This window comes from Sceloporus undulatus, chromosome 1, assembly GCF_019175285.1.
Source record: "Sceloporus undulatus isolate JIND9_A2432 ecotype Alabama chromosome 1, SceUnd_v1.1, whole genome shotgun sequence".
Taxonomy (NCBI): Eukaryota; Metazoa; Chordata; class Lepidosauria; order Squamata; family Phrynosomatidae; genus Sceloporus; species Sceloporus undulatus.
Window position 1 is genome coordinate 262,561,337 of NC_056522.1, and position 144,179 is coordinate 262,705,515.

At 40.9% G+C, this 144,179-nt stretch overlaps 2 protein-coding genes and 1 long non-coding RNA gene across 6 annotated transcripts; 1 reads left to right on the forward strand and 2 right to left on the reverse strand.

Annotated features, from left to right (window-relative positions):
- Positions 1-50,274: 50,274 nt before the first annotated feature.
- On the reverse strand, positions 50,275-61,466 carry LOC121919679. 2 transcript variants are annotated; one of them, XR_006101554.1, is made up of 4 exons: positions 60,218-60,462; positions 57,854-57,923; positions 51,535-51,651; positions 50,275-50,518 (listed from the first exon to the last, which is right to left on the reverse strand). It is a non-coding gene; the product is annotated as an uncharacterized LOC121919679 (long non-coding RNA). The 2 variants fall into 2 exon arrangements; XR_006101555.1 differs by lacking the exons at positions 57,854-57,923; positions 60,218-60,462 and adding an exon at positions 61,337-61,466.
- Positions 60,810-91,862, forward strand: CHKA (choline kinase alpha). Of its 3 annotated transcripts, XM_042446489.1 has the most exons (12): positions 60,834-61,410; positions 69,016-69,127; positions 77,019-77,072; positions 80,863-80,976; positions 81,933-82,066; positions 82,180-82,284; positions 83,866-83,924; positions 84,961-85,048; positions 86,462-86,570; positions 89,078-89,184; positions 89,608-89,689; positions 90,695-91,862. In XM_042446489.1, the coding sequence occupies exons 1-12, from the start codon at positions 61,055-61,057 to the stop codon at positions 90,752-90,754; spliced, it is 1,380 nt and encodes a 459-aa protein (XP_042302423.1). In that variant the 5' UTR covers positions 60,834-61,054; the 3' UTR covers positions 90,755-91,862. The 3 variants fall into 3 exon arrangements, with proteins under 3 accessions (XP_042302438.1, XP_042302431.1, XP_042302423.1); XM_042446504.1 differs by lacking the exon at positions 89,078-89,184 and having other exon boundaries at positions 60,810-61,410; XM_042446497.1 differs by lacking the exon at positions 82,180-82,284 and having other exon boundaries at positions 60,815-61,410.
- Positions 91,863-122,794: 30,932 nt separating this feature from the next.
- LOC121927891 (synaptotagmin-1-like) lies at positions 122,795-136,427 on the reverse strand. The gene is made up of 6 exons (XM_042461906.1): positions 136,259-136,427; positions 131,706-131,821; positions 130,630-131,016; positions 126,132-126,251; positions 124,328-124,439; positions 122,795-123,096 (listed from the first exon to the last, which is right to left on the reverse strand). Exons 1-6 carry the CDS (start codon positions 136,425-136,427, stop codon positions 122,795-122,797), a joined length of 1,206 nt encoding a protein of 401 aa, XP_042317840.1.
- Between the last annotated feature and the right edge of the window lie 7,752 nt (positions 136,428-144,179).

The following is a 144,179-nucleotide window of genomic DNA, read 5'->3' on the forward strand; positions in this document are numbered from 1 at the left end:
GTGTCAGTTGTCACCTGCCTCAATTAATGTGAGAATTAATACTCTCGGAAACAACAGCAGTGCCACTGCAACTAACACTTGTTCTTCCTGTGCAGAAAACAATAAACCCCATTTTTTTGGTCTTTTATCACAAAAACAATATGATGAGAGAGTTCAAAAGGAAATAAGAGAAAGTATCAGAAGATTAAACTCCCAGGTTAGATGGCACTCAGCAAGCTACTGGGGTACAGCAGTGGAGAATTACAAGTATCACAGTGGCTAATGATTATTATTATTAGTTTTATTTTTTAATGATGCAACTGGACTCAAGTCAAAAGGATATTCAGCTGTTGATGTGCTCAGAGGTGAACGGAAAATCTGAAGCTGCACAACACACACTATAGGAACATGGAATGTGAGCATCATGAATCAGGGGGAACTAGACATAATAAAAAAGCAATGGGACATAGAAACATTGAAATAGCAATAGCAGCTTCATTTATATACCGCTTCATGCTGCCTAAGCAGTCTCTAAGTGGTTTACAACTGTAAACTAGTTGCTCCCAACAAGCTGGATACTCATTTTAGCGACCTCGGAAGGATACAGGCCTGAATCAAGCCTGAGCCCTTGGCTAGTATTGAATTCGCAATCCTATGGTTTGTGAGTGAGTGGCTGCAGTACAGGCATTTAACCACTGCATCAATTGGGGTGGAAGATCTAAAGTGGACAAGAAGGGGCCTTTTGAGTCTCAATTATTACACAGTGTTTTACTCAGGAAATAGAAATCTAAGAAGAAATGTGGTAGCACTAATAGTGAGGAGAGATGTAGCAAAATAGTGAGGTGGCATGTAGTAAAAGCAGTCAAAGAGTATAGTGCAAAGTCTGGTCACATAATATCAATAAGACTTCAGGGAAAACCTATCGGTATAACTGTAATCCAAGTTTATGCTGCAACTGCAGAGGCAGAAGAGGTAGAAATTGAGATTCCATGCTTGAGTCCAGGAGGAAGTTGATCACACACCAAAACAGGACTTATTGTTAATGATAGGTGATTGGAATGCAAAATTCAGAAACAGAGCAGAATCAAATATTATAGGAAAATGTGGCCTAGGATCAAGAAATGAAGCAGGATAGCAGCTGATTGAATTTTGTGAAACCAACATTTGGTTCCTTGCAAACCCATTCTTCAAGCATCCAAAGAGGTGACTGCATGCATGAATATAACCTGATGGACAATATAGAATTCAACTAGAGTACCTAACTAGAAGCCGAAAATAAAGATGTTCCATTCTTTCTGCAAAAGGAGAGAATAGATTGTGGCAAAGACCATGAACTACTAATATGAAAAATTAGAGTAAAGCTAAAGAAGAACATGAAACCAAACATTGTGCCAAAATACTGTACAACCTCATCTCCATCACTGTTCCTCAGGCCACTTTTATTTTAGAGAATGGAGAGCAGAAGAACTTGAGCTTAGCTAAACATATCAGGTTCAACCATTTAATCTTGATATTTGTGAAGAGACAACCTCTGTTTTCACAGGCACATCTTGTTAAATATTTGTTACACCTGAATTAAAAACATTCATGCAAATTTTAAAATAATAGTGAAAAAAATAAATTTGCACTATTAAGTCTAATTGACCATGCTCCAGGAGATCTCTGGACTGAAGCCAGATACATTGCAGGGTGGGATGCAGAAAAAAAACACCTATCTGCAACCAAAAACAAAGCCTCACTGGATTACAGATTGAATTTTTCAAGAAGTTAAGGAGAAATGAAAAGCAAAAGTAACAGCTGCAGAAATAGAGTCAGAACCCTGAATGCAGTTGTTCACCAACTTCTGTGCAAATAACTACAGTACTATAATAACCAATGGAGAGAAACAGGAGATGACAACAAGAAAAGAAGAATAAGAGACCTCTTCCTTAGGATCCAAGAAATCAAAGGAAATTTAAACCAAGAGTGGAGATGCTCTGTTAGCAGCAGAGGAACACATTACATGACAAAGTTGAAATAAAAAGAAAATGGAAACAATACATGGAAGAACTATATAAAAGAGATGAAAGGATGACATATTCATTCAAGGATTTGAAGATGTACCTAGATTTTTAGAAAGTGAAGTGCAAACTGCACTCAGAGCACGTGGGAGAAATAAATCACCAGGGACAGAGGGCATGCCAATAGAGCTGCTTCAGGCTACAGAGAGAGAACTCATTCTAGTATTAACTAAAATCTGTTAACAAATATGGAAAATTTAAAAAATGGCTAACAGATTGGAAATTCCCAATATACATTCTGATCCTCAAAAAAGGAACACAAGGGATTGTAGTAACCACAGGCCTATTGCATTAATCTTCCATGTAAGCAAAATTATTCTCAAAAATCTACAAAAGAAGACTTTACCATATATGAAGTGAGAAATGTGAAATGTCCAAGATAGGTTCAGGAAAGGAAAAGGTATTTGGAATTGTATTGCAAACACATGTTGGATAATAGAATGCACCAAAGAATTTCAGAAGAAAATCAGCCTGTGTTTTATGGATTATAGATCATCCATAATTGATTGATTTTTATAGATTACAGTGGCCCTTTCCTATATGCAGGGGATAATAATAATAATAATAATATAATAATAATAATTTTATTTATATCCCGCCTCTCTACAAAATGCAATCGAGGCATTCCTGACCTCCCCGCATATAAGAAAAAAATGCATATGCTGGAATCCTATTTATTCCTATGGCGGCATGCTTCCGTGTGCAGTGTCATCTGCATGGTGTGCACACCATTTTGTCCACCTGGGCTTGTCGTATGCGTAAGCTCAAAGCCACATACGGCAAGCCCGGGTATGGTTTGGCACATTGTATTGAAAAGCCTTTGATTGTGTAAATCATGAAAAACTATAAAGAAATGGGTGAGCCACAACATTTGATTACCAGGACAAGAGGCTACCATCAGGTCAGAATTTGGAGAAATGGAATTATTTCCAGTTGGCAATGGGGTCAGGCAAGTCAGTATTTTGTCACCCTATCTGTTTAACTTGTATAGTGAAGTTATCATGTGTAAAGCAGGACTAGATTTAAAGAGAGTGAAAAGTTGTGATAATTGGAGGAAGGAACATCGACAATTTAAGATATGCAAATGACACCATAACACTAGCAGAAAATAGCAAAGACTTGGAACAAGTCAAGGAAGATGGTGCAAAGGCAGTGTTACAGTTGAACATCAAGAAAACAAAAATAATGATTACAATTGATTTACATAACTTTATAGTAGACGATGAATACATTGAAATAATACAAGATTTCCCATAACTTGGCTCGTTCATTAATCAGAATGGAGACTGCAGTTAAGAAACCAGAAAAAAGACAAGGACTCAGAACATAACTATGAGGGAACTAGACAAAATCTTGAAGTGTAAAGATTTATCATTGAATACTAAACTGAGGATGCCAGCATATTCCCCATTTCTGTGTATGGTTGTGAAAGCTGGAAAATTAATAAAGTTGTTAGGAAGACAATCTATTCATTTGAAGTATTGCTGGAGAAAAGTTCTACAGATACCGTGGACTACTAAAAGGACAAATAAATGAGCCCTAGAGATAACTGAGCCTGAACTCTCCCTACAAACCAAGATGACTAAATGGAGACTGTCATACTTTGCCCACATGTACACATGACTCACTAGAAAAGACAATAATGCCTGAAAAATTAGAAGACAGTAGAAAAAGAAGACCATATTCCAAATAGATAGACTGAATCAGTGAAGCCAAGGCCCTGAGTCTGCAAGACCTGAGGAGGTTTGCTGTTGTTAGTCCAAAACACACTGCAGAAATAATCCAGTTTGAAACCACTTTAACTACCCTGGCTCAGTGCTAGAAAATCCTGGGAATTGTAGCTTGTTGTGACACCCGAGCTCTCTGACAGAGAAGGCTAAATGTCTCATAAAACTACAGTTCCCAGAATTGCCTAGCATTGAGCCAGGGCAGTGCAGTCTCAAACTGGATCATTTCTGCAGTGTGTTTTAGACCAATAATGTGCTTGAAGGGCTGTCATTCATAGGGTCTTAAGTGAAGTCGACAGCAATTACCAACAATAATAGCATAACAATCAGCCACCTCCTCTTCATTTAGAGATTGACTAATGCCTGTACACATGTGTTGACTGCCATAATTGGAGCATTTGCACATATCTGTGGTTGCAAGCCCATTTTGTTATGCACATTTTGTTGTTGTTGTTGTCCACCCTCAAGTCAATCTCGACCCATGGTGATCCTGTAGATGAGACATCTCCAAGACTCCCTATGCTCCACTGCTCTGCTTAGGTCCTGCAAATTCAGACCCATGACCTCCGTAGTAGAGTCCATCCATCTAGCATGTGGTCTTCCTCTCTTTCTGTTTCCCTCTACCTTTCCTAGCATTACTGTTTTTCCAGTGAGTCATGCCTCCTCATGATGTGGCCAAAGTACACATGATGTCCACATTCTTTTGGTTATTTCTCATTCCTTTTTATAAAATAATAGTTTTATCACAGTGACTCACCAGCATTTCTTAGTTACGGGTGATTGCATATTAATTGCCTAAGTAGCAGGGGGATGGTGTTCAGATTTTGTTGTTAACTGCCCTCCTGTCAACCCCAACATATGGCAGCCCTGGGAATGAGACATTTCCAAGACCCCCTCTGCTCTGCTTAGGTCTCGTACATTCAGAACCCTGACCTCTCTGATTGAGTCTATCCATCTGGCATGCGGCCTTCCTCTCTTTCTACTGCCTTTTACCTTTTCTAGTATTGTCTTTTTTTAGTGGGTCAAGCCTTCTCATGATGTGGCCAAAGTACAACAACCTCAGTTTTATCATCTTTGCTTCCAAGTCAGGCTTGATCTGTTCATGGATCCATTTGTTTATCTTTTTGGCTGTCCATGCAATCCTTGGCATCGCATCTCAAATAAGTTTAAGTTCTTTTCCAGCATCGCATCTCAAATAAGTTTATTTTCATTCTGTTGGCTTTCTTCACTATCCAGCTCTCATACCTGTACATAGTGATGGGGAATATAATGTCTTGGATGATTCTGCCTTTAGCACTCTGATGTACGTCTTTACATGTTATAATTTTGTCTAGTTCTTTCATGGCTGCCCTTCCCATTCCTAGTCTTCTTATTTCTTGGCTGCAATCTCCGTTCTGATCCATGTTTGATCTGTGATATGAAAACTCTTTAACTATTTCAATTTCCTCATTATCTAGGTTGAATTTACGTGGATCCTGCATGGTCATTATTTTTGTTCTTTATGTTCAGCAGTAAGCCTGCTTTTGCACTTTCTTCTTTGACCTTCATTAGTAATTATTCCAAATTTATGATGCTTTCCACTAATAGCATGGTGTCATCAATATATCTTAGACTGTTGAGGTTCCTTCCTCCTATCTTCATTCCTCCTTCTTCTAAATCTGCTCTTTGTATGATATTCAGAATATTTTCAAGATGATCTCTGGAATGCGGAAAGCTAATAGAACCTCCTTCCTGTGACTGGAGGAAGGAGCTGATAGAAAATCTGTGCAGGACAGTAATAGGAGAAGCAGACTACATGGTTGTAACACTCAGTCCCACTTCAACTGCCATGGCAACATCCTTGGAATTCTGGGGTTTGTAATAAAGTCCAGGAGCTCCTTGGCTGAGATTTCTAAATGCCTTTCCCTAAAAAGCAGATCCCAGGATTGTGCAGCATGTTTCCATGGCAGTTGAAGTAGAATACAGTGGTACCCCGGGTTACGAAAATAATTCGTTCCGCCGCCGCGTTCGTAACCCGAAATGCTTCGTAAGCCGAAAAAGCCATAGGCGCTAATGGGAAAAGCCGCGATTTCGTGCGAAATAGCGCCGAAAAGCACCAAAAAATTTTCGTAACCCAAAAAAACCTTCGTAACCCGGAACAGTTTTTTCCTATGATTTTTTTCGTAACCCGGAAATTTCGTAAGGCGGCGCATTCGTATCCCGGGGTACCACTGTATAGTGCTAAGGATCTGAGGCATGCTGGGAGAAGGGAGGGAGAGGAAAGAAAAAAAGAAATTAGTTGAAAAGGCTAGAAGTACTGGAAGTATCTTGGGGTATGTTGTTTTTGTGTGCTTTCTATTAATTTCTGACCTGTGGCAACCCTAAGGTGAACCTATCATATCATTTTCTTGGCAAGATTTGTGTTTGCCTTTGCCTCCTTCTGAGGCTGAGAGAGTGTGCCTTGTCCATGGTCACCCAGTTTGTTTCCATGACTGAGTGGGGATTTGAATCCTGATCTGTTGGAGTCATAATCCAGCAGCCAAACTACACCATGCTGGCCCTCTTGGGATACAGGATGCCTGTCTCTGAAGATCTGATAGGGCACAGTGAATCTGCCATCAGATAGTAGCATTAATACTTTTCTTGCCTCCCTCTAAAGTGTAATTGTATATTTGCAAATAAGTAAAATGTATCAGTGATCTTTCCTCCAAAGGAAATGAAAACTTGAGTGGTTCCTTTTCCCACCAGGCTTTCTCCCCACTAGGCAAATGAGAAACTTGGTGTAGTGATTTGAGTGTTGGACTACAAATCTGAAGAGCAGGGTTTGATTCTTCACATGCCCATTAGTCACTCACCCACTAGGTGACCTTGGGTGAGTTACACACCCTCACAGCTCCAGAAAACCCTGTGATAGGGTCACTTTAGGATTGCCATAAATCAGAAACAAGTTGAAAGCACACCACCACCACAACAGTAGTATCACAACCACCTCATGCTGCACCATTATAACACTTTGATTTAACTACTGTGGTTGCATCCTGTGGAATCCTGGACTTTTTGCTTCAGTCAAAGGCTCTTGAGTTCTTTGGCTGAGAATCCTAAATGTCTCCCTGAACAGCAGACGCCAGGATTCCTTTGGATGCCACCATGGCAGTAAGAGCACTATAGTACACTGAGCTGCTGGGGTTTGGTTCACGGACCAGCCATGGATACCAAAATCTGTGGATGCTTAAGTGCATTAAATAAAATGTCATAATAAAATGTTGTCCCTTATGTAAAATGGCACCATCAAGGTTTGCTTTTGGAATTTATACCAATTTTAAAAACTATTTTCAAACTATGGATGGTTGAATCCATGGATAAAAAAATGTGTGAATGCTGAGAGCTTACTGTATTACATAGTGTGAAAGGGCCCTCTATTTCATGTCAAAATACAGCCCAGAATCTTGCTGGTGCACTGTACAAGCAGTTGTTCTTTTTTCAGGGTCAAACAGAGATGGCAAGGGAAGACAGACAAAATCTGCTGGCTCCCAGAAACCTGAAACAATTTTTGTTACTTTTTAACAATAAGAAAGCAAACAATTACTTTTTAACAATGTATTTAAATGACAACAAACTGCTTTGGGAGATTTGGGGTAATATTAATTACTTTACAAAGTGACTTTTGAAAATATTTAGAGCACAGGATAGTTGCGGTCCTATGTGACATCCCTATCCATTGATGGATACAGCCGGCTGGCAGGCTCTGTCCGAAGGTGCAACAGTGAAGAACAGAAGTGGATCTCACACATAGTCATATTTGAACTGTTCACATATGTCACTGTGCTTCCTATATGTATGTCTACAGTTGCCTGCATTCAGCAGTTGTTTGCCTGCAATGCACTAGATCAAAGCTATCAGTGTCCTTGGCTCCAAAGTTTATATTTAGTATCAACTTCTAGTTTTGAAGCTTTCTTGGCATGCTTGTACTGTTGGGTAATGGTTGCCAAAGGAAGGCCATGGGAGAAAGAAAATAATGAGACTTGGAGAACACAAAAGTCAAGGAAGAAAAGAGCAGAAAATAATGTGAGGAGAGCAAGGTCTGAAAGAAGCAAAATATCAGAAGAGAGATAAGTGGCTGATGTCATGAAGAGGAGACCTTGGAGAAAGATGCCTAAACATTAAAAAAAGGAGGAACCCAACACTCTGAGATCCAGGAAGCTGTTTGCTTTGTTGATCTTGGCATGATGAATCCCCATTCCAACAGTTTAGAAAAAATGAACAGGTTCATCACCACCAAGTAATGACCAGAAGTGCAGTATTGTTCTTACTTTCAAGTTGGTGTGGTGGTTGTATGGATGACCTCTTAGGATCCCTTTCAACCTATAGATTCTTAAGTGGGAAGCCTGTGTAAGTAAAGCTATCGGCATGGGTTGCCTTGAGGCAATGCCCCTGAAGACCTTTACAAAGACATGATGAATGGCTCATAATTTCTTGACATTGTGTCTCTCAACAGAAGTTGAAATGGTCATCACAGATGATGAGTGAAGATTATTCTCCAGTCCCAGCCCCCAAAGAGTAAGAGGGTGCACAGCAGGTCTGTGTATTAAGCAGGAAACTGAAGGATGAGCCTATACTTTGGGGTGAGACTGAAAGAGAGACACAGAAAAATGGGTTCCAATTTGCAAGAAACCTGTGGCTCTTATGATCTGCTAATAGAAATGGGACCATGTGATCACCTCCCATCATCCTTCATCACTCACTATGCAGCTAGAACTGATGAGATTTGCAGTCTAGCATAACATGCTCTTGTTGTTGTTGTTGTGTGCCTTCAAGTCATCTCTGACTTATGGTGACCTTAAGGGGAACCTATTATGAGTTTTTCTTGGCAGAATTTGTTGAGAGAGAGGGTCTGCCTTTGCTAAGGCTGAGAGAGTGGGACTTATCAAGGTCACTCAGTGGATTTCCATGGCTGTCAAGGATTTGAACCCTGGTCTCCCAGTTGTAATCCAACACTCAAACCATGCTGGCTCTCTGTGTTCTCCATTCCTTACTAGAAACATGATGGGAGAACACTTTATTTTGAAGTATTTTGCTGTGAACCTCCACCATACACTTGCCCTGTGGTTTATTATTATTATTATTATTATTATTATTATTATTACAGGTGTGGGCAATTTGTAGCCCTTCAGATGTTGTTGGACAACAACTCCCACCATTCCTCAATGTAACCTGTATTAACTCAGACCAATGGGAGTTACTGATCAACAACATTTAAATGGTTGCACTCTGCCCACCCCTGTAACACTCAAAGCATCTGGAATCCTCATTAAAAGGAAATCAAAACCCTGTGTAAATACAGTACAGTAGAGTCTCGATTATCCAACCTTCGATTATCTAATATTCCAGATTATCCAATGTCGCTGCTCAGTGATTTCTTTACATTTTCAGAGGACTGAACTGTTTATACAGTACATATTGTACATCACAATGTTGATCAGTGATTTCTTTACATTTTTAGAGGACTGTTTATACATTACAATGTTATTCCTATAACGTTACAGAAACGTTACTTTTACTGTTACTGCAATAAAACTTCAATACGTTTGCAATTCATAGTGATTTCAAGGCTGTTCTTGGACCCTACAGATTATCCAACATTTTCGGTTATCCAACTATCAGCCCGCCCGTTTATGTCGAATAATGGAGACTCTACTGTATTTACATTCCTGGAGTGCTCACTAGAAAACTGGGTGATGTCTGTATAGGCCTAAATACCCTGGGAGCACCAAGTCCCATCTGATCTTGGAAAACTAAGTAGGGCCATGGTGGGTCCATGAATGGACTACCAATGAATACCAGGTGCTGTATTTGAGAGGAAGATAATATCAAACCTCCCCTGAGTATTCCTTACCTAAGAAAACCATATGAAATTCATGGAGTTGCCCTAAGTCAATAGGCAGCTTGATGGTACATTCTAGTATACTAATTTGTTTTTGGTGATACAGGGACAGCTATAATCATCATGCTAGACCTCCATCCTGAGTGTAGAAAACTAACATTTTGGACTACAACTTCCAGAATCCCCCAGATTGTAGGAGTTGTCATTGAAAAAAAATACACTTTCCCAACCTCTACTATCTGCCCCTCACCTACTATAAATGTCAAGCTCTAGGTGACTTTTCCTGCAGAGCCCAGGAGAGGCAGGCCCAGTGCTGTTCTGTCAGAATGTATCTGGCAATCTTTGCAAAGGCAGCGCAGAGTGAAGGCTCTTGGCAAAGATGATAATAGAGTTTTTCAACTGAAATAATATTGCATTTCCAGTTTCACTCCACTCTAGAATCCCTGTCTGTTTCCCCACTTCTTCTCTCTCAACACATGGAACAGAAATCAGATAATTAGTGTTACCAGTACATGCTTTAAAGAGCATACACTAGAGCATTGTGAGAGAAACTTGCACAGAAACCAATAAAATGGTTTATTGTAACATCAAATGGCTGCAGGCAGCATGTTACTCATGTTCCAAGAAAGCACTGTACATGCAGAAGACAAAGAGTTTCACAAATGAGAAGAAGAAACAAGTGAAGTATTCTTGGTACACCAGCCAAGTCAATACTGGTGTTCCAATACTTCACTCCCTGGTGAGAAACCTTGATGGGACACTTCAAGTCTTTTCCCGGAATTAGACAGCCTTCATCTGTCCAACTTTGAACTTATAAGTGCACAGTAAGGAGACATGGAGGTGCCAAAGGAGTTTCATAATCAGAATCTATGTACTTGGTGGATTGCTCTAGAACAATATCACAATCGGCATTTCCCTTGGTTTTGATGTCCATGACTCATAGCAACAGGATGTTCTAATATCACTTATGCATCATTAATGCAGACTTTTAAATAAAAACTGGAATAGGAATGGGGACAAAGATCAGCCTATTTCGTTGGTTTTGCTAGAAGAATATGCACATACCATCCATCAATTGGAGGCAGTATGAATAGCATGCTCTTAAAACTGAAGCATTCCATGTTTTGAAATCCAGAACTAGATGGTGCTTCCAGGTTTCTTCATTTTAACAGTACATGGGGAGGTTTTTTTTTTTTTTAGTAATCTTATTGTTAGTATCGTTACAGAATTGTGACTCAGAAATCCTTGTCAGCCTACTGCCAAATAGCCAGTAAATCGCAATCTACTTTATGCCTGTTCTTGGACTAGAAGAAGCATTTGAAAGGAGCAGTCATTTTAAGGTCAACCTTTTGAGTCCTTCTGATGTTTATCCATGGAAAGGTTTTCTTCAGCACTTGGCTGGTGAACTCATAGCAGCTGGAGGGCAGGGGTAGAAGCATGGCACTAAATACAGCCTGCTCACCATCCCTTGAACAAGCCTGCTGCCCAGTGTGGGATGCCCCATTGCCGATGTGAAAGAAACCTTCCCAGTGCCTGCTCTCAGAGTCTGCAACTGCCTTTCTAGAGAGGCTTCCTGGCATGGTGCCCTCCCAGAGGCAGGGAAAAACTTGTTTCAACAAGCCCAAGGGAACTTATAGCTCATGGAGAAAGCACTTTTAATTATAGGCTATATTGTCTGCAGGCTCTTTTTTATATCATGTTTTATAATTGCTTTTAATGCTATAATTTATATTTTAACGTCTATATATTTTAATTATATGGGGTATAAATATCATAATCTCTCTCCCATCATCGGCCATTCTATACAGCTTTTTATATGGAAAATGGTGTGTATGAGCATCATCCTGTATTTGCTTCAAGCAACAAAATGTTCTTAAAGAGCCCTAAGGGAAAGGAATTGACTATGAAACAGCAACCAGTTTGAAATGCATCCAGACATCACAAGTGAAGAAATGTTTATTCCATATCAGGGAATTGTGAACTCTCGTAATTCTGGTAGCATTTATATATCCCAAAGTGCTCTCCATTTTGTTGTTGTTCCTGTCTGGCTCCGAGGTCCCATTCCCACTCGCCTATTTGCCCTGGATGGAACTGGGCACATCCAGATACCCCCCTCTCGAATCTCCGGAAACGAGTGCCCACTATCTTTTACCTTGATCAAGGTAATTTACCCCTCTGAAGTTCACATTTGTGGTACCGGTTTAAAATGAAGGCTCCTTTGCTGTCAATCAAATTCACTTCTGCTTTTGTCAAAGGTGACATTTCCTACAGCCATTGGCCAGCGGAATGGGTCCTTTCCCCCCTCCTTTAAAAAAAAACAACTTGTGGCAGCGTGCTCATATTCTGTCAGATTTAAAAACCTCCAGGTGTGTGTGTGTGTGTGTGTGTTGTGTGTATTTGGGTCATTATGCATTATGGCAACCCTAAAACGACCCTAGCCTGGGGTTTTCTTGGCAAGATTGGTTCCGAGGAGATTTGCCATTGCCTTTACCCTGAGGCTGAGAGAGTATGACTCCCCCAAAGTCATGTTCCATTCCCTGCCCTCCCTCTGACCTAATTCCCTGCCCTGAACTTGACCTTTTGCCCTGCTCCTTCCTCCTCCTCCTCCTTCACAATTCTGCCCTCCATCCTCCTCCTCCTTCGGCCAAATGAAGGGGAGGCATGTTCCGCCGTCTGCCCTCCTCTGACCTAATCCTTCCCCTGAACTTGACCTGATCATGACCAGGGTGACGTTCATATTTGCCGGACCCAGTTTTTCTGAAAAGAAGTTAAAGTCCGCTTTCAAAAGACCCGTGCCAAGGGGCATTTGCCCATGAACGGGTGTGGAAGCCTCGATTTTGTTTGTGGTAGAAACAGGGCCAATATGAACTTCTCGTGGTTAATCTGGTTTCTGAACCGGGGTGAAAGGTAGCCTGAATGGCCCCCAAATTGTTTGCACCTTATGGCAACCCCAAGGCGACCCTATCATGGGTTTTTCTTGGCAAGATCTGTACAGCATGTTACTTCATACCAGTACATCTCAAGCTCTCATGTGTCGCGGTGTGTGTGTGTCAGTATCTCCCCCCCCCCCCGCCCAGTGTGTCAGGAACTAGTTCCATATTTGTGTCCATTGATTACACTTGTTTCTTTCCTGGAAACTGCAGGGACCAGCAGCAGATAGTTTATGAGCCAGCACCATTCCATGGACCATCATTTTCAAGTAGCACAGTTACAAACCATCCTTTCTCCCAGGGGTTCAGTCATTGTGGCCTACAGGTAGTTTAAACTTCACATATATCCCAAGAAGCAGAGTTGGCTGATGTGTAACATCTATGTTATGTAGGACCTTCATGGCTGAGGCTGGAATTGTGCATTCGCATGAACAAATTAGGCTCCTAAACTGCTGTGACCATCTTTCTACCTCATTGTGAAGAGGAGTAGTTTGTAGGGAGGAAAAATTGGGGTATAGCTACAGGGGGGACAAAATGAGGGCATTGCTTTGCACTCAAATTAATTTTTCAGTGCTCAAATTCATAGCATTGCAGTATACAATGTAAAATGAATTGGACATTTGGAACTAGATTTTATGCATCCAAAGAAAAAGGACAGGCAAGGTTACCAAGGGACTGTGAACACAGCAGATATAAGAATTCTAACTGAATGGTTTTTAGTATCTCACTCTCTTGAGTGTTACAAATTTGGGAACTGAAAGAACATTTTGGGTGCCTGCACAGAATTATATTTTGGAGGGGCAGGGGCAGTGCCCTAATCCTCCGCCCCCTTGGATGTACTTTGGAAGAACATTTGGATTTGTTATTGTAATTAGAAATTCAAAACTGGAATCCCAGCTCAGGAAACATCCTTTTTCCTATCCACAATATCTCTCCTATATCTCTTCCTAATGATTCTCAGCAGCAAAGAAGAGGTGCACAGAGAGCCCATTTCACATTACCTAGGTATAGTGCTATGGTTTCACTTTAAATTCCATGGTTCCATTCCATCCTATAGAATCCTAGGATTTGCATTTTAGAGAGGAGTACAGTACTTAGAATTCTCATTCAGAGAGTACTTCCTCACTAGAGTAGAAATCCTAGGATTCCATAAGATAGAAGTATGGTGGTTAAAGTGGAATCAATGCTACAACTATACAATGTGAAAGGGCCCCAGATCCAATACTCTAGACATAACACCACACCAGTGGTGTCTGTGCATCAGTCCTTTGACTTCTGTTACTAGGAAGCTGCTATCTCCTCTCCAATTTTACGAATGCCTTATTGTGTCTACCTCTGTGGTTTAAGACCAAATTCATTTAAGGAGTATTGCGTCAAGTAGGAAACGTGGTCAAAATATTTCCTAATCTGAGGATTTTGGCAAGTTAAATCCTTCCCACTACTATGAGGTTTTCCCTCTCCATTCAGTTTTATTTTACACAGCTTTACTGCAGTGCTAATGCACAGTCAATGTGCCAGCACGTTTGGAAAGTGAAGGGGGAGGATGTGAAATACCCTATTATTTCTGCTGTGTCTATCACTCACTCCCATCCCATCCTGCAGTCCTTGTGATCTCCTGCAAACCGACTCCTGGTTAATTATGAGGCAGCAACTGCTTGCCCAACTTTGTGTTCTATTGGTGTGAAAAGTCTGTTGTTGTTGTTGTTGTTGTTGTTGTTGTTGTTGTTGTTGTTACTAGAACCATAACTTTTATTGAGTGTTATTATGTTAACTGCAAGGATCAGGATCATCCCAAGTCCTGGGCCCAAACCTGAGACCTAGTGACAGTCCCCGGTGATGTCCTTAAGCATGATACATTATGAACCAACCACAGTTCCTCACCGCTTGTCATTCAAACACACAAAAAGAAAATATATTTTCTTATTTGAAAAATAAGAGAAAACTCTTAACTGTAAGGGGCTTTTCTGCAGATTGAGGGGAAATAAGAGGATTATTCTTTCTCATCTATTTAACTGATTACATTTAATCTGGCCTACTTGATTCTAGACAGAAGTTGTATGCAGAGTGGAGGGTGAGCCCTGGTGTCACAACAACTAGAAGGAAAGTGAGAAGCTAACTAACTAAATACATAGACAGCCCACTACCAAGTTTTTCCAAATTGCAGCAACAATTCAATTTAGCCTTACAAATTGTAGCAAGCTATTACTCTCCTAAACTGAGTTGGAGATTTGCACACAGCATTTTTCTCTTGCTCAAAGACAAGCTTCCCAAAACTGGAGGATTTGTACCCTCAACTTCCTGCCTGGGGATGAATTGCAAGTAGTGACTCAGGGCTGGTCCCTGAAACCTGGCAACCCAAGTTAGTGCCCCTTCTGCTTTTCTGCAACTGTGACAAGCCCTGCTAGAGTGGCATACTTGAGCTTATAAAAGTAATGTAGAAAAGGTAGAACTGAATGAAAGGCTGAGAGACACAGAAATCTGGGATGGGAAGGAGACTTATTTTCTTGAAGTGTGGGGAAGGGGAGCAATCAGGGGAATAAAAAAGAGGCAGCTAATTTTTGTTGTTGTTAAAATTGTTATTACTAACTGGGAATAGAGAAGAAAATGAGAGAAAATCTGATATGGAGAAAGAAGTAATTACAAAAAAGGAACAAGGACTGAAAGAACATTTGGAGGAAAAAATATGGGTTAAATGTGAAAGAAGAAGGGAATAATATGTGGCAGGAATGTATGAAAAGACTTTAAGATGTGTATAGTGGGGGGTGGGAGCCAAAATAATCAACCTTCACCATTCAAAAGCCTCTGGACCAGTAAATTCTATCTAAAATTAGGAGCCTAAGCCTTGAATCCTGTTGACATACTACCCTAGTATAGGGGTGGAACACGACCCTCAGGCAAACCTATCACATGGTTTTCTTGCCATGTTTTTTCAGAGGAGGCTTGCCATTGCCATCCTCTGAGGCTGAGAGAGTGTGATAAGGTCATCCGGTGGGTTTTCATGGCTGAGTGAGGATTCGAACCCTACCTCCAGAGTCACAGACCAATGCTTAAACCACTACACCAGCTCTTTTCAGCTATTACTGGAATGCAGTTCTCAGCATTCCTCACCATTGGCTCTGCTGGCTAGGGCTGCTGGGTCTTGCAATCCAATACCATCTGTACAGCTACTCAATACTGAACCCTATGCTAGTAATTTCCCCCTAGGTTTATGCAGCAGTGGCAATGGAATGTAGACAAAATCTGCCATTTCCAAAAAGCTTGTTTCTCCAGTGCTTACTTCCTTCATGGCCACTGTGCCAGTAACTTTTTCCTTTCTGGCACCTCTGCCTATTTTGGCATGGTTATGCTGGAGCAGTGCTCTATGGGATTCTGCCTTGAGTCTTGTCACTGAACTAATGTCTGCATTTAGGACTTTATTACACTAGCCTGCTGGCCTCCCACCACAATCATGCTAGTTTAAGAATGGAAGCATGCCAGTTTTGAATCATTTCTTATCATGCTTTTCCCCACCATAGTACCTTGATGATGCATGATCACATGATCCCTCCCTCTTCAAAAGCCGGCCCGCCGGCCCCCAACCGAGGACGCCAGCCCAGGACCAGCTGTGCCCGCTCACGCACCCAAGAGACTCTTGCCGCTTGGCGGCGTTTGAGGGAGGGGAGGAGTGAGCCGGTGGGAGCGGCTCCCTCTTCAAAAGCCGGCCCGCCGGCCCCCCGACTGAGGACGCCAGCCCAGGACCAGCTGTGCGCGCCAACGCACTCGCCCAAGGTTTTTTTTTTTTTTTTTTTTGTTTTTGTTTTTGTTTTTTTGGGCAAAGTACTGGCGTTCCTTTCATAGGAGGAACAGGTTTCTATCAACTCACCGAATTTGTTATTTGGCTTGAGTAAAGGGTTTTGTATTTGGGGTAATTGGATTAGTTTATATTTTTTAGGGAATGACATCTTCTCTGATCCTTTTTTGCGGGGCTTTTTGGTTATGGGATTTGGGAGGCCAGCTGTGGCAGTGGACGTATGTGCAATGGGAGCCCCTATTGAGGTTGTGTGGGGCAGGGGGAGGTATGGCAGTAGGAAAGTGGAATTATGTCAAAATGGAAGGCGAGATAGATGCGTGATACCTATCTCTCCTTCCTTCCACTCTCCTAACCAAAGAGGCCTGAGAGTCAGCCCAGTCGTACCACAAACCCTGTCTCTGCTCCTGTGCAATGCCAGGTCCATAAAAAATAAGACCCACATCATATACGATCTTATTCAGGATACCAACTGTGACCTAGCGTGCATCACTGAGACCTGGCTTGGGCCTGAGAGCGAGGCAGTGTGGGCCCAGGCCCTCCCAGCCGGGTTCTCAGTTAAGGACCAGATCAGGTTAGGTGGGCGGGGGGGGTGGTGTTGCCTTGGTCCATAAAATCTCTCTTTCCTTAACCAGGATCCCAGTCCGGAAAACAGATTACATCGAGTGTATTTACCTGTCCCTAAAGGCCAGAGACAGTCTGGGGATTCGGTTGGTCTACCGGCCACCCCGTGCGCTAACAGACTCCCTGGCCGAGCTGACACAGCTGGTCTCGGAACTGGTGTTGGAGTCCCCTAGGCTTCTTGTCCTGGGCGACCTCAACATCCTTTTCGAGGCCAGTGATGTTCCAACAGGTGCAGCTCGGGAGTTCATGACTACCATGGCAGCCATGGGCCTGTCTCAATTAGTCTCGGGGCCAACGCATTGCGCCGGTAATACTCTCGATGTGATCTTCAGTACGGACATGGAGGCTCCGTGGGTAGAGATTTCTAATATCTCTCCCCTGTCATGGACAGATCACTTCCTGGTCGAGGCTCAGATCAAGGCTTCTACCTTTATCCCCCCCGGGGGTGGCGGACCTATTAGGATGGTCCACCCTCGAAGGCTGATGGAACCCATAAGGTTCCAAGAAGCCCTAGAGGGGTATATGACTGGCACTGACGGCGATTCTGTTGATGCTCTGGTCAACATCTGGGATAGTAATCTTTCCAGGGCTATATACAGTATCGCTCCCAAGCGTCTTTTCCGGCCTGCTTCCAATAAACAACCCTGGTATACGGAAGATCTCAGGGAAAGGAAGCGGGCTGTGCAACGACTAGAGCGCTACTGGCGAAGACATCAGCGCTTATCCGACAGGACACTCCTTCGCTCTCATTTGAAGGCTTACGGAGTGGCAATAGGTGCAGCGAAGAATTCGTTCTATGCTGCACGTATTGCGTCGGCAGAGTCGCGTCCGGCAGAGCTGTTCAGGGTTGTGAGGGAGCTAACTCAGCTCCCTCCCACCCTGAGCCCTATCTTGGAGTCATCTAAAGCCTGCTGCGACGATTTTAACAACTTCTTTGTGGATAAAATCTCTTGGATAAGGGCTGATCTCGATGCCAGCATTCATGCAGACCCTGTAAGAGAGGTGTCCGAAGCACCCGTGGCCCCTGTTATACTGGATCACTTTGAGTTTGTTAGTACCGAGGAAGTGGACAAGATCCTTCGAAGTGTCAGGAAGACGACTTGCTCCCTTGATCCCTGTCCCTCATGGCTGACAGCACAGGGGGGAGATGCGGTGCTAACTATGTTGCATCACATAATTAATACATCTCTAAGTGAGGGCCAGTTTCCATCTAAATTAAAATTGGCAGTGGTCAAACCCCTGCTAAAGAAGCCCTCCTTAGACCCCCTGCTTCATAATAATTATCAGCCCATCTCGCTGCTGCCTTTTTTGGGGAAGGTGATCGAGAGAGCAGTCGCCTTCCAGCTTCAATCGATCTTGGATGACACCGATTTTCTGGACCCATTTCAAACCGGCTTCCGGGCGGGCTATGGAGTTGAGACTGCCATGGTCGCCTTAGTTGATTATCTCCGTCTGGGCATGGACAGGGGAAGCGTGTCCCTGTTAGTGCTTTTGGACATCTCAGCGGCTTTCGATACCATCGACCATGGTATTCTTCTGGAACGCCTGGGAGAGTTGGGTATCGGGGGCACTGCTTTGCAGTGGTTCCGTTCCTACCTCTCGGACAGATTCCAGATGGTGGAGCTGGGGGACTGTCGCTCCGATACGAGGGCCCTTACATCTGGTGTCCCTCAGGGAGCGATTTTGTCCCCTATGCTATTCAACATTTACATGAAACCGCTGGGAGAGATCATCCGGAGACATGGGGCGCGGTGTTATCAGTACGCTGATGACACCCAGATAGTCTTCTCTGTGTCTCCGACTGATGCAGTAACTAAGGATGGCATCTCTCCTCTAGATGCCTGCTTGGTGTCGGTAATGGGCTGGATGAGGGAGAACAAACTCAGTGTGAATCCAGGGGAAACGGAAGTACTGGTGATAGGTTCCCCAGTTCCGGGTGGTGAGATCTGTCATCCGGTCCTGAACGGGGTCACGCTCCCCTTAAAGGACTCGGTGCGCAGCTTGGGAGTACTCCTTGATTCGTCGCTCCAGCTGACTTCTCAGGTGGATGCGACGGTCAGGAGTGCTTGTTATCAGCTTCGGCTGATACGCCAGCTGTGTCCCTACCTGAACTGTAGGGACCTTGAAACTGTTGTACATGCTTTGGTAACCTCTCGATTGGATTTCTGCAATGCACTCTACATGGGGCAACCCTTGTACCAAACTCGGAAGCTGCAAATGGTACAGAACATGGCAGCCAGATTGGTCACTGGTACTTCCAGGTCGGACCATATAACACCTATTCTAAAAGATCTACATTGGCTGCCTATTCGCTTCCGAGCTCAATACAAGGTGTTGGTTTTGACCTATAAAGCCCTAAATGGCTTGGGCCCAGGGTACTTGGAGGACCGCCTCTCCCCATATAGTCCGCCCCGCACACTTCGAACATCCAGGACTAACTTGTTAGAGGTTCCTAGATCACATCTTGTGAGGACCTCACAGAGGGCTTTTACCATCGCTGCCCCATTTTCTTGGAATAAGCTCCCTGTAGAGCTTCGCTCCGCCGCCTCACTAGATTCTTTTTAAAAGAATTTAAAAACATACTTATTCCGGCTGGCCTTCCCACTTTAGTTAACTGTTTCTCCTCTGCCCCTTCTTTTCCTCTTCTGACCCCGGACCATTGTGATTTGATTGTTTTTGCCCTTGACATGTGTATTTTTCCTGATTCCTGTTCCCTTTTTATGCAGTAATGTTTTAACTTTTATACTGTAATTGTTTACTTTGTATTGTAACTGTTTTTAACTTTTGTAAGCCGGCTTGATCATTTTTTTGGAAAGGCGGGGTAGAAATAAAATTTATTATTATTATTATTATTATTATTATTATTATCTGTTTTCAACAAAAACAAACATGTATTGGAAGTCGTGGTTACTGCTCCTTCCCCTTCCAAAGTGCAGGACTCCTGCATGCACGTTCACATAGCAGCCCAGTGCTTGGGCAGGGGAACCAGCAGTCACATCCACTAGCTGCATCCTGAAGCTAGCTGCTGTGTGAATGTGCATAAAGGAGCTGTATTTGGGAACATGTTGGCAGCCGCAATTGCTGCACAGGGGTACATGGGAGACGTGGAGAGGATCAGACCCAAGACTACTCCCACCACATGACTGCCTGAGAAGCAGAACTGCAGAGGAAGGGACCTATCACACGAAGGCAGTGAGATTGAGAGCCTATTGACAAGTTTTGCCCGTCAATCAAAAGGTATACTACAATAACCAATGTCACACGTCAGCAGCAGAGTAGACTCAACATTGTGTGATAAGTACCAGCCAAAAACCTTTTAGCCTGGTAAAATTTCTCATTGTATGATAAAGTTTTTAGATTGAGGAAAGCTAAACTATACCATCAGGAAATCTCTGTGATAAAGAATTTTCTCATTTCCAGAGATGAGACATGAGTTCAGTAATGCCAACAACTATGAGTGGATTATGTCAAACCCACTTCCATTTTATGACTGGTCAACACCACCATCTTCTGAAGTGGGATGGTAGTGGTGACAATAGAAAGTTTGACAACTTCTGGTCCACACCACTGGCCTTCAAGTAGCATGTCATGACACACAAGGGTGATGTAAGGTAACTAAAGGTGACTTGCAGCTGTAGTACTGCCGACACCAATATCTCTGTCCCCATTTTCTTTGCTGCTGATCACCAGGGGAGAAAGAGAGATAGAAAAGAAGGGGGGGATAATTTACTGGTAGAGTGGGGATAAGGAGAAGACAGATATAAAATAGCACAGCAGGCTCTTGTGCAATAACCCTGCTGAAGTTACACCTGTAGATGGAAACAGCAGGAATGGTGACGGGAGGAAAGAAGCAAGGAAGGAAAACTGGAATAAAAATTAAAATGTGTTGAAGGTGAGGATTAAAATCAGGTCCAGAGTCTGAAGAAATGAAGACTATTGGTTCACCCTGTGCTGGAATAGCCATGTTGCAAAAAGTTACACCAGTGTTTTAATTACACGCACTCTAAAAATAACAAATCCAAACAGAGCAGGTTGGCCCCTGTGCAGCAAACTAGTAAATCATTCAATAGACCACTGTGCTTGGATGAGCTACACTAATTTGGAAGAACTGACATGGAAGGACTTGGCTCTGAACAGTCTGCATAAACAGGAATAAAGATAAAGGCCTTGAGTATGAGTTACTAAAACAAACTGTGTGTGAAATGGCCAACTAGCCCAGTGGCTTCCTCAAGGCTACCAGGTTGGTTGGGAAGAATGTTTTCTGAAAAGCACTCCACTACATTTGTAGATGCCACGAGATGTCCTCCCCATAGAAACTTTTCTTTAGATACTTTGAATTGTTTTGCTAAACTAGGTTGCTAGATATTGAAAAGTGTTCTTTTTTTTAATGCTCTGGGATAATAATTTCAGAGTATGTATAATATGAAGGCAATATGACTGGATTAATCTTTCAAAATCCAAATTCCAACATCCTCTCTCTACCACTTTTCCCTAGAAGGTTTTGCTGAAAATTAGCATTCTTCTTCTTTTTCATATTAACTATCATCATGACAAGGTTCACCATAGACTCAGTTCAAGTTTTTGGAAGAAGGCCAAGTTCTAACATGGCTGGAATTTTGAATCCTGTCAAGCAGAACTTTTCAAAACAAACTGCTCATGTGAAAATAACAGGATCTCCTCAGTAGTTGGCTGGCAGTGTAGAGTTGTTGTATTGTTTCCTCTTGCTTCTTTGTTCTTACCTAAAAATAACCATAATGAATTGAAGAAGATGAAAAAGTATTACTCAATATGAAATTAAGTATTTTCAGAATAGTATTCAGCATGTAACCAAAGAGTTTCATTGAACAGCCAGACTTAATTTAGAGAATTGCTATCCCGCTTTATGATTATGTTCTTCTATAAGACGATATTCAGTTTCTAGCCTTGATGACTACAGTTTGAAAACAGGAACCATAACTACAGAAAGCAAATGGCAGCTAAACATGGTTCCTAGCAGCCTGGTGTTAGGAAAGCATGCTACTCTCGAAAGCATTTCTGTAGTTTTCAACTGCCTACATTAGCACTATTTTAAACCTTGGTTTTTCTCTGATGAGATGTCATCTGCACTCGACCTCTCTACTTTAGGGCCAAGCTAGATATAACTGGACAATCATGTTTGTCCATCACGTTTCCTCCATTCATGCATAAAATGAGGAGTAAGCAATTTCTTTCTTCCAGCAACAACTAAGTGATGAAGTGGAGAACTGAACTCTGCTTATTACCTGCAGCCCACTGGGTTCTCCCCCTTGCAGCCAGGGACAAATCAAGATATACTGAGGTCCTAAGCTGCATCTGTTTTAAGAGCCTTCATAGCAGTACTCCCTACCCTGAAAGTATATTCTTCTAACAAATATTTCTGCATTTTTAAAATTTAGAAATCCCTCATATTCTGGAAGATGCAATGGTAGTCCGCTGAGCTTGCGGATAAATCTGAAACTGCTATCCACCAACATCAGCACCTTACCTCCGCACTCCATTAAAAAGGCTCTTATCAGCCTGAGACACTTCCAATCCTAGAGCCAGTCTGGGAGGTAAGCACCTGAAATGACAGAGAGGTAAGATGGAGAATGCTCACTCCTACCTCATCCTAGCATACCTTTCATTGTGAAATTTAAACACATGCTTTCACTTAGAACTTGCATTGAGCAACATAGAAACATGGCTTCCTATTTCAACTGAATTTGTCTGGCCCTCAGAGTTCTTGTTAGACTCATTCATCATGGTGAACTTTATTGAGATGGAGCTTTTTTTTTTTTTTTTTGGTACAGTTTGATTTTTTTTTAAAAAAGCCAAGTGACACCACCTTTATTATGGGTTGAATTGTTGAAAAACTTCATTGAAACTCAGTGGGTCAGTCATCATTGGTCTAGTCTGAGTTGCAGCAGTCTTGCCGCACTCTCCGTCCCTCTCTTTTTCTCTGATGGTGCAGAAAGGGGAGTTCTGCAATGTAATTAAGGGAAATGGTTTAGCTGGCAGCCCTTCTGCTCTTCCCAGGCCAGCTGGAGGAAGAAGAGCGATGGCACAAGATTGCCCAGACTTCTATGGAGTGAAGCCAGGGTACTAAGATGATAACAGTTTGTGCCATTTTTTCCAAATACTGCCAGTCAACTCGGGGGACACAATGTCCTCATACCTACCACTGTTGACCAACAGGGTCAGGTTTAGAACTCCATTGCCCAGTTTCCTGAAGGAGTAACAAGAGAAAAGCTAGTCTGGGGAGGGACAGGGAAAACCTTGCATGCACAAGCCCTAGGTCGCTCCCACTCCAAAGGCACCCAAATAAATGATTTAGCAGAGGAGATAGGTCTGTTGCTTGTAACTTAGAGATCTACAGTCTTAATGCTATTGATACTCCACTTGGCATAACTATACTCAGACTACATTTTAACCAATTTGTTTGTATAAGAAAACATGAACATCTACATGTTTTGCCCACCATCCTATCTCTTCCGCTTCCCTTTAACCTTTTATCTATCTCCCGCCCATAGCAGGCGGCTTTCATGTCAGTGGGGCAGTGACTTTGTTCTGGGTATCAGTCCAAACTTTAAAGAAGCTATCTAAGGTGACAGAGCTGCAAGGGGATAAGTTTCTTGTAGTGAGCTACTTTCTGGCCAAATTCGTCTTCCAGATCTGTACAGATATCTCAATCCAGGCTTGGCATCCAGAGCTTGATCCTGTTCTGTCACTAAGGAGTTTATCAGACAAGGGAAATTGGAAGTATAACCCAATGGCAATCCGAATGCAATCATGGGGTTTAATGTTATTGCGTGATAGCCTACCACATGCAATTTCGGGCAATGGAAAGTCAGTCCGAATACAATCATGGGGTTTCACATTATTGCGTGAGAGGTGATCACACACAGTTTCGGGCAATGGCAAGCTATTTTTGGGCAATGGGAAGTCAGTTTGAACGCAATTCGAATTCACGTAAATTCGCTGAACTAGTGAATGCGTTCTGTCCCCACTTTCTTTTCATTCAAAATTTAGAGAAATTCCTCCCGTGTGATAAATTATAAACTTCTAAGATTGATTTCTTAGTGACAGAACATTTCTTATTTGTCAGATAGATCTTTTCCAGTGGTCACGGGTGGTCAGGCTTTGTCTTCTGTTCTGTTGTCTGTTGGAGTTCCCCAGGGCTATGTTCTGGGTCCTCTTTTGTTTTCTCTCTACATATTGCCCCTAGGAAAACTCAGTAGTTATTTTGGCTTTTCCTATCATTTGTATGCCGATGACACCCAGCTGTATCTTTCCACCCCTGACTTTTCTCCGGGTCTTGAACAGCAAGTTTCATCTTGTCTTACAGCTTTCTCTCAGGGGGTATTCCCACTTGGCAGATAAAACGGATTATATTGGTGTGATTCTGATTCGGATTATGTTCCGGGAATAATTCAAATGTTTTCCATCGTTTCCATTACAAAAAGGGGCAAATTACCTCGATTCATTTAGACCCTGTTTTCGTTCCCATTTATTTTAAATCACTTTATTTTAAAGTGGATTAACTTGCTCCCAGTTCCCATTGGTGTCCACAAGCTGTCAAGAAAGCACCTAGGCTTCAGACGTCACAAGTCTTGGGGTTGGTTTTTTTTTTGGGGGGGGGGGGGCAGCCAATGAAAATCGGCTGCATCCGAGACTCTTTTGTTGTGTCTCCCCAGACTAGAAGGAGCCTCTATTTGTCCTCTTCTGTGTCTCCCCATATTAACTGCCATAACTCAGTGCTAGGGAATCCTGGGAATGGTAGTTTATTATGGCACCAGCACTCTCTGGCACAGGAGGATAAATGTCTCACAAACACAACAGTTCCCATAATTCCTTAGTACTGAGCCAGGGAAGGTTAAGGGGTCTCAAATTGTATTATTTCTACAGTGGGTTTTGAACTACAGACGAGGTTTTCTCATAAATTAAAAAAGTTGTTACTTTATAATTTACTTTAGAAATACACACACACACACACACACAAATATACATTCATATGTGTATATATATGTGCGTTCACACAGACACACAAATATGTATGTGTGTATATACCTATGTTTGTGTGTGTGTGTGTGTGTGTATGCATGTGTGTGTGAGTATTCATATATAAACATATGTGTGTGTGTGTATATATATATATATATAGTGTGTGTGTGTGCATGTGTGTTTGCCAAATCGGATCAAGGAGGAGAAGGCAGCGGGCTTCAGTGCGGAGAGACTCTTTGGGGAAGAGAGAAGAGAAAGCTTGATCCCCGCCTCAGATCCCTGGGCATCCAGGCTCTCCTGTGTCTTCCCATAGTTCCTCTGGAAGGAGCCTCCCTTCCCCCAAATCCTTTTGCCTCCCCCATTGCTCCCTGGGCTGCCTGGGGGGTGATCAAGCAGGGATGTCCTACAAAATCCATCCCATAGTTCCTCTGGAAGGAGCCTCCTTTCCCCAAAATCGCTTTGCCTCCCCCATTGCTTCCTGGGCTGTCTGGGGGGCGATCAAGCAGGCATGTACTGCAAAGCCCATCTGCTGCTCAGGCGCTCAGGCAGAGGCGAAAAAAGAAAAAAGAATAGTTAAAAATGGTGTTCTCGGTCTATGAATGTGGAGCAGAGGGGAGGTTGCAATCCACCAGGGGAAAGTCTATGTGAATGGAAGAAAATGGTGCTGGCGATGCAGAAAGAGAGCAAAGAGGGTGACACCCCCAGGCCAGCCCCTTGAGCTCTGCTCCTCCCATCTCCAGGTTCCTGAATCAGACACCTTTTCGTTCCCATTCGGATACCGCGAATTGGACCCTGGGAGCAAAAATAATCCACATTAAAACCTACTGTTTTTTTAAACCGCTTTATAGGCATATAATTCGAATTATTCAAGATAATCCAATTCAGATTCAAATCTCTATGGGAACGATTCAGGGGCAATGCAGGTCAAATTCGGGCTTGAGTGGAAACGATACCCCCTAAATTCGCATCATGATCCACTTTATAGGCGAATGGGAACACCCCCTCAGGGGATGTGGCATTGACGCTTGACGCTCAATATGTCCAAAACAGAGCTTCTCGTTTTTCTACCTAAGTTGACTCTTCAATACTCCTTTTCTGTTTCTGTTGATGACATTTCTATTCGACCAGTCCATCAAGCCCATAGTCTTGGTTTTATCTTTGATTCTTTTCTGTCGTGTATCCCCCAGATCCAGACCGCTGCTAAGGCATGCAGATTCTTTTTATGCAATATCATCGGAGCATGCGGCATGTAAATGCCACACTCCAATGACACCTGGAAGCTGGCTTTTTTCACCTGTCTGTTCGGGTCCTGAGTTTGGGGACTAGTTCACAAAAGCACAGAGCAAACTGTTGCAGGGAGTCATACCCCCCTTTCCTTTCTTTTCCTTTTCTTTCCTGATGTGGAGTTTCCCGTGATGCTGACATTGCAGTTGCCCTGGAATTCCCTTAGTCAGTAAATTAGAGCCAGGAGGGCATTGGTCATGTCACCTCTTAACCATCTAAACATACCCAATTCCTAAAGCTGCTCCTCATAAGGCATGGTTTCCAGATTCTTCACCATTGGTCATCCTCCTCTGGACATGTTCCAGGTTGTCCATATCTTTCTTGAATTGTGATGCCTGGAAATGGACACAATATTTCAGGGACCAACCTAGAATACAGTGGTACTATTACTTCTCTCAATCTAGACACTATACTCTGGTGATGCAGCCTTGCACTATTGATGCAGCCTAGAACTGCATTAGCTTTCTTGGCTGCATACATTGCTGACTCATGTTCAGCCTGTGGTACACATGAACAATCCAAGCCCTTCTTCCATATGCTGCTCACATATTTGATGGGAACAGAATGCATCTGTTGAACGAAGTGCATACTATAGGTCAGGACAACCTGCAGACCCCAGTTCAATTTCATGTTGCTTACAGCCTGAATTCAAGAGCTCTTCTGCAAATGGTGAGAACCAAGGTAACAGCCACCTGTCTCTCTTCAGCCACCTACTGGGACTACGGAGATGGGGTCAGCAGAAAGGTTGGAAGAGAGTATTTTTAAACAGAAAATGCAATGGGATTGTACTGTGAAGTTTGTTATAGCAAACAGCACCAAAAGAAGGAGGTGGCAATTTTTTTCATATTTTTTTGGAAAAATTGGGAAAATATAAAGGACGCCTACAGGACAAGGTGCATCAGAAAAACAACCCAAAGGAAAGCTACTGGGCTGTACACATGGACGGTGAAATGCCACCCCTCTTTGCTGCGTATCGTTCTCAGAGCAGCCAAACCACACGGGAATGATACGCAACCAGGAAGAAGCTTCTTCCTTGCAGTGTCATAAGGGTTGCAACATAGCCCTTATGACGCTTCTTCCTGTGCGTGACATGCAGACGTTGTGTGTTGCATACGTCATCATGGCAGCCCCCATGTGGATGGGAGGCCAGCATGTTGGTGGCAGTGGCGGCACGTTCTAGGCTTCCGGAGCATGCAGTTGCTGCACACTCCGGAACCCTAGAATCAGCACCGTCATACTGCTTCCTGCCCATATGTACCTGGCCTACATTTACTCCATGTAATGTCTATAATAATTTGTATGCTCCCCTCTGTAAATTTCTGTATACCACCCTTCCATATCCTCATGTTCTCCAGATGCATTGGACTACAGTTATATTATCTGCAGTAACTATTGCCATTGTAAACAGACAGATCTTAGCCTCCACAGAATTAATGAAGTTTAAAAAGACTGAAAATGCTGCAGTAAAACTGTAGTTGTTTTTAGCCCCTGGTTGACTTAAATGTTCACAAACTGGTTCTGGAAAGCATGTATTAGGATCCACAAGCAAAAGAAGAAACAAGTCTTCATGTGCTTGTTAATGGGTCTGTTTTATTCCTTCAAAAGGTTTTATGATTACCTTGTTTCATAGACTGATAGAATCATAGAGTTGAAAGAGACCGCAAGGGCCATCCAGTCCAACCCCCTGCCATGCAGGAAATGTAAATCAAAGCATCACCGACAGATGGCCATCTAGCCTCTGCTTAAAGACCTCCAAGGAAGGAGAGTCCACTACACTCCAAGGGAGTTTGTTCCACTGTCGAACAGCCCTTACTGTCAGGAAGTTCCTCCTAATGTTGAGGTGGAATCTCTTTTCCTGTAGCTTGCATCCATTGCTCTGGGTCCTAGTCTCTGGAGCAGCAGAAAACAAGCTTGCTCTCCTCAATATGACATCCCTTTAAGTATTTAAATAGGGCTGTCATATCACTTCTTAACCTTCTCTTCTCCAGGCTAAACATCCCCAGCTTCCTAAGTCGTTCCTCATAGGACATGGTTTCCAGACCCTTCACCATTTTAGATGCCCTGCTTTGGACACACTCCAGTTTCTCAACATCCTTTTTAAATTGTGGTGCTCAGAACTGGACACAATATTCTAGGTGGGCCTGACCAGAGCAGAGTGGGACTATTACTTCCCTTGATCTAGACACTATACCTCTATTGATGGAGCCCAAAACTGCATTGGCCTTGTTAGCTGCCACATTGCACTGTTGACTCATGTTCAATTTGTGGTCTACTTTCATAATTAGTTGAGTGCGTTTCAGCCTTTATAATACTGAATAGCCGCCTTCAGGGGCTGTACATTCAATCTTTCGATAGCAGAAATTTCTGGTCTGTTACACAATAAAAAGGGGGCATTAATAAAAGATGGTCATTATCTTTGTTTTTAAATGTTTAAGAGTAAGCCTGCCTTGGCACTTTCCTTTCTTTCTTTAGTAAATGTTTCAAGTCTTTGATATTTTGCACTAGTAGTATGGTGTCATCGGCATATCTTAAACTATTGATATTGCTTCCTCCAATCTCCTTCATCCTTGTCTGAATCTGCTCTGCATATAATATTTTCTGCATACAAATTGAATAGATAAGATGACTTCCCAGAATCCTTTTTTCAAATATTGATAAGGTTGAGTAGATAAGGCACCGCCATTGTTAAGTCCTTGTCACATGCAAGGGTTGCAAGGCATGTGGGCACTCCACCCCCCAGGCAACCCTAGCACGTGACGAGGGTGTCGGAAAGGCCCGTTTGTACTGGACCTATATTAATAATTTCCAACCTGAGTCATAATAACTTTTAATAATAATAATAATAATAATAGGATTTATTTATATGCCACCCAATCACTGGGAATCCGGGTGGCTTACAACAGAGGGGATAATGGACGGTTCCCTGCCCTCAGGCTTACAATCTAAAAAGACACAATACAAAAGGAGAAGGAAATGGTGAGGGGGGGAGGGGATCAGGTCCAGCATTCTTCTCTTCCTCTGAGGCCTGGACCAAGGCAGATGGACTGGAGCCTCTTCTTCTTTATTGAGGCCAGGCCCAATGGTGCTGGGCCTGTCCTTTTGCTCTCTCTAAATTTTAAAATTTTAAAATTCAAAGGCAGAATTTTTAACATTAAAAAGGAGGCTACTTTTGGAGTACCTGATAACAAGTGCTATTGTTTTAAAATTAAAACGTCTTCCTTTTAACTTTTTTGGGGTGAGTGGGTGGGAGAGACATTTTGCCTGTGTCAAGTGCCCCCCAACATTTAGCAATTTGTTGAGCAGCACAGGTTTGGAGACAGGATGGAAGTGTGAAAAGGCAACTGGGAACCCCTTTTCCTACTGCTCAACTATTTTTCTTTCTCACAGACTGAGCATCAGAAAAGAAGACAGCTGAGGAGCAGGGAAAATAAAGTTGCTTCATCAGGAAAGGCAAACTGCAAGGAAAGCCTTTGGGAACAGCTGATTCAAAGTGTTCCAGGTGCCTTTTTACAGTGGTGCATGACAGAGCCTGATTCTCTCACACACATTCACCTTTCTTGAAAAGGCGGGGTCTTGATGGGACTTGGTTGGGCAGTATGGGGAGACCTGGCAGTCACCACCAACCTACAGACCTATTGCTTTGCCAGACAATACTGAGTGGATCCAGTATTTGACACATAAACAGATATTTCTCTCATCTCTGTTGGAAAACCCCCCGCTCTATAAGTGCTAGCAATTTGTCTCTAAGGCAGGGGTTAGGAAAAGTTCAGGCTGTAGGCCACATGTGGCTCCAGTCTCACTTTTAGTGGCCCCCAACCTTTTAGGACATGCCAAACTTCCCAGAATCCATTTTTTCAAATATTGTGTTCTGAATTATTTTTACCTGAAAATCACCCAAAGTACATTACAACTGCCTGAAATCATGTCAGTTTTCCTTCCTGCAAGAAGCACAACTACTCCAACTCTTCAAACACAGCCAAACTTTTTGTCCAAACAGGAAGCAAAACTGACATGCCATTCTGGGTCCTACTGGTACAGCAACCTGCTGTGGGGTAGGGAGGCTTCAGGGATGAAAACTGCCCCATGACACTGTCATAGTTGTCCACCCCTGCACTCAGAGTACAGTGATTGTATATTTTTTTCCTAGCAGGTGCATTTCCCTGGTTCATATCCCTTCCCCATATCTACTTACTCTTCTTCCACCCCTTGTCTGACTGGATTTTCCTTAGAAAAACAAATTTGCACACAAACTGAGGATTTCTATAAATAGGGCCAGTACTATTTTATTACATAGCCTGCCCTATTTCAGATTTGTATGGAGTACTTTGCACTCTTCCTAACTGGTGATTTAAGTCATTGTGTCCTGTTATGTAACATGGGTCTCTGTTTAGGTTCAGTGGAAACAAGTTATTGACAGAGAACTGTGAACAATAATGATCATTTCAGCTCCTGTTTCTCCACTCCATGCCAATGTGGTGAGTTATTAAAGGCTGCTCCTGTCTTTGTCTGTCTGTGGCTTCTCTTTTTGCAGGGTTTCCTCACCCTTCCCTTTGGCTGCTTGTCAAAACATTCTTTATTCTTGTTGGACAGGTCTTGAACATCTCACCCAGGGCAACTGTGTGTACTCCATGTGGGCCTTCTCTCCTATAGAGCCCTGTGGGTTCCTTTCTGCCTTCTCATTTGGATTTATTTATTGTGATCAGCAAAATAGGATCTGAGCCTGCACCTGGAGGGATGCCTCAGGAATGATGTGGTGGGGCAATTGTTTGCCTGTGTTGCTAGGGCACATAGAGGAGGAGGTACGCCGCACTGCCATTTGGCTTGGTGTTATGCTATGAAATGGAGAGGTATGCTGGGGGCATTTCTTTGTTATCGTGTATTCACTGGCTGCATCTCTGTGTGGCATATGGGCATCATTGCCTTTTTTTTTTTTCATTTCCTGACTCATACATAAGTGGTGTTTCTGCTGATGCTGTGGACACAATGTGGCACCTTTGCACCATTTAAAGAATTTCCAGGTGATGTGTTTTCTCTTCCACTCTTGGGCTGTGCACATATAGACTACAGCAACTGTTCTGCTGGTGTGCCTGAGGCATTTTCATCATCTTTCATGTAGAAATATAGTATAGGATTAGTCTCCACAAGAAAAGAGAAAATCTGCAAGGCAGTGCATATCCACTCTTTAACCTCTTAAACAGCACTTCTGTCTCTGGCTTAAACTAAACAAATATTTGCCTAAAGCTTAATGGTGATTTATACAAGAGTCATGATCTTGCAACAACTCCTATGTTACTCATTTGGATTCTCAGATAACAGGTTAATAAACAACTGGCCAGATATGTAAGTTCATCAGGTTCAAAATATTCTCAGAGTACAATGGTGAGAATGTCTTGGTACACGTACACTTGATCGTTATAGCATTATCTTTATAATTCTTCACATTTGATGTCATTGCTTCACATGATGATATTAGGTATCATTAGATTTACTTCATGCTGGGAGGAGCTAAGTTGGTTATCCCCACGCAGAGTTTAGTAAGACAATGTAATAATAATGATGATGACAATTTTATTTCTTTCCTGCCTCTCCTCAAGGCTTGTTAAATCACGTTAAAATACAAAACACAATTAAAAACACATAAAGCCAACAGTTAAAATAAAATACTATAAAGCCATTAAAATCCACTCATAAGTGTACATTCTTTAGAATATACAAATTAAAAAGTCATAATTTAAAATTGACTGGGTAGGCCTGTTTGAAGAGATATGACGTTAATGCTGTTTTAAATATATAGTCGGCATCTTCAGCAGTTGTATCTTATTCTGGCAAGTCCTTGCACAGTCTAGGGGCAGCAGACCTCTGGAAAACCATTGCTAGTCTAATCCTGGCTGGTTGGAGCAAACATTTCCCGGAGGGTATAGTGTACAGGGCTGATTATACCAAAAGAGGCAATCTGGACCCAAAAGGTAATAGGGCTTTAAAGGGTAATAACCAGCACTTTGTACTTTGCCCAGAAACTAATTGGCAGCCAGTGGACTGATTTTCAGATAGGTGTAATGTGATCATTCTTGGAGGTACCCATAATCCGTCTGGCTGCCATATTCTGAATCAGCTGGAATTTCAGGAGTTTCCATGTAAAGCACATTGAAGAAGTCCAGCCTTGAAGTTAGTTGGTGTGTCATCCAAACCTGATAACAGGCACTCATTGCTGTTGCATCTGTCTGAGCTGACATTTGGAAAGACAGGTCCCAGACTATTCCCAAACTACGAACACAGTCTTTTAGGGGGAGTGTGAACCCATCCAGAACTGGTTGACCCTTGATTATCAGCCCCTTTATCTTATCTGGATTCAGTTTCAATTTGTTTTTCTTCTTCCAACGTATTACCTTTTCCAAGCATTCATTCAGAGGAGACACACTGTCTGAAGTTGTAACATGCCATCCCATGCCTCCTGATGATCTCTCCCTGCAGTTTCATGTGAATGTTGAAGCACTGGGGATAGAATGGCTCCTCACAGTATGCTTTATAACAGCTCCTTTTTTATCCCCAAGCACCACCATCTGAAAGCTGCCTGAGAGGTAGGACCAGAACCACTGCAACACGGTGCCTTTGATTGCAGAAAGATACCATGGACAATGGTATTCAATACTGCTGATTGGTCCAAGAGCACCAACAGGGATACACTCCCCCTGTTAGTGTTAAGAAAAAGATCATCTGCTAAGGCAACCATGAAAGTCTCAACTCTGTAGCCTGCTCTGCAGCCAGTTTGAAATGGGTTGGGGAAGTGTGTGTCATCCAACCTCAACCTCCTCAACCTTGAGGAGATCAAAAATGATGTGTGCTTTGTTTTTAACTGACCTGGCCTTACATAAGAACAAGGTGAGTTTTTGTGGATGGACTGGCTTATTCTCCAAATTCCCTGGGCTAGCAGGGTGACTGAAAGGGGAGATAGATGTTAAACCTCTCTCTCGATCCTTCCTCCAAAGAGCACGTAGCCCTGCCATCACCTTGTGCCCTGTACAGCTCATATTGCTATCCCAATTTCCATTTTCAAAATCAGGGGAAAAACACTCTAAAGCAACCCTTAAAACAAGGCTATCATTCAGTGGAAAAGGTATCCAATCAATGGGACTGTTTAGCTGGCTAGTCTGGCAGAACCCTACTCACACTAGGTGATGCTTTATAGCCAGCTAGATAGTTATGGGCTGCCCAGTCACTGCTTCCCAGTCTTTCACCTGGCACTCTCACTCCCAGCTGGCTCATAAGTTCCATAAAATTTTTTCTATCAACATAAACTGATAATAGTTTTTAAAAACATTTTTAAAACAATTGTTTTGGCCCTCAATATCCACTGATTCCTGATCCATGGTTTCAACTATCCACAGCTTTAAAATATTCCAAAATTATGTAAAACCCCAAAAACAAACCTTGATTTTGCTATCTTTTATAAGGAACACCATTTTGCTATGCCATTGTCTATAATGGGATTTAAGCATCCACGGATTTTACAATCCATGGTGGGGTGGTCCTGGAACCAAATCTAGGGCCCACTGTATGTTTATAAACAAACAGACCACGCAAAGAGGTTAAGACCCATTGCAGCTAACCAGCATGTGTTTCCCCATTAGCTTTAAATAATGCTTCTTCCCATACACTATCAAACACTATTCTCTGTAGTGAATATGTCCTTGCCCCATCAAATGTGAACCAGACATTAGAAAGAAAATTGGAAACCAAATGTACCTTTTTAAGGGCTGTGGCTTATTAAAATATCACACCAGTCTTGTTTCTCTTGTCTTGTCTTCATGGATCATGCTGAACACATACACTCTGCTGCGTGTCAAAATGCAAGCCGCCTTGAACTGAACTAATAAATTGCAAATTAGAGCAAATAAACCCAGAGAGATGCAGCCTTTTCATGAAAGGAAACATCAAAAGCACAAGGTCCCAGCAGTGAGATTGGATAATAATTTTAATACAAGTTTGCTGTTGTCATTTTTAAATGTTTGCTAGGCAAGATAACCAAAGATGCAGTATCAGAATTGTATCCATTTTAATATAGGTGTTATGATGATGTAATGATTTTTATGTTTAATTATTTAAAGTCCAGTTTCTACTGCTCTATTCAACCTAAGACTGACAGGATTGGTCATAAAGCCTAAAGCATTTTCTCAGTGCTAAAAACATAATGTCTCTTCCACCATGGAAAAACTATGAAGTGTCATAATGATGTCACCAATGATAGTTAGCCACATCTAGTACTGTACAAGAATGTTGTATGTCTGGTGTGCATTACATATTGTTCTATTCCCTTTCTCACATCTATAATTGACTCCCTGTCGCCAAAGGCTGGACAGCACATAGTGAAATGATGACATGTCTAAAGCAGATACAGGCGAAGTGAGTTCCAAAGAACCCCACAGAGAACTTTTAAAAGTCCAAAATAGTCTTCTTTAGGGAGAAAAAGACCCTAAAACAGACCAGTGGGAACATGAAATAGTTTTTAAATGTCTGACCAAAGACTTTCGAGGGCATGACTAGCTACTTTTTTCACCTACATTTTCAGAGGAAAGAGCTTTCAGGGTGTGGTCTGCTTAGGCCTGGGGAGGGCAAACTGGTCCCTGGATGCCTCAAACTCGCTCGCTCAAGTGAGAAACAGGCAATTCCCCAAGATATCTTGATAAAGAGCCCAGTCTTAGGAAGCTTATTTAGAGAGCCTGAGGAGATGTCCAGAAAACCTTATTCCCTAGGGTTTGATCATCCTTCTGAGAATTTGGGGAAAGCAGGTTAGGACGAAGCTACATCCTAATATTGCCAAGCATAACAAAGGATACAGCTTTGGCCTTTGCAACACTGTACTGTTTGCCTTCCATCTACATCAAGTATTTATTTATTCCTTTTTTTTTAAAGCCTTATCTTCCTTCACAGAACTTGAGCATACATCCCACACCCGCTCTGTGAGGTGGTTCAGAAGAACAATGCTTATTTCAAAGTGACTCAATGAGTTTCATGGCTGAATCTGGATTTGAATTTTGATGTCACTGTTTCTAGTGAGAGCAAGATCCCATCACCTCTGTAGGCAATTGGTTCCATTGTCAAACTGTTCTCACTGTCACGTTCATTGTAATGCGCAATTGAAATCTACCTTCCTGTAACTTAAAATCATTAGACTTTGTCCTACCCTCTGAGTCATCAGAGAAAAAGCCTGCATCCTATACTCTTTGTGACAGTTCTTGAGGTATCTACAGAGTACAGTCATGTCATCCCTCAGTCTTCTCTTCACAAGCTGAACTTGCCCAGCTCCTCCAACCTCTCCTATGTTTTGTTCTCTATACCTCTTATCATCCTCAGTGCCTCTTTCTGAACTTGCTCCAACTCATCTGTGTCTATGTGCCTTTAAGTCACCTGCTGACTTACGTCAACCCCATTAATTTCATAGGGCTTCCTTAGGCAAGGAATACTCAGAGGTGGTTTTGTCAATCCCTTTCTCTGAAGTATAGTCTTCCTAAAATTAGGTGCCCAGAACTGAACATAGTGTTCCAGATGAGGCTTGACCAAAACAGAATATAGGTGGACTATTAAATTCCATTGACTTGGAAACTTAATCCAGGCCAAAATAGCACTTGCCTTCTTTGCTGAACCATCACACTGCTGTCTCATGTTGAATTTATGATCAATAATAATCCCAAAATCCTTTTCACATATAGTACTGCTGAACCAAGTATCCCTTATCCTATACCTGTGCATTTGGGTTCTGTGACTAAATATTTGGCAATTTTTTAAACAGAGGCTGGATGGCCATTTGTCAGGAGTGGTTTGGTTGTATATTCCTGCATGGCAGAGGGTTGGACTGAATGGCCCTTATGGTCTCCTCCATCTCTAGGATTCTATCAAATGTAAAATTTTGCATTTGTCTCTGTTGAATTTTATTTTATTAATTTCAGCCCAGTTTTCTAGTTTATCAAAGTCCTTTTGAATTCTGTTCCTATCTTCCAGTGTGTTAGCAACCCCTCCCAGTTTCATATCATTAGAAAATTTGATAAGGATTCCCTCCACCACACCATCTAAATAGATAAAAATACTGAAGAGCATCAGCCCCAGGAGAGAACCCTGCAGCACTCCACTTGAAGCCTAAGTCCAATTTGAAGCACAGCCACTGATGACAACTCTTTGAGCATGGTTTTCCAATCAATTATGGATCCCTCTGATGATGTTTCCATCTATTCCATATATAGTCAGTTTGCTAATCAAAATATCATTGGAGACCTTATCAAAAGCTTTGCTGAAATCCAGATAAATGACATCCACAGCATTCCCACCATCTACTAAATTAGTGATCTGTTTTTTAAAAAAAGATATAAGTTTGGTTTGGAAGGATTTATTCTTGACTAATGTGAAAACCATTAGCACAATTGAGTGATAATAACGGGTTATTCACAAGATAATATCATTTTGAGCATGACGTTGTGTGAAAACCATTAGCACAACTGCAGGATTATCACGGGTTAATCACCATTTATACTTCCAATTGTCCCCCGTGTGATAAACTCCATAGCATCTTTGACTACTTCTTGTTCCATGGTTAAATTAAGGAGTAATTTATTTAGTTTAGCTACTTTATGATCAGTTTTTTCAAATATGATAGTTTCTAATTCTTGTTTTTTAACTTCAATCATTTCAAATCTCTGATCCATTTTGAATCTTTCTTTTATTTGATGGTAAAGAAACCACTGGCATTCTATCCCTTGTGTATTTAGTTCATCTCTTGTTTTTATTACATACTTTTCTCTAAAGGAAAATAAGCATTGAGCAGTTCTGCGTTTTCATTGCAATCTGTTAGCATTTAACCATCCTTGTTCAGCAGTGGTCCCACCTTTTTGCTCATCTTTCTCTTGCTTCAAACATATCTGAAAGCTCCCTGTTTGTTGCTCTTAGCTCGCGTAGCCAGTCTCACCTCATTTTGAGCTTTAGCTTTCTTAGACCATTCCTGTAAGCTTGGATACATATCTGTATTTTCTCTTGGTGATTCATCCTTTCTTTTATTTATTTTTTTTTTAAATTAATCTTTATTGAATTTTCTCATTAAAAAAAACAACAACATCACAATTACAAATACACTCATAACACATAAAGCCAGATTCATTGTCTAAATGAAATACAAACATCAAACTGTTGCTTAAATATTATACATATCGGCTTTCTATACTTTGAACTTCCTCTGAGGAGTTGGGACAAGCAAATGTGAAACTTGAAATAAATATAAACCCTATTACATATTAATCGTAAGACTCTTTCTCAATTCTCATATGCGTAACATATTCATAGTAGGAAACCAAACAGCCGTATTTCTTAGGTATTTGACTCTATGCAATGTAATTTCTGCCCTAATTAGTGTTAATAAATAAGGAAAAGAAATTACCGGTAAAATATTACCATATAAAGTTTAAGGACAGTTCTTCTTTTTTCACAAATTGCATAAATGGTTCCCAATTTTTTTTTTCCTTGTTCCAATCCAGGTTTCTTATGTAGCAAGTCAATTTATCCGTCTGTATATAGTCCAACATTTTCATAGCCCAATCAGTCCATGAAGGATGTTGGGTTGATTTCCAGTGTGAGGCGAACACAATTCTAGCTGCTGTAATTATATAAAACAATAGTTTACCATAGGCTTTTTCAAGTTTTTCATTCATGATCATGTTTAGGAGATACATTTTGGGATCTAATGGGATTTTTTGTTGTAATATAAATTGAACTTTTTGGTGAATCATTTTCCAGTATATCTTAGCATATTCACAGGTCCACCACATATGAATATATGAGCCACTGGCTTTATTACACTTCCAACAGGTCGGGTCTTGATTTTTATATATCTTGGCTAATTTTAATGGAGTCAGATGCCATCGATATTGCATTTTTAGATAGTTTTCTCTAATTGCCGTGCAAGCCGTATGTTTCATTCTTACATTCCAATTCTTTTCCCATTGATCTAACATTAAATTTTCACCTAGATCTTGTGCCCATTTTACCATAGTAGGTTTAATAACCTCACTCTGCAAGTCCAAGTTCAACAAATATTTATATAGTTTTGAGATTCTTCCTTTAATTTTTCCCAAAATAATTTTATCAAAAGCCTGAGGTTCTGAATAAATACCCATTGTTTTACAATCTTCTATAAATCTTTCCTTTAGTTGGCGATATAAGAACCAATTAACGGAGAAACCCTCTCTTATTAATTGTTCTAAAGGTTTTAATTTTACTTGTTGTGATGTTAGGTCACAGATTGATAAATCTTTATACGTGACCCATCGATTGCTTGTTATTTCATCGTTTCGGTGGAATGCCTCGTTGATTGAGGCCCACTGCGGAATTTTGGTGTATATCAAAGGCTTAAATTTAAGCCATATTCTCAGCAGGACTTTTCTAATAAAGTGTGCAGTAAACGCTTTGTTAACCCTAGTTTTGTCGTAAAGTAAATACGCGTGGGCACCAAAAATACATCCAACCATTTCTAAATTTAGCAACCTTTTGTCATTTAGATTAAACCATGTGATTAACCAGTCTAAGCAACTGGCATAAAAATAAAGCTTTAAATTAGGCAAGCCCAAACCACCATGTTTACAGTCGTCATGCATATATCTAAAACGTACCCGAGGTTTTTTCCCTCCCCATAGAAATTTACTTATATCTTTGTTCCAGGAGCGAAAAGGAATATCATTGGTTAAAATTGGTATAGACTGGAACAAAAAAAGCATTTTGGGAAGGACCATCATTTTAACGACTGCAACCTTTCCCATCCAAGATAGGCCAATTTTCTCCCACCTAGATAGATCATGTTTTATCTTATGCCAAGTTTTAACATAATTGTTTTTAAACAAGTCTGAGTTTTTTGTGGTTAGCCACACTCCTAAATATTTGACCTTCTCAACAATGTTAAATTTAGTGTTTTCCTGCAACTTTTTCCTATCATTAGTGTTCAAGTTCATTGTCATGATAGCAGTTTTTTCATTATTAATTGTTAATCCTGATGCGCAGCAGAATTGATTTAAACATTTAGTCACTTCAGCAATATCATCCACAGGCTTAGAAAGAATTAAAACCAAATCATCAGCATACGCACGTAGCTTAATTTCTGATTCTTTAATTTTAATACCGCTAATTTTACTATTTCTTCTGATTTCATTATTCAAGACTTCCAATAGTAAAATAAATAACAAAGGGGAAAGTGGGCATCCTTGCCTCGTCCCCCTAAAGAGATTAATATGTTTAGTCTTTTGTCCATTGACAATTAAGGAGGCAATTTGTTTTTTGTATATAGTTTCAATCCACTTAGTAAATTTATCACCTAACCCTGCACGCTGACATACCTCATTCAAAAATTTCCAGTTTACCCGATCAAAGGCTTTTTCAAAATCGATAAATAATAAAGCCAAAGGTTTATCACACCTATTCTCGCCATATTCAATCAAATCCAGCATATAACGTACATTGGTTTTTAAATGTCGGCCAGGCAAAAAGCCAACCTGATCGGGGTTAATATAATCATTCAGTATTGATTTAAGTCTATTAGCCAAAGCTGCTGAAAAAATTTTATAATCGACATTAAGCAAAGCTATTGGACGGAAATTTTTTGGTTCTTTAATTTCCTCATCTGTTTTTGGAATCAGCGTAGTATTGGATTCCCGCCATGTATTTGGAATGTCACCTCTATCCACCTGATTTAAAACTTGAACCAATGGCGTAACCAGTATTTCCGAGAATATTTTATAGTACTCAGCCGGAAAACCGTCAGGACCCGCCGCTTTCCCATGTTTTAACCCTCGGATCACATTGGTAATTTCCTGTGTTGTAAAATCTCTATTAAGCATTTCCCTTTGTTGCTGATTGATGGTTTGTATCACATTCTCTCCCAAATATCTATTAATCTCCTCAATTGGCGTAAAATCTGCCTTGAACAAATTGGTATAAAATTTACAGAATGCGTTTTCAATCTCATTTTGTCTGGTCCAAATCGTACCGTTATACTTTACTTTCAGTATGGTTCTTTTACTCTGTTCCATTCTTAGCTTGTATGCTAAGAATCTTCCCGGTTTATTAGCTTCAAAAAAAAAATTCTGTTTCATAAATTTAAGTTTACGGTTTACTTGATCAGTTAAAATTAAAGAAATTTGTTTCTGTATCACTTGTAATTCTTTTAAGATTTTCAAGTTGCCACTATCCTTAACAAGTTCCCTATCCTTTTCCTTTAGTTGTTGCTGAAGATTCTTTAAATTTATATCTCTACGTTTTTTCATTTCTGCCCCTTTTTTAATAAAGAAACCTCGCAAGACTGCTTTTGAGGCTTCCCATACGGAGTTTATCGCTACCCCTTCTTTTAAATTTTCATTGAAATAATTTTTAAGAACTATACTTGCTTCTGATCTCACATCCTCATTATTCAGGAGAACATCACTAAGTTTCCAATTAAAATTTCGACGATCCGATCTCAGAGATAGCACAATTGGTTTATGGTCTGAAGTAAAATTTGGAAGCATCTCCGTGTCAATAACCTTAGTGCATAGGTCAGACGATATACAAAACATATCTAACCTTGCCCACGATTTTTGGGCTGGTGAGTAAAAAGAGAAATCCTTGACATCAGGGTTTCTCAAACGCCAAATATCCTTAAGTGAATACATATCTATAAATTGAAAAAAACTTTTTGGCAATCTTCCTTGTTTTGGTTTAATTCTTCTAACAGACGTTCTATCAACCAAAGGGGTCCAAACCCCATTCCAGTCCCCCATACAGATGGCTGAATCAAAAGCAATATCTTTAAGTATCGATGCTATTTTCTTAAAGAAATTATCTTTATTATCTGTAGGGGCATAGATCCCTAACAGTAATATTTTTTGATTTAACATGTCAACTGTAACCCCGATATAATGACCATTCTCATCATTTATCACCTCGGTAGCCTCATATTTCTTATTAACATATAAAGCTACCCCCTTCTTACGTTTTTTGTTAGCAGTAGCAAAAAACTGACCCAGTTTAGGGTTCCTTAGGTAATGCACGTCCTGTGTTTTAACATGTGTCTCCTGCAGACAGACAAAATCACATTTTAAGCCTGACAGATATTGAAAAATTCTAGCTCGCTTAATATTTCTATTGATACCTTTCACATTCCACGATAAGATCTTAATCTTCGGTTCCATGGTTCAGAGGAACCAGTGAGAGATCAGAAGCATGCAAGTCCACTGAGGGGTTGTTGAATATGCAATCCGCCGACATGAGTTTATTTCTATCATAAATATCCATTGCTGCCTCTTCATCCTGAAGTGCCAGAATTTCTCCTTCCTCTAAGTTTATGTCTGAGATTGGACGCTCTTCCACCTCCATTTCCTCCCGATTGTCCAATGTACGAGTAGTTCTACTGTGCAACGAGTCTTTCTGTGTACTTTCAGCTCGAGGCTTCCTTCTTGGAAATCTTAGGTTATATTCCCCCACTGTCTTAGGGTCTTTGGCCACAGACACGGATTCGGCGGGTTCTGTTTTGTCATCCTTCTTTGGGTTTCTAAATAAAGCTTGCATAATAAGTTTAGCCTCCGATATCGATCTTATCTCGTGTCTCTTTTTCTTATACCAAAATGCTAGACCCTCAGGAAGAAGCCAACGGTATTGCACATTCACTCGCCTCAGCTGGGATGTTAGGAAAAAGTAGTCTTTACGTTTTCGAAGAATTTTCGATGGGACATCCTTATAGACCATCAAGGTTTGGTCATCAATAATTAATGATTCTTCATTGCATTTTTTCAACAGAAGATCTCGAGAAATTTTTCTCAAAAAAACAATCACAATGTCTCTAGGTACCTTTTTTTGTTTAGCTATAATTGAGTTCAATCTGAAAATACGGTCAATACCAAAGGAAAAGAGCGTTACATCACATTGTAAAAATTCGGCAATTTTTGGAACCAAAGAGACCATCAAGTTTTCATTTTCACGTTCCTTTAAGCCTCTTATTTTAATCGACTTTTCCCTTGCCTTAAATTCCCATCTTAGATTGTCCTCTAATTGGGTCCTTTGAATTCCGCTAATTTCATTGATTCTTTCCTCCTGTGAGTTAAATTTTTGTTCTACCAAATCTAGTTTGGACTGAATCTTGGCTAGTTCCGAAGATGTCTTATCCATCGCCTCCCTCATGATCTTAAAATCATCTCGCATTTCCATTCGGATTTCCGATTTAAAAGATGTTACCTCCGTTGACAAATTAGATACCTTATTGCCCAAGTCTATAATCATTTTTTTCAGTTCGTCCATAGCTGTCGTGTTATGTAAAGTGCTTTCTCCCACAGGCTGTGACTGTTCCAAAGATGGGCGTCTAATAGGGAATAATGCTGGAGGTTTAGCTGTTTGCAGCTTCTTCTTTACATCCATCTGAATCAAGTTAGTACAAAAGACAGGCTGCAGTAATTTAGAGAGAACTTTAAGGAGGACCAGCCACTGTTAAATGCCACAAAGTAACTCACAGAAAAAGGAAAGAAACAATAGAAGCTGCTTTCACTGCTTAAACAGCACTGTCAGAATCAGTGCCTCCAGCTGGTTAATTATTCAAGTCTTTAGTAGAGCCATCAAGCCACATCAGCTGTATCCTTTTAAAGCCCCAGTGATTGCAAATTCCGACTTCAAAGTCCAAATATATAGGCTCTTATTATAATCCAACGAAAAGACAAAGCAATGCAGATAGAGTTTTTCTGGGTTGGTTAATCTTCTAACTAGTAAAATATTTTATTTCTTTAAAGGAAACCGCCACCACAGGTTTTATATTTTGTAGCAAATTTTTAGAGCAACGCTTTCAAGTTTAGAACCTCACTACAGGATTCAAAAACAAAGTATGAGAAAGCTACACTAGTAAATATACTTAGCATGTCTCATTTCTCCTCAGTCCAAGTATCGATAGCTAAACCTCAAGCTTTGTATCCGCAGTGCAGCGGACAACAAGGATTGAAAGGGGAAAATTGCTGGCGGTTCTTCGCGTTACCAGGAACGCAGCAAAGATGCGGCCGCGGAGGCTCTTCTGACACCAGGCTTTTGGGAGAGAGGCTTGCTGTTGAATAGCCCTTCAGTCCCTTCTAAGCCACAAGGTGTCTTCATAGAGCTCCGTCCGACTTTCCCTTGCCGGGGAAAGATTTAGTCGACCAGTAGGCGACCCCAACACCGCATCTTGCAGAACGCTGCCTCGAGAACAACCTCAAGGCACGTCCGTTCGTCCCGCCTCGCAACCGGAAGCTCCCATCCTTTCTTTTATTCTTTATACACGCTCTTTTTTTCTCTTCACTCCCTCTTTGAGTTTTCTGTGCAGCCATATTGGCTTTTTCAAATGTTTTCCATTTTTCTTCATCCATGGAATTTTTTTTTGTAATACTTGTAAATACATTGGACACTCATCCCTCCACATTTGCTAGGGTTAGGTGCACAGGACCCCTGTGAATAAGGGGAAACCGCAAATAACAAAAACACTGTTTTTAGCTGAGAGAACACCTCTCTAGGAATCTCTAGGTCCTCCAGCACAACTCTGTGGTCGACATCTGCCAGACATCAACCATAGAATTGCGCTGGAGGAGCTGCAAATGCCTAGTGGAGTGCTCTAGGAATTTCTAGGTCCTTCAGTGCAGCCTTTGGTTAAAGTTGACCATAGAGTTGTGCTGGAGGACCTAGATATTCCTAGACAGAACATATTAATAAAATCCATGAATAATCAAATCCGAAAAAGTCAAAGCTGCAAATGTGGAGGGATGAGTGTATCTAATTGGCTTAATTGTTTCCATATCTCTCACAAGGAAATAATGTGTATGCAGTCAAGGTAAGCGCAATGGCCTGCCTTGCTCTAAGAGGTTTGGCTAGAGGGGATATTTGGGGCTGCACAGCCTCTATGGGACTTCCTGTAACTCCTGGGATGGTTTTCCAAAAATCAGAAATGTGAGCAAGCAGGGTGCTTTGTAAAAAAAAGTTTAGTGTTAGACTAGTGTTCCTATGAAAGATGTCGACGTGTCCTGTGTCTTTCCTTATGTACACTTTCTAGGGCAATTTTATCCCAAACTGCCGTGACCACCTTAAGCATTTTGAAATTCAGTGACCTCCACATTTAGCAACTTGTTTTCAGGATAAACACACTCCCCATCGAAGATGTTACCTAATGTTTATCTTCAGTTGGTTTGGTTTTTTTCCCCCTGTCTGTTATTAGAAACAAATGAAATGGACCAGTTAATACAGAAGCTGTTCCAAATATTTACCTGTAATAATTCTTATGACTGTAGTTGCACAACAAGCTTAGTCCTCAGAAAACTAAACAAATATAAATAGTTGTGAGTCAAAATTCTTGCATCCACCCTTTTATTACACAAGCTATACAAGCATGCTTGTCAGTACAGTAATAGTACAAAATCTCTTCCTCTAGCAAATAATACAATCATTTACTCCTACCATTGTATAGATTGCCATACTATTACATAATGAGAAGTGTGGGAAACAGTTCTGCCAGTATTAAATATCTCCTAATACTTGTGCCAGGAATGTGTGATGTGGTTTGCACCTATTAAATCTACAGAGAGATCTGTTGTATGGATTGGAGTAGCATTTTGACCCAAAGGACTGGATTAAGCACTTGGCACACAAGAAGAATTTCAGCTCAAAGGCTCTCTTACCCAGCACCATAGCTTTGCTGAGACTCTACATTTCTACACCTTGCTAGAAGCAAATTTAAAATGGCAGTTCCACATGAAACAATGAGATGCAGTGCAAGATTTATGCACAAGATAGGAACACTACAGCTTGGAGTCTTGATTTCTGAGAGTTCTCCATATACAGAATGTCACATTGAGATGATTATTATGGTCCTATATTTATATATGAGACTGGTACAGAGAAACCTCTTAATGTTCTTGACCTGTTCTAATCTGGTTTTGATGAAACTGGCAGCAATTTAATATTGATTCTTTCTGGAACGTGAGTGAAGTCAACTCCAGAAAAATGTGGAGAGAAAGCAACTAGGCAGCTTCTACAACAGTTCAGAAAACAGTTCCCACACATTCTCTTGATTTTTCACTCTAGCCTTCCTCTCTGAGTTTATTACTGACTGCCTTTAACATGATCACCCAGTTATCTGTTGTGTGCAGAGGATATGCAACCTATGATTGTCAAACCACAGGCTGACTGACCACTTCTGCCCCAAGCAATGCAGAGATGTTATGGAAGAGTAAAAATGTAAGAAAAATCCCATTTGCATCAGACCAAAGTCCTATCTAGCCCAGAAATCTACTTCTCAAAATGGCTAACAAAATGCCTATGGGAAGCCCACAAATAAATTTTGGGAGCAGTAGCCCTCTGCTATTTCCCTTGGAGGCCCAGATGGTCTCTTCTAGGCACCATATTAAAATATAGGTTTTTGTTGAAGCCTTCAGGGCCTAATCTATTAACACACACACACACAAATTTATACATGGTTTTTATTTAGCCTTTTCGAATGTTTTAACTTGGTGATTTAATATGTTTATAACTTATTTAAATTATTTTATTGTTTTATTTAGAATGGTTTATTTTGTTTTAATTGCATGCTGACCTGAGATCTCATGAGAGAAGTCGGGATAGAAATATGTAAATAAATGAATGAATAAATAAATAAAATGCACTAGTAGGCAAGAAATTTACATCTCTTAAAGCCAGGGTAGACAACCTCAGGCCCTCCGGATGTTACAAACTGTGCAGGTTGGGTTTGTGGGTGTTGCAGTCCCACAACTTCTGGAAAGCCACAAGTTTCCTACTCTTGTCCTACTGTTAGTTCCTTTGGTATAAGCATTTGCATCCATGACTGCTTGCTGGCCCTCACCAGTCCCGGGATCCTATCTAAATAGTTGTTTGCTGTCCCTTTGTCAATCAACATTCCTGCAGGAAGAATGCACCATAAAAATGATTTGCTTTGTCTTTTTGCCTTAAAGAACTGCTTGTTGCATTCAAAAATAGGAGCAGTGCACCTTGGCACATATAAGGATTCTGTGATTTCCGTAAGTTGGCAAGAATAACTTGGTAACTACCATGTATTTAGAAAGTGTTCTTTTTTTGTGTGCAGTTTTATTATTATCCTGAAAGCTTGAATAAATATCTTGAATTAGAAGCCTGGTCTGAGACCCAATGTGACATAGTAGTCTGAGTGTTGGACTGTGACTCTGAAGACCATGGTTTGATTCACAGTTCAGCCATGCAAAGCTACTGGGTCAACGTAGGCAAGTCTCACACTCTCAGCCTGAGGGGAAGGCAATGGCAAACCTCCTTTGAAAAAAATTTGCCAAAAAAATAGCCCATGATAAGGTAGCTGTAAGTCAGAAATGACTTGAAAGCACACAACAATCAAAAACAAAACTGATTTACACAATCAGTCTTATAATCAGTGTGCTATGTGCTTACATCTACAGCTGCTTGGCTACTTATAAGAATCTTGAATGGGAGGATTGTCCTTCAACTCCAAAACAAACAACAATTAAGAAAACCGCTACCGCAGGTCAACATTTATGTACGCTCAAAACTATGGTAAATTAGTACAGGTAGCAGCAGTTGTTGATTAAGAAGCAAATATTTTTCAGCCTATTGTACATCAGAAGGGTAAAACATTCCCCTCCCTCCAGTTTCTAAATGCATCTGCCCTGGTCACAGAGGGATTAGAAGAGCAGACAGGCACACCTTCGGCCATGTCTGGACCTAGCTATTACTGTTGCTGAGAGGGACTCTCCCTACAGCTATCAGTTTGAATATCACAAAGGCTCTTTTTCTTGCAATTCTTAGTTGAGCAACCAGTGGGTATCAAGATGAAGACAGCTATATGTCCATTTGGGGCCCATGACATCACAGAAAGGCAAGCGAAAGGATCAGTTGCTGGACTGGACAGCATCTTAGGAAAGAAGACATTTTAGACAAAGAAGACTGGCACTAGACACGTAGCAGCTGGGAGGAGACAAGAAGCAGCAGCAGCAGAAGATACAGCTGTCCTCAACTGGCAACTAGTACCAGCTATTCTAGCAGGTTGCTTGAACCATTTGCATCTAGACATTGCATTATGATCCTGAATTTAATTCCCTCCCCCATACGCATACATCATTCCCATTTATCTTGTGTGTCATATTATAATTTTGGTCTGTAAGCCTGAGGGCAAGGACTGTCATGCTATTTATCTTGTAAACCACTCTAGGAACATTTCTGGCTAAAGAGCTGGGCACAAATGTTTTAAATAGATAAACAATAAATAATGAGGAAGGTCAGGGTGTAAGTCCCCTCATCAGAGACTCACACCACTGTGCTGGACTTTTTATAAATGGATGTTTTTCTTATTAGTGTGGCATTTTAAATTATTTTGATTGGTCTTCTTATATAATTCAGTCTAATATAATTAATATAATTTGTATTTAATATGTATAAGTGATTATGTTTTTATCAGAATCTTATTACTTATGTTGGGAGCTGCCTTGCATCCCAACCCTGGCAGAAAAATGGGATATAGTGATTAATTTTAATTAGTTTTATTAAATTATTAACTAATTATAATAAAATGGTTACTTCCAATTTAAATTCAGTTGCAACTGAAATTGTTCTGGTGTGGTTCCAGTTCAGATAAATAAAGTTTTGATAAGCTGGTTAGCAAATAGAACTACTAGGCTCCATTTCAGTTTCTTTAGAAAACTTTATGTATAAGAGTCATTAAAGTCATAGCAGAGTTGAGCAATCTAGCAACTATCAAACGATACAGGTAAATGGTAAGAATGAGTACTATGAATCATGTAGGAAATATAAAAAATAAGTATTTCAATAAATTCAGTATGTTTAATTTATCTGCATGATTTAATTCTATTCTCAGAGACATATAAATAGACGACAGAGAAACCCAAGCAGTTTTAAAGAAAAAGAATTAATGATAAGAATGTGAGTTAACTTATTTTCTTTCCTTCCTCTGACACCTTGTTGAACTTTACACTGAACTACAGTGATTTTTGTCTTAAAACAAACCCAGCCCAACCAAAAAGGGTGGAGCACTGAAGCCTAAACAAAGTCAAAATATATAAATCTTCCCAGATTAGTTTTATTTTATGTGTTCATTCCAATCACCTCAGGTTTTGTTCCAGGTTTGGTTTGACCCCCAGAGAAAGGGAACATATTTCCTTATATTATTCACCTTATTAGCTTTAATCCTCTTGTCAGGTCCTGCTTTGGGAATCAACTTTATTCAAAGTAAGTATTGCTGTGCCAAGAAGCAGGGCAAAAGAATTTCAAGGGTGGATTGAGTAAGGTTGTGTTTTTGCCCAAGCAATTATAAGGGGAGATATACTCTATTCTTTTTGCTTGGACCTCTGGTCCACCATGCAGGTTGTTGTTGTGCCTTCAAGTCATTTCCAACTTTTGGCAACCTTAAGACAACCCTATCATGGGATTTTCTTGGCAACATTTGTTCAAAGAGAGGTTTGCCTTTGCCTTCCTTTGAAGCTGAATGATTGTAACTTACCCAAAGTCATCTAGTGGGTTTCCATGGCTGAGCAGGTGTTCAAATCCTGTTTTCCAGAGTGGTAGTCCAAAGTTCAAACCACTACACCATACTGGTTCAAACCACTACACCATACTAAGTTCAAACCACTACACCATACTGGCTGTCCATGCAACACAAAGGGCTAAATCCAATGATCATCCCAGTTAGAATAGATGTTTGAAACCTCAAATGATGAGTACCAAGTCTCATTCATTTCACTGACATTAGTTAAGACTATCACTGGAATTGGTCCCAAAGTGGAAACAGTCTCATGTAAGAGCCATTGGTCTCATCTAGAGAGGGATATCATTTTAAGCAATGTATGTTGCACCATATAACATTGCTTCTTAACACTTGGTGTCACTTTCCTCTCCAAATGATCTCCTGACCTATTAAAATACCTCAACAAAAGGCAACACATTTTGCATGGGTTTATTTGGGGGCATTTTTTTATGGCCTCTCAACCCACCAGGGCCTCAAGGTGATGTATGTGTCATACACTAAATATACAAATAAAAACATTCAAAAACAAACTTAAAGTTCCTCAAAAATAGTTTAAAATCACAATTAGAACCAGCTAGAGCAAATACTCCTACTATTAAGAATGAAAATCCAAGCAAGATAGCACAGTCTTAGCTACCCTCCAGACGGTGTGATATTAGAAGTGGGAGTGTCTTTTTTTTTTCTTTCATGTTTTTCTGCTTTACCTTCCTCATATCTGGCTTCTGTTTCCCCCCATATTGCTTCTTTACTTTTTTATTTTTTAAAAAAAAAAACCTCTCCATAAATACAGTAATTAATCTAAAAAGGAGGCACCACTGCGTTTTTTTCCTTCAGAGTAAATTGCTATCCAAACCCCACCACACTCTTCATTTTCAGTAGTATAGGGTGGCAAACCCAGTACTAGTTCAGTTCAGATCAGTTGATTGCTCAGCAAGTGCAGCCAGCCCAATAGCTGACACGGGGATTCACGGCCACTTGACAGCACCATCTTGCCTACTTGACCTTGTCAAAATAGTGACCGAGGGAGATTAGACAGCAACTGGTGGGAGGGGAAGGAAGGCTGTGGCTCTTGGAGTTCCCCCTGCTGTAGCCATCAGAGCACAGGGGGTGCAAAACAAAAAAATGGAGACGTCTTATCTTGCTACTTCTTGTTACTGCTCTTGTGTGCCTTCAAGTCATTTCTGACATATGGCAATCCTAAGGCAAATCTATCATGGAGTTTTCTTGGCAGAATGTGTTCAGAGGAGGTCTCCAGGAAAACTAATGTTGCATTTACAGTTAGTTGTCCAGAGAGCTAAAAAAATACAAACACTGTAATAATAATAATAATAATAATAATAATAATAATAATAATAATAATGATGATGATGATGATGATGATGATGATGTTTATTTATATTTCCCGCCTCTTCCACAGATCGAGGTGGGATTACATCATTAAAATGATGCGTAGTACAAAATACAATCAATAAAACACTAATACTGAATTCACCAACATTCCTATTAGTTCTCTAAAATAGCAATTCAACAATTAGCCAATAATCATAGTCAAGAGTGGGGCGATTGTCATAACCTGGAGTCCGGTGGATAAGCCCGCTGGAAGACAGCCGTCTTGAGTGTCTTCTTAAATGCCTCTAAGGTAGTGATAAGATGGATCTCTTACAACAGGCCATTCCATAATTTTGGTACCGCAGCAGTGAATGCCCTATGGGAGGTTGACATTAACCTGAGTAAGGAGACACGGGTGAGAAAGAATGTTTTAGAAATGTAAAGCAGAAATCCATCTGGAAATAAGGGCAAAATGGAGAAGGGGCAAAGGGATTGGAACTGCATACTCTGAACATTATAACCCACATCATGAGCAAAAATGCCCACCAATTAATCTAAATGTTTTACTTTTATGAACCACACTGGTTGGTCAACTTCAGAAACTACCTATTTTTTTAAGTCACTGTTTTGGAGGGAGCAAAAAACAATAGGAAAACAAGGGGAATAAGCACTTTTCCTCAAAAATCCTGTGATTAACCCAATGTCATTTGGATCTTAGGGCCTTTTCACACTTCACCATTATAGAACTTTGATTCCACTTTAACTGCCATGGTTCCACCCTGTGGTATCCTAGAATTAGTGTTTCAGGGAATTCTCAGCCAGAGAGCTCTAGTGTCTTCCCCAAACTACAGAACCCAGGATTCTGTAGGATTTATCAAAGGCAGTTAAAATGGTATCAAAGTACTGTAATGAACAGGTTCACAGAAAAAAAGCAGTAGAAAACAGAGCACAGACGCCCCCCCCCCCCCCCCCCCCCCCCCCAGGAGAGAGACATTAGGTTCATCTGGCTAAGTCCACCATGTCAGTGCAATATTGTGAACTGTAGTGTAGCTAATCAAATTATGTGAGATGTTTCAATGGTGCAGAAATTCTGAACAGTAAAGAGAGTGTTCTCCTGTCATTTGAGGATGAGTTATGGTAGGGCAACTCTATGGCATGTGACATTAAGAGCTGAGATTGAAAAAGGGATCATGCCCACTCAGGAATTCAGGGAATCATGTAATCTTTCAAATTAACTTTTCCAAGCTCTGATTATGAGGTTCTGTACAGACTAATTAAGATTAATAGAGCTTCTATTGGGGCTAAACTGAAGACCCTTCTTACAATTGAAGGGATGCAGTGTATCAGCACAAAAACATGCATAGCAAGTACCAGTATCACAAAGCAATTTAAGTTTCGTTAAGCCCGGCTTACCTATTGAGAAGATGAAGCAAACTAAGAGTTGTCCACTTGCAATTGCCAAGGAATAAAATGCCTGCTGAGTCTGACATTTCTCTTTCTCGTGTTGTGTTCAAGGTTCAGGAATTCTGGCTTTGGCAGAGAATAAAGAAAAAGCATTGTGAAGAAGTCATATCAAATCAACCAGACATTTTACTTACAAAACATAATGCCCCATTAACTTTTGGCTAGGATCTGGAGACCTGCAATGTTCAATTCACAAAGTGTCTCTATAAAATATATTACATCTTTTACAGTTTTGAAAACTCCCCTCCCCAAATTGTTTCAATTTATCACTGTAGCACAGATCCAACAAAAAGTATTTCCAGATGGGCAATTGTGTTAGTCTATTGCAGTAAAAAGAGTACAGAGTCTTGTGACATACTACAAAGCTAACACATATATTATAGCATAAGCATATAACTCCATTTTATCAGATGCATTCAGTCTTATCCTGATCCACGGTATATGTTGTAGGTTTAAAATCCTATTAGCATACATTTGTTGAAGTACATCAATATTATCTCTGTCTCCACTTGTTCCTCTTTTCAGGTGAGAAACATAGTTAGAAATGTGGGACATTCTTGCATTTTCTAAAGTTGTTGTTCTTGTGTGTCAAGTTGCACCTGATTTATGGCCAACCTATCAGTGGGGTTTGTTGGCAAGATTTATTCAGAGATGGTTTGCCATTGCCTTTCTCTAAGGCTGAGCATCTGACTTGTCCAGGGTCATCCGGTTGGTTTCCATGGCTAAGCAGGGATTTGAACCCTGGTCTCCCAGTCCTACGAGATTATCACACAGCAGTAAGAAATGGGAGAAAATTGATATGCTCTCGCCATGTTTGCACAGTTGCAGGAAGATTTTCACATGATGTCGTGCACCTACCATACTTGTCCTGTTGTTGAAGCATTGTGCTAGTGCAACTCCTCATTAACGACAAAAAAATGTTAATGGCTTGCCAAAAGTGCTTCATTAGTGCTATCGCAGGATAGCAATCACATTTCAATAGCACCATTGAAAATCCGTCATTAAACCTTCCAGAAATAAATTTAATTCCCCAGTCCCCCAGTGTGCCATTCGCAGAATCACTTCCTGTGTCCCACTTGTGAGTAACAGGAGAGTTCCTTAGCGGCAAGATATTACCCCTTTTTTTCTCTCTGATCACAACCCCTTCTTACGACATCCGGAATGTAAAAGCGCTGTTTTAATGTTTGTGGATCATTAATGCTCCATTATTGTGACACCATGTGAAAGTGTTGCAATTTCGCCATTGTATCATTCCTACTAAATAACATTAGAATAGCGCTATTAAAGCGTTAATAGCCTTCGTGTGATAATCTCTCTAGTCCAACACTCAATTCCCTCCAAACCTCCCTTCCCAACAGCAATGTCCTCAGGCTAAAATTACATGGAACTGATCTTGGTGCCAGGATCTACATCTACAGTGGTGCCTCGGGTTACGAAATTAATTCGTTCCGCGGCCGCTTTCGTAACCCGAAAAGCCTTCGTAAGCCGAATTGCCATAGGCGCTAATGGGGAAAAGCCGCGTTTCGTGCGAAAAAGCTGAAAAAAGCACCAAAAAATTTCTTCGTATCCCGAAAAAACATTCGTAACCCGGAACAATGATTTCCTATGGGATTTTTTCGTATCCCGAAAATTTCGTAACCTGGGTATTTCGTATCCCGAGGTACCACTGTACTTTCTTCCCAGAAATGTCCAGTGACTTTATGATGGCTGGCATTTCCTCACTGCCACTAATTACTTGTGAAGTGGATGAAACGCCAGCCATTCAGATATTGTACCCCACAACTTATTTCTGTGCATGTACAACACATAGATATTTTGGTTTGATACTTGAATTGTCATGGCTTCCATCCTATGGGATCCTGGGGTTTGTAGCTTGAGGAGGGGTAACAGTCTGCTAAAGAGGTCTAATCCATTCTCCCAAAGTCTAGCACTAAAATATATAGGGCAGAGCCATGGCAGTTAAAGTGGTATCAAACTCCATTACCTGTTTAGTGTAGACAGAGACAGTATCTTATGAGACTGATGTGAGTGGAAGCACCATATCATCATGCCATCTAATTTTGAGCACAGAATGACCAACTAAACATGATGGACATGTGTATGTGTGAGAAAGAAAGAGAGATAGAAAAAACATTAGGGTGCTGCAACAGGCAACAGAGTCAAGCTTGGGGAGGAGAGTAGAGAAGGGAAATTGAGCAGGAGCATAAAATCAAAACCAGATGAAAAATGAAAGTTAGAGAAAAGCCAAACTAGTCAAGATGTCATGGGGAACCAAGAGCAGAACTTCCTCCGTGTGTGTGTGTGTGTTTACAGGGACTATTAGAAGGCACTGAGTTTTCAAAGTATCAGCAAAGAACATACTTCTAGCATAAGACAGGAAATCCACAAGGGTAACAGGAACATACCTGCTTTCATGTAAAGTAAGTCACTTCTTACATAATCAAAGGTAGGGACAGCCTGGCTCCTAGAAACACAACTCTCTGGGATTGGTGCCATCAGAGCCTTTTATCTCATGATTCTGCTATGCCAGGAACAGGTAGCCCTTTGCCCCTGTGCTATTATCAAAAAATCAACACTACAGAGAGTAGCCATACTGTACTTTTGGCAGAGAAGGACATCATTCAATAAGATTCTTTCCTTCCACTGGAAGGAGAGAGTTTGAAAGCCTAACCCATTTGAGAGAATTTGAAAGTCCATACTGGGTTAACTAAATGCAGAGTATGGATTTTTTTTTAATTCCATAAATGATGGGAAGTAGGCTCCTGAGGTGGGGTGAGGGGACTGGGAGAATCCTGCAAGAAATGTGTATATAAATTGTTAGAATCTGGCAACAATCTAAAGCCATACTGGCCAGAGATGCAGTAATAGCAGTATGGTGTGCAGGAGTTTACTTTTTTCTAGGGACCTTTTTGTGTACCTTTAATTAGTCCCAAAGCTTGAGAGCAACATTTTTGCAATTATTGGTTACAATTATAGTTCCAAGGCCTCCCCAATTAGTCACTGTTATTGTTGAACTTTTAAATGCAAGTTTATTTTCCCATTTCTCAAAAATAACTATAATTGATATTTTGGTTCCTTAAAAATATGAATTCTGCAAAGTGCTGGCCTGTGATATAAGATACACATCCCTGCTTACTATGCACTTTGTCATCTAGATACCCTACAGGTGTCAGATCCCATCTGGTCTTGAAAGAGGATCAGCCCTGGTTAGTACATGGATGGAAGACTGGCAACAAATAACAAGTGCTGTAGGCTTTATTTCAGAGGAAAGAAAAGGCTATGCCTCAGTCATCTTGGCCAATGGTCTGGGATTCTGGGAGCCGAAGTCCAAAACACCTTGAAGATCAGAGTTTGGCAATAACTGATGTATTGCATCCTAAGACATGGGTTTATATCTATGAAGGCTCATGCAAAAATTAAAAAAAACACTACAGTAGTTAGTCTTAAAGATGGCAATGGCAAACCACCGCTAAAGAAACTCCCAAGAAAGCCTCATGACCGTAGGGTCACCATAGGTCTGAAACGACTTTGAAGGCACACAACAACAAAGTCTTAAACGTACTGCCACATTTCTTTTTTCTCCTTCCTTCCTTCCTTCCTTCCTTCTCATCATACTGCAAAAGACATGGCTACTTATTGAAAAGGTACAGCTATATCATAAAAGGACAGGTTTTCCCTTGTTAAACTACTATCCCAATGCAGTTTTATATCTTTGTTATTGGGAATAACTAGTTGTTTATAACTAGTTATTTCCAAACTCTAGTTTGTTATAATAAAAACATTGCTGTCTTATAGTTTTCTCTTTCCTTCACTCTTCCTGGTCACTGGCTGAGCAGTTGGACATATATAAACAGGTAGAAGGGACACAGAAGATCAGAGCCAACTGATTTTGTTTTACCATTCTTGCAAGCCATCTTGGATCCCATGTCAGGAGAAAGGTGGGATATAAATTAAATATTAAAAAGACATAAATAAGTATTCACTATTCTGGTTATATCCTGCTTTTCTCCCATGAATTGGATTCAAGGCAGTTTACAATAAAACAGGACAAATATAAAAAGTTAATAAAAGCATAACATATTCAAAATACAATTGAAAAATACGCCATTAAACCCTTTGCTTCAATGCCTTTTCTGCAATAGGCTGGGTAAACTGCCAAAGTCTTGTTTAAATAAAAAGGTATTTGCTTCCTAGGGAAAGGCAAGGGGGGTGGGTGGATGGATGGGTGAGAACCTGTTCTGGCCTCCTAAGCAGGGAGTTCCAGAGCCTGGCCATTGAAAAGCCCTTTAGCAAACAGCTTTGGGAAGTAAAATTTGGTCAGTTCTTTCCCTTTTGTTTAGAATGGCCAGACAAGTCCAATTACTGTACCTCCTTTTCATCCTCTCCCAGTTCAACAGGCTCTTCCTTACTAGCCACAGAGTGCAAATTTTTAAAATATATTTATCCATTTAACAGAGAACCTCATTCTCTCTCTCTCTCTCTCTCTCTCTCTCTCTCTCTATATATATATATATATATATATATTCATTCAAACAATCCACTCAAAAAGAAAGAAATAATTAAAAAACAGAGAGAGGAAGGAAAAAAAGAGGGGCAACACTACATAAAACATAATATAGCTCTGCCTCCCCAATCCTAACCTGAATAAAAAGGACATACAGTCATCCCTCCATATTTGTGGCTTTGATATTTGAGGATTTGATTATTCGCGGATTTCATTAATATGTTCTCTCTAGGACTGTCTAGGTCCTCCAGTGCAACTCTGTGGCCAACTTTAACTAAAAGTTGCACTGAAAGACCATTTGTAGCTACTCCAGTGCCATTCTATGGTCAGTGTATGTTGGACATTGACCACAGAGTTGCCCTGGAGGACCTAGAGATTCCTAGAGAGGTGTCCTCTCAGGTAAAAACAGTGTTTTTGTTATTTGCAGTTTTTCCATATTCACGGGGGTCTTGTTCCCCTAACCCTAGCGAATATGGAGGGACAACTGTATATTATTTTTATATTACAGATCCAATAAAACAATTCTACTGGCATTACTAAAAACCGTAACTACCAATTATAACATTGTTAGTTTTCTTATTGCTCAAAGGTCTATGAACTATTTCCAATCTTTCAAAAAGTCTTCAATTAGATTAAATTTAAGAATCCATGTTACTTTGGCCATTTGGGCTAACTCATCAACCTTAACATCCACTTGTGCATCATTGGTGGTTCAGTCCGTTTCCAAGTTTGTGCAAACAATGTTCTTGCTGCTGTTATCACATAACAAAGAAGCAATCCAGGTCTACTGTCCAGTTCTTTAGCCACAATGATCAGCAGAAACATTTCTCGTAAAATTACAAAAAACTACCTTTAAAATCTTTCAAATTAGCATACAAATCTTAAACCATTAACCATTTGCTTTCTTACAAGTCCACTACATATGAAAAAAAACACCTCATTATCTTCACATTCCCAACATTGGTTCGAAACATTGGACATTTTCAGCAAATTGGGGTCAGATGCCATCTGTAAATCTTTCTATACACATTACTACATGCTGTAGATGTAGTATCTTTGAACCTCATTTTCCCCCAAGCATCCATTTGAACATAATGTTATAATTCAAAGATACAGTCATGTTAGTCTGGAGAATCGGATCTTGTAGCACCTGCGAGACTAACTGAAAGAAGTTGGCAGCATGAGCTTGCCTAGACTTGAGCCTACTTCCTCAAACATGTATCTGAGGAAGTACTGTAGAATCAAGTCTACGAAAGCTCATGCTACCAACTTCTTTCTTTCAGTTTGTCTCAATAATGTTATAATGCCACAGAGAGTAATATTTAAGTGTAGTACCCTAAAGATACAAAATCCCATCTGATCTTGAAAGTTAAGCAGGACTTGGATGGGAGACAGCCAACAAATACCAAGCAGCAGGATACATTTCGGAGGAAGGAACTTGCAAAACCATCTCTGAGTATTTCTTACTTGACAAAACCCTATGAAATTCATGAGGTCACCATAAGTTGACAGGTGACTTTCTCTGAAGATGCCAGCCACAGATGCTGGCGAAACATCAGGAAGAAACTCTTCTAGAACATGGCCACATAGCCTGAAAAAACCCAAAAAAACCTGGCACAGCAGTTTTCATTCTCTCCTGAGCTGAGCTCCAGAAGGAGATAGGAAAGAAGGCTAGCATTAAATGAGGAACAGGATGAGGAGAAATGAGGGGCACTTCAAAAGGAAAAACAAAACTCATCTCTTTGCAGCCCAGTTCATGCCTACCATTCATATCACTGTTCTGATGTTTAATGCAGACATCAGCCAAAGGTTGAAGACACATCCTGCAAATATTCTGCTCAGAAAATAATAAAGAAAAAAGTGATGAAAAATGGTGTGTGTGACTGATTTCACAAAACAGGAAAAAGAAAAGCTGACGTTATTTTCCAAAGCCGGAATAATCTTTAATTTACTATGTAGTTTCACCCCACAAAATAAATTTGGGATTACTCCATTTCATACTTGGACCAACAATCTCTGTGGACAAAGGCATTGATGCAGGCTACTCCTTTTTACCATGAAAGGCTGATGCCTGAACAACACTTTTTAATAAACAAGAGATCTTATCCCCCAAAATAAACTTTAAGCTACTGAAAGCAACATCTTTAGTCTTCTGACAACAAGCAGATCATTACTGAGGCACAAGGTCCTCCTAAAAGAAAGAACTACAGCACAAAGATAACCAGACCTCTTTTGCAAGCACAGCTCACAGATTTTATTCCAGATTGATTTAAAAAAAAAGAAAAAAAAAAGAAAGGGATGGAAGGAAGGAGGGAGAAAGAAAGAAAGAAAGAAAGAAAGAAAGAAAGAAAGGCTGCAGGATTTAAAAGACTACTGCTATGGTCATTTTAAGCCATTTGCTCCATGTAAAAATAATATCTGGAGGGATCCAATGACTGCAAAATGTGACTACCCTCCTTAGGTCAGGGTGACCAAATGTCCTCCCCACAAACGAGGACAAGGTATTGCAAAAGGAAGGGCATTCGAGCAAAATGTTGGACATGACAAAACAAAAGCTACAACCACTCATATAAATGTAAATCCATGCTTCTTAATCATGCTCATAACGGAGGGCATTTTGAAATTCCCCTTGGATAGAAGGTTGAAACAGAGGACAAGGAGGGCATCTGGTCCCCCTGGCTTTGGGACTAAACTTGAGTCCTTTATGAAGAAAGCTATTACTAAGCAACCTGGAAAATGACACACAGGAATCATGACATTGTGACCTCACCACCCTCCCACCAAATTGTCTGCATTTAAGAAAAACAAGAGCGAGATCAAAACTGGAGGTAATTTCATGCTCCTCAGGGTTGAACCAAGAGGGATGAAATCAACAGTAACAAACAAAAGGAGAAGGGAAAGAGATGTTTTCAGTGGCCCATCTCTCCCCACCCATTTCTGGCTTTACTACAAGCAGTGATGTGACAATAAGTTAATGTAATGTATTCCTTCCGCATCTCTTGAGTCAGCAGAAGGACCTTTTTCTTTTTCCCCCCTCAAAGGATTTGGGTCTGTAATTTTCCATACATCTCAACTGGAAGTCTGCAGGAAATGTCTTCTCTCCTGCCTTTTCTAGCAAATAGCAGGCTGCAAACTCTCCTCCCAGGCTTCATATAGAGTCCATCCACAATGCAGAAATATTCCCATTGGACACCACTTTGACTGCCATGGCTCTGGGCTATGGCATTCTGGGATTTGTTACAGGTGCCGCAACAAACCACAAATCCCAGAATTCCATAGCACGGAGCCATGGCAGTCAAAGTGGTGTCAGACAGGAATATTTCTGCACTATGGATGCAGCCCAGGCCTTCCTTTTTGCACCCTCAATAAAGGATGACCAGCTATGTCCTCACCACTGGAAAGGAGGGCAAGGCACTGCAAAATGGAAGACATGACCACACGAAAGCTGAAAACGCTCATAGAAATGTCAACGTGTGCTTGTCATGCTCAAAATGGAGGACATGTTTGCAATTCCTCCAGGCTGAAATGTAGGATGTGTCCTGGAAAAAGAGGACGTCTGGTCACCTGCCTGGCCTGGATGGCTTTAGCTTTCACACAACAGCAATGGCTTTGTCGTTGTTGTGTACCTCCAAGTCATTTTTGACTTTATGAAGAACCTGTCCCAGGCAAGCTGTCTTGGCAGTCGCTTCAGAGGAGGTTTGCGATGGCCATCCTCTGAGGCTGAGAGAGTGTGACTTGCCTAAAGTGGAGTTTTTACGCTCGAGGATTTGAGCCCTGGTTTCCCATAGTCCAACGCTCAAACCACCACCTCAGCAGTCCCTTTACAATGTATTTATTTTTAATGACCCACCTCACCCTGCTACTTGTATTCATTTTGTGTTTTATTCCTCTTTCCCCCTCATGTTCTGAACTTTTGGACGAGGGAACGATATCACCCCCCTCCCGACTGGGACTCCAGGGGAGAAAGAAAAACCAGGCTGCCCAGTCGCCCTCCTTCTCCAGGACCCGTCCTCCATTTCCACGTTATGCCCAGGAGGAATGCCAAAACGTCCTCCATTTTGAGCAAGACTCAAAAACATTTACATTTATGTGTGTGTGTGTGTTTTAATAATAATTTTGTGTAAGGACCTCCGTTGTTGTTTTTTTAATCGAAGGTAGGGTGAGGTCCTTTTGAGGCGCCTCGTCCTCCTTTGCGGTGCTGAGGATGTCGGGCATCAAGGAGGCGGCTAGCTGAGGAAGAGCAAGAAAAGAAAATGGAGGCTGCGGTGGGAACAAGGGAGCGAGGCGTGAGGGGGAAAAGACACATAGACAGCCGCCTTCGAAGGTGTTGTTGCGGGGACACATATGTATACACTGAGTGAGGAGGGCACCATTGGAAGACGGGGCGCAGAGGGCGCGGGGAAGGGGGCGGGGCCCACGGACGCCCCCAACGGATTTTGCGACTGAATGAGGAGGAGACCATTCCAAACGGCCTTTTTGCCTCAGCCAGCATCACTGCCGAGCAACGGGGGGAGGGGAGGGCAATCAGCCAATCGCCTCTCAGCACCGCTTCTTCCCTCTGGACCAATCAGAAAGAAGGAGCGGCCGGCGGCGGCGGCGGCGGCGATCACCTTAGCGGTGCCTGGGCCCTTGCGCAGCCAATCAAGAGAGAAGAAGGGAAGCGGGAGAAGAGGGGATGGCGTGAGGGAGAGAATCCTAGTCCGCTTGAAGCGTGCGCATGCGCAGTCGTAGCAGCGGCGGCGGTGCAGAGTGGAGGGAGAGAAAGGGGAGGGGCGCTGCCCGCGTGCCGAGAGGATATAAGAGCCCCGGAGTCCAGCGCGCGCGCCGCAGACGTTGCTCGGGAGTTCCAAGCGCGTGGGGGCTTTTCTCTTCCCTTCTGCGCCTGCGCACTCCCTCGTTCTCGTGCCACAGCCGTTGCTGCTGCCGTTATTATCGCTGCCGCTCCTTCTTCCTCCTCCGCTCGCTATGAAGACCAAGTTCGTCAACGGCGGCGAGGCCGACCCTTCCCCTCTGGGGCTGCTGTTGGGCTGCGCCCCGGGCCCGGTCTTGCCCGCCCTCCCTCAGTCGCCCTCGCCGCCTTCTCTGCAGCCCCCGCCGCCCGCCGAGGCCGAAGCCAAGGAACCGGTGGTGGCCCTGCGGGGACAGCTGGCCCTGGCCCCGCCTCCTCCCCCGTCGTCGCCGCCGACCCCTCCGCCTTCCCCGCCGGCAGAGGAGCAGCCCGACCCCCGCACCCGCCGCAAGGCCTACCTCTGGTGCAAGGAGTTCCTGCGGGGGGCCTGGAGGGGGGTCAGGGAGGAGCAGCTCCGCATCACCCCCATCAGGTCAGCAGCAGCACCCCTGAGCATGGGCAGAGCGCCGCCGCCGAGGGAAGAGGGGCGGGGCGGGAGAGAGAACCCCGTTTGGTGCCGCTTTAGCTCTTTGTCTGGCTCTTTGCTATGGAATTCTGGGAGTTGGAGTTTGCTGTGGGCCAGAGGACCTTAATAGAACACCTCTCTAGGTCCTCCAGTGCAGCTCTGTGGTCAACACCTGCCAGCCATTGACCATAGCATTGCCAGGAAGGAGCGACAAAGGCCTAGCCGGCTGTTGTCTCTGGGCATCTCCAGGTGCTTTGGACTCCAGCTCCCAGAATCCCAGGCCATTAGCCAAGATGGCTGAGGCTTCTGGGAGCTGATGTCCAAAACACCTGGAAGGCCAGAGTTTGGACATGGCTGCTCTAGGAGGTCCTTCAGTGCGACTTATAGTTAAAGTTGACCATAGAGTTGCACTGGAGGACCTAGATATTCCTAGAGAGGACATCTCAATAAAATCCGTGACTAATCAAAGCTGCAAATGTGGAGGGATGAGCCTATTGGTGCTTTTTCGCTTTTGTTTGGTCAATGTCCTCCAGTCTTCCTTGAACATGCTCCTTTTTGCGGTGCCTTGGGGGTATCTGTGAGGCGGTGGTGATGTCTGGAAGCGTTTGCCAGTCCCCCTTCGTCTTTTGTGTGTGGAAGGCACCTCAGTGGCCGGTTTCATAAAACTCCTCCCTTACATTTCTCAGACATCGTGCCAAACCGTTCTTCACGCCTAACCATCCCTTGATCTTGTAAGTTTCCAGTCCTACTAGAGTTGGTTCCTCCTGTGGAGTGGAGGGCCCTGGGAGAGATGCAGCTGTGGCCATAATGAGATTTAGACATCCCACCAACCGGTAGCACGTGTTGGCAAGCCGTTTCAAAAGGGTAGTTTCACATCCGGACATAAGTCCAAAACACACTGCAGAAATAATCCAGTTTGGGACCACTTTAGCTGCCCTGACTCAGTGCTAGGGAATCCTGGGGTTTGTAGTTTGTCATGGCACCAGAGCTCTCTGACAGAGAAGGCTAAATGTCTCACAAAACTACAGTACCCAGAATCCCCTAGCATTGAACCAGGACAGTTAAAGCAGTCTCAAACTGCATTATTTCTGCAGTGTGTTTTGGACCATAGTTTCCGTAGCACTGGATCAAGTCATTGTCCTCATTCTTCTGTCCCTCACTAATGCTGGAAACCCTGAGGTCCAACTACTTTTTGAACCATTAGAGTCTCTGTGTTTGAAGCATCATTTTTACTTGAAGTGAAAGTAGATTCAGTTGCTACTTTAGACATAGCTTTATACTCATAAAACTGTTTTTGATCTCCAACCTATGAGCAGTTTGGACCAACAGTAGTACCTAATGCCTGCTACCTTTAGCTTCCCACATATGAGAAGAGCACATATGGTACAGTGCACAGTTTGCCACAGAGATGGATCTGTGAGATGATTCCTTTATAAGAAACTGTGTGTCATGTATTAGAGGCTAATTGCAGTGGGTCCTTGGTATCTGCTGGGGTTTGGTCCAAAGACACCCCCCCCCCAATACCCAAATCTGTGATGCTCAAGTCCCATTGTAGAAGTGGCATAGTAAAATGGTGTCCCTTATATAAAATGGGGAGAAAAAGCAAGGTTTGTTTCTTGGAATTTATATATATTTTCAAATCATGGATGGTTGAAACCAAGGGTAAGGAACCTGTGACTACAGAAGTGCCAACTGTATGCTCCTGATTTATTAGTCTAGAATCAAGGGGGTTGATACTTAACATGCTTGCTAAATTGAACTTTTTGGCTATCTGATCAATATTAAACAAGCTTAGGAAATATATAAGTGTAGATAAGGTTTGAGGTGATCCTTTTTTAAATGCTTGGCTCAAAACTAACATAGCTTGGCATGTTGCTTCTGTCTTGAGATTTTTTTGAATGGACTGCTCAGTAATATGAGTCATTTCTTGGCAACAAGTTCCTGTAGTATCAGGTGCCTTGCTCTGACTCATAAGGCCCATAATGAGTAGATAACTGAAGTGCCTGTGGTATTGGTAAATCAGGAGTGGAAAGTTTTGGCTCTCTTCTGAACATCTTGGACTTAAATTGTATATTTTTTCCACAGAATTGTCACTTGAGTGACAATTTAATCCCAGAAGTAAGTTTAACTAGAATGTCAAGGCAATTACAAGTCACTGCATCACCAAGAAGTAATGGCTAAACATTTTTTTTTATTTGGATAGCAACCTAGGGTTTTTTTCTGTTTGAAAACTAGCTAAGATCCAAAACACACTGCAGAAATAATCCAGTTTGACACCAATTTAACTGCCTTGGCTCAGTGCTAGGGAATTCTGGGAACTGTAGTTTTGTGAGACATTTAGCCTACTCTGTCTGAGAGCTCTGGTGCCACAATAAACTACAGTTCCTGGATTCCCTAGCACTGACCCAGGGCAGTTGAAGTGGTCTCAAACTGGATTATTTCTGCAGTGTGTTTTGTACCTAAATTGAGCATTGGGTTTTTCCTCACAATTCATATGGAGACCTAAGTGACTGGATTAGTTATATTTTTAGGGTATTTGGGAGAACTGTGCTATGTAAAACATTATCGTGATGTAAATACCACTGAACATATTTTTCTGTAAGCATGATTTGGATTGCAGCCTTCATATCAGTACTGTATTAACATTTGTTTAAAATAGGTGTGTTCTTTGAAACAGCTCTTTTCTAACTGCTGCTGAATGTTAATTCTCAGTAGCATTGCATCTGTATTTGTGGAGCTGCTGAACTAAATCCAGTTGTTAGTTCGTCCCCATTTTGTATAATGAAACAAATTAATAAGTATTAATAAGTTTATATCTTTCTACCGTGTATGAAATAGGAATGGAACATGACATATTGTTTTGTGATACCAGACTGAAAACAGATGTGCGTCATATATGCAGCTGTAACTTGTAGTGAAGTGATGCCACAAAGAATTGGTCAGTTTGCATACTTTAGTCCAGTTAAATACTGACAGGTGTTCACTATAATATCTTAATGTTATTATGATGCAAGTTACTGAATTCCATCTGCTTATCCTATGTTAGGTGGTATTATGAAATGCTCACCAGCAGTAGATAACTTAAGTCAGGATCAAGAAAGCCAGAGCCCTCCAGAAGTTTTTGACCATAATTTTTACTAAGTCATAACAATTGGCCATATAAATTGTAGTCCTTAATTCTTTGAGCAGTGCTTCTTAATCTATTTGATACTGTATAGGAAACTGACATGTTTATTTTCCCTCTAATATGCCATGGATTGGTATTCTATTTGCCCCCATTGGCTACAGTTGATTCTTTATTTACTGGAAATTTTCCAGGAACTGGCAGCCCATGGTTTGGAGACTGGCACCAATGGAAGGACCATCATTTTGAGTAACACTGGTCTAGAGGACATTTCCTACCTCTGTCTGAAACTATGAATATTGGGCCATTGAAAGAAGAAGCATGTCTAGGTCTTAATTAATTTTATTTGAGTCTCATCATGGAGCAGAAAAAATGCTTAACTTCCTCTGGACGGGTAGTTCAAGATCAGTGGATTTACAGCTGAGGTTCAGCCATGACTAGGGGCAAATTTAGTTTTCTTCCACAATGCTTTACAATTTTGAATGTGTTAGGCATTTCTTTTTTTGCTTCTGCAAGAACAGACTTGTACTTGAAGGCTGGGTAGTATGAGGGGTATGTTTTTCTCCCCACTACTTTCCCTTGAGAGCCAGCATGGTGCAGTGGTTTGAGAGTTGGACTATGATTATGGAGGCTAGGGTTTGAATCCTTCAGCAGTGGAAATCCACTCAGTCACACTCAGCCACAAAGGAAGGCAAAAGTAAACCTTTTCTGAACAAATCTTGCCAAGCAAACCCCATCATAGGTTCACCTTAGTGTTGCCAAGTCTGAAATGGCTTGAAGGCATACATCAACAATAAATTTCCTCTTACAAATTTGACTAAGTTAGGGTAAACTTATATCTTAAACCCTGCAGAGAAAGAAGTTGGTGGAAGATTGGTGATGGAAAGGTGCAGCACATTTGCATTCTGCTTCTCAAAGGTATATAGTCTCCCGCATAAGCTGTCTTTCCTGTATAGAAGGAGATAGCAGGGGTTTCTTACACATGTTTGCATTAAGCATGCAGTTTTAACTTTGGCAAGCTGACATGGTAGATATTCTTGTTGCAGTGTCTTTGTAAACTCGATGCTCTGTCCATGTCCCTCATTTTATCAAACCTTGACTTTTCTGTCTCTGGGGGAAGGAATGCAAAAGGAATAGAAAGAGCTGTCAGTTTTACTGTTACAGTATTTGTTGTAATGACTGGGCCCTCCAGTCATTTGGGGACTTCCCCTGAACCACAAAGGGTTAATCTGGGGGGAGGTACATGCTAATGAGAGCTGACATCACATGCTAATGAGCAGCTACATATACTTTGAGTTGTTTTTAAAGAGGGATGTGTTGTTTCTGTTGTATGAATCACTTGTATAAGATGACACAAATTGCATATTTTTGTATCCTGAGCCATTATTTTTGTCAACAGTACAAGTAACTGGCAAGTCTTTTGTTATTATTGCTTATTCACTTTGCCCAAGTGGAGAAGGAGCAAAAACACTCCAGATGCATGTTCTGTGGACCACAACCCTGTTTGCTATACACAGACCCCCTCTTCCAATTTGACATATACTGAAGTGAGATCAGTAAGAAGTGCAGCTTAGAAAGTTCAATATAGATTGAATTGCATGGGAATAATAAATGAACTTGATTTGTTCTTGCACATGAGAACTGTAGCTGGGATTTCCCCTTTTGGGCCTTACTGGAAACAATGATATCTAAGAGACACTAGTGTGCTGGGGATTTTAAGTCAGTGTGCTTTGTCTGCCTCAAAAAGAAAACCCCACCCAAACCTCCTCCTAACTGCCACAGCTGACCTGTTTGGTGCATAAAGATTGCTGAAACTGAGTGACAGAAGAGATGTACAGTCGGCCCTTCTTATACGTGGATTTTTTTATACATAGATTTAAGCATCCATGGTTTGAAAATGTTCAAAAAAGTATAAATTTCAAATATCAAACCTTGATTTTCTATTTTTTATAAGGGACACCATTTTGCTATGTTGTTATATTTAATGGAACTTGAGCATCCACGGATTTTGTGGTCCATGGGGATCTTAGAACGAAACCCCAGCATATAACAATTGCAGTAGGAGGATGTGTGGTGCCTAGTTTGGTGGGCAGTTTCTTGAGGCACAGTCTTCCATCTCTAGAAATGTGGAGTCTAGAGCAGAACTCTGGCCTGAACAGGGCAGGATCAGCATTTAGATGGCTCTTTGCCAGCCCAGCAACTGGAGGCAGTGCACTTTATGCTCTTTTTAAAATCAGACACAAGAGCAGAATACGAAGAGTGCTGAAAAATTCTTGGCCCAGTTAAGAAAAGAATGAGGCAAAACATACTGCATAAATAAACCAATTTGAGACCACTTTAACTGCTCTGGCTCAATTCTAGGGAATTCTGGGAACTGAAGTTTTGTGAGACATTTAGCTTTCTCTGTCAGAGACCTGATGCCACAACAAGCTACAGTTCCCAGAATCCATAGCACTAAGCCAGGGCACTTCATTATTTTGCAGTGTGTTTTGGCCCAATGACATAGAAGCTTATGTGCTGTTCCACATATGCAGCCTCAAGTTCAGCACACTTGGCACATCATTTCTCAAGTTTTTTTAACCCTTCCAAAAAACACTCTGATATATGACCACTGAAATACTGCTCTGCTGATGTCACCTTTTAATCATCCAAAAATTGCCTGCCTTTTAAACTCTTTTTAAGATTTGGAAACAGGAAATAGATGGAGCACAATCTATGCACTTAAACTCTAAACCCCAAATTCTTCGAAACATCCATCGTGCCATCCCTGTCAGCAGTGCATTGTGCTGCAAAAAGAGGATACCTTTTCACAGCTTTCCTCATTGTTTTTCCTTCAGTGCTTCCTTTAATTGGACATTACATTAGAGTAGTATTCTACATTAACTGAAGATAGTCATCAAAATACTTTCTTGATCCCCAAAATCTTGACCATGACCTTTCCTGATGACCTTGCAGGCTTGTATTTCTTCACTTGTGGAGAACCTGAGTGCCACCACTGTAAGGGTTGTTGTTTGGTCTCTGGATCATAGTAATGCAACCATGTTTCATCAGCACTGATAAGTCTTTCCAAAAAATTATCACTACATTACTCAAAATGCTCAAAATCAACAAGGAGGTACCCACTTGATTTAGTTTGTGATCAGCATTCAAACATTTTTGCACCCTTTGGGCTGACAGCTTCTGCATAACGAACTGCTCATGAATTATAAATCCAGTGCATTCCTGGGATATCTTTAGTGTCTCAGCAATTGTTTTAGCTGAGATTCATTTGCCAGTTTATGAAAAACATGTTATTTCAGGAGTTGACAATGTTGAAGGCCTACCAGACCTTTCTGCATCTTTGGTCTCTTCATGCTGAAAGTTGGCATACTACTTATTTACAATTGAGTATGATGTGAACTTGTAACTCAATGTTTATATCATAACTATCATGGATTTTCTTTGGAGTTTTCATCTGTAGGAATAGGAACTTCATAACGACCCAGAGTTCAGCCTTGAAACTTTTTATTGATAGGGTTCTATTAGTGATCTGAAAAAAATTAAGAAATTAAAGCTACAATCCTGTAAATTGGCAATTTACAATACAAAAGGCCTCTTTCAAATTACAGTGACAAAAGTACGCTCAGATTTATACCCCCTCTGTATAAGCAGTGCATTAAAAGTGCAGTCCTTCAAAACCAATGTGAAGTCATTTCTTACGTACGACAGCACTAAAGCAAGCCTATCATGGAGTTTTCTTGGCAAGATTTATTCAGAGAGGGTTTTGCCTTTGCTTTCCTCTGGGGCTGTGAGAGTGATTTGCTCAAGGTCACCCAGTGGGTTTCCATGGCTGAGCAAGGATTTGAATCATGGTCTCCAGAGTGCGTAGTCCAACTCTCAAGCCACTACATTATGCTGAGTCTCCTGGTGTCATGTCCTACCTTAATATTTAAGGGGAAAATCTAGTTATAGACAAAATACAGAATGCTTAAGATAATTCAAGGGCATAAATGCAGACAACCGATTCATTAAGCTTCAATTTAACATACCTCATGATGTTAGACCTATGTGTTGTGTACCAAGTTACTTGCAAAAAATTGGCAAGTATACTTAATATATGTTATGCACTGTACATATTAGGATCATACTGCTTGTCTGACATCTATTTTTGAAACAGTGGGTTTAATTGCATCACAGTTGCATTATATTGGTAAAATGTGTTACGGATTCTAAATGGTAGTAAAATAATATTTAAATATAGTTTTTAGAGTTTACTGTTACATTTAAGTTCAAAAACTTGTATTGAAAATTGAATTGCTAATAAAGCTGGATAATTAGAAAAGTTAGGTTGTAGAATAGCTCTCACAAGTTCAATTGACTCATTCATAGTTCTGGAATATGAACAGCTACATACCCTTGAGAAGAGAGTGTTTTCATATTATGATTAAATTTTATGCTTATTGTCCCAGGGGAGGCCTCAGCAACATGCTGTTCCAGTGCTCATTACCTGATACCATAGAGACTGTTGCAGATGAACCACGCACAGTTCTTCTTCGTTTATATGGTGCAATTCTACAAATGGTGAGTATTTTTAGTGGGTTGGGCAAATACTTAAACCTCTTGAATTAGAATAGTTTTGAAAGGCTATAATAAGGTATTGTCTTCATACTTTCTTATACATTTGAAGGCTCTTCTCTCTAGATCTGTTCTTTTTTATTGCTTAGAAGTTGTGCTGCTTTCTATAGGTAAGATATAGTATGATGTATGCTATCACGTTTTGCCAATATATGCAAGAGTTACCTATAAGTTAAATATTCAAAAGAATAATTACTTACTGTCTTCTCTGTTTTACAGACTTGGGTTGAACATTGGTAGTAAATTTACAGTATATGGTCTGGAACTGAATTGGATCATTAATGTTGAGCATACAAGTAGCTTATAAATTTTCAGAACTCCTTTCCTACAAAATTTGTGCCTTGCCGTTACTACTGCTAATTTAACAAAACAGGTAGTAAAAGTGTTGACAGTTTCATATATTTTGGCATGGAAGGATGAAAATAAAAATACTAAATGGGAAGCAGGTCACTGTGGCTATATTACCCATTTACGCCATTCCTTTTCCTCCTTTAGCCATATTGCTATTTTCAATTTATCAAAATAATAATAATAATAATAATAATAATAATAATAATAATAATAATAATAGCAGAATAAAAACACATGCTCAGAATCATGAAAAATGTCCACCAGCACCTAGAATCAATTAAAACATTGAAAATCTTACAGCTTTGCATGACGCTAAAAAGATCACTATGTGCATGTCAGGCAAACTTCTCAAGTCCATGTTAGTTCAGTTGGAAGGGCATGAAGAAAAGCTTCAAAGGTGAACAGAGGTTTATAGGTACCCTGATGTCGGGGCAAACATTCCTTTAGGTACTTTGGTGAATGACTGTATAAGACTATAACAGTAGGAGTTAACACTTTGCATTATATTTATTATATTTGAACATAGAGTGGAAGTGATTAAAGTTATGTATTTTCAACTTATTCTTAGTGGTAGATCCCATTTAATCATTTCGAATCAGGCACTTTTTGAGCAGTCTCAGCAAATAACCAGCAATACAGTGGGCTATAATACCCAGTCTTGGAGCTACTGGAGCATGGCCGGTTGTAGCCCGGTTGTCTTTGGCAGCATCACCTGCAACATCTGAAAGCTGATGAAAGATGCTCCATGCCATAGAGGCCATTTGAGGCATCAAATGACAAAAGTAGATCTTGAAGCACCTCCAAATTGTAAAGGTGATCTGTCGGTATTCTTTGGATTCCACACACACAGACATTGCACTTGCAATAATAAACCAAATTATGACTCTTTAAAAAAGGAAAAAGTATACTCAATTACAAAATTTACATTATAAGAGTATAATTCTGCATTCATTTACTTAACAGTAAATCCCATTGAATTCACTGAGACTTGTCTCCAAATAAATATACAGTGTAATATGGCTGTAAATAGATTCTTAGGAAATGTTCTTTAGTTCTAGCATTGATAGTATGAGATAATACATTAATAGTATGACCATACTATTGGGTGCCATTACACTTGTATTAAAAGTCTTTGCTGTGCATGTTGTAGACACTGACACTATCTGGAGTTGCCAGTTATGCAACTAATAGACAAATCTAGTTCTTATTCCTATGAATTTACCCAATAATTTTGCATTTATCTTAAATTTCTTGTCTGCTTTCTACACATGTACTGAGTCACATGTTTGCAGCTGTTTAGAAAGACAGCTGTACAATCCATCTAATTTGTGTGATAATTCAGTTTGACGATGGCATTGGCGGTAACACTCATGAGCTTGTAGTAGTATATAGAACTCTGTTTTGCTAGAAAGGGTTTTTTCCCTTATGCCATCTCAAAGGTGAGAAGATGCATTCCTCATCCATATGAAACAGCAAGTACTGATATGACAGATGAGGGTTAGAAAAATACATTAAACATCTAGATGTTTAATGCATACAAGTCACTTTCCTATGGTGATCCTTCATTGTAACTTCCCCACCCGTGACTATTCCACATTTTATTTAGGTTCCAAGGGATCTCTGACTGTTTGTACTCAGTCTCTTATAACTAATGGACTTTCATATAGGTGTTTTGGAACACACAGAAAGTATTTTTGGGACAACAGTTTGTGGTTGCACGTGTGAATCTTGGGTTCTGTGCTACAGAGTGTGAAATAATGGATTTGGAAACCTGTGATCAAGTTACTGCTTAAATGTAGCTTTCTATTATCTATCTTAGCAGCATATTACAGTGAAACAATGGCCTGAAATATTGATACTAGGACTAGCAGCTAAACTTAGTCAAAGTGGCAATGACTATTTAATTAGTCCATTGGTAATCCACATCATTGATTTTACTATCTATTGAAATACTAGAAAGTAAACTTTAAAAGCAGTCTATAAAGTAAAGATAGAAATCAGTGCATTGCAATTATTTGCTACCTTTTGTCTGGAAAAATTAAAGTGATGTTTTCAGGATTTTGGGATTAATTCCTGTGGAATTTCTACCACACTCATTGTAATCATGTACTTTAAATATCCAGGCCTGGAAAATCATAAATCAGGATATGGGCACATCCTATTTCCATAAATATCCCATCTTCTTTATCTTTTTATGAAAAAAACACAGAAGATGTAGATTTTTCTTTAAGGTCTAGTTTGGCCAGTCATTTGAGTATTAACATCCTAACCATTTTTTCTCTTCATATTTAAGATCTTTTAAGATATCTAACTTCCTTTATTTCCATAGTGGCAGTGAAATGACTGCTCTTGGTGCAGTTCACTAAGGGTTAAGTAAGTAGAGGCAGTCCCAAGGTAAAACTTTCAGATTATATTCAGGGTCTCAGTATAAACAATTGTCTCTTCCAGATCAATCTTTAATACATAAGCAAGCTGATCTTACTGTATTTTTATGTTTTCAGATCTTATTCATTTCTTGTATACATAGGAATAATATTGAATAATATTGAAGGGCTTCTAGTGCTATTAATGTTTTTAAAGCTTATAGAAATGCTAATTATAAATGCAGGTGCACATACCTATTTTTTACTCTTATGGCTGATCCTTAATTACCATTTGAATGGTAATTTAAATTGAAGGAGGGACATATTTTAGTTGTTTAAGCAAAACACTTTAGTTAGAACTTAAGTTCTTTTATGTGGCAAGTACAGTATATGAAGATGTACTCTCAGGAACAAAGTTTCAGCTTTTCAACTTCTTTGTTCAACATTTTAAACTGATGATTGGAAAATACCTACAAGTCCTACGTATGTCAACTGAAATGACTTTAAAAAACAAAACACTGTACACTAAACATGACTCCAGTTTGCTTGTCCTAAATTTCTGGAAGACACAAATGTCAGTACAGATTGTTAAATATGAATTGTTTAAGTTGGCTAAAGCTACTATGAAGAAAGGGCATGGGGACTAATTCATAATGGCTTTTATTTTAAGCCACTGTCTTATGAAGATGTGTTGTGAGCTGAGTCGGGCTGATCTGCATTAAAAATGTGTCAAAGAAATTGTCACTAGACTGCTCATATAAAAGAATGTTTTATTATACAGTTAAGATACTTTTTTTAAAAAAAAGGACATACATACATATATATATACATACTTTTGAAGAACAGAGGTTCTAATTAAATATTAGTGAGCTTGAAAAGGAAATGTGCATGCTACCTTTCAGTGTCCTCTCCCTGACTTTGAAAAACTGAAATGAAAGGACATGTATCTCTAGCAGCAGTTCAATCCTGTTTTGCATAGAAAATCACTAGAATTGCTGTTGTCCCCTCTGCTTAGCCTGAAAAGATCTGTGTTTTAAAAATGATTTCCACTCAGTGAAGAAACTGTTATTGGTCTCAAAATCCCAAAGGCATCTAAGCAATTTGAATTTGGGATTGAAATAAAGCTTCTGCTTTTGTACAGCTAAACCAAAATTTAGATATAGGAATACAGGAATGATGCATTCACTGTATTAAAGTAATGCTTAATTGTAACAGAAGACCTCAGTTGCCCAAATAATAGAGATCTAGGAATAACAGCTCATGCCCTATTTCTGATGCTGAAGTGTAAACATTGTTATTACTAACAGCTAAAGCAAAATATTGCATTAAATAGGAAGCATTTATGACTACTTTTATACCTATAGTATCTGTCATTCCATTTGTGTAGAGAACAAAATTAGGAGTATTTACAGCAGTTCTGTGGTGTTGATGGTAACTGAAAAAGATATATGGAATCCTGTAATTGTAATACTCCATTACTGATGTGATTTTTTATTTTAAAGACTTGTAGCAAGGAATAACTGCAAATGCCTTTTATTGGCAGATAGCCTGATAGCAGAAATCCTGTTAAGGGGACATTTGTTTTGTTGGGTGGCATTAAGGGTCATCTGAGGGTAATGTACCATTTTAGTTGTATGTGCATGTGTTCTCTGCTGCAGGCTTGTCCATGCGATCGTGCCTAGAGCACTCTGGTTTCCAGGTGACAGACACGATTCACGGTATAGTATGAGATCTCTGAAGTTGGAGCATTCTCTACGGGTTTAATTTCTTTGTGGTTCAGAGTGTGACACTATGATGAAAATAATTGCCTTGTAAATTTTAAAAATATCTACACTGTTAAATGGGAGCTATCAGTGCCAAAATGGTGCGTTAAACACACTTCTTCCTATTGCTCCTTTTAAAGAATGGTAATTTGATCAGAAGTAAAAGGGATTAGGGATGTTCTTGGTTTTTGTATGCCCAGTAATACGTCTTATTGTTCCTTACTTGATGTGATATTCAAAATTACCAGTCTCTAGTTCTGTATAAGATAGTCCCTACATTACAACATCTGTAAACGTATTTTAGGAATAGAACATAGAAGTGAATTTCAAAAAATTGCCAGAGACAACATTAATCTATTTGTAAAAGTTAGATATGAATCTGCCATGTCATAATTTGGGGGGGAGGGGGGGAGTAGGCTCTACAGAGTAAAAGTCATACCAAGTTTGACTTTTCTGATCCATTAGAGATTGCCTCTCAGTTTATTACCGAAGACTGTACTTGGCTGTTAATGTACCAGTATGGGAAGTACAGTATTGGAGGCCTAGAGTTTCAGTCTTCATATGAGGTTAGACATCTCGTCTTATCCACACACACACACACACATGATTTGTTGCTACATGAAAACTCAGTGAAAAATAACCAGCTTTATATTTTGAGTATGCTGTCTGCTCATTCATATTGTCACTGAATTATTTTTTGCCTAATGTTTGCTGTTCATTGATGGAAAATTAAACATAATGGCCCAGCATGAAGTTGTTACAGTTAATATTACTAAATAGTTTTGGCTGCTGAATTACTCTTCCAGTTAATTTTCATTTTTAAAGTCTTACTGTGCTACCAAATACATTTTGTCCCATAATAGCAACAGAACTATTTCTCACATCTTAACTGTTTTTCCTGTGTAACAGCAGTTTGTTTTCATATTTTCTACCATAAAAATACAGTCTATTCATTTTTCATTGTCTGTTGTTTCACCAGATGGCTATGGCCTGTTGTGAGCAATCAGAGACAATGTGGTAACACTTCCACATATGTAGAGGCCACCTTTCTTCTGTTTGTCAGCTTACATTTAGTAAAACGTCTGAAGGCTTGATTTTACAAAATTACAGACCTATTAAATAAATACTTCCTCACTTCTGGCCCCTCCTTTATGGTATCAAACAGTTACAACAGCCTTTTCCTACAACACAGTTCCCTATTATCTTTGTTCTTGGTAAAAAACTATACAGTGTCTTTCCTGTAATCTCCTTGGAAGTTGGCCATACTCTGCACAATAAAAGTCCTGTTTTAAAAAGTCAGCAAGTGGATTTCTAACTACTTAAGCTGGTATCCAAAATGTGGGCGTATTAGTCTGATGGTGTTTCCTTCAGGAATCTTTGAAACAAACTTTCAGCAATATCTCTTATTAGCATTAACATACCTGTGTGCTTGATGATTTGCCTACACTTTTTTGGTTATGCAAAAAAGGCTATGCTGCACTTGCTTTTCAGAGCATGAAAGTAAATTCAGGTAACCTAAAGAGTACTTTGGTAAAATTGAATCTTAAAAACAATTATTTAGACGCAGTCGCCTCATTCACACAATGTCCCTTTTGAGTCAAAGAGAGAAAGAAGGAATCGCATACACTTCTCCTTTTATGGTAGTGTTTGAATATTGTTTCTCTTACATTTTCTCTTTAAAAGAGAATCCGGTTGATGCAGTTAAATTTTTTTAGGCACTTAATTGAAACCTAGGGGCAGCCTGCAGCCGTCTCTGTCTTCGTCAGATTGGGGCTGCAGCAACCGCACACTGTGGCCCCGATTTGGCCTTTCCACAGCGCAAAAAGGAGCTGCAAAAAGTAGTTCCTTTTTGCTCCCTGGAAAGGGTGCTGTGACATTGTGTGGTGTGGTGTCACGCCAGCCTGGGGGCAGAGTCGGGGCATGCGTCATGTGGACGCCACGCCCGACTCCGTCCTCAGGCCAGCCAAAGATGCCAATCTGCACAGCCCCTTAATACAAAAATACTGGCCAGTCTTCTAGTACTTGTGTGTTCCTAATAAGTTAAAAGTAGTTTCTGTTAAGGTCCAGGGTAAAACCTCTCTAATCCAGTTTGCTTCTGATAGATTATACCATCATATGGGAGCATCAAACAGAAAATACTTCTGGATGATGTGCAACTTTGAATGCTGTTCAAGGAGTATGAATGCTGTTCAAGGAGTAGTCAGTGAGAGAAAACAGCGGCAGTGATAAATATCTTTTTTGTGTGTACCATCACAATTTAATATGCACTTGTAAATTTGTCTTGTGAATATTAAAGAAAATAAGCTCTTGTTGGAAGGAATTTAGTTTTAAAATAGTATTTACATATTCTTGCTAATTTTAATGGAAAGAATTACTGCTATAATGTGGAAAATGGTTTATTTCAAGATGAAGCAAGTAAGTTGTGAGAAAGTCTGTAACTTGGCTAATATTTAAGCAATCAGTGCTGGTTATTTGTTCAGTTGGTCTTTGGTAATGAAATGTTAAAGCAAACAGAATTGTCAGTTCCATTATCTTCATTAATATTAGTAATTTTAGGCTTGGTTTCAAGCAGGGTGTTGTTAGAGAAGCACAGCATTAGTAGCCTTAGTATATTGCTACTGAATGGAACTGGCAGACTTGTTTGTTTCATAGCTTTGAAATCCTAAATGGACTACAGAGCTTGCATCCCTGCTGCATTTTATAGGTGCAGTTAATAGTAAAAGTATGTGCCATTGAGCTCAGCAGTTGCAGCACGTTTTGGAACCTTTGAAAATGCTTTGTGATAGGGTATTTAAAAGCACACTGCAGTCCACTAAATATGGAATAAATTTGTTTTGCTTATGTTGCTTTGAGAAGTGATATAAGATGTATCAATAAAATATCTTAAAGGAAGAAGTTCTCTTTATTTTAAGGTTTGATAAAATATTATGGTTAAACCAGTTTTATACATTAGCTGGTTTTCAAAGTGCTATATTTCTGCAGAAAAACTCGTTTATAGTAAAACCTCAGTTGTATCTCCCTAATCTGGATGCTTCTGTCTACAATTAACATTTAGTTTTGCCTGCTGTAGTCATGCAGGTACCCACATCTCGTGCTAGAGATGTTCTTGGTTCTCTTACTATAGGCAGGAATATGATACATTGGAATTCAATGGCACATCCTTTTTTGAAACATCTGGAGCGATGTCTTTTCTGGAATGAGAAAGGAGTTGTGTTAAGATGTCTGGTACTTTCAGATCAATGCCCAGTCAATAGTTCTAAATATAGTTGGCTTTCCTAACTCTCCTTATTGTGGTGGCTGCAAGATGCTGATGTTGTTCTTCATCTTCTCATTGTAAATATTGACTTTTCTCCTTCATAGAGGTCCTGTAACAAAGGAGGATCTGGACAGGCCCAAAAGGAAAATGATTTACAAGTAAGTATTATTTTTTAAAAACTTTCCTTATTGTACACATCATATATGTGCTGCTTGATACCAGGACTCACAGTACTAGGAAAATGCTTGCAGTAATATTATAATAACAAGCATAATTCAGTAGTTTGGTTCTGCCTAGTTCCCTTCTGAGAAGGTTTTTCTTGGCTAATATGTTACTATTAAGATGAGTGAGTTTTCCCAAGCCTGTTTCTTGTTAACTCCAAAATTACCAGAGCTTTTTCTCCAGCTCATAAGGAGAAACAGAAAACTATACACCCATTTTCACCATTTTCTCAAAGCACACATACCTTTTCTTCAGGATTGCAGAAGGGCATTGCTTTTAGGTGTATGAGTCCTTGAAGTTGTGGTTGGTGTTAACTGCTGTAGTGGGTTTCATGCCTGAGTTTGTTGCCGGGTTTGATCCCTTTATTTCTTTGTTATGTAGACTGTAGATGAGTAGCTGTTGCACATTATGCAGCTATGAGCAAGGACAGTTATATTACTAAAGGGCTGTGAGAGAGAGAGAGTTGCCCAGGTTATAGTATACATGCCCAAACTATAATTAGTTAGGCTCATTGAACTCATTATGGCTTGAATCATGATTAATTGAATTCTCATTGTTATAGCTCATTATGTTTTGAATCTTTGTCAAAAGTGAACCAGATGTGGTTCTTTTGTAGGGCTTGGTTGTAGAGGCATTGTGGTGTGTTCTGGATGGAAGATAGAAAGCTGTAGGTATGGGTAGGGAGGGGCATAAGGTGACTCCTGATCCGTCATGTAGTGGTATAGTTATATTGAAAAGTCACCCTGTTTTGTAGAGTAATCTAAATACAGATTGAAGTCCTAATAGAATTTATCAGGTTCTTGATTTGGCTGTCATAGGTGTATCTCACATAGCAGAGATGCCTTTGGAAATAGGAGGAGCTGAGGAAACACTGTTGATGTAACAGTGTGACAAATAGTCCAGAGAGAAAGATTTCATGGAGTAGGGGCTGCAACAGAAAAATATAGTCATGCACAGCAAATAGACTGAAGAAAAGCAGTGACATAACAGACGATCTTCTGAACAGATTTTTCATAATCTGTGCATTCTCACAATCCAAACAAAAACATGATTAGAGTTCAGGATATTAGCATGACCATAAATACTCAGATGGTTCTATGATACCCCAGCTTATTGAAAGTACTTGTGTATTTCCTTCTCCACCCTTCTTTGGATTTTTAGCTTCTGTAGTTCTTGTCCAAGGGGAGGTCAGCTTCTTTTACCCCCCCATAAAATTGGTTACAATGACAACCAACAGTGTAAGGCCTGTGAAGGGCATTACAGTTTATCTTATACTTCAGGGGCAGTTTCTGTCTGTGCTCATACAAGAGTTTAATTGTAAGAATAGTTGGCAATATCTTTATACAAAACAGTTGAAGTGACTTGACTTCAGTAGTAGTAGATTTTTTATTAGATCTAATATATATACTCAACGTATGAGTCTAAAAACTTTAGACCAAAAATTAACCCAAAACCCCTGAGTCAGTTTGTCTACAGGTCAATGTATGTACTATATTTAACTTATTTTAAAAGGGGTCATCCTCTGGTGAAAGGAAAGAGTGTAATCTGTCCTGGAAACACTGATCCTTTTCTGCTCTCTCATCCATCCAGCCTTCAGCATGAACACAAACACTTATACCTGCTGCAATTTTGTAATTTCTTTGGCATTGTTTTCCTCTGCTTCATCTTTTAGATCCTTTGTTACATGCTACTAGGTTTTACCCTTGACTTATCCAAGGGTCATATCAAAATCCATAACATTGTCTCCAAAATCTGCCCTGAGGGCGACTTAGTCAAATATATATGGTAATTCTAGCATACTATTATTTACTTCAGTTCCATGCTATAAACACATATAGTACAGCAACTGTTTTTCTATGTAACTGCTATCACCATGATTTACAGAAAGCTGGAACAGGTTTTTTTGCAAACGTAAATCCATTTGAAATTAGAAGCTGCCAACTAACTGCCTCATTCAAGAGAAAGAAAGAGACTGCAAAGGACTTTAGCCCAGAAAGTCTATCATAAACCAGAGAGCTCTGGGTAATAAAAGTTGATCTTGAAAAGGTTTTAGATTCTATCACTCAGTCATTGGTCAATAAAAATGCTTGTAGTTGTCCAAGTAAAACTGAAGGAATAATCTTGAAATCTCAATTTGAATTAGGCTGATAATATTGAAGTTAAAGATTAACACAGTTCATTTTAGATTGCCTAAAGCATGTTCTCCAACCCATTTTGAAAGGTGTTTGAGTCATTAATTAGTAATTATAAAAGCACTGATGGAGTAATAATAATGATAATGATAATAATAATAATTTATTTATATTCCGCTTAATCTCAGGGAATCCAAGCAGATTACAACAGTAAAATATGGTACAATTAAAAGAGAGAGATTAAAAATTCCATAATCTCCCACCCTCCCCCCTCACATAAAAACATAATCAAGTCATTAATATACAATACACTAAAATCAGATAAAAATTTAAAATGGAGTCTGGTAGGGTACATAAAGCTAGCAAGTGTGTTCTAGTCTGGAAAGGCCTGCTGGAAGAGATCCGTCTTAATAGCCTTCTTTAAGGTATCCAAGGTGGTGATCTGACGGATCTCGTCCGGCAGGTCGTTCCAGAGTCTGGGAGTGGCTGATGAAAAGGATCTCTGGGTTACTGCAGTAAGTCTAGTCCTCTTAGGTTGTAGCAGATTCTTCCCAGTGGAATATGAAGAGTGCAGGGTGGTTGCTGCTGCCAAATGACAGGTGAGGAAGGGTATAGCCTCACAGAGGTGGATTCTTAGTAGACCTGACTTCTTTTATTTTAGTTCCTTCACTTTCTTTGCTACAGCATGCTGTCAATGATACTGCATTCATATGCATAAGAGGGGTATAATTTGAGTTTCTCTGTAAGTTCTGATATGTACAGTTGCATTCTAAAAGGCCATTTGTCTCGTATTCAGAACATCAGCTTGCAGTAAGTACAAATTGCCTGTTGTTTAACAAGTAGTCAGAGGTTCAAATGTGAAGACTGAATAGCTTAGAAAGAAAGTTTTGTTATGCTTTCCTAAAACTAAAGTGGTAAACTGTAGTGAACATCAATAACACACTCCCAAGGAAATTAGTGTATTTATATCAAAATGCAGTATATATTCATGTTTAAGTCAGAAAATTTATACTGCAAAATTGACCCAAAAACCTGGGTCGACTTATACACAAGTCAATACGGTAATAAGATGGCAGGGAGAGCAATTGTCCACTCCCCAAGCCTTTTCCCAGCCTGATTGCCTCCAGAGAGGGTAGCCAGGCTGGGAAGACACAGGAAGAGTGAAAGCTCCCTCTCCAAGCCTCTTCCCTGCTCATTTGTCTCCGGAGGGGACAGCCAGGCTGGGAAGACACAGGATTAGAAAGTAGGACATCCTTTACATGCATGGTTACATGTCAAGTTTTATGCTCGACTTATCCATGGGTCATATAAAAATCCAGAATTTTGGCCCTAGAACCTACACAAGATTGACCTATTCACAAGTATATATGGTAATTGCCAGTGGACCTAAATAATGTCGTTATTGAAGCTTCACCTCCAATAAAGATATTCAGCAAGCCTTCGATGAAACAGTACACTACAGGATCCTAATAGTTTAATATCATAAGACTGTGTATCTTACTGGACTATCTTGTATTTCTTTGTAAGATTTTTTTTTTTTGACATGTCTTAGATATTATATTTGTCCCAGTCTCATTTTCCTTGTTCTCTTTAGGGGGCAGAAGCTGTTGTTCTGGAGAGTGTTATGTTTGCCATTCTTGCAGAGAGAGCACTTGGACCAAAGCTCTATGGAATCTTTCCCCAAGGCCGTCTGGAGGAATTCATTCCTGTGAGTGCCAATTATTAGCTGCCATTAGTATGGTGGTGGTAGTTGTAACCACTGTCTGTGTGGATTGCTAAAAAATACAGATGTGCAAATAAACTATTTGCCAGTGTATAATGTAGAGCCACATAGTGGTTTGAGTATTGGACTGTGACTCTGGAGAACAGAGTTCCTGCTCAGCCAAGAAACACAATGGATGACCTTGGGCAAGTCACACACTCTCAGTCTCAAAGGACGGCAATAGGAAACCTCCTCTGAACATACCTTCCCAAGAAAACACCATGATGGAGTCGCCTTAGGGTCACCATAAGTCAGAAATAGTTTGAAGGCAAACAATAACAACAAGCAATAATGTATAGTAATTTCATTTTATAGTTAGGTTTGATTATATGGAAATAATTTCTCGGGTTTTAAAATTTTTATAGCACATCGGCTAATTCAGATGTGAGCTGCGTGAAAGTGCAACTGTGAGCTGCGTGAAGCCCCAGCACTTAAATCTCCCCAGGACATTTTCCAAACTCCCATGCCCCCAAAGGTTTCTTTTAAAAATTCAGGGAGTTATTTTGCAAGCCTTCAATGAAATTGCTTTGAATAGCTAATGTGACTGTATTTCTCCATTCCCCCCCCCAAAAAAAAAGCCTGAATTGTCTGAAAATTAAACTAGTAGTAGTGTCACTAACTGTTTCATTTTGGAGGAGCAGTGCAATCTGGTGGGTGGAGGTAAAAATGTTCTCCATCCCAAGCACAGTTCCCTAGTTGGAGTTAATGGAATGAACTGTGGTGTACTCTGCCCTGTAGGGAAAGATCTGGTAAACTATAGCACTGAAACAAGCTCAGGAAAGTGCTTCACTCACTGGATTCCAAATATTTATTGCTGTCACTACAGTCTGACTGTTTTGGTGGTTTGAAATTTATGTGAAATGTATTCTTATAATTAACTTCCACTGTGCTGTGTGTTTCAGAGTAGAAAACTAGATACTGAAGAACTGAGCCTGCCTGATATATCAGCAGAAATAGCTGAGAAAATGGCAAGATTTCATGGTATGAAAATGCCATTTAATAAAGAACCCAAGTGGCTCTTTGGAACCATGGAGAAGTAAGTAAACTGCATTTTTTTTTTCAGAATACTTTTAGGATGGTTGTAGAAGACATAAGTAGGTAGGCACTCTGACTTAGGAGTATTAATTGCACAAAAATTTCATTATGCAGGTACTTAAATCAAGTGATGAGAATTAAGTTTACCAGGGAATCCCGTGTTAGAAAACTGAACAAGATTCTCAGTTACAACCTGACTCAAGAACTGAAAACACTACGGTAATGTTTCAGCTTTTAACAGTTTACATTTCATTTACAACTCTGTTATGTGATGGAAAATAGGCCTTTTCAAGTGTAACTGTTAGTGAAAATCATATATGGATTTTCTTCATATGCATTTTAATATTGAATCTCATTAACAGTTGTATCTCTGTAAATGTATCTGGATATCTAAAGAAATACTTGAATTGCAGCTGATTAGCAACTACTGTATATACTTGACTATAAGGCGACCTCATGGATAAGTCAAGGGCAGGTTTGGGGGCCAAAATTATGGATTTTGTCATGACGCATGGATAAGTCGAGGGTATAACTTGGAGGCTCCTTCAGTTTGTGTATGTGTGCGTACAGCAAGAAAGACTCTAATTGAAGCTGTGTCAACGTTGGCTTCAGCTTTCCAGTGTCGGTGGGAGAGGGTCTGTGTTTCTTTTAAAGAAATTAATAACTCAGGATTCTTTCTGCTTGGCGCAAGAGAAAAAGAGACTGTCTTCCACCACATGGGGAAATATGAAAGCGCTGCTATCATATTATCATACTAGCCCATAAATAAGTCAACCTGGGATTTTGGGGTCAATTTTTGGGCATAATTTTTTAGACTTATAGATGAGTATATATGGTAACTTCTAATCGTTTAGTTGGGAAGTTAATGTAGCAGATCACATGCTGAGATTCAGCAGGACTCCTTGTCCCTTGAGGCTGTAGGTTTCACTGAGATTAGTCAGGATATTTCAGTAACCTAGGCTAGCTTTGCAGTGTGTTTTAGGTATAGAGCTGGGATGGGCACCTCTGTAGCTTTGGGGATCAGTTTTCTGCACCAGGACACTTCAAGGGCCATACAGACCACTGAAATTGCCACTAAATAAACTTGGATGTGGGCAGAAATCACTCCTGTTTCCAGGAAAAAAAAGTGGTATGTAATGATGTTAAACAGCTTTGCAACCTATATAAATGGTGAATTACTTCTGGGGGCTTACAGGAGAGGGTGATCACAAGTTTTGGGCCAGAAATGGGAGAGATTTGGAAGGGTTGTGGGCCACAAAGCCTCAGGGAGTTGCATGTTTGGCTACTTCCGCTATGAAGTCTGTTCCTCATTTGAAATCATTGAGACACACCTGGTTTTAATTCATTGAGGTACATGTCCACACTGTAGTGGTTACTGAACTCTCAGCCCAGTTGTCTGTAAAGAAACAAGTATTTAGATACACTGAAACAGTACATTTTCTCTTCCTTAAAAATACTTCTAGCATCAGATTCTGAAAGTTTTCTAAAAAAATAAAAATAAATTAAAAGTAGTAAAGGCTTCTTTTCCATCAAAACCCTTCAGTGCATCCACAGTATGCTTACACAATAAAAAGCAGAGGGAGGGAGGGAGGAATTATATCTGAGGCCCCTTAATTTGAGCCAGTTGCTGTTTTATAAGTGTTGTTCCTAGAAGGAAAGGAGACAACTAGTACTTTGGTGATGTACTTAGAACTGAATCCTGTTGGTAGTCCCGGGTTGAGCAGACTCGCTGAATAGATACTATTTGTTTTTCCCTTTCAGTGAAACTCTGTTTCATTGTTGGTTCCATTTCTTTTCCAGGTCGTTATTGGAAGCTACTGCATCTCCAGTTGTGTTTTGCCATAATGACTGCCAAGAAGGTACGATAACACTGTTTCCTTTTTGCAATTGTCATGATCTTTTTAAAAATAAAGGGCCCATATAGACAGGCCAAAATAAAGCTGCTTCGGGTCACTTTGGTATGCTGTTTAAATGATGCATGCATCCTAAGAGTCGGGAAGCCATGCCAAAGCCACAATCCAGCCCTTAAGACTGGAGCATGGTTTTGGTGTGGCTTCCGGATGCATGCATCATTTAAACAGCATACCTCCAAAGTGATCCAAAGCAGCTTTATTTTGGCCTGTCTGTATGGGGCCAAAGTTAAGAATGAAAGATAGTGTCTTACAAAGTACAGTGGTGCCTCGGGTTACGAAAGTAATTCGTTCCGCGGCCGCTTTCGTAACCCGAAAAGCCTTTGTAAGCCGAATTGCCATAGGCGCTAATGGGGAAAAGCCGCGATTCCGTGCGAAAAAGCCGAAAAAAGCACCAAAAGTTTTTTTTCGTAACCCGAAAAAACATTCGTAACCCGGAACAATGTTTTCCTATGGGATTTTTTCGTATCCCGAAAATTTCCTAACCTGAGTATTTCATATCCCTATGTACCAAAGTATAACCATTGGTTTGCTGTAAACTTCCATTTACAATTGAAGGAGCTTCTGGTTTAGACTGTAGACTGCAGTTCTTAGTTTGTGGTAGGCTTCCTGAAGGAGAATGGTGAGAATCTTAATGCTGCACTGCAAAGAGATACAGAATTAGTGCAGTAAACCATGTCACAGCTCCATTCATATTGTATAACACATTGTATAAGGAGGAAAATAATTTAGCTTTTGTCAAAATCATTTTTTGTAACTCTGCCCAGTCCTTAGTCAAAGGTATCACACCATTGGTTATATCCTCTGGAGTACTTGTAAACAAACCCTGCATGCATGCCTCCCATCTGTTGTCATGGTGGATATTCTTTTGATAATGGAATATTTTTGAGCCCAAAGTAATATTTTGGAGTCATAATATTTGTGTGTAGTTACATAAATGTTTCAGATTAGTTAATTTCCTCACTTTCTCTCCTGCCCACAACAGGAAATATTTTGCTTCTTGAAGGCAGAGAAGATTCAGAGAAGCAAAAGCTAATGCTTATTGATTTTGAATACAGCAGCTACAATTACAGGTAAATAAATGCTCAACCTTTCTGCTGGCCTTAAATGAGGGGAAATGCAAAGTTAGTAAATGTTTAATTTGTCTGAATTGCATTTGCTTATTTAACATTTGTTTTTGTCTGCTTTGAGCCATTAGTGTTTGCCCAAGTCTGGTAAAACAGTAGGCCAACTAAGTATCATTGGTGTATAATCTTTGAAGTCAGACAACTTTATTAAATTTGGAAAGAAGAGTAAAGTTAAAAGTGTTCTCACACATCATTTCACTTGCAGTCTGTTAAGAAACAGAATAAAAATAATTCTTCACAAGCTAGCCTGTTTGTGTCTCATTCATAAAATGTGGAAAGAAATCTGACTTACAGCATGTCTATTTTCATCTAACCTGTTATCTCAGTACTACTAAATTAGTTCACTTGTAGTATTTGTGCAGTGGAAATAGCATACATTGAAATCTGCTGTAGAATTGTTGCACAAGGGAATAGGTGGTGTTGGATGGCACTCTACATGTCTTTAACGTTTCTATAGACATGAAAACTGGCAGAACTCTATATGAGTTTCCTGGTAGTAAGGGACTCCGTAGATGGCTTATCTGGCTAGAAATGGACCCAGTCTGTGTTCTGCTGGGCAGGCATTAGGAGTCAAGTAAATAAAGCTGCTGCTCATGTGCCACAGTTTAAAAAGATACATAGAATGGATACTAATCTTTCAAAGCTGTGAGCATCTGTTAAACCAAATACCAGTGGACTATGCAAACACTTGGGAAATGTAGAGTCAAAACTAACCTGGGCCAGAGAGACAGATAAGCCAAGCTGAACTTTCAAACTATAGAGATGTTTTAATATTTGGAATTTAAAGCCAGTTAACTGCTCGTTCCTGATCGTTATCCACAACAAATTTCAATTTCAGGGGCTCATTATCCCTTCCCAACTTGGTAACTCCAGATGTTTGCTGTATTACTCTGGTCAGCTTTAGATAGCATGATTAATAGTCAAGTATGGTGGAAGGTCTAGTCTAACATCTGTAGTGCCTTAGGTTGAGAAAGGATGGGCTATTCCATTTCTTTACCACTTACAAACATAGTGCATTTTGCCAGTTGCAAAAGCCTTCACTGCATCTAAAAAAAGAGGTTAGATAAAAAGCCTCTTGTGAAGGACTTTGGTAAGTTCTGATGGCAAAGCTTGTCTTTTATATATGTAAGGTCCCAAGTTAAGCTCAGTTATTTAGCATAATAATGAGTTTTCTTTATATTTTTTAAAAACATTTTCTTTGCAAGGTTCGGTTGAGGTCTCTTCCAACTCTATGATCTTATGATTGATTCTGTGTGGCTAGCCTAACGTTTAAAACAGATTGCCAGTCCTGTAGTATTTACATTTTTATTGTTATAATAACCTTTAAAATGTTCTTTACATTTATTATTCTTATTCCAGAGGGTTTGATATTGGAAATCACTTCTGTGAATGGATGTATGACTATGTGTATGAAAAATACCCATTTTTCAAAGCAAACTCCTTGAAGTATCCCTCAAGAAAGCAACAGGTAGGCTTGATTTTTGTCTTTAAACTTGAAATTCAAACTTATTTCTCAATTTTATTCCTTGGAATACTTATTTTATTCCAGAGTTTTCTGTATCTTCAGCTTAAACTTCATAGCTTAATTAAGTTCACTTTCTTATACAGCAGTGGTTCCCAACCTTTCTAATGCCGCAACTCTTTAATATAGTTCCTCGTTTTGTGGCAACCCCCAACCATACAATTACTTTCATTGCTACATTCAAATATGTGTTTTCTGATGGTCCTAGGCGACCCCTGTGAAAGGGTCGTTCGACCCCCAAAGGAGTCCCAACTCACAGGTTGAGAACCACTGTTATACAGAGTATGATCACTGTACATTTTTCTGTCCCAATACCAATGTACTGCAGAGAAGCACTGAAAGTTGGAGTCTCTGGGATACTTTGTAAATCTTGCTTCATGCTTCAAGAATTTCCAGAGCAGCCTCGTAAAATTGCATAGGGTATATTTTGTTTACCTCAATACTTGTGTTCAAATTGTGAATGTATAATAATGCACCTAAGCACTTGGCAGGATAGAAGGCAGTGAGAAAAGAAAAAGACCTCATTACAGGTGGATAGATTCAATCAAGGAAGCCATGGCCCTGGGTTTCCAAGACCAGGGCAGGACTGTTGATGACAGAGTTCCTTGGAGGTCTCTCATTCATAGGATCGCCATAACTCAAAGTTGATTTGATGGCAATTAACAACAACAAACACTAAATAATACTATTTATATCAGGGACTGAATTACAGTACATCAGAGACCCTGAAAGATTTTGTCAAGGCAAAACTCAGGGTGCAAAGCTTTGCTAAGGTCAACATTGCACTGAAAATGAATATTGCAGATTTTAAAACTATACTAAAGCTTTAAATAAATGAAACTACAGGTATACTTCATTTAATTAAGTAGATGTGTTCGTGGGCCTTACTGAAAATTTGGTACCAGAGGTAGGAAGAATTAGGTTACTGTAGTTTCCTATACAGCGCACCTGCGCCATATCCGGCTTTAATCTTACGTGACAGGTTAAGCCACCAGAAACACAATGGCACGTGCATCACACCGAACGCAGGAACGCTCTCCCATTGAAATAAATGGGGTTTGAGCGTACACATTTTCCCCGTATGCAGGGGGTCTGGTAGAAAAGTACAGCAACACGTTTCAGAAAGCTTTTCATTCAAAATTAAAAATATACAGGTGGAAAATGAAATCACAAGGCCAGGTAAGCTTTGTGTAAGAAAACAAAAACATTGATGGTTCCTTCCAAAATACTTCTGGGATTTTTTCTTTCTTTTACCAACTACAACTTTTCTTCTGATTTCCATTTTGCTCTATAGATCATATTTTTTAAAACATTGTGGTGGCAGCTGGTGAGGCAGCCTTATCGGGTTTTCTCTTTTCTCTCTGTATTGCTGCTTGTGTATTCTCAATAGGAGATTCTAGAGACAGCTGCTGTTTACCTCATCTGTTCTAGGCAGACACACAGAGCAACAATATAATTGGTTGGAGCAAAATCCTATTCTTTCCTAGCTCAAACCTTGTTATGTTGTTCACTGCATACACACTACACCAAAAGCCTATGTTTCTCTAGCCCTGTTTACCATTCTCCCATGCCCATGCTACTGAGAAACTCCCAGCAAGGCAGCACAAGAAGGAATAAAGGGGTGGGGGGGGTTGAACTTTGTAAAAAGGAGCTTCTTTATTAGAGGCTTTGGCGGGATACAGACTGCCAATTTGGGGTGGGCTGCATCTGCCCCTTTGCGCCAATTATTGGGGCCAGGGCAGCCACAGCGGCAGCCCAAACTCCCCAATACAGCGCTATTTGGGACCAGGGAGAAGTGGCAAAATGCTGCTCCTCCCTGGTCCCAAAAAGGGGTGTCCTTGGGGCTTCGTGCCTAGGGTTGCCATAATTGTCCACTATTAGCAGGAACAAAATGTAAGACAAATTTGAGACCAAACTGTAGGACATCTGCAGGACAAAACTCAGGCCAAAATGTAGGACATTTAAGGTCTTCCATTTTTCTTAAATGTCCTACACTTTGGGCTGAGTTTTGTCCTGTAGTTGCCCTACAGTTTGGTCTAGAATTTGTTCCACATTTTGTTGCTGGTAATAGTGGACAATTAGGGCAATCCTCGGGAGCCACAGCCGCCCTTTCCCCCTGGCACCGTTCCCGCGACAATCTAGTTGAAAGGGTGCCACAAGTGCCTTGCGGCGGCGCCAGAACATGACGGCCGTGCCGTTTGGATGCGACACGGCCGTCCCGTCAAAATGGTGGCACCCATGTAGACAGGGCGCCACCATTTTGACATCCTGGCAATGTACTAGGGTTAGGGAGTGTCTAAAAAGGATGCTCCTGGTCAACCCTAGTACGTCGCAAGGACATACTAAAAGGCCCATCTGTATAGGGTCTTTGTTAACTGAGGTGTACCTATACTTATTTGATATCAGCATGAAAGCTAAATTGCAGTTCTGACCATTTATTATCTGTCTCTTAGCTCCATTTCATTTCCAGTTACCTAGCTGCATCTCAAAATGGGTTTGAAAACCTGAGCAGTGAAGACAAGTCCAAAATAGAAGAAGAAATGCTAATTGAAGTAAATAGGTAATCTTGGACTTTATTTTGAAAATACCATAGGTAATTATGGGATATAAATGCTGTAATAAGTTTTTAAAAAATCATGTTGCTGAATTTTGATTTTTGGTTAAGGTTTACGATGGCACATAAAATCTTAAGATCTGACTTAAGCTGTATACTCCCTGAGTGCTTTGTTCTGAAGCAAAAATTATCATTTTTAAAGCGGCAGTATAATAGCAGGATTTAAAAAAAACCACTGCTCTTTTGCCATAGTAACAACAGCAGAGATTTTTGAATGGGGCAGTAGCTGAAGTATATATGCAGTGGAAAGAGGATACATGTTATCTACTCCTGTCCTAGGGCATTCTAGTCAAAAGAGGCAAAAGTGAATTTCAATTTGATATTGAAACAAGTAGCTTCTTTATAATTTCATTTTTTTGTTGTTGACAGGTTTGCCCTTGCATCACATTTCTTCTGGGGTCTGTGGTCCATTATACAAGCCAAGTTATCATCAATTGAGTTTGGATACATGGTATGCTTTTGAAAATTCTATTTTTAAATATTTGTTTGTATGCTCAACAGTAATTACTGAATCTCTGTATGAGGAACTCCCATGATCTGATTTATATTCAGATGTTTTTCTTATTCAACATTTAGTTTATCAACTCAGCCACAACTCATATGTTACCAGGCCCTGAATGCAGGGCTTGGGAACTATTTTTGGCCCAGTTTCAAGTTTGGGAAGGATCACAGGCCCTACATTTTAGCAGCAGGACTAAGGGGGTATTAGGGGTGCAGATAGAGTGAGTGGGCAGAGTTAAAACGGTGGTGGAACTAGACGTAATATCTATATATGGCCAACTACGCACCAAGCATAAAAAGCACAGTGCAGTTTCTAGGCATTTTTACTTGGGAACACTTCAGAGGGCAATAGTTCTACCCCTCCCCCATTTGTTTTAACATAGCTGAGTTATATGCCAGTCTTTTGTGAATATTTGAATACCCTCTTATTTTTTTCATTACTTACTAGAGATAGCACAAGAAGCCAGCTACTGGGCTAGGGAACCCTCAAATTACTCATGTGACCTGAGGGTCAGATATTCTCTATTCTTTCCTAAGTGGATGTTGATTTTAACACCTAAGAGAGATCTGCTGTTTATCACCATTTGTGTTGAACTTGAGTTAATATTGTCATCTTTCTCCTCCTCATTATTACTTTTTGCCTTCTTTCCAAAAACAAGCTTATACAAATGTCAAAGATTTGAGCAGGAATATTAATTTTATTATTCTTCATATCCCTGTTGTAGTTGCTGTTGGGTAAGATTTAACATGCAACACAGTTGAAGTTGAGGAAGACTTATATTTTTAACATTGCTTTGTCCTTTTAGTTTAAAAAAAGACTTTGAAGAAGAAGAGATGGTTTGATAGCCTTTTTTAAGATTTGTCTGTGTGGAATATGTTAGTAATGTGAAATGTGTACTTAGAGCAGCATGCAAAGTAGCTCAGTACACTGAACTGTAGTATTTTTCTCACTTAGGACTATGCACTTGCACGATTTGATGCCTACTTTGACCAGAAGAAGAAACTCAAAGTGTGAAGGCTGAAGACTGGACAATCAGTTTCTGTACTGTATAAGGAAGGCAGCTGGGCAGAAATTCCACTGTGCTTAGGCTACTGTAGTTGTAATGAAGGTTTTGCAAATTCCAACTACTCGGATGCAATGCTGAAGACTGCACAAATTGACTTAAGTTTACTTTTTTTACAGTTTCATAAGTCTTTGGAATGAGAATTGACAGCTGGAGTATAATATAACAGTGCAATATCAATTTTTTTAATCTAGAAGGTATTATGAGGGAAGCTTTGAGTTTCAATGTGAACCATCCCATATTTCAAGAGCAAGCAGTGTTAACTATGGGTACCTGTTCTTAACTAAGCTATTTTACTGAGTTCTCTTAGTGCATCATAACATGCTGCCAGTTAATGAGGAATCCTTGTTCTTGTAAGGGAAAATTGTGATACTGTGAATCTGCTAAAATCTGTTGGAGTGGTAGTTGTTTTCATGAGGCATGTCAAGCTGTTCCTCCAGAGAATAACTGGTAAGCTAACACTAATATATAGGCCACAAACAAAAACAGTGTTCATGCTGTCTGGCATCTCTCTCCAAACAGACTAAGGTTGCTTTCATATTCTAATACAGTACTTCATTAGAGCAAGGTAATACAGATAGATCTCAAACTGGAATACATAAGATTTCCCATTCCCTATTAACTCACTCCACATCTTTCGCCAAGGATGCACACTGACTGCCCAGAAACAGTCCTGGAGTACTGCATTGTTCTTTTCCAGGAAGTTCTCTGGACTGGCAGCACTGGGATGAGTGCCTTGAATTCCTATAGCTGTCCCTCTTGGTGGAAGGAAGAAGGGGACAAAGGAAATGGGGAACAAGTGAAGAATGTTTGACCAATTGTGGCATGCTGGTGCCTTGAAAGGGGCACACTGCTCCTTATTAAAAGCCTGTTGCTTTTCCCACCAAATAAGTGGATGTTTCTTGTGCAGAAAATACATTGAAGTATGTATATGTGAACTCTACAATAAGTGTATGTTACCTTGAGAGCTTTTAGAAAACATATCTTTAACCATCCTTATTTGACTTGTGCTTTCTGCTTAACATGTAATGTACAAATAAACTTTTTTTAAAGTATTTACACTTTTACTATACTTGCTTGTGATTATTTGGCCAAGTTATCTTTTTAAATTTCCCCAGGTACTGTGAAAGAAACGATACTCTAAATATTCATATTGCCATGTTTCTCAAATAAGAGTCTTTCCTATAGAGTTTTAGCAGTATCCAGTTCGCGTTGTTTAATTTTATTAGTTCCTCTAGAAATCAGTTCTGAGCCACTGAATTTCATACATAAAAACACAAAGATACAAAAATCATAGTGTATAATTTATAACTGACTTTATAGTTTCTTCAACACAGCTTTATTTCACAGATATCAAAAGCTTTAAATCTTTTGGGGGACAAACTACTGAACATAAAGAGTTGATGTTTTTATTTACTGGTGGTACTATTCTTTTCCACCTATCCCTTGCATCTTTTCCATGGTCTCTGTGACTCACACAAATGGGTTAGCTGCACCTGTGCAGTGTGTCATTCAGAAGCTTCTGGAATGGTTATGTAAGCATTTCAGTGGTAGCCCAGCCCACTCCCACATGTTAGATGGACATGTATCCCACTACCGCCTCACTTCATTTTTGCTGCTGTTGCAGTAGCAGCGGTGCTGACTTAAGTGCCTTCTGAGCCATGTATTACTGTCTATTTCTGACTTGGATTGTTTCAGAGATGCTACACTGTGCTTAGGTTTGTCTCTTGATTGGACTGTTACCAGATTTGACTAGACCTGTACCAACCAACCATCTTCACGAAGCTGGTGCTCCTCCTTGCAAGGCCTTGGCTGGTTTATGGCCTCTTTAATGCACTTTCAAGAATATATTGCACCGCAGGGTGCTTCTGTCAGGGATTTGAGGGGTTAAAACACAGCACACAGGGAAATGCTTGATGTGTGTGTGTGTTTGACCATGAGCATCGGCAGAAGGACAAGGATGATTAGCACAGCTGATGCTCATTGGCTCAAGGACACTTTAGTGTCTAGGTGAACGTAGCCATGGATGATGAAACCACCTGCTGATTGCACAGGGGACACTTGTCATGGTTACACACAGGAACTCACTGGGTTTGGGAGACCACAGGTCTGGAGTCTATATAAACCCAGGGTTGCAAGTGATAGCTTGTGGGTTTTGTAAGGAGTTGGTTTGGTATGGTTTGAGTTTTAGAGATCTGTACAGTGGTACCCCGGGATACGAATTGATTGCGTTACGAAATTTCCGGGATACGAAAAAAATAGATAGGAAAAAACTGTTCCGGGTTACGATGTTTTTTTCGGGTTACGAATTTTTTTTCGGCGCGAAATTCAACCGCAAAGCGCGGCTAGCGGCTTTCCAGCGCTAGCCGCTAGCCTTTCGGGTTGAAATTACTCGGGTTACGAACGGAGCGGCGGAACGAATTAATTTCGTGACCCGAGGGACTACTGTATTTGTATTATAGCACTGTGAATAAAGAGCACTTCGGGAGACTTTGCTTCTCTGGTGGTTTATCAGTAGAAGTCTTGCATCGCTTTGCTGAGTGTCCCCGGAGGTTCCTGCATTGCTTCAGTTCCTGGAAGACATCCAGTTGCTGTTATTTCAACTGCTTTTGGAGCCACGCTTCTGCTTCTGCTACAAAGGTCTGATTTAATCCTAGGACTCGTTTGAGTTGCTGATAGTGGTTGTTGGAACCCAGCAGTTGCGCTGACAGGTTCAAGTAGTGTCCAACAATACACCAGTTGTCTACTATCTGAACAAGTAGGGGGCATAAGATCGGATGCCCTGTTATGTCTCATGGCTCCCTTTTGGAATTGGTGTATCCCACAATCTGGGTAGCAGCAGTTCATCTTTCTGGTAAAGGAGAACATCTGGGCAGATGCAACAGCAGTATCCTACCACAAGAGGCAGCTACACTCTGGGGTTCTCCAAAATGTATTTAAGAAATGTATACTATAATGTTTTCCCCCAAGCATACCAACTGTAAACCTCTTCTCATTGCCTCTGATCTCCTCCAGAGCCCAGGGTTCTTTAGGTGATTCATTCCTTTTCAGTTCTAGTGGCCCACTGGTGTACTTTATTATTTTAGTTTATTTCTATAGCACTGTAAATGTACACAGCACTTTACATACAAATAAATTAAAAATATAAAACCTGCCAATGGCGTACAATCTACAAAATACATATAAACAATACGTAGTAATATAAAATAGAATTAGTTAAAAAAGCAGGCAACAGTTAAAACATCAACATCCACTATAATAAAATATCAGATAAATATTCATAGTACCTGGGAACTCTTCCCTGAACAGGGTGATCTTCAACTCAGATTTAAAAGTCATCAATGAAGTGATGAGCCATGTTTTGTGGGGGAAGAAAGTTCCAGAAGTGAGGGGCAGGACGTGAAAAGGGACAAATCCAGGACGGAGCGGTGGAGAGCCTTGGTTCGCCTCTGCTTCATCTCTTCCAAAAAGAATACCTAAAGTTGCCATTCCATCCAGCTCTTCTCACCATCCAAAGGGGCAAAGTGAGGCACCCCAATCTGCAGGCTGTCGCACAGTGTGGAAGATTTTCATGTGATGCTGCCATTGGGTTTCTGATGTGCTGCAGATTGAGGTACTAAGGCCTCATTCATACTGAGCTATTTGTGCTGGATGGAACTGGGTAGATCTGGATCTCCTCCCCCCGAATCTCTCCAGAAGCAAGTGCCCATACAGCTTCAGGGAGAGTTCTCATTTGCCAAACCGGTTTTAAAAAAGGCTCCTTTGTTGTCAATCAAATTCTCTTCCGCTTTCATCAAGGTGACGTTTCTTACAGTGACTGAGCAACCAGATGGGTGATTTCCCCCTTCCCCCCCCATCCTTTAAAAAAACAAACAAACAAACAAACAAACAGGTGCCAGTACTGTATGCACATATTTTGTCAAATTTAAAAACCTCCTGTGTGTATGTTGTGGGTATTTGGGTCACTGCAGGTTATGGATCTTCCCTTGGCCCCATTTTCAACCCCAAAATGCAAGCTAATGCCATCTCTGCATCATGCATCCTCCCTCCTTGCCACCCCAGAATGCTTCATACACATGTAATAATAATAATAATAAATTCCTCACCTCGGAATGCCAGAAAAGGATGCCGTGCATCCTTTGCTTTCCCTCAGCTACCCCTGAATTTCTTACAGACAGTAGCAAAAGCATTCTGTATCAATTTGCCAAATTGGAAAGGGAAACATCTGTAACATTTGCTTTGTAGCATTTGCAAAGGAAAAAAGCCTTCTGCAAAATGCCCTGCTGCTGGAAGCAAGGAAATGAAAGGGAAAGTGAACAGGCAGGCAGCCACATTCTATCTCTATATCTATCTACCTGTAGCAAAAAACATGCGCATAGTCTGTCAAAAATAATTTTAAAAAACTAAAAAGAGAGAGAAAGCTGCCTGGTGCGAGAGCAGAGGCTTTCTTTGTCCTGTGCCCTCCCTCTGACCTACCCTGAACTTGACCCTTCGTCCTGCTCCTTCCTTCTCCTCCTGCTCCGTTACTGATTGCCCTCCATGGCCCCCTTCTTCCCCCCAGCTCCTTCATCTTCCTCCTCCTCCTGCTGCTCCTCTGTCACTGATTCTCTTGGTACCCTTTGGCTCCTTCCTTCTCTTCCTGCTCCTGCTCCATTACCCCGATTGCCTTCCATGGCCCCCTTCTTACCCCCCGGCTCCTTCATCCTCTTCCTCCATCACTCTTGGCACCTTTTCTCTAGTTCTGCCCTCTGCCCTCTCTCTGACCTAAATCCCTCCCCTGAACTTGACCCAATCATGATCAAGGGCAAGTTCATATTCGCCAAACCCGTTTTTTAAAAAAAGATACAGCTTTTACCCTGCTTCTAAATGACCTGTGCTAAGGGGCATTTGCCCCAAAACGGTTGTGGAAGCCTTGGATTCGCTTGTGGGAGATTTGGTGCGAATATGAACTTCACGTGGGTAGTCCTAAGAAATGAATGGTCCCTAAGAAATGGTATCTGCAGCATTTTTCCAGTTGCAGGGTACATGGAGACAAGTGGTTGCAACAAAACCCTGAAGGTGCTCTACAGCTGCCTGTTCTGTGTCTGACAGTGCAGGATCTCAGTGTTAAATATGTAACAAGGTTTTCATATGTCCATTAGGATTTTTTTTCTTTCTACTGTGGGTAATTTTCGTATAACACTGTTGGCAAAAGCTCTGCCCTAACTGCATTCATATTTAATGGTTAGGATTTTCAAACACCATTTGATGCAAATAGGAGAGGAGAGAAATTAGGTCTTAACACATGAAAAACTTGTTGGTGTACAGTTAAGGTGATAATTTAGAATTCCTACAAGGTTTCAAGGGGGGAAAAACAAGTGAAGAACGTGGATCTAAAATGATGTCATTAGAGTCTAGCTGCATCTCTGTAGTATCCCAATAAACAATTACTTACCTAAAGGGCTGAAAAGTTGTATCCCTTCATGTCTTATAACGTTTTGAGGTTCTGTCAGCTTTGCAAATTGCAGTTGTTATATTCTAAAACCAGGTGCTGGCTCCAGCTAGATTCAACTGAAGTAGACCTGTTGGGTGAGTTGCTAGACTTAAATCACAGGGGCAGGCATCCTGTCATGAGTCCCATTTTGGATGGGGCACAGAAGGCAATTCTCTTGCTCTTGTGTTCTGTCTAAAAATCTCCTATTGCCCAGTAGCTATCAAGCCTGAGGAGTTGACCCTGCTGTTATCAGGGAGGTGAGAGAAGGAAGTGAGAGTGCCCTCAGTTCTTTCCCCACCCAGCTGAGACCAACTGCTTCTCCTTGGTCTGAATCACTTCCTTTCCTTCCTCACTGGTAACTAATAGTGCAGGTATCTCTCCCAGGGCTTGACAGTTGCTGCATAGTGGGAAGACATGGAACTGAACATGTGGAGCTACAGGCAGATGTAGGATATTAGACACTGATTCTGGTAAAGAATTTACATAAGCACCACTGCCTTAAGACCTTAAAAACAAATGTGATTGCTATCTGCATGCAATACTATAATGTTTCCCCCCCAAGCTCTGCAGTGTTTAAATAGTACCCTTATTTACTGGCAGCCAGAAAGCATTGCTTTAAGATAGGTTTGCAATAACTGATTGGTTAATAATGCTTAAGATTCCTATCCTATTAAATATGGAGTAGGTTTTGTTGAAATGCTGTAGACCAAATTTTTGAACAAAGGACTGCACTATACACATGCTAAATGTTTGTTTAGATAATTTTCTCCTCCTCTTGGGTCTTAGAAAGGCTTCGAAAATGGCCAATTAGTTTACTTCAAAAAACCAATTGTGCATCCCAGTAGAAATGAGTACATCTGAAAAATTGTGGCTTTTCAGGCAAATAGAAAACAGAATTACCGTATATATTCAACTATAAGTTGACCTCATGTATAAGTTGAGGTCAGGTTTGGGGGCCAAATTTATGGATTTTGCCATGACCTGGGGATAGGTTGAGGGTAAATCTTGGAGGCTTCTTCAGTGTGTGGATGTGGCAAGAGAGACTGCCTCTGAAGCTTTTTGCTTCATCGTTCAGCCAGACATGCGGGCAGGAGATGAACTCTTAAACAAACAGCAGTATCAATTAATCACCCAGGATTATTTTTGCTTGGCTCTTTCTTGCTAAACGCTGCACCGCATGGGGAAATCTGAAAGAGCTGCTATCACATTACCATAGTGACCCATAAATAAGTCAACCTGGGATTTTGAGGTCAATTTTTGGACATAAATTTTTAGACTTACAGATGAGTATATACAGTAAATACTCCCACCATGCTCACAAATGATTTAACAGACACAGCATTAACGGGTAGATTGTATTAAGCAGAATCTAAGTTGTTCATCCCACCAACCAGGACTGTTTACTCTAGGCTGCAGAAATAACTCTACAGGCACAATGTAGTTGAGGTACAAATATTTGATGTGGTCTGATTCATGGAAAAGAAAACAGTGCTGGGTAGTCTTTTTACCTTATTTCCCAACCTAACACAAAATCACAGGGATGGAAAGCCATACTCTGGCTCAGCCAAGACACTTCTTTCTACCATCTTATCAGTATTCTGATAGTGTGGGTCAAGTCAAGAAGTGAAGATTATTAAGAATGTTGCCTCCAATAATAATAATAATAATAATAATAATAATAATAAATTATTTATTTACAACCCACCTAATCACAAGGAATCCGGGCAGGTTACAACAGTAAAAGTACATTAAAAAATACAATAAAATTCAAAATTAATCCCTTCCAAACCCCCATCCCAATTCTAAAACTACAATATTAACTACTCACAATTTAAAAACAATAAAATACAATAGGGTTAAAATTGGGGGAAATTGGGCAGACAGAGAGACATCCGTCTTAAGAGCCTTCTTAAAGGCTGAATAGTGCCACACTTTCCTTTAGGCAATTATGCCAGGTCATGCTGTTGTAGTCACCTAACGTGGTGTGTCACATTCACTATTTTTATTCTGAAAAGGGAGGAAAGCCCTGATTTTAGATAGCAAGGTCAGTTTCAAGAAGATCCCTTGAGAAAAACAGACCAGATGGCGAAATCACATGACAGCAGTTCCGACAATATAAATAGTTACTGCAGTGGTGTAACGTACATGTGACTTTAAAAGCACCACTGAAATGATCTCAGTCCACATTTCCAAATCAAATTGTAGGCAGATGCCAGATCCAGTCTAGTACTTTAGTTTACACAATCTATAAACACCAGCAATTCGATGGCTATAGGTGGCTTTATTTAATCCTTTACTCTTTCATCTGCAATCAGCCATCTTCTGTACTGCTATATTCTCTTACTAGGAGAGCTCTCTCTATAAGAAATAATAACAGAAGTTGGCTGTGTGCTTTGATTCTCCAGCCTGGCAATTTGCTTTCTTCCTCCTTCCTTCCACCTCCTTGAGAGCATGGAAAAGGTATTGCTTGTTTTCTCCTTGTGTACACAGTGAGACTCTTTATAGTGCAGCCAGGTACTTTTTGAGAGCAAGATGCAAAAGGAATCATTACTCCTTCCAGGCCAAAGCCACACTGAACCTACAAAAAATGAAGGATTACAATGAGAACTGGATGAAAACAGCTTGAAGGGATTCTGAGCTGAAATTAAATCCAGACTGTGCACACAGCCATATGCTATGCTAAACAGACAAGCTGGGATTCCCCTGTATGAAAGCTTTTGCTTCGCCTCCTGGCTCCTTGTTTGTCTTCCTATGAGAAATAACTGTATCGTGGTACAATTTATACTTGTATTCATTAGCTTTGCAGATTGCTCTCTTCCATGGCCTTAAAGCAAATTTTAGTAGTTCAGTCTAGACCCACATTTTTCAACTCATGGGGCACATAATCAAAGTAAGTAATTAAGGAGACCAGGAAACAATAGTAGCTGAAGAAAACAGATTATCTTGTAGAATGGAGAGAAATGATACTTAACTCTCATCCAGACATTTAAAAAAAAATTCATCATGTGCCTTAATTTGGGTATTTTCTGACCCCAATGAGAATTCCAGTGGGATAATGGCTAGAAAAATATCTCATGTTCATAGAGTTTATATGGGTACAGAATCAAAGACATTTCACAATATCCAAATACCAAAGCTAGAAAAAATATTTTCACATGAAGTGGAATATTGTACCTTGTTTGAGGGGGAGGAAGCAACATAACCAATAAAAATCCAATAAACACATCTGTTTGGACACATTTTGTCCCAGCCATTTTTCCTGTTTTAGCAAAAATAAACATACTACATGGTAGGCAAGTGAAACTCAGGGACATTGCTTGGGATGCTTCAGATGACAATGTTATAATGTTGTAATTCTGTATGAACTGCAATAAAATGTGGCTCCTGGGAATCTAAATGTCCAGTCTGCCTGGATAAGGGTAAAGATGACACTTTAAGGTATATTATTATTATTATTATTATTATTATTATTATTATTATTAGCCTTTATTTATAAAGCGCTGTAAATTTACACAGTGCTGTACATACAATCTTTTTAATTGGACGGTTCCCTGCCCTCAGGCTTACAATCTAGAAAACTAGATATAGTATACACTATATCCATCCTAAAATATTTCTGTCTTTGGTGCATTGCCTCTTTTTCGACAGCTTTTAAAAAGTCTATTTTATTCAAGAAAAAAAAACAGATCCATACACATTAAAATTGCAGTCTGTTCTACTGAAACATAGTAGGTACCAACTCCTTCTGTGTGTCAAGGCACAGCACTGAAGTCTACCTGAGGTTATTTTATCTATTATTTACTAGTTTTTTTGTTTAGATAAAATGCCTCACCTTTCATGTATGTATGTGTATGTCAGTCTACAGTGACCTCATTCATTTCATAGGGTTTTCTTAGGCACAGAAAACACAAAGGTGGTTTTGTCAGTTTCTTCCTCTGAAATATAGCCTACAGCAAGGCTGAACCTGCTTAGCTTTCAAGATGAGACAGGATCTGGAGCCTCCAGGGTATTTAGGCCCTCACCTTTGATAACCAGTTCCAAATCAGCCTTCAGAATGGCAATGTTTTTTGTAGACCACCAGCTTGAGACACTAAAGTGTCTCAGAGGGCAATCACACTTACTTTTTTGTATTGAGGAGATCTGGATCGCCAAGGTGATGCAACACAGGATTGTTGTTCTCACTACGGGGGCATCAGTTTTACATCCCCCAAATCTCTCAGAGGCAATTTAAACCACCTTCCCATTCACGCTAGCACCCACTGAAGAGGAAATGGTACCACCACCATTTCCTGAACTGTTGCCAGGCAATCTGAATTGATTCGATAGCATATTCACACTACTGAAGATCCAGATCACTCTGGCACACACAGAAAGATGAGGTAAGGGAGCCGGTGTAAAATGCACCGGGTTAAGTGTTTTTTTTTTCTGCAGCCACTACACACACACACAAACGGGTACATTCTATGCCAATCTGAACATTGTGGAAATAACCTTGTTTCCCACGGGTTATTTCCACAGTGTGAATGGCCCCTCAGAGTTGCTGCAAGAAGAAATGAACTGAAGGCCTTCTTAGTGTTCAGCAAGATTTTAAGTTATGGTAGAGCTATACTGCTCTAAAAGGCTCAAATTGTATTGAATCTAGAGCTCTACGTGAGTCAGTTTCATGATGCATACTCCTTTGTGAGAAGAGTTCATCTCAAGGGTCAGGAATCCTAATGTCTGTTTACCTATCAAACTAGGAAAGATAAAAAGGTAGGCATGCTGAGGGGTGGGTCTCACACTGAGTTGGCACTGGAAGGGACATCTTTGCAGCAGAAAAGTGGAAGAGCTGGGATAAAATAGGGCTTCCCCTTTAAATACAGCTATGCAGTAAAGTCCACTGGATGGAAGGCAGAAAGCAGCCTGATATGAACTCAAACCTATTTATCCATTATTGCAACTGTTGTTTAATCTGGTAGCTGATCTTCAGGAAGATATCTTCATGCTTTAAAAACACCTAAAAGAGTTGGAGATGCTGCAAACTGAACTTGGGAACTGCTTGCAAAGCAAATGTCTGATCACTGAACTACAGTCCTTCTATCATGTATGGGCTCCTCAAACAAGACTAGAACCAACAGTTTTGGTTCCGTAAAAGCAATGGATTTGACCAATTTAGATCACCAGCAAATGACTGATAGGAACAAGAGGCATCAGGGATGTAGCTACTACAAATAAGAATTCTACCCACCCACCCCCCCAAAAATTGTCCTTCAGTCACCAAATTTCTAGCATACCGAACAGTGAGGTACTGCCATCATTCACTGCTAGAAGTCTTACATTTGCTGTGTTCACATTGCCTTGCTGTCTCTTTTCCTTGGGTGCCCAAACTCTTATTTCTAAATGCTCAGCTGAATTACTGCAATACAAAACATTTGGGAACCGAAGGGAAATTTAACTGGGGAACCAGAATTCTTATTAGGAGAGTAATGTTTTCATTTTGTGCTTCCTGCAGCTAGCAGGCATGCTATTCCTCTGGGGTTTGGAAGCTAAAGACACAGGGCATGGGTTCCTTCAGCACAGTAGGACTAATAAACGCTAATGAATCTTCATCCCTGCCTTGGTTAATCATTTCCTGGAAGGGATATCAGGGAAGCAGAGAGAATGCCTCCTCTCCTCTTCAGCCACCAGAAAAACTGAGCTGCATCTAAAGCTTCCTGCTGATGGAAAGATCCAAGCTACAGGCTTTAAATCAAAATGGTGTTAGCATGAGCCACAGTGTGGATCTACTCCTTCCACATCTGAAGCACAGGGGGCTGGTGGAGAGGCAGTTTGCTCTCACCAATTGCTCTGCCTTTGTAGCAAAGATGAGTCAGGAGTCAGCAGGCAATCTAGCCAGCCATCTGGTGAATACATACACCTTAAAGCTGGCACCCGTAGGTATGAGTGGGAATGGAACATCATGTTTCTCTTGACACAAGTGGCTGTACTCATTAGCAAGCCCAGCAAGGAAGAGGAAAAACTAATAATAGTCCTCTTCCTGAATCAAAAAGAACACAACATGATTTATTTTCAAGTCTGATGGTCAAGGAAGTTCATTGTACTCCCACAGTGGTCTGGGTTGCGTTCAAAAGCATTGCAGCATTACCACTGACTCGAGAGTGACCGGCCATGCAGGTCTCTTCTGGGACCATCAAAGCCTCCCAGACAACACTTCACTGGGGCAGTCGTCACTGCTCATCTTGCTGGTATGAACAACATGTCTGTTACAAATGAGCAGGCACTGAAGCCCTCTTCCAACATATTCCCCTGGTTCTCTTCCCATGTCATCTCTACTCTTTAAGAGAGGAAGTCACCTACCTGGTGACACCAAAGTATTACAGGAACCAATTCTGAAAAAACCTTCTCTTGACCCCTCCTCTTTGTCTAGCTATCGTCCGATTTCTCTTCTTCCCTTTCTTTCTAAAGTTTTGGAACGGGTTGTTTATTCGCACTGTCTTGAATTTCTTGAAGCCAACTCCATTCTCGATCCCTTTCAGTCTGGTTTCCGCCCAAGGCATTCTACAGAGACAGCTCTCACTAAGATCTCGAATGACCTTTTACAGGCCAAGGCTAATGGCCTTTACTCTGTTCTCATCCTTCTTGATTTGTCTGCAGCCTTTGACACCGTTGATCACTGTCTCCTAGTTGACATACTCTCTGACCTTGGGTTCTCAGACTCTGTTCTCGACTGGTTTAGATCTTATTTGTCAGACAGATCTTTTGCCGTGGTTGCAGGTGGTCAGACTTCTTCTCCTGTTCCCTTATCTGTTGGAGTTCCCCAGGGCTCTGTTCTGGGTCCCCTTCTGTTTTCTCTCTACACACTGTCCTTAGGTAAACCCATTAGCTCTTTTGGTTTTTCCTACCATCTGTATGCCGATGACACCCAGTTGTATCTTTCCACCCCTGACCTTTCTCCAAGGCTTGAACAGCAAGTCTTGTCTTCCCTCACAGCTGTCTTGCAGTGGATGCGCCATCGGCGTTTGAAGCTCAACATGTCCAAGACAGAGCTTCTTGTCTTTCCTCCTAAGTTCACCCTTCAACACTCCTTTTCTGTCTCTGTGGACAACATTTCTATTTAACCAGTCCAGCAAGCCCAGCAAGTCTTGGTTTTATCTTTGATTCTTCTCTGTCGTGTATCCCTCAGATCCAGACCACAGCCAAGGCTTGTAGATTCTTTTTGGACAATACTGCTAAAATCCGACCTTATCTTTCCGCCTCTACTGCCAAGATCCTGGTCCATGCCCTAATGGTCTCACGACTTGATTACTGTAACATCCTCCTGGCTGGGCTTCCTCTTACTCACCTCTGTCCTTTAATTTCTGTCCAGCATTCAGCTGCACTCATTATCACATCCGCCCACCGCTCTGACCACATCTCTCCTGTGTTGGCATCCCTTCACTGGCTCCCCCTTTCTGTATTCAGTATAAGCTCCGGCTGTTGACATTTAAAGCCCTCCTTGGACTGGCCCCTCCTTACTTATCAGACCTTATTTCTCCTCACCTTCCAATTAGGGCCCTCCGTCAAGGTCTACTGCCAAGGTCTACTGTCCCAGCCCAGGATTTCCTCTGCCCCATCTCAAATTCGGCCCTTTTCACTCGCTGCCCCTCACTCCTGGAACCTTCTTCCCCCACAAGCAAGAGCCATCACTTCTTTAACCAGCTTCAAAACGGAGTTGAAGACCATCCTGTTCAGAGACGCCTTCCCAGGCATTGCATAATTGTCGCTTACTATTTGATGTTCTTTTGGTGCCTGTTTTATTGAATCATTTCCTATATTGCTATGTATTTTATATGTATTATCCTACTAGAAAGGCCCCTTCCCCACCACCACTCCCTTTGTGTCATGTCTTTTTAGACTGTAAGCCTGAGGGCAGGGAACCGTCCAATTAAAAAGATTATATGTACTGTGCTGTATAAATTTACAGCGCTTTATAAATAAAGGTTAATAATAATAATAATAATAATAATAACAACAACAACAACAACAACAACTCAAAGAAGAGTCGGGGGCAGTGGGTTTTCATGGGAAAGGACCATAGGAAATTAGTTCTCAAACAGAAATGGTTTAACACAGCAAGGTTTAGACTCAGTAGCAGACTGAAGCCACATGTACAGACATTATATTATTTGTTGCCAATAGAATGGTATGCCTTCATTGAGTACCACAAAGTCTATTTTCCCCAATACTTTGTGAAGAGAACATTGGCTACCTTGGGCATCTAATGTGATGGACCTTGAACTGAATTTAGACACATATTAAGGGTGCAACTAAATAAAATATGTGAGATCCATGATCATAGCAATAGCAATAGCAAGTACATTTCTATACCGCTTATCAGTGCACTTAAGCACTCCCATTTATGGTTTAAAATGTGTAAGCTCATTGCCCCAACAGGCTGGGTACTCATTTTAGTGACCTTGAAGGATGCAAGCCTGAGTTGAGCTTGAGCCTTTGGCTGGTACTGAACTTGCAACCTTGTGGTTTGTGAATAAGTGGTTGCAGTACAGGCATTTAACCACTGCGTCAGCAGGGCTTAGTTGATCATGACAGCTGTGAGGGCATTTTGTTCTATTTTTAACCGTCCAGGACAGGAAAGAAGTGCACTAAGGTTATGACATTGGGAAAGATGTGGCTTAAACCTTTTCAGAACAGTTTAACAACACAGCACCACTGCTTCCAGGCGAGTGCTTTTGACATCTACTTAACATCTTACCTTAAAATGATTTATAATGTAGAATCATAGAATCATAGAAGCATAGAGTTGGAAGAAACCACAAAGGCTATCCAGTCCAACCCCCTGCCATGCAGGAAATCACAATCAAAGCATCCCCAACAGATGGCCATCCAGCCTCTGTTTAAAGACCTCCAAAGAAGGAGACTCCACACTCTCCAAGGGAGTGTGTTCCACTGTCGAACAGCCCTTACTGTCAGGAAGTTCCTCCTAATGTTCAGGTGGAATCTCTTTTCCTGTAGTTTGCATCCATTGTTCCGTGTTCTAATCTCTGGAGCAGAAGAAATCAAGCTTGCTCCATCTTCACTGTGACACTCCTTCAAATATTTCAATAGGACTATCATATCACCTCTTAACTGTCTCTTCTCCAGGCTAAACATACCCAGCTCAGTCTTTTCTCATAAGACACGGTTTCCAGGCCCTTCACCATTTTGGTTGCCATCTTCTGGACATGCTCCAATTTGTCAACATCCTTTTTGAATTGTGGTGCCAGAACTGGACACAGTATTCCAGATGAGGTCTGAACATAGCAGAATAGAGTGGCACTATTACTTCCCTTGATCTAGACACTATACTTCTGTTGATGCAGCCTAAAATCACATTGGCCTTTTTAGCTGCTGCATCACATTGTTGACTCATGTTCAACTTGTGGCCTACTAGGACTCCTAGGTTCCTTTCACACGTAGTCTCCTTAGTCCAGGTGTCCCTATCCTATATTTATGCATTTCATTTTTCCGCCTTAAGTGCAGTACCTTACATTTCTCCATGTTGAAATTCATTTTGTTAGCTTTGGCCCAGCTTTATAATTTATTCAGGTCTTCTTGAATTTTAATCCAGTCCTATGGAGTATTAGCTACTCCTCCTAATTTAGTGTCATCTGCAAATTTGATAAGTATGCCCCAATGCATGCTCTAAAGAAACATTAAAAACAGTTTGGTTATTCGTGGTGCCAAGATCTGGAGGAATCTGAGTTTTACACTTCATCTGGCTCTTTTGGATACTGAGTATACCACATAAGGAGGTGTTGGGCAATTTTAACAAACCTGGGGACCACTTTCAGTTCCTCCAAATTCACCATCCACCCACACAGCTGAAATGTGACAGTGCAACAGCAACTAGATGAGGGTTTCTTTCTCTACTTCTGGTTTCCAAAAATAGCATTTTTGAGATAAAACAAGACATGCAGGGCCCATGCACATTGTTTTAAGTGAGAATTACACTCCCCAGTAGTGCAGTTCCCCCTTTAAAATAAGGCTCTTCACCTAAACCATTTAGTTTTTTAAGCATCTTCACTGATGAAATTCACCAGTGGGGCTCTGGATACCATTTAAAATAGCAGGAGGGCACAGGCCTTCCATGATATATAAGAAACCAACTCATCTAGTAAGGCTACCTTCATAGTATAATTATCATTATTATATAGTCCCAATTCTATGCTACATTTTCCCAGAATTCCATGTTCACTATCCAGGCATCAGATTTAATGCAACTTTCTCATCAATTTATATTGAGTACAGTTGGCCCTCCACATTTGCAGCTTTGACTTCTGTGGATTTAATTATTCATGGATTTAATTAACATGTTCTCTCTAGGAATGTCTAGGTCCTGGAACTTGACTATAGAATTGCACTGGAGGACCTAAGGATTCCTCGAGTGCTATTGTCTCAGGTAGAAAAAACAGTGTTCTTTAATTTGCATTTCCCCCCACTTTCACAGGGGTCTTGCATCCCTAACCCCAGCAAATGTGAAGGGCCCATTGTAATTTGGAAGCATAGGTTTCTATCACCTTCAGCTACTATTCATTTTTTCACCAGTTTAGCTTCACTCTGTCAGGACTGATGGAGCTACATCAGCAGACTAAATCGATTTACCACTCAAGTGAAAAGTGATAGCGGGGAGCCTGCTGACCAGCATCCATTTGGGCTTTGCAGCCCACATTTTAAAAAGCAAGGGGGAAAAAAGCTGGCTTCACAAGCAGCTTTGGAGCATCAGATTCAAACCCCGATGCATCCAGATTATACATTTACCTTTTACAGTAAACATGACCTTGTTGTCTACTACCACTGAATACCAGAGCATGGAAAAGTATCTTCACAATAGAGATCACAGAATTCCCTAGTCAGCCACACAATGCATGCGTCACCTGAGGGATTCTGGAAGTCATAGCTTCACAGTAACTTTTTCCAAATTTTGCCAACTGTTTCCAGGTTTATGAACCTGCTTTTCTAGCTCTGCAGTGTTCTTTTCCACTGAAATGGTTTCTATTTTAGCACTTTCTTTCTTGAATCATCCCAGTCAATCTAAACATTTACAACAGTACCTACAGACAAATATTGCCTCACCTCATTGTTATCTCAGAGTACACAGAGCCTTGTTTTGTGTGTTTTGTCCTTCATTGATGGCTGGAACCTACAGCATTCCTTCAATAGTAGATCACAAGGCATCTGCCATTTGAACTCTTTGAACCAGACTCAGAGCCAAGAGTAGGTCCAGAATGTGCTGAACAACAAGTATGTAGTCAGAGGTTTCCAGGAATGTGTGTGTGAGAGAGAGAGGGGGGTGATGGGGGGAGATCTGGAGTAAACTTTCCTAAAAACTGTCAAGAATAAGATCAGAAATAAACCTAAGCCTACATGCCAAAAGTAAAGAAAAGAAAGAAAGTAAGGAAGGAAGGAAGGAAGGAAGGAAGGAATATGGTCGTGATTTTCAATGAAATAATCAGTACAATTACATTACTTATATGGATAACAATACACACAATTAAGGTCTCCCCAATGTAACCAGCTCCACAAGTACAGAAAAAAAACCATACCTCAGTGACATATATATGTAATCTATATTTCTTAGAAGATTCACAGAATGTCACTTAAATGTCTTACACAATGTTTGGTTATTGCTGGGTTTAGCAGCAGGACATGCTGATGTAGCATCTTTCTGATCACAGTAGAATGATTTAACCATGCAGCCCTGTACATAATCAGAAGCCTCCTTTGTGGTTCTACAATGTGTGTGTGTGTGTGTGTGTGTGTGTGTGTGTGTGGTGTGCCTTCAAGTCATTTCTGACTTATGGAGACCCTAACGCGAACCTATCATAGGGGTTTTCTTGGCAAGATTTATTTAGAGGAGGTTTGCTATTGCCTTCCCCTGAGGATGACTTGCCCAAGGTCACCCAGTGGATTTTATGGCCAAGCTGGGAATTGAACCCTGGCCTCCAGAATAGTAGTCCAACACTCAAACTACTACACCGCACTGGTTCTCTCTAGATAAGGGCAGAATCCAAAGGGCGGGCATAGCATTTGAGCTATTACAGTCAGCTCTCCATATGCAAGGATTTTTTTATCCATAGATTCAACCACCCATAGATGGAAAATGTTTCAAAAAATATAAATTCCAAAAGGCAAACTTTGATTTTGCCATTTTATATAAGGGACACCATTTTACTATGCCATTGTATTTAACAGGACTTGAGAATCTACAGATTTTGGTATCCACAGGGAGTCCTGAGACCAAACCCCAGTGGATACCAAGGCCCACTATACACTATACAAATGGGTTTCTAACATTAAAAAAAATATCCACTGGAATCAGATATAGGTAGCTCCACCAAGAACAGCAGCTATTTGGAAGCAGAAAAATGACAACTAAAACTTCTCCAATGCCCTCTCACTAACTACAATGGGTCTCAACTGATGGTGATTCCACTGATACCACTAAGAGTACTGGTTCCGGATTGTTCCAGGCCCTGAGGTTTTCTGACCTAAAACATGAAATACAAGAATGATCCCTGAGGATGTCATTAAGCATTATGTATTAAGTACCATCCACAGCTATTTAAATAATTCAAACACCCGCACTGACCAGATTTTCCCATTTAGAAATTAAAAGAAAAATCTTAGCTAAAGGGGCTGTTTCCCAGTCAAGGGAAAATCTGGGAATTTTTCATCATCTATTTAAGGAGATGGGAGAAGTAACATTGAATGTAGTTGCTTCTAGGCAGTAGGCAGAACAGAGGGTGAACCCTGGCATTACAAGGGCTGGGACTAGGGTTGCTATAACCCGGCTGCAACTGGGATTATCCCGGTTTTGGCGGCCCCAGCCTCTCCCATCCTGGGGGCCGCCAAAAACCGGGACAACCCTGGTTGCAGCCGGGTTGCGGTGCTTGACCGCGCTGCCCTCCTCCTCCTCCAATGCGCGGAGGAGGAAGAGGAAGGCCGCGTGGCCTGGGGCGGAGGAGGTGAAGGGAGAAGCCCCGCACTGCCCTCCCTGCCTCCCCACGACGCCCCGCGCCACCCTCCCCGCCTCCCCACGTGGCCCTCCCTGCCTCCCCGCGCCGCCCCGCGCCGCCCACCTCCTTCTCCTCTGCTTCCTCCACCCCGCCCCCAGGCCGCATGGAGGAGGGGGAGGAGAAGAAGGAAGAGGAGGAGGAGGAGGAGGAAGAAGAGGAGCAGAAAGAGGAGGTGGTGAGTGGCCGGTGGCCTCAAGGGTTTTTTAAATTTTAGTTTGCGTGCTTTAATTGCTAACAAGTCTCCCTTGCTTTGACAATGATAGTGTGAGGATGATGATGATGATGATGATGATGATGATGATGATGATGATGATATGAGTCAGCTTGAGAGGCATTCAGGCACTGTTTCAGAAGCTGAGAGAGTGTCACCTTCAAAAGTGCCTTTTCTGTGTGTTTTTGGTTCTTTAATGGTGATATTGATATCAGCAAGCCTCAGAGGCATGGCCAATGTATGTTGCTGTGATTTTTACAAACTCATGCGCAGTGAAGAAAAACCAAAGTCCCTTGACCAAGTACACACTTCTGAGAAGTACACTTGTTGCAAGAAACCTGAAACGGCAAATCCACTTCTTGTGAAAACACCTTGACATGTTCAATATGTATAGCCATGTTAAACCATGCTAAGTGTTAAACCCAAGGGGTTTGGTTATGGAATAAGCCTCTGAAATATGCAAGAGGCCATGTTCATTAAAGCCATGTTCAATGCCCAAATGTGCTGTTGTGTGTGTTTTGGAATGGAGAGGGGTGTTTGGCCAGAAAGGGAAGTCCATTTCTGCCATCTGTCTAGGAATAATGCCAAAATGTCCTCCATTTTGATCATGCCTAAGAAACATGCATTTATATTAACATTTTTAAAAAATCATCAATTTTTTTCGCATGTCCTCAATTTTTTATAAAAATGTGTCCTACATTTGAAAATGTCATCCTACATTTGTCCTACATTTGTCCCGGTTTGGAGGTCCTGACTTATGGCAACCCTAGCTGGGACAGAAGGAGGAGTGGATACATAGACATCCAGGAGTGTCTTTGCAAGCTGCATCAACAAATCAATGAAGCTTTGAAGATTGAAGGAAGCTGCTACTCTACTATCTTAGCAAGAAATTTGTATACTACAGCCCTTTCCTCTTGCCTGGAGTTGAGCCCACCAAAAGTGGAGAATTTGCACTATTGTCTCCCTCCCAGACACAACCCATGAAAACTGAAGACTTGGGGCCAGGCCCTGAGATCTGACAACCCTAGATACCACTTAGCTTCAGGCAGCGAGGATTCACTCCAAATCCTTTTTTTTCCCCCCTCTTTAGGGAAATTGTGTCTAGATGTATGCATTCTATGAGACAGTAACAGTTAGCCCTCTGTATTCATGGATTTTTATCCACAGATTCAACCATCCAGGGTCTGAAAATATTCAAAAATAATACAAACTGCTGGACCTCTTACCCTTTCCCTCCACCACTCTCTTCTCCTTTTGTGTCATGTCTTTTTAGATTGTAAGCCCAAGGGCAAGGAACCATCTAATTAAAAAGATTGTTTGTACAGCGCTGTGTAAATCTACAGCGCTTCATAAATAAAGGTTAATAATAATAATAATAATAATAATAATAATAATAAGCAAACCCCATTTTTGCCATTTTATACAAGGGACACCATTTTACTCTGTCATTGTATTTAATGGGACTTGAGCATTCATGGATTTTGGTATCCTCGGGGGCTCCTGGAACCTAACTCCAATGGGTGCCAAGGGCCCACTGTAGCTCCAAAGCCACATAAGAAGGCCAGAGATGGAGGGAGGGGGGGACAAGAATCAGTTCCTCTGGACAGCCTTTGTCTTGGCTGCAGTTCTCCTTTTGTATATACAGTACCAACTGCCTTGTCAACAGGCTCAGTGACAGCACTGCCAGGCTCAGAGACTGAAGCACACTAGACCTGCTGTTCCAAAAAACGCAGTTCTTTCTCCCCACTACTCTAGCCAAAGCAAAACCAGGAGTAGGGAGAGCACAAGAAGCACAGAAAGGAATGGGGGAAAGGGGCTGAATCAGGATGCATGACACACATACTTGCAGTTGCTACCTTTTGTCTCCCTCACAGCTTCCAGCTAGAGAAGTCTGCTCTGGAATTTGAGCAACATAACTGATTGCTCTGTGTACAAAAAAAAAAAAAAAAAAACAAGGCCTAGAAGGAAATTTCCTCTGCTCCATGCTATCTTCTGGGAGAGATTGGAAAATAACAAAACATAAGCTACTTTGATTGTTCTCTTTCCACTGGATAAAACAGTGAGTGCAGAACTGGGAACTTAAAATGAAGTCTGATTATACAAGAGAGATCTAGTCTCACCCATTTTGTATTTAAAACTGATCCTTTCCCTTTCTGATCAGCCTATGAAATCTGTGGCTTCCAGGCTGTACATAAAACAAGAGTAGAGGAGCCAACTGAACAGAACAACAAGCCCAGCCTATTAATTTTCTTTATTTATTCTCCAAAAATCTGGAATGACCTGCCGGAGGAAGTTTGTCAGATCACATCTCAACAGTTTTAAAAAGGCGATGGTGTTTATCATATGGAGGTTTTTGCAGCTCTGATCCAAAGCCACTGCGGGTCCAATGATGTGAATTCACATGATAACGTGATGTATTATCTCACATGATTGCTTTCTATGGGGGCTCATTCCGAGGCGCTTCCGCAGTCAATCTAAAGTGACTCCACATTTTGGTGAATTCGGTAACAAGCGAATACACAAAAATTGCTTCTAAGCTCACTTTGATTTCACTCTGAAATGGTCTGGTGTGGAATGCAACTTTGCTTCCATCCTGGTACACCCAAAGTCCCATATTTCCCATGATGCTGCGCTGCAATTTTTGCTCCATTTGCTTCCAGTGCTCCTTCAAGAATGGACATTTGGATGTAGGTGACAGTGATGAAGGGAATGAAACAGGAGGCTGGGGGGAGAGATGGGAGCAACGGAGGGGGCCATCGGAGGCTGGGAGGAGCAACAAACTCCAACTCCCAAACTTCCATAGCCTCGAGCCAAGGACCCCACAACAAACTCCAATTCCCAGAATTCCATAGCACTGAACCATGACAGTTAAAGTGGAGCCAAACCGCATTATTTCCCCAGTGCAAATGCAACCTAAGAGAAGGCAGCTGTTACAAAGGGAAGGAGAGTGGATTGGATTCAGGGAGGTGGTATTTTAGGAGAATGGACAATAATTATAATTATTATTTTAAAAAAAATTTAAAATAATAATAATTTATTTTAATAATAATAATAATAATAATAATAGGTTATTAGTTTGCTGAGGCACCAGAGCTCCAGATTGGATTCAGGGAGGTGGTACTTTAGGGAGCATGGAGAATAGGAAGCAGTTGGGGGGATGCAGGGAAATCTGACACGGAGGACCAGGACACATTCTAGAGTAAATCGAATAAAAAATAGAATAAAATAGAAGGGAAGAAGAAACATGAAGCTGTCGTTCACGTGAGGCTAGCATTCACATGAAACTGGAACCATGAAGTGGCCCCCTTCCTCACCCCGGAAGTGCAAAGGTTCATGATGCATTCAGACCTCCACTGAGCATGGGCAAGGGTCCCAATTTGAATTGTTGAATCCGCATGGTATGTACTGGTATGGTAATACAATGTGCACTCACTCCGCTTTGACCCAGTAATTACCACAATTTCGTTCTTCACATGTGATAGTTCATCACATGAATTGCCTTGGATTCGAAGTGACTCTGCTTCCTCTTCGCCATGGGAGCGCTTTGGTTTAAAGTTCCAATCCTACGTGTGATAAACACGGATAAAAACGACCCTCTTCCAGCAGGCCTTTCCAGACTAACCTCTCCTAAAACAGAATCAACTGCCCATGTTAATCAGCCCCCCTCATTATTGCCCATTATTGTCATATTGCTGTCACTTCTTGCCGAGCTGTTTTAACTGATGTTATTCCAGTTAAATGTTTTTATTATTATTATTTTGTATTGGTGGGAGGGAGGGTAGAAGGGGGGGGTTCAGGGACTGTTTCCTTATTTTATTTTTTTGTGACTCTGTATCTGAAATTTTCCTTGCTGTTACCCGCCTCGATTCTCAAATGGGAGAGGTGGGATACAAATTAATATTTGGGTCCAGTGGCTAGAAAAACAAGAGGCAGGCCAGGGAAGGGTGCAGGGTGCCAGGAAGAAATGAGAATATGTCATTCTCCAGGATCTACCAGGTTATGTGACTATGTTATCAATAAGATTCCAGCCACTATGTTCCAAAGGCAGACCTCTTGTGCAGTTTCTCTGAAACAGACTGGGTTGTTGTCCACCTGTGCCAGCAGAACCATTCTGATCTCAATTCCTGTCCAGTTACAACATGTTGAATTAATAGGGCTCAGAATCATAAGCATAAGTGCATGGTGTTAGCCGAGTGCTTCTTAGATCCCCTAGTTTATGGCCATCTTGGCTTTCAAAACTAAGGTATTGAGCACTAGTGACCACAGAGCAAGAGCCTGAGGTGGATTTTGCTGTTCTGTACAATTAAGAGTACGAAGCTGAAGTTGTTCTGTGAAACGCATATGTATTGTGTTCTGCATATCTCTAGGAAGCTGGGTCCATGTTCATTTCCTATCCAGATAGAATTTTGACAGCATTACTTTAGGACCAAGTCCTTTCAGAGTCATGGGACCAGGAATTGACTTTGTCCACAGGGTATTATTATTATTATTATTATTATTATTATTATTATTATTATTATTATTATGCTTTATTTATATAGTGCTGTAAATTTACACAGTGCTGTACATACAATCTTTTTAATTAGATGGTTCCCTGCCCTCAGGCTTACAATCTAAAAAGACATGACACAAAAGGAGAAGGGAGTGGTGGTGGGAAAGGGGATCAGGTCCAGCAGTTCTTCTCTCCCTCTGAGGCCTGGACCATGGCAGATGGACTGGAGGGAGGGCTCTGCTTCTTAATTGAGGTGAGGCTCGATGGAGCTGGCCCTGCCTTTTCAGGGTAGACATCTTCAACCAGTGAAGAGGACATCCTGTAAACAGGTCAGTTCCATTTTGTCCATGCTAATCAAATTGTGTCAGCTGTTCTTGAACCTGGCCTTTTAGATGAACAAAGGAGTTTCATCATGGCTCAGCACAAAAGGGACGAAAGGTCTAGAATACAAATGCTGATAATGCATGTGTAATAGCTAAAAAAATGCATATCTATGCAAGTAACCAAATGATTGAAAGAGGCAGAGATTTCTAAGAGTCAAACTAAACATTAAGAGCAGTAATTAACATGTTTTCCTTACTGGAAATGTATGCCTTCCAATGACCAGTTACAACACAAAGCACACTAAATGCAAATGAAGAAAAGCATGTTATGATAAACAGATATCTTTTACTACTTGAGAGAGCACCTCTACTAGATATGTGCCAAGTGTGGTATGGTTTTCTTCTAACAAGTGTTATTAAGAACCAGTGCAAAGCTCTTCCTGATGTAACTTCTAATTTTTATCGATTGATCTGCCTCTCCCTCTCCATGGAGAAAGATGTTCCCTTTTGTTCCCCACCTGCTATTTAAGTTATTTTAAAAATAATTTTAAAAATCTGAGATACACTAATTGCTATCATGAGATTAACATCTTGTCTGGTTTCATCTCTGCTATGTTCTGCACTCACCAAAGCTAATCAATTTGACCTCTTTTCCTCATGAGACTGAAAACCATCAGCAAGAGGAGACACAGGTTGTTTTACCTGTATCAATGACTGCAGGTCTAGAAATAAATAGGGTGGAGGGTTTCTAAAGCATACAGTTAGAATCTTGCTAGAGTGGCTGCAAGGGAGAAGGACACATGTGCACCCATAATAGTATAGTTTTCTTTACCAACCATGAAAGAAGAACTGCTGGGTTCATGTTGGCTTGCAATGCAGTGAAGAGCAATGTAGAACGTGCAGTGAAACCTGCTTCCCACACTGTGTTCCAGCCCCAGAACAGCTCATGTCACAAGGGTAAGAAGTAAACATAGGCTTCAGGCCACAATATTCTTGCCTGAATCCAGAAGGGCAAACAAACCAGGAGTTGAGTAGGCTGTAAAAAGTTTACATTCTCCCAGAAGATGAAGAGATTATGTCCAGCCTCCCAGTATTCACCAAGCCAAAGTAGATTATAACCGCCTTTTCATAGTTCACAGAGTTAAACTCATACTTGTTTGGCCAATGCAGTGTCTATATTTAACAGTCACTCCAAAATTCAGAAAGCAGAGAGAAGTCATACCAAGGTCAGTGATAAATTAAAGCGTTTGAAGTTCATCAGCACAAATGTTTCAAAATTTTTTGAAAGCAGCTCCCAAAAGAAACAAGACTTGGCAGAATCATTAATGGATAGGAACCGGGTATGTTTGCGTTTTACATTCTTCAGTCTGCAAATTTGTTTATACATACGTCACACTATGTTCTTGCTACCATCTCCTGTATAAATATGTAATGCGTTGAAAGAATGAAGCCCACTGAGGATGTAGAACTGGACATCAAGTTCTGAAAAATAATTTCTTAGGAACAATAAGAGATTAGCAAACTGGAGTGGTGAGCTGACCCCTGCTGTACAGCATTATGAAAAACAACCAGTTTGTACCTCATTTTTCATCAGATTTTGAGAACACAGTTATAATCACTGGGGTGCACAGTGTGGAGAACTCTTTCACAGAAATAATTTGTCACATGGAACAGCCACCTGATGACTAAATTCACCATATAATTGTAAATGAGAGATTTCATAGACTTGCGATGTACAGCATTGGGTAATGCAACTCGTGAACTTGAATAGGTATATACTTGAATCGGCCTTTCAGCTCTAGTTGAGGGTGACCAGTGTGAGACATGATGGGGCTAGTAGTTCATCAATTTCTAGAAGGTTCCAAACTGCCTACGTCCATAACCAGTTTAACTTTAAATCCACAGAGATTAATCTGACATTAGCTTAACCAGGAATGCTGAGAATGGCATATCCTCCAGCTGTTCCTATTTGGCAGGGTCAGTCCAAATTAATCTTGTCATCCCATCTTTTTCAGTTGCTTTTAAAATGTTCTAATTTCTCTCTCCTCACTCTCTTCATCCTCCACTTACTTCAGTTGCTGCAAACTGAGTTTAAATGGCAATAGTTGTTTGCACTCTATTAACCCAGCAGGGGGAGATGACAAGGGAGGGCTCTTCCCAGTAGATTCAGGCAAAAGCAAACTGCTGTATTTTGTCTTTTCTTTCCCATTATTAACTTGTGTCATCTTGACCACATTCTGATGTTGCTTGTTGCTTGGCCATATGTATCCCACTTTTCATCTGTGAAATTTTGGAAGGTATTGAATAATTTAGGGCTGTGTGTGTGTGTGTGTGTGTGTGTGTGTGTGTGAGCCCCTCCAGCTATTTGCCACCAACAGATCTGAAGGACAGGTGGGGTTGCTGGTGGGTCAACCAGTCAGGCTGGGCTAGGGAGCGGGCTTTTTAGCCAAGTGGAGAGAGGGCTCCTACTGATACTATTTTCTTTGAAAGTCCCCTGTTTTACAATGGATTTCAAAAACAACAGCCAGTTAATGATACTACCAAGAAAGACAAGAACATATGCAACACAGAAAGGCTCCAAGTCACCTTCTGGAGCACAGAACCCTTGTAATTTGTACCAACTTCCTGTTAGATCTGATCCTAATCAGCCACCCCAGGAAATGTAATCTGGGTTCTCCCAATATAAGGAAAAACTAAATTGTTAGAACACACACTTTGAAACTGAGCTGATATTTTCCATAGTTTAGCTTCATTTATATCCAAGAGGAGAACCACCTTGTTTGTTTGTGTAGTGGACTGAATGTTGGACTAGGACTCCAAGAGCCATGAAAACCCACTGGATGTCCTTGGCCGAGTTGCCCTCTCTCAGCCTGAGCCATGGGAAACCCCTCTGAACAATTTTGCCCCAAAATCATCTCATGGTAGAGTCACTTTAGGCTTGCCATAAACTGGAAAAGACTTGAAGACACACAGTAACCAATATACAAGAATCATCCAGTTCTTTGACTTTGTTGGACCTTCCCACAGCACACTAAAATCTGATTCTGAAGATCAAGTCTGAAGCAAAATGAATGAATAAATGCATCATAAAACAGAGAAATGTATTCAACATAATTTTATTTATGTTTATATAAGAAACACATGTCCTTATGTGCTTTACATTTCTATGTGCCCTAAATGAAAGGTGAACCTGTATCAGCAAAAGACATCTGAAAACAGGCTGTTTGGAGCTCTTTTATGCTAGCGATTCTAAAAGTGTCCAGAGATCACAACTTCAGCAACCACAAATCTCCAAGAGGCTGCAGACATTTTCCTTTCTTGCAGCAAAAAACACAGAGTCTTCTAACACATTAAAAACTAAGAAGTTGATACTGACATAAGGAATGAGAGCCTTGGCTGGAAGACATACTATGAAGTTCTGTATGCAGGAGGAGCTCTGAAACTAGGGTGGCCAGGTCTCAGGGCCTAATCTCTCTCCTTCAGTCCACAGGACAAGAAATAAGATTCTGGAGATTATCAGACAAGGGGAATTGGAAGTATAATCTGATGGCAATCTGAACGCAATCATGGGGTTTAATGTTATTGCGTGAAAGACTGCCACACGCAAATTTGGGCAATGGGAAGTCAGTCCGAACATGATCATGTGGTTCCATGTTATTGTGTGATAGACTGCCACATGCAAATTCAGGCAATGGCATGCTATTTTCGGGCAATGGGGAGCCAGTTCTAACGCAATGTGCATTCACATAATTGCGCAAAACTAGTGACTTTAAGTTAATGCGTTCTGGCCCCACAATTTAAGAAAAATTCCTCCCATTTGATAAACTCCTCTCAGGGGGAGAGCGTTGCCTGCAAAAGTTAGTGTATGCATATTTTCCTTGTTTGCCAGACTGTGTGTTTTTTATTTGAATATTGCACTCTATGCAACTGTGGTTGATTTTCCATGCATCTGCTTAATGGCATCACCAGGACCCATCCTCTGTGACAGAACAAGGGATCATTTTGAGGTCTCATGTTTTGGTCCCAAAATTTCAGAGTACAGGATAATCCTGACCTGGCAGCCCTATATAAAATCTCCACCAAAGGCCACCTTTGAGCTGTTGAAACACCCCACCACCCCATACTAACTGATTGGCTGGTAGAGAGCAGGCAAGTGATTGTGAAGCACCCAGCTGTGTTCCTATATTTGCATCCCAGGGATCTTGCAAAGGTCCTGAAGGATGACACCAATGATGTGTGTCCAGCTTATAGAAACACAGCTGGAGAATTTTCCACCATTCATCTTCCTTCCACAGACCAGAAAACTGGCCTATGCAGATAGGGTCCTGCAACAGCTAAAATATATTTTATGTTGAGTTTTGTTGCTCCCTGAGATTGTAGAGAGTTCTGACTTTGGCCACAACCAATAAAACTTAAATAAGTGTCAGCCCGACTTAGCACCTGCAGAAATCACTAACAGGATGTCAGCCAGTATTTTTGAGACTTGGGAGCCTGGTCCATTGGAAGCATGTGTCAGTTGGCTTTTATGTATTCTGAACCATTGGTTCAGGGACCCAGAGAAATTGCTTCTATGCTTCTATATATTTGTTGTGGTGGAATCATACAGCTATTCCTTCCTCCTCAGCCATCAGCATTTTATCCAGCCTTAGCATAGTAGCAGGAAGTGCAAAGAGTTCACATACCTCATCCCACTTCACTCTTATTTACACAGGCTGTATGCTTCCACATTTAGCTTACAGGAGGGGCAACAAGTGTAAACCAAGATACCACATGCTTTATTTTTAAGCACAGAAGATCCTCAGCAGCAAAAAGGAACTATGTCAGGGTCCTTTAGCACTACTGGGAGTGTTGCCTTTTCACAGTTAGTTTGGCACAATCTAGCAACATGGTTCTATGCAACACTTGGTAGCATTCACTATTATTTCCCATTACATCAGCAACTCCTATCTTTACAGCAAACGCACACCAGCCATATTCATCTCAATCATACAAGTTTGAATACTCAGTCCTTGTTTGTTCTTCAGCACAAAATCCAACATGAACACTTTTAAAGAAATAACAAGGGTGTGTGAGAGACAATCGCAGATTAAAATCCTGTGGATCTTCTGGTTGGCTGGAAAAAAGAGCTGGATCAGGTCCCCATTTTCCTCTCCCCAGAAATCAATCTGCAAAACTTCAACCTTCTTGATGGAGAGTGCAGGAGAGAGAATGAAGGCAGAGCAACAGACAGAAGGGTGAGCAAGTCTGGAAAGCCTGGACTCACTACACCCATTGCCAGTTGTGTTACTACCAATCCTCCATAATGTGTAAGTCAATTGTGGCTTGCCAATCCACACAGGAAAGACCAATTGTAATGTTGTTATGTGCCTTCAAGTTGACTCTGATTTGCAGTGATCCTATCCTAACACTTTCTTGCCAAGATTTGTTCAGAGGATGGAAGGATGTTGAGAAACTGGAGCATGTCCAAAGGAGGTGACTAAAATGGTGAAGGGTCTGGAAACCATGTCCTATGAGGAATGACAAAGGGAGCTGGGGATGTTTAGCCTAGAGAAGAGAAGGTTAAGAGGTGATATGATAGCCCTGTTTAAATAGGGATGTCATATTGAGGAGGGAGCTAACTTGTTTTCTGCTGCTCCAGAGACTAGGACTCGGAGCAATGGATGCAAGCTAGAGGAACAGAGATTTCACCTCAACATTAGGAGGAACTTCCCGACAGTAAGGGCTGTTTGACAGTGGAACAAACACCCTTGGAGTGTAGTGGAGTCTTCTTCCTTGGAGGTCTTTAAACAGAGGCTGGATGGCCATCTGTCGGGGATGCTTTGATTTAGATTTCCTGCATGACAGGGGGTTGGACTGGATGGCCCTTGCGGTCTCTTCCAACTCTATGATTCGATGATCCTCTGAGACTGAAAGAGTCTGACATGTCAAAAGTCACCCACTAGGTTTCTATGGCTGAGTTGAACCCTGATCTCCTGGAATCACTAGAAAAGACAATAATGAAAGGTGGAGGGTAGTAGAAAGAGAGGAAGACCACAGAGTAGATGGATAGAGTCAATCATGGAGACCATGTCCCTGAGCCAGCAGGACCTGAACAGAGTGGTTGAGGACAGGGGGGCTTGGAGGTGCCTCATTCATTGGGTCAACATGAGTCAATGTCAACTTGAAGGCAGTTAACAACAACTCCTGGAACAGGAAGTTGAAAGTTCAAGCTATTTATACTTCACTGGCTCTTGCATTAGGATCTTGGAAAAAACCCACCACAAACTAGGTCTTGGAAATTATGGGTGGCCAGCATACAGCATTTCTTAGGTCAGCAACAGAGAAAAGGGCAAATTTACAAGTACCTTTCAGTCTTAAAATGAAGCTGTAGGACTAGAAAAGCTGACTTTCCTCAGCAATCGCATCCTCTGTATCCTTGTAGTTTAGAAAAACAGGTGGCCATTGACCAGAAACTAAAAAGGTCAGACATGGCTTTGACTGCACCTTGATTTCCATGCATCAGCAAGTAAAGCTTTTAACAGTGTGAAAGTAAACACTAGCATCTGCTAATGTGTACATAATAAGGACACAACTTCAGGGGCTGGTTGAAAAGTGTTAACAACCGAGGAAAGGAGCTGGAAATGGAAGTAAGGGGCTGTTATGCTCTCTGGATTCATTCACAGAACTTGGAAAAGCTATGTTGTAGATGACAGCTCTCATAAACTCTCAGTGTCAATACTGGTTGCAGCATTCTGGGAGATGTAGTACAAGAAATAATGCTTTCATGTTTAGCTCATTCAGACCTAAGAGAAGATTACTTAAAATTCTTTGTCACATAATGACTTTTACATCTTAATCATCACATGTGATGTTGCCTCTGATACAGCAATCACACTATCACCCAAATCCAAGTGCTAGCAGAGTCTCATTGATTAAATAATATTAATTCATTCATTTATATAGCGCCATCATCAAAGTCCTGAAAACGTCAAATTTAAATAATTCATCACCCTAAAACCCATTGATTCAATGAGTTGACTAACAATTAAATTTAGGCTGCTGTTATTGCTGATGATTTATAAAAACAGATTTCCTATGCAACAGTATAAGAATAAAACATCCTGTAACATTCAAAACAGCAGAATAACACAGCAGATTGTATAAATAAAACATAGCAGATAAAGCAGCCACATAGGAGAAATCAATCTAAAAGTTTTAAAAGTCTGGGAACATTTTAAAAGGCTCTGCAATGAAACAAACTTCCATGAGAAAAGCATTCCAAAGACTTGGTGCCACAACTGAAACAACGCCATTTCTTATTTGTCATTAGTTTACCTGTGATGGACAGCTTCAGATTGTGGCCCTAAATCCAATTGTCTCAAAAAGAAGCAGCTCCCAACCACAAAAAGCATGCAGGCTAATTCCTTTGTTGCTGCTTCACCGCCTTTCAGATTGAAAATGTTAATGGTGATGACCCAAGACATTAAAAAAAAACCTTTGTGTCATCCAGTCTTGTGATACTTCAGAAGAGTCAAATTATGTTAAATGGCATGAGAATGAGAATGGAGATTGAAAAATTTTGTGGGTTAAATCATCAAGAGCCCAACTGGTAGGTCAGATTCATGAAAATGAGTAGAAAAACTCATAGGCTGCACTGATCAAATTATTTCATTTATCTTCTGTCTTCATTGGTTTCATTTTTTTTCCACTCCTGCTCCTCAAACAGGTAAACCAAAAAGTTTCCTTATAGTTCAGCTATTCCTTACAGTTCAGGAGGTTATAGCTCCGTGCATAAGATTTTTTTAAAAGTAAGTTCAATTTTTACTTCTATTCTGAATAAGGTGTACTTTTCATGTATCACATGTGGCAATTTCATGCTAAACCCAGTTATTTACAATGGATTTTACACTCCTAAATAATACAGTAACTTTCAACCGGTAAAGAGTGCTAATGTTGCATTTTTCAATTTTTTCAAAAGTTCTGTTTGGGTTTTTTTTTAAAAATTCCCCTCCTCATCTTCAACATTTACATTTCTATCTCTTTCCAGCTTCAGACAAGCTATGTTGCAGAAGATGTGAGAAAATTACTGGACTGTGACCTGCCCTCAAACCTGAGAAGGAGCACAGATTTCCATCATCATGGCCCAATTTTTTTTTGTTTTTTGGGTAGTTTTAAAAGACCAGGGTCTTGACTACTTAAACCATTATTTCATTAGCCCCCAGTTTCAGTCACAAAATCAGAGTGCCAACATAGTGCAAAGCAGCATGGCACAAACTCCTGTGGGAATGAAGGTAATGAATCAATCAGAACTTTGGCATGAAATTAGTCCTAGCCTTCAAGGGCAGCAGCTCTGTCTGACCAAGTACTTCTGGCCATTATTAATCTCTGCTTCATTTTTTCTGAAAGCTGCTACAGCAGCTTCTGGTATGGAGGACAGACACTTAATCAGATCCTTGCCACTGCAAAATCCTTATTTTTTTTAAATGAGTAAAGGATGCCACTTAGCTACAGGCTGCTGGATGGACTGCATCATGCGTTCCCAGTGATCACCCATGTTATTGGTTCCTCCCTTCCTTAGTGCTGCCTGTCCAACAAGCTGCCTGCTCTTGGGATGCATCTCATAAATGGAAATGAGGACAGCACAGTCCCAAACTATGGGATTGGGCAGGTGGAACAGAAAAGTTTCATTGAAAACAGTCATTGATGCAAAAGTCTTGGGTTTGGATTTCTGGTGCTTCTGCTTATGGTGGTTGCAGAAGACATCAATCCTGGCATATATACCTGGAGCCAAAAGAACATCAAAGATGACATAAACACGAGTTTCTGAAATGTCTGGATGCTTATCCCAAGACTGCAATTTTTCCTTGAAATTGGTTAGAAGTTTTATAGTAAATTTTTTGTCTTTCTGTGTGTGATGGATGAATATTTACTGAAGAATGGAAAGTAATAATTTGAGTGTTACCTAAACAAACATAAAACACACCTTTTCTGCACTTGTGTCAGTGACCCCCCTCCCAAAAAAGGTATAGCTACACTACAAAACTGTGGCAGTTTGAGACTACTTTAACTGCCATGGCTCTGTTTTATGGAAACCTGGAATTTGTATCATGGTGAGGAGAGAACTACAGCATTAGAAAGCTCTAGTGCTTTCTGACAGAGAATTTTGAGTACCCTTTACCATCAGGGAGAAACTGTATGAACAGGGATGCTAAGAGAAAGAGTCACATGCTTCAGAACTGGCTATGAATGTTCATCTCAAACAGAACCGCAACAAAGCAGTCACATAACAAGGCAGATGGGGGAAGGATTTTTCTGAGGATCTCAGCTGAAACAAACCACAAAAGCAAATTCCAGAATTCCATGAAAACAAGAAAAAGTAGGTTCTTGCCCTCTTGGTTGTGTGAAAAAATCTGAAATGCCATGAGTGGAGGCTTTGCATTTGTCGATGCTTCAGAGGCTAAACCTAGACTTCCAGTTAGAAGGTAAGGATTGAAGGTACTGCCTAATATTTTAATGTACTACTATTACTGCTTCAAGAGCACAGAACACTTTACAAACTAAGCTAGGTTATCAAGAGTGGCATGATATATCTCTAATGCATGGGGATGGAAGACAAGACAAAATCTTCCCAAGTATTTCAATTGTGGCAAAGACATTAGGATTTTGAGCAAGCTCAAAGATGGACAGGAAGTGCCTGTTATTGATTCAAATCATTGGCCTATTCAGCTCAGTGTTGACCAAGTGACTGGCCACAGTTCCTCTCCAGCATTTAAGATGGATGTCCAGCTCTACCTGGAAATTCCAGGGATTGGAACTGAGACATTCTGCATGTAAAGTATGTGTTTTGCTACTGAGCCACCATCCCTCCCCAAACATGCATTAGGGTCAATTCATATCATATCTGCAGCGTGTGTTTCAAGTACTATAAATCTGTTGTGTGTAGCTATGAAAACAGGTTCAAAAAAGCAGTAAATAAATATAAGGCAAAGAATAAGAAAACAGATATATTTACATTTCTCTGCACTGTTATACAGGGAGGCAGTTTTGACTTTCAGTAATCCGATTTCTATCCTCTGGGAGATAGGGAGACACTTCAGTGACACGAGCACTTCTCCAACTGTGTCCTGTGAAAGGATGAATAAGCACTATGATGTGAATGCTTGTACTGGTGAAATGGCTCTAATACTGCATATAGCACAGGTCCCTTTTCTTTAACAACAACTTGGTCTTTAACTGTGCCAGGTAAACCTGACCAGAAGCACAGAGGCAGAAGTACTAGGAACCAGCCCCAGCTTCCAGCTTGAACCCATAAGAAACAGGCACCATTTGGCCAGGGCTCCTTGATTTGGGACCTACAGAATCTGTACTTTTGAAGCCTAACACCAAGGAACTGACCTATTCTTCAAGGGGAAATGTTGATCCATCAGTATAGGCACTTTTGTTGCTGCTGCTGTTGTACTCCTTCAAATTGCTTCCAAATTATGGCAACCCTAAGATAGCCATTGTGGTCTCTTCCAGCTCTATGATTCTATGATTCTATGAACCAATCATAGTGTTTTCTTGGCATGTTTCTTCAAAGGGGGTTTGCTATTGTCATCCTTTGAGGCTGAGAGAGTGTGATTTGCCTAAGATCACCCAGGCTAAATCCACATTGCAGAAATAATCCAGTTTGATATGGCTTTAACTGCCATGGCTCAGGTGGTATGGAATTTTGGGAACTATAGCTCTGGTCTCCCATCATGCTGGCATTTCCCCTGGAGAAAAATATCAGAAAGCAAAACTGCTAGACTCCAAGTTGGCTAATGCTCCTTTAATGCTTTTCAGTCCTCTGTGCAATGGAAGAAACTGGTAGGGATGTGATGGTTTGGACTTTAGATTAAAAGGGCAGGAAGAGAAAAAAGTGTGTATTCCTCCAAATGCATGAGCTTTCATAGACTTAAGTCTACTTCCTCAATGCATTCCTCCAAATGCAGCTGAGGAAGCAGATTTAAGTCTATGAAAGCTCATGTTGCCAACTTCTTTCTTTCAGTTAGTTTCAAAGGTGCTACAAGATCCCTCTACATATGTTGCATTAACTCAAGCTTGAAATAAAGGTTTCCTAAGCCTAGCTGCAAAGATTCTGTGCTGTAATGACTGTTGGCTGAAACTACAACAGTTGGGAAGCTGTGAACTACACTTGCAGCTTGGATCTGGATGTGGAATTCCTGTTGGCTTGCAACTTCAATGATTGAAAAAAGAGCTGCAGGAGCTTTCCTGTTGTCACCTTCTATGCTGCAGCATCCTCAAATTCCCACTGCCACCTGCAGGAACAGAAGATAATGCTACACTTTCAGAAGCTGCATCTTCATGAACCATGCAGAAGCTCCATTTATTGATTACTACCTCAATGGCTAGATAGCTTAAAGATGACATGGACTTTTAGTGTTAGGTCTAGACCTGGAAGGAAATGAGAGGTTTTGGACTTAAAGATATATTTATTATTTTTGTCTATGTGCTGATACCTTGATGACACACCATTGTTTGCTAGTTTTAATAAATGTTGTTCTTCACCTGTTTCTCAGATCTATGTAGCTGAAAAGAGAAAGAATGCACCTGAGGTCAGAAAGAATACACCTCAGCTATCCATATGAGTTCAAGCCAAAATTTAATCCAAAAGAGAGGGGAATTACTCCAAGATGCTGAACCTAGCACTGACGCTGCCCAAAGGTTACAAAGGTGCTAAATTGAATCTTCAGGTTGATAATGAGCAATACATACAACTTTTAATTTGGAGTTTTGAGAACACTTTCAAAGTTACTTGAGAAATGTGTTATTACCTTTGTTGCCTTCTGCAGCTCTTTGCAGAATTCCATGCTTTCAAAGGTTCTTAGGGTATTCAAGGCTACTCTTACTTCTCCTAGTGGTATGTGGCGGGAATATCTGTCAAAATATTTCACCTGTGGAATAATAATTACTATAAAATTAAAAACAAAAGTGAAAGCAATAAACAGTGCTTATCTTTAAAGTGCTTCAGATTTATTCATCTTAAAAATCATTTCAGTAATACTATGCAGGAAGCCATCACTTATCTGATGGGGTTCAGGACCAGAAGATTGTCAAAAAGTGGAACTGGTGGAAAAGTGGAACCCTGTCTTTTTTAGCTTGCAAATGCAAGACTGAACACTAGAAGGCACCAAATCAACTGAGAGAGGAAAGAACAGCATGCCAAGTAGACCTAAGGTTGCATCTGCACTGCAGAAATAATACAAGTTGACACCTCTTTAACTGCCATGGCTCAATGTTATGGAATTCTGGGAATTGTACTTTGCTGTGGCACCAGAGCTCTCTAACAGAGAAGGCTAAATGTCTCACAAAACTACAATTCCCAGAATTTCCTAACAGTGAGCCATTTTGAAAAGACGTGGATCTTAAAGTGGTGCCAACCTGGATTAGTGCAGATGCAGTCTAAGAGGCAAACAAACAAACCTGGCCATGCTGAGTCAGTTGAGAGGGGGGGAAGCAGCAGCAGTGGGCAAAAGAGCAGATCTGGGGGTGAAAGTGCACTACATGGCTCTAATTTAGATCTGTTGGAACAGGAGAATACCCCCAAATAAGCATCGAAAAGAGGGGGGTGCTTGAATGGGAGGCCAATATCACTATCCCTACTGATTAGGGTGCACAACTCACATCTTGCAGGTTGTATGCAGTTGCACCCACTTTCGCTTACAGTCCAACTGACTAGCTGGGCTGTAAGTGATAGTGTGTGGAGGCCATATATTGTGCATACCTAATCTAGGGTCAGAGACCAGAGTTACTGAAAGACATTGAAACTTTAAATACTTCAACCTTTAGACAAGGTATTTAAAGCTGAAGTACCCTGTGCTTTCAGTGATTGTGAGGCAGTGTGGTGTAATGGTTTGAGCAATGGACTAGGGAGTTTACTGGACAAGGGAAATTGGAAGTATCATCCAATGGCAATCCGAACACAATCATGGGGTTTAATGTTATTGCATGATAGACTACCACACGCAATTTCGGGCAATGGGAAGTCAGTCTGAACGCAACCATGGGGTTTCACGTTATTGTGTGATAGACTACCACATGCAATTTCGGGCAATGGCAAGCTATTTTCGGACAATGGGAAGTCAGTTCAAACGCAATTCAAATTCACGTAAATTCACTGAACTAGCAAATTCACGTGAATGCGTTCTGGCCCCACTTTCCTTTCATTCAAAATTAAGAGAAATTCCTCCTGTGTGATAAACTCCAAAGACTTTGAAGAACAGGGTCTAAATCCTCACTCAGTCATGGAAACCCACTGGGTGACCTTAGAAAAGTCACATTCTCTCAGCTTCAGAAGATGGCAATGGCAAACTCCCTCTGAAGAAACTTGCCAAGAAAACCACGATAGGTCACCATAACTCAGAAATGACTTGAAGGCACAACAAAAACAAGTGAGAAACAACCTGACAACAACAACCTTGTCCTTTGCTTGAGCTGTGTTTTGAAGCTATGTGCTAACTATGTATGTTCTCATGCTGTTCCTACTCTCCCAAAGAGCTGGCTGTATCTGTATAGCCAAATCTCAGGGAAAGATAAATTTCCACCACATGCAACCAGAAATACAGAGAGGATAGTGTCTGCAGCTCAGTGGCAGAGTGCAGGTTTTGCATGCAGAAAATCCTGTTTTGTCCATTATCTGTGCAAGTTAATGCCAGATTAATGCTCAATGACCCTGATGTCATTTGAAAACGATCCAACTTTTGCAGCATTTGTCCACTTGCTGTGCGCATTATTGCATGACATTGTGTGAAAACAATCCTTCTTTTGCGGGATTTGTCTACTTGCTGTGTGCATTAATGCATGATGTGTGAAAATGATCCTGCTTTTGCAAGAGTTTTCCATTTTAAATCTTGTTTCTGCATGGGATAAACCCCATGTGATAAACTCACTCACATGGCTTAAAGGTGGGTTGGTGTTGGTGCTGTTTCACAAGGGATGTTCTTATCTCACCTCTCCAGGAGATGGAGCCTTTGCTCCACATGTAGCTGAAAAGTCATACTTATGAGCAGGGCTTTCTAAGAGCGTTAGTAAAAGCAGTGTGAACGTGATACCTTTTACATTACTATTTGAAATTATGCACTTTGACAGTGTCCCTTTCCTTGTTTCTTCCTTGCTTTATTCCTGCCTTAACAAAAGACCTGAGCCTCCTTTTAAGGTGGTTGACCTTGCTCTGAGAGCAAGCCTGAGCACATGAAGTATCAGGGAACTGCACTTTAGAAAGTTAGTGCTTGCATGGCTGAACCAAGTATTATTGACTTTTCTAGGGAGTCATGTCTTCTCATGATATATCATATTATGTTTCATGATGTACACTCAGAGACTACTGTGGTCTGTGGTTTCCTGTCCTGCACAGAAATATATCACCCAAGGGTCCATCTCTTCCTCCTTGCATCTTTTGAGGTAACAAAATATATTGGGGTATGGGTGAGAATGCAAAGGTTGAGCTGCTGTCATTCTTCACCACCTTGATCTGCCACTCATGGACAATATGCTGGAGATGAGGAAAGGGAGGAGCCTCAGCTTAGCAGCCGAACCTGAACAAAGGTATTCCTGCATTCGAGCCCCTGCCACAGCAGCAAGCACAGCAGGAAGGAAGCAGGAATAGAAGAAGACCACATTCCAGGTAGACAGACTCAATCAAGGAAGCCACGGTCCTGAGTCTGCAAGTTCTGAGCGGGGCAGTTGATGATAGGGTGTCCTGGAGGTTTCTTATTCATGTGTGTTTGTGCATGTGCCTTCAAGTCACCTATTGACTTATCGTGACCCCATTAATTTCATAGGGTTTTCTTAGGCAAGAAATATTCAGAGGTGGTTTTGCATCTTCTTTCCCTTGAAATATAGCCTACAACACCTGGCATTTATTGGCAGTTTCCCATCCAAGTACAAACCAGGTCTGACTATGCTTAGCATCCAAGATCAGATGGCATCTAGTGCCTTTAAGGTATTTAAGATATTTAGGCACTACATTCATAGGACCTCCATAAGTCAAAGCTGACAACATTTAAAAACAAACAAAATTTACTTCCAGGAAACCATTTGGTTGGAACACCCCTTTGCTCCATAAATCATGGAGCATTAATCAAAACTAGTTACAAATCACGTTTGACAAAGATTAAAAAAAGTTAATTGTCTGGACTGCAACTCTCTGGGTCCCCTAGCAAGCATGGCTATTGAGGGACTGGCTAGCAGTTGTAGCCCAAAAGTAACAATGTTTTACCAAGGAGCACACAACTGGTATGATTAAATGTGTGCATTTAAAATAAAATATTTGATGCTTCTATAAACAAAATTACAAAATATAAGGTATTATATTATATTATATTATTCAATGTATATCCCACCTTTCCCCTTGTACAGAATCCAAAGCAGCAAATTTACAATGGCTGAAGTTTATTACATAAATAAAGTGGCTGAATATTAGGCAATAGCTTCATCATTAAATATATATAAATACTTAGTTCACTGGATTTTGTGTGGATGTAATATTATCCCAATAATATTTCTTCCAATACAGATTAAAAGGCATTAATTCTGTAGAATAACCCTTAGGCACTGTGTATTTGTAGCACATTCATATTACATGCACTTGTCTCAGTTCCTGTCACAGAATGTAATCATTACTTATTTTTCAGAGTGGTATGATTTATTACTGATGTCCTGGATTATTTACCTTTCAGTTTCACAAGATGACCATGGGTTTTAGTATGGGAGTTGGAGGAAAACTATGCTCCATCCACTTTCTCTACACTGTGCATAATTTTCTACATCTCCTTTATATCCCACCTTCAGCTGCCTTTCTTCTAAGATGAAAACCCCACAGAGTTATAACCTTTTCTCATCAAGGTGTTGTTTCAGTCTCTTTATCATTGAATGGATTGCTCTTTTCTAGTTCTAAACCACTGAACAAGGAGTATGGGATGCTATTTATCTTGAAAAGGAATTCTGTTCCTCTCTGTCTTGCTGTTGGGTTCAGTGTACTATGTGCTGATGGAGAGAGGACTCTTTCAGTGCCCAGCTGTGGAATACCCTCAACTTGGAGGCCTGCCTGGTGTCCCCATTGATCCCATTTTGGCACCTAGAAAAAACCTAGCTGCTCACCAAAGCTTTCAGGGGTCCAGTGAGCATCTTGGTATTATGATCTTTTATTTTATTATATTGAATTACTTAATGATTATTTTTAGTTGTCTTTATTAATGATACCCCAACTTCACACACTAATCCTTCTCAGTTGATTTCATTAAAGTAGGGGAGACAGAAAAAGCGCTTCCTCACCTCTAGCTTGATGCTGCTCCTTGTCAACTCAGCCTCCTGGAGAATGCAAGCAAACTGATCCCCAAAGGTTGGGCTGCTGTCATTCTTCACCACCTGGGTCTGCCATTCATGGACAATGTGCTGGAGATCAGAGGAGGGGGAAGAGGCCCAGCTTAGCAACCGGACCTGAACAAAAGTATTGCTGCACTCAAGCCTGGGGAGGCCCAGTGCCCCTGCCACAGTCAAGAGTAGCTCAAGGCGCTTTTTATTGTAAAGAAGTGAGAACCTCAGCTTGCCCTGGGATTGATCAGGATCATTAGCCAGGATGCCCACTGGATGATTCTTGTTGGCTGAGGAAGGTGAAAAGCAGACCCCAAGTTTCTTGAGCTCCTTTCGGATGTTTTGGATCTGGAGAAAATGCAAAGCAACAAATTCCTTCATTTAAGCTGTCACACAGTGGAAATCTACCTGGAAGTAAGCCCTCTGGAACCCAATGGGACCCATTATTGAGTATAGGAATGTATCCCATTTATTGCCTTCAAGTAGAATGTCAACTTATGGTGACCCCATGAATTCCATAGGGTTTTCTTAGGCAAGGAATACTCAGAGGTTGTTTTGTAAGTTCCTTCCTCTGAAATATAGCCTACAGTACTTGGTATTCATTAGTGATCCCCCATCCAAGTACTAACCAGGGCTGACCCTGTTTAATTCTAAGATGAGACAGCATCTCGTGCCTTTAAGGTATTTAGGCCATCCATAGGAATGTATAGGACATATAAATTGCACTGTTAAAGGATTAATGAGCAGTTATTAAAACAAAAGGAAAGGAAAATACATTCTATAAAATAGAAAACCCTCCAGATATATATTTTTTTTTTGGGGGGGGTGTTCTTATACTTCCAGTCTCAACTAATCTGCACTGTATACAACCGGTTTCTGTTGAATACTGGAATAAGTAGTTTCCTTTGAGCTCAGTCCTAGGGAGGGAATCATATGTCTGCCAACAACATGGTGGGAGCCCCTCAACAAGGACTCAAACTATATACAGCATCTTTAAGTACCATAGTATTAATGCATCCTGGAATTAATCTACTTGCCTTGATCTCATGGCAAGGCTGTGCTCCAAAACCAAGAAGAGAGGTTTGTAATGTTTTCCCCTGGAAGGCATTCTCTTGGGTTGTCTCTTTCTGAGCTTTGTTGACAAATTTTCTTTCTGTAAGAGCAAAAATAACTGAGTTCTTATCTTCAGAGCCAGCCAGCCTGGTGTAATGGTTTGAGTGGTGGACTAGGATTCTGGGCGTCAATGATTCAAGTCCTGAAGTTGACATGAAGGCACATAACAACAATAATAACAATATCATGAGAGCATAAAGGTAGGCATTAATATTTACAAAAATAAAAACATTATTCTAAATAAATTGAGGGGACCACTATGTAGCCAAGGGTCTGATAAGGGGAATTTATTATTAGCTCAATATTGTGAGATGGGCCAGCTACAACAGCCCTTCAAGGTCATCTCCCGTTGTGTATACCAAGAGACCAGGAAATTCCAATGGATGGAGCTGAGACAGACTTTTCTAAGTAAACTTCACTTTATTAATATAGGGGAAGAACACATGCAATTCACTAACACACTCTCACTCATACGAGGCTCAGGAAAATCAGAGGTTAGCGTGGGATAGGATTTTAGGCATCACTGGGCTGATACGTACCAGAATGTAGACTTCCTCTGGGAGTCACATGGGAAGAGTGGTGATGGGACAAGTCCATTCCGCAGCGTAGGTTTGAACAGAAATGCCGGTGTCACAGGTCTGACTGACGTGGAGGTTTTATAGGGGCAAAAGGCCCATCTCTGGCAAAGGTGTTTAATTACTTGATTTTCACCTGGATTACTAAATCTGATTGTTTTAGTGGTCTTAATCTGCTCAGACAACAGACTAGGGGAGGGGGTAAGCGCCTCAGGGAAGGCAAACATTGCTCTTCTTGGGCAATATGATAATCCCATTTGTGACTTCCTAGATGATCTAGAATGACAATGTTTATGCCTTTAGGGGTGGTGTGTACTTGTCCTCTCACTTGGCTCTCAATGGCGGATAGGCAACCAGAATTCATCTAGGAGTCATCATGGGCTATCATTTATACAAAAATTTATATGGAGCAGCATGGGTAACAACTACATACCCTTTCATCACATAATAATGAGGTTTTGTGTCAGGGTAAGTTTCTATAGCAATTTGCATGAAGGCATTATATGAAAAAAATAGTGTCCTCTAGTACAATGACAGGGATTGTGCAGTTCTCTGGCACATTTGTGTAGCCAAGTATCCTGAGCAGTCTTTGCACTTCCATGTGCCCATTTTAGGTTCTCATATGATAGTTCTTTCAGAACAACAGAAAGAATAGCTCCTCTTGTGGAAAGTGATGTGCTGCTCCTCTGTTGAAATTATTGGGGTGCCCTAGGGAGGAGCTGTTGCATCGTTCAGATTGAGAAATGTGACATGTGTATGTAGCATCCAGTGTGGCATCCACGACTCACATGCAGCCACATTTTACACAGCTTTTAGTACCACCATGGAAGGACTACCTGGGTGGGAAATAGGGGGAATAATCACATTTGCCTAGTAATAAGATTGTGTGTTTAAAGTGTGAGAAGATTCAATATCCTTCCAAGTCAAGTGCTTCCTTCAGAAAAGACAACTGCACCCCTGGCAATAGTAATACCTACACAGTTGGTCTCAGAGTGTGGGAAAAGTTACTTTTCTTCTAAACTGTAACATCTAGAATTCACCAGATACCATGGCCCTTAGCTTCTGATAGCTATAGTCCAAATAGTAATTCCCCCAGGATCTATATGTTGCTCCAAAAACTGAAGCCTGTTAATTTGGTGGTAGCATCCTCAAAGATCCTTGGGAATCATTGGCTAGTAAGGTTACTAATAATTCTGCGTCACAGGTTTCCCACAGAATGAGCAATTTACGGTTTAGCATGAAATTTAGGGATTACTTTGATTTAGAGAAAACACAGCATTCCCGGATGCCTTCATTATGTTGGCATCGGCACCAGTAGCATTTTTCTAAGGTCTTTAACAGCAATACCAATGCATGTTGACACTTGAAATGTTCTTGGAAGAAAGGGCTCACAGCTCAGTGGGAGAGCATCTGCTTTGCATGAAGAAGTTCCTATTTCTAGGAATTACAGGCAGGGCTGGGAATGTTCCCTGCCTGAGACTGAGGAAATCTGCTCCCAGTCAGGTGTAGACAGTACTGTATTGGATTATTTAGGTCAATGGGCTTGATGATTCAGTACAAGACCTCTTCCTATAGTCTTACAATGCCATGAATGATTGCTTCTTCCTCATAGCATCCAGGCAGAAACAGAATGTGACCTAAGATTAATGCATTGCCTCACATTTATGGTATCTGTTGTGTTCATGGAAGACAATGAAAGAGAGTCAGAGCACCTCCACATGTCTTCTAATGACCCATTTAATTTCTCAGCCAGCTTTAAAGTAGTTCTGAACATTTTAATCATACCCTCCAACTGTTCCAATTTGGTAGGGACAGTGCCAACCAATTACAGTGGTACCCCGGGATACGAATGCGCCGGGTTACGAATTTTTCGGGATACGAAAAAATCCCATAGGGATTTATTGCTTCGGCTTACGAAGGTTTCTTCGGGTTACGAAAAAACCGCGGCGCTATTTTCCGCCACCGGAGGGCAGCAGAGAGCTATTTTTCCATTAGCGCCTATGGGAATTCGGCTTACGAAGGTATTTCGGGTTACGAAATTAACCGCGGAACGAATTAATTTCGTAACCCGGGGTACCACTGTATCTCCCTTGTCACCTTTTCAGCTGCCTTTTAAATGCTCCATTTTCTCTCTTCCTCTTCCACCTATCTCCTTAGTCCCCACCTTATGTCAATTGCTGCAGGCTGAATTCATTCAATTAACTGACCAGGAGAAGAAGAAAGGAGGGGGCAGAATCTTGTCCTTTCCAGTAGGCTCAGGCACAAGCAAACTGCTGCAGCCTCCCTTTGCTTGTGTGCTTCTCCTCATCAGTAACTTTTGCTGTCTTGATCATCTTATTGCTTGGCTATGCATGCCTTAATTTTCATCTCTGAAATTCAGAAGGGTATTATTAATTAATTTTCTTTAAGGCGGGTATGTCAGCTTCAATGCTACTTTTCCCAGACTTTAGTTCGTCATTGATTTTTGTTTTAATAACAACTCATCCTGCAAATTGGTGGAAAATGCCTTTGTAATTAGTTGTATCTAGAACATGTTTGATGCTACTATGAGGGTAGGACTTTTGGACCTTTGTTTCTTCTCAGACCTCCTTAGCAGAGGAAGGTGGTCAACTTCCATGACCTTAATAATGGGATTTTGCTTGATATATCTTGGAGCCAAAGACAGCCAACATGGTGTAGTGGCTTGAGTGTTGGATTACAACTCTGGAAACCAAGGACTGAATTCCTGCACAGTTATCAAAGCTGACTGGATGACTGTGAGAGAGTAATATTCTTTCAGCCTCAGAGGAAGGCCAAAGGCAAACCTCCTCTGAACAAATCTTGCCAAGAAAACTTCGTGATAGGTTTGCCTTAGGGTTGATTTAAGTTGGAAATAGCTTGAAAGCACACAACAAACCATGGAACCAAGCTTTTAAAAAGTCCATGGAAGGTCTTGCAAAATACTCTGTGAGAATAATAGCAAAAGCAATGCGCGGTGAGGTCACTCTGTCAGTTCCCTTTTCTAACCAATGCAACAGATCCACTTTAAGGAGGTTAGCAAAGTGGGAGGTCCTCTTCATGTTTCATTAGCAAATGTGTTGATGGCCAGACAAGGGAGAGGGCTTATGTAAGCAAAGTGAGTGGGAGGCCAAGCAAGAGAACCAGAGCATCACTGTGTAGGCAGAAGCCCCATGGGCTGGGTTGTGAGGAGATGTCTACCTGGAAATGCTTCCAAAGGTTATGTACAAAGGGGCGAAACTGGTTTCTGTGTCAGGAGTTTCTGTTTGCAGAGTTCCCTGAGGGAATTTTTTACAAGTAGGAAAAGAACAGTGTTTGAATGTCTGCACCCTCCTCTGAGCTTTGTCATTTCTGAAGGTGAGCAGCTGCAGAAGTGTTCACTAAGGAAATGGAAGAATACCCAGCAGGGTGTACTGGTTTGAATGTTGGACAATGACTCTGGAGACCAGGATTAAATTCCCAGCTTTGCATGCAATGCCCGGGTGACCTTGGGCAAGTCACATGCTCTCAGCTTCAGGAGAAGGCAATGGCAAATTCCCTCTGAAGAAACTTGTCAAGAAAATGCAATGATAGGGTCACCATATGTCAGGAATGACTTGAATGCACACAATAACAACAACATAGAGTTTGTACATTCATTAATGCATTATTAGGGCCAGACTTGCAATTTGTTATAATTTATTCACAAAATATGAAAACTGCTTCTACCTCTTACTATTTACAGCTGTGCATGTTTTCAACTGGTCTGAGACCAAGAACCAGAGAAGGAGAGAACTGCAGAGAATGTGAGAAAGGTTACCTTTCTGAGAGCAATCATTCCACCAAATTGAACTTAGCTTTTGATATACAGTAATTCTGAAACTGAAAGGAGACACACACATCTCACATCATTCTTGGAAACATACCTTTAAAGAAATTTCTGGATCTCCAGCATCTGCATAGTTGACAAGTCAAAATTATCAATGCCACCAGCAAAAAGAGAATGGAGAGGGCCAACATGCCATATTTCCAGAGATCAGGGAAGAGCAGAGGAAGGTTCTGAAAGTACAGTGCACTGGGCCTTTCTTGTGTCATAATCAAACCCTGTTGGAAGTAGAATTGGGGGGGAAGGCTCTGTGTTATTTTGTACCTACATTCATGGTGCATGCCTTATAACATTTTATGAATTAAAACTGGGACATGTATGGAGAAGCAATATTAGAATTTCGTCAAGATAACACAAGTTATCAATGAGGGAAAACACACAAGCTATAAGAGGCAGCAGTGGTTTGCTTTTGCCTGAACCAACTGGGAAAGGCTAGATTCCACTTTTTCCTTTCCTCTCCTCCTAGATAGGTTAATTGAGTGCAATCTACTTCTGCATTTTAATGTCAGTTTGCAGCAATTGAAGTAAGGATTTGGGGAAATGAAGAAAAATAGGAGGAAGGCAGAGAAACTGAGACATGTTGAAAGCAGTTGAAAAAGTAGGACAACAGAGGATTACTTGGGCTATCCCTGCCAAGGACAGTTAGAGAGTATGATGTTGGATGACTGCCATAGAATGAAATGGATTTCTGTACACCAGGAGTGGGCAAAGTGTAGCTTCCAAAGATGCTTTCATCATGGCCTTGCACACCTACAGAATCCCCAGATTTACCTTTTTCTGGCCAAAAGAAATAGAGGAATTGCTCCTCCTGGAAGCCAGTGCTGCAACTGAACTTGTAAATAAGTTGTAAGGCCCCTCTATACTGTTTAACATTTTAAGATACAGTTTTTGAGACCCAAGAAGTGGGCTTTAAGACACTTTGGGGGGGTTTGGTTTTCTTTTTCAGTAGTTCCATGTGGCTTCCTGAGGGTCCCAGGACATAGAGGTGGTCCCCAAACATGCACAGTTGCCCATCCCTGCTCTATACCAAAGGTAGTGTGAATCTTTGGCCTTCCTGCTGTTTTGGCTATACTGGTAGTGGAGGCTTCTGGGAGTTGTTGGACAAAATTTCTGGAAGGCCAAAACCCCTATACATGACGGGGCGCCGCAAAGGCCTGTCTGAGGAGGGCAATGTAAGTCGTACGGTTTCCTCCTTTTTATGTGCTACCTCAATATCTGCTAAGGTAGGGATGTTAGAACCTTTGGTTCATTGGGAATTTTGAGTACAGCTACTGCAGTTGCTCCACCCCAGCGTTTCTATGATGTTTCATGAAGTAGTCGAATTAAAAACATCTGCAGTTGCTAAACACTTCCTACCCAGAGTTTAAAGTTAGTCTGAATAGGCATGATGACTGCGGGCCACTCAAAGTCTTGTTCGCCGTCAACATGAGGGGAAATTATTTGTGTTCTCGGCCCAGTGGGACAGGGATGGTAGGTGGAGGAACCTCACTAACCTTTCAGGAGTTTTTCCATATCTCCTCCATTGAAAAGGGCATTGCTTGTCACCTGGTTTTTAATTTGCTTAGAGAAGCAAGAATGTTTCAAGACAAAGGGAAAATACCTTTCTAGTTGTAAAATGTAGGACTGTCAGAGGTAACTCCTGTCTGCTTCCATTAGATGAGAGCAATGTGGTCTGACAGAGCTGTTTTGTAAGAACCTTGGCTTGGCTCTCAGTGCCAAAACCAGTGATTTTGAACGACCTCCTGCACATTGCGGTGGCAACAATTGGTGATGCCGGTGTGTGATTTCAGCTGTTGAGGGATCCTGAATCCCACCTGCACACCTGCTCCAATCCTCTGGTATACGTCGTCATATAACACTCCTTTACCTTTTGAACACAGCAAAACAAGGACACTAATAGATTCTGCTTTGTAAGCAACAATGCTTTGCCTGGAAGGAGCCTCTCCCTCTTCCTCTAGAATTTCGTAGTGAGACCGAAGATGACATTCATGAGCACCTTGTTCCATTAAAGGCTGCCATCGAATTCTTCCATGGAACATTTTGTATTGTACCGTACTTGAAAAGAGGGGGGCCTATGATTGACGTGCCCTTCTAAATGTAACATTCGAACTACATTATCAATCCAACTAGTGAAGGCCTTTTCCCTTTAGAATAAGCTTTTTGTTTCTGCAACAGCGGGACTTTTGCTTCTTCCTCTTGGAAAAGATGGCTTATTCTTTGTTGAAGGCTTCACATGTCCTGCTTCTAAATGTGCACATTTTCTACTGGTTTCAGTAACATGTGTTCCGTTTGCTTAGACCGAAATAAGCTACTTGCCTTGAACTAGGTGCGTAAAATTGTATTCTGAATAAACTTTTGTTAAGGTTGTGCTGGAGTGTTCGCTCATAGTCCCATTCTGATTTGCGACTTCCAACCTATTGGAAATATACAAACACATGAGATCCTCCGATGTTTGACTTCAACCTTCAGCAGTCACTGACTTAGCATTATCTGTTGGTGGGAATTGCTGGCTGTGGTTTCCGTCGTAAACAGCTGGAAAGCTACACATTTCCCCCTTCCTTGCAGAGTACTTGTGGTATATATTGTCAAAAACATTTCTAACAGACAAAAGGCATTAGCTGAAGTTTCTAGGTTCGGCAGGAACATTTAAACAACTAAGTTCCTGTCTTTGTGCTTACATTAATATTGTATACAACATGAAAAGAAAAAGAGTCGAAGTACGCCAGTTTCAGGGGACTAGTTTTTCAGTTAGTGCAAACCAAGTATGGAACAGCTGTGAGGCAGAGACTTCTGCAAGAGGAGGGATGTTAAACTAGCAAATTTGGTCCCAGGTGACTCGTGATGTATCCACACATTACACAGTTCTGTCAGCAGTATTACACTAAAGATTTGTCCTAATTATCCTAGTATTGTAGTTTATGAAGGTATTTAGAATCGTACTTAGAGACAAAACGTAGTGTTGTAGTTGAGACGAGTTGGACTGCAAATCCAGGATTCTGTTAAGATTTGAAGTGAGCAATTAACGTGGTATTGAACTGTATAACTGTTCACGTGTATATAACGTCTAAAGCTCTATTGTCTCACCTCCCCCTTTTCTAAAGTAAAGTGGACATGCTTTCTAATTAGCCAGATGTTTGCAATGGTAAGCAATATCCCTTTGTTTGGATTACATCCTGCCCTAAACCTTAGCCAGTATAGCCACTTGACAGGATTGGGCAGTTGTGAACCAAAATATTTGGAAAATGCATGTTGTCTATTTACGGTATTTATACCCTGCCCTCAGTGCTAAAGTCTCTCAGAGCAGCTTAACCAATTATTATTATTTTTAATTACACAGTCCCTCCCCTCAGGCTTTACAATCTAAAAAGGACACAACACAAAAGGAGAGGAATGGTGGTGGGGAAGAGGCATCAGGCCAGCAGTTCTTCTCTCCCTCTGACAGGCCTGGACAAGGCAGGATGGACTGAAGGAGGGCTCTGCCTTCTTATTCTAGGCCAGGCCCAAAGGAGCTGGGCTGCATCTCTCCCTCCATGGCTGGATAGCACTACTAAGCCATTGTGTAAGCCTTTCTATTTTAGCAACAAGCAGTTATATGTTAAATGGACTTTACAACATGAATGAGTTTATATATATTAATGGACCTTACGAAGAGACAAAATAATGAGATTGGATAGGAAATATGTACACGTAGGATGTGCCCTCCGTCCTTTACTCGTGCCAGTCCTGACTGATGGCGTTGCCATCTAAATCATATTTCTAGGGGAAAAGCCTTCTGTCTTGGGTTTGCAGTCAGTCTTCCTTTGTTATCTCCAGTGGCATGGAGTACCATCCTAGGGGTTTTGGCATGATTTATTTAAAGGAGGTTTGCCTTGCCTTCCTCAATGGCTGAGAGAGTGTGTCTTGCCCAAACATCACCCCTAAACGGTTCATGGACTGAAGCGAGATTTCAAACCTTGATCTCCCTAGGTCCTAGCGCAGCACTCAGTACACTGTACCACATGTTTATTAAAACACTAATAAGTGGAGTTCTACCATCCTGGGAATTGGCTTGATTTCATCTCTTCTTTTCCTATGTTGGGGCAAGTCAGATCTCACAGCAGCTTGCCTTGTGACAAGCTTGCTGAGTGATTGTGGAAAAACCATCCTGCAAGAATTGATTGAGTCCAGCCACATAGGGGATGAAGGAGCGCGTAAGCTCTGTGAAAGCAGTGGAAGAGTCCAACTGCCACCTGAAGTATCTAATGTGCAGTCTTCATTAAGATGCTAGGAACTGGCGAAAATTGTTGGGTTGGGTGTGAATAAAAGAGCACCTTCCAAGGATGGGGCGCAGATTTGAAAACAGTGCATATAATTGCATTCCAATCAAAATGTATACAGGATTCTCATCACGCCTCTTGCTCTGGCCTTTGGAAAGATCTCCATTACATTTAAGTAACTCTGTCATTTATCCAGGCTACCAGCCAGCATAGTCAGCTGCTATTAGGAGGAATGCGTGCCTCACGCAGAGATACTTTGGACAAAGCGTGGCAACCGGTGCTGGAAGACATAACTGTGTGCAGTACAGGCTGCTGACTTGGATGATACTGCCATCCAGTAGTGTTAAAGTAAGATCCTCAGTCGTCTGCTAGCAGTTGTGACAAGGACTGGGGAAGACAAAAGTCTTAGAGATAACCCCCTGCAGGATCCTTGTTCTGATCAGCATTTCCGTGGCTCCTGATCCTTAAGTCAGTAGAGACATTCAAGCGGTAGCCATCTTTCTCTCTCTTTTGGAAATGACAGTGTTTCTTGCCTATTACTGGCAGCATGGCTGTAAAATACAGCTCTTTAGGATCACATAGCCCAGCCCATGACTGGCATTAGAAATAGATTTGCTCGACTATTGCCATATCGCCAGACAGTTATTTACAACACCTTGGAATGACACTACAAACAGACTGTGCAGTGGGTTTTTAGCGATCCACACAGGTGCGTTTTAATATTCATTGATCTGAAAAGGTTAGTTATTTTGGGTACTACAATTACTGGCTTGTGGTTACCATACTTCTTTTTGGGTTAGTCCATACAAAGAATGAACTTCTCCACTATTCATATGTTTATCCATCTTGGCTTGTATCTCTTTGTGTCCATCTTTGTGCTTTATGTTTATTATTTTTATTAGGTATTTATACCCTGCCCTTCAGCCCTTATTGGCTATCAGAGCGGGCTTACAATTATTATTTTAATCAGACTGTTCCCCGCCCTCAGGCCTTATGATCTTCAAGTCTTCTTGAGATGAGTTATCATTCCCATCACCCTGCCCACTGTTTTGCATTTCTACTCCCTCGTGCATTGTTATTTAAGTAGTATGTTTGGTATCACCTGGTCTCCTCTGAGTTGTTACAGGCACTGCATGGATGCCAGAAATCGTGGATGCTCAAATCTTATTAACTACAATGGACCATAGTAAAAGGTGTCACTTAAATAATGACCAAATTAAAGTTTGCCTTTGGGAGGTTAATCTTTAAAAATTAATTTCAAACGTGATGGTTTTGAAATGGGGTGAAATAAAAATCATGGATACAGAGGCCAATTGTATCAGGCTCTATCAATGCAATCGAAGAAGTGGGACTGTGACACCATGGAAGCTTGTTTTAATTTTTTTTCTCAGAGCCTATGATGCATAACCAGTCCTTTATATCTCTTTATGTCAATTATCTTTGTCTTCACTATCCACTGGGCATTACCCTGTGGAAGGCAATACTCTTTAGCCCTTTTCATCTCTGGGGTATTGAGCTCTTCTCTGTGTTGCTGCTATGTTTGGAAACGCAAATGCCCATCTTTGGCTTGATTTTATGTTTGGGCCATTCCCACTGAGGCATAACGTATCCGATTTGTGACTGCCCCCCTATTTAATCAATTCCAAAAGGCCCCGTTTTCCCACTATGAAAACTGGGCCTCTTTGGAATCATTTCTTTGGGAGGCATGCTTGTCATTCCAGTGGCGATGGGGAAGACACGCCAGCCCTCACCAGACCTCTTTCTCCCTTTCTTTCTTCTTCCCCCAGCCCGGGGAACTGGCAGAGGGCCCAGGGGAGGAATAGGAAGGGAAAAGTCGATGGGGGAGGAAGGAGGGATGGGAAAGAAAGGAAGGAGGGAGGGAGGGAAAAAAAAAAAGAGAGAAAGGGCCAACGCACCGACACTAGGAAAAAAAGGTAGCGAGCTCGGGAAAAGGAGGAAAAAGGATGGAAAAATTTTTGGGTCCTCCACCCCCCCCAACTTAATCCACATAAGCAATAAGATAGGCTAGCCAGCTACTACCTTTCAATTAGCTGCTAAGCGATTTCTATTGCTTATGCGATTCGCTTTAATTACAAAAAAAGGACCCAACATGGCAGCACTGAGGGTGTGGGGACATCTGGATGGAGACTCACCCCTCCCTCCTGGCCATCTGAAAAGAATTGATCCCCCAATCTGACGTTCTCACCTGTTGAACGGGTTTGGATCGATTCTTACCAAACGGACCGCAAATTACTCCTAACAAAATACCCCTGGCTTTTTTGCGGTTCTTTCCCCGCTTTTTCCCCCGGAATCAATCGATGAGGATCTGAATCATTTTCAGTGGGAACTGGTTTGCCTTAACTGATTTGGGTTCAAGGCTTTGTAGGGTAGTCGGTAACGAGCCCTTTGACTCCTCAAGCACAAGTGATGCCTCGAACTTTCATCTTTAACTTGACTGACACTATTTACTGAATTCGTTTGCAGTCTGTATGACACTTACTGGTTACTCCCAATGGATGACGCATGTAAGGCCCTGGAAGAGCTGAAAGCTGGATTAAATTGTTACATTGAGTTGCACAAGTTGCTATTGACTACTTTCTACGTCTCTTTCTTATTCTAGGGATTCTTTTGTAAACCAAACGCATAGCCCATTACAATGATGGACTTCAAACGATTCCAAATTCATGGATTGGCCAAAAATACAGTCTGGCCTGAAAGCACATTCAAGGAGGTATTTGCACTTCAGAGCTGTGAGGCAGCTCATATAGAAAAGTGCTGGAATATCTCCTGGGTTCCCGGGTATTTAACACCATAATAACCATGCTTGGAGGTTGTCTTGCCATTTTGTAAATACAAAGTGCCACAAAAACCCCTCTTTTGAAGGTGAATAACGCCATAGTGGATAGTGCAGATAGCACAGGATTCTTTCCCAGGGGCAGAACTTATCTGGAAATTTCTACCTAGCCTTAATTAGGACAATCGTTTTTCCTCTTTAATTGCTACAGTTAATGACAAAACTTGTGCCCTCAACTTACAATATCAGTGAGATTTTCAAGCTTTCTGCTGCAAATGTAACAAGTTGAAATTGTGTATCTTAATCAGCAAATCTAGCTCTTTAGAAACCTGAATAAGTTTGCTTGCAAACGCGATTGTATCCCTTATTTTGTTTTTGTTTGCTTTTTGTTTCATTTGTTATGGTTGTTTGTTATTTTTGGTTATGATGGGGACACTAAAGCTTACTAAAATTACCTTCTCATAGTTTAAAGATCAGATCTCCAAACCATTCATTGAATGCCTTGGAGCCTTCATTCCCCCATGGTTCTGCCATTTGTTTGTTTTTTAAAAGATGTGTGAGATGAAAAACTCATTTGAGCGGGGTGCTGGAGAAGAGTGCTAAGGCTTACCATGACAGTTGACAAAGAAAAACCACATGGGTCCTTGAAAGATCAAGCCTGAACTTCTGGCAGCCAAGATTGTCAAAACTGAAGCTGTCGTACGTTGGCCACACCATGAGAAAACATGACTTATTAGAAAGACAATAATTCTCGGAAAAGGTGGAGGTAGTTAGTAAAAAAGAGAGAAAAGGCACATGCCCCATTGATTAGATTCAATCAGGGAAATTCATGAGTGTGAATTTACAAGACCTAAGCCGAGCCGTTGGTCTTAGAGAGTCTCATCCACAGGTTGGCCATTGAGTTGAGTGCA

Excerpts from the sequence above, each read along its gene's own strand:
- LOC121927891 (XM_042461906.1), bottom strand. The coding sequence starts at position 136,427 with ATGACACAAGAAAGGCCCAGTGCACTGTACTTTCAGAACCTTCCTCTG. Across the intron at positions 131,822-136,258 it reads ATCCAGAAATTTCTTTAAAG|AAAGAAAATTTGTCAACAAA; the intron begins GTATGTTTCCAA and ends TTGCTCTTACAG. Across the intron at positions 126,252-130,629 it reads GGAGCAGCATCAAGCTAGAG|GTGAAATATTTTGACAGATA; the intron begins GTGAGGAAGCGC and ends ATTATTCCACAG.
- CHKA (XM_042446489.1), top strand. The coding sequence starts at position 61,055 with ATGAAGACCAAGTTCGTCAACGGCGGCGAGGCCGACCCTTCCCCTCTG. Across the intron at positions 69,128-77,018 it reads ATGGTGCAATTCTACAAATG|AGGTCCTGTAACAAAGGAGG; the intron begins GTGAGTATTTTT and ends TCTCCTTCATAG. Across the intron at positions 89,185-89,607 it reads ATGCTAATTGAAGTAAATAG|GTTTGCCCTTGCATCACATT; the intron begins GTAATCTTGGAC and ends TGTTGTTGACAG.